Genomic DNA, 144179 nt, shown 5'->3' with positions numbered 1-144179 from the left:
CCATTCTCTAGGACCTTGCATGTTTCCTTCACATGGAAAAGGAATTCTGGAGGCATGGTTAAATTAAGGTCTTGAGGTGTAAAGAGTACTCTAAACTACAGAGACAGGTCAGAGATCTATTCACAAGCTTCATTTGAAGAGGGAAGTAGACAGAGATGTGAGCACAGCCAAACTTGAAAGTGAAAGCAAAACCCAACAGAGAGGTGAGGTAGAATTGTAGCCTGTACCCAGTTAAGAACACCAAAGGAGCAAATCCTCTCCCATAGCCCCAGAAATAAACCCTCTGCTGATGCCCTGACTTCAGCCTCTGACTGATTTCGGACTTCTGGTATCCAAGACTGTAAGAGAATATGTTAGTGTTTGAATCACTAAAGTTCTGATGATTTATTCTACTAGCAATAGAAATCAAATATCACAATCCAGCCCCAAACTCAAGGACTTGGAAATTAAAATATAAAATAGTAGTATTAATAATGACTCTCACCAACCTCTGGGACCAGTGAAATGACCTTGTATTCTAGCTTCCTTCCTGTTCCAGTGATTAAATACTCAGACCAAAGGCAACATGGGAAGGAAGTGATTTATTTGACTTACACTTCCAGATCATAATCCATCATTAAGGAACTCAAGCAGGAGTTTGAAGCAGGAGCCACAGAGGAATGCTGCATGCTTACTTTCTCAGTGGTTTATGATCAGCTAATTTTTTTAATATTGCCTAGGACTACCTGCCTAGGGATGGTGCTGCCCACAGTGAGCTGGGCCCTTTTACATCTATTAACAATCAAGACAATTCCCCACTGGCCATTCTCATCTAGGCCATTCCTCAGTAGAGGCCTTCTCTCAGGGGCCCTGAGTTATGTAGAGTTAAAAATGTAAGGCAAATAGTACACCCAGGCCTTTGTCCCTTGGGAGTAGTATTAATACATAAAAACAAGCAAAAGCTCCCATCGGTTCCTGGGTTTGAAATTACCAGATTGTCATTCCTACTTTATTTAATGGTCTAGAGGAAGACATGTGACTCAATCTACAATCTCCGGGCAGAGAAATACCCTCCATTGTTGTGTGATATTTTGTTTGTGTTCTGACAAGTAAAGTTTGCCTGGAGATTAGAGAGTGGAGCTAGCCACTAGTTAACCATAGAGGCCAAACACTGATGGCACACACCTTTAATCCCAGCACTCAGGTGGAGACAGGATCTCTGCCCCTTTCAGTCTGAGGATTAGGAGAGGTAAGAAGACACTAGTGACTGCTCCTTTGCTTCTCTGATCTTTCAGGTTATTACCCCAATATCTGACTCCTGGTTTTTTTATTGATGACCACTTAGGATCATGATTAACTCCACCTCCTTTGTGAAGATACTGCATTTGACTTTGCAGTTCTCTGTCAACAGAGGTAGAGATTTGGGGAGTCATAAGTCAATCTCTTTTATTAGTGTTATCTTTGTTATAAATATTTAATCCTATATTTGGTTAGCTAATTATTGGGCATGTTACAATTCGAGTAGGAAATAAACCTCATATTCTCAGGTGTTGAACATGTGGTTGTCAGCTAACTGTGGCATTTGGGGAGGTGATGGGAACTTTGAAACAGAAGGCTTAATTTAAAGAAGGCCATTGGAAGTTGGGTATAATAGTACAAGCCTTTAATCCCAGCACCTGGGAGGCAGTGGCAGAAGGATCTTTGTGAGTTCAAGGCCAACTGGTCTACACAGTGAGTTCTAGGACACTAGAGCTGTACATAGTGAAATAATGTCTTGAAAAATCAAGAAGAAGAAGGCCATTGAGGAATGCCTCTTGTTGTTCCTGCCCCCTGGTTCCTCTCTCACTCCTTGCTTCCTTGCCTACCATGAAGTAAAGAATCTCCTCCATTATGTGCTCCTCCCGCCATGGTGTTCTGTCAACACATGAGGCCGAGAAACCATAGACTGAACCCTCTGAAACTGGGAGCCAGCCAAATAATGTTTCTTCCTTCAAGTTATTCTCCCAGGTGTTTGACCACAGGGACACATAAGTAACTAAAACAGGATGTGATATGTTTTAATATGTGTTTACAATGTATAATGTCTTAATTGAGCTAATAAATGAATCTATTACCCTGCATACATATCATTTGTTGTTGTGAAAACATTTAAAATCCACTCTTTTAACAACTTCTCTTGCACGGTAATTATTTGGCTACAAAAATTTAAATTGATTGATATTTTACTTAAACATTTGAAAATACATCCCATCATTTCCTGATAGCTAGCTTTTCTGTGAGAAAGTTGCACTCAATCTATCTGTCATTTTCTTTCACAGATCCATTTCGCTTTGACAGATAAGATGTTCTGTTTTTGTTTTTGTTTTTAAGAGCCTGGGTTTGGAATTGTTTTTGTTTATCTTACCCAGATACCCAGATTTCAGTATATGCTATCAAACTACAGTTTGCTTTTAATTTCTTTTTACATTCTCTCATTCTCTCTCTCTCTCTCTCTCTCTCTCTCTCTCTCTCTCTCTCTCTTTGTGGCTTTATTGTGTTCCCCAAAATATTGTGCACCCTATTAAACTTATCTGGGGTCAGAGAACAGACAGCCACTAGATACAGAGGCCAGAAAATGGTGGCACTCATGCCTTTAATCCTAGCATTCCAGAGGCAGAGATCCGTCTGGATCTCTGTGAGTTCAAAGCCACACTGGAAACAGCCAGGCACAGTGACATATGCCTTTAATCCCAGAAAGTGAGCCTTTAATCCCAGGAAGTGAGAGCAGAAAGCAAAAAGGTATATAAGGTGTGAAAACCAGGAACTAGTCTGGTTAAGCTTTAGGCTTTTGAGAAGCAGTTCAGCTGAGATTCATTTGGATAAGGACTCAGGCTTCCAGTCTGAGGAAACAGGATCAGCTGAGGAACTGGAGAGGCGAGGTAGCTGTGGCTTGTTCTGCTCTGATCTTCCATCGTTCACCCCAATAACTGGCCTCAGGTTTGATGTTATTAATAATTACCTTTAAGATTCCTGCTACACTTTCTCTCTGTCTTTCCCTGTCCCTATCCCTGTCCCTCCCTTCTCCCCTTCTCTGCTTACATGCCACAGTGTGCATGTGGAAATCAGAGGTCAACTTGCAACCCTTACTAGCTGAACCATCTCACCAGCCCACTAAAGACTCATGACTCATGTCAAGTATAGAAAGCTTATGAGTGTGTGTGTGTGTGTGTGTGTGTGTGTGTGTGTGTGTGCGTGCGCGTGTGCTGGTCAGAGCACAACATGTAGTAATCAGCTTTTTCATTCCACTCCGTGGTTCCTGGAGGTGGAACTCAGGTGGTGAGGCTTGGGAACAAGTGCCTTCACTCACTGAGCCATCTTGCCAGTCGCTGTGTGCTGTATTTGGATTACTGCTCTTCACAATCGTTCCCAAATCACTTATTCTCTCTTGGACTGGGCATAATCTGGTATTTAACATCGTTTAAATTTTTACTTCACTTACTATATATATATGACTGTGCCATATATTGTACGTCTATGACATATATGTGTGTGTATGTGTGTGTGTGTGACTGTGCCTTTTCTCTTTTCACTACATTCTAATCTCTATTATGCTTTTGTGTTTCTTGTTACCTCTCTAAGATTTAAATGTGCTGATTATGTTTCAGATTATTCTATAATCTCCAGACCTTGGGGTATAGCTTCTCTGGGTTGTTGCAGCTGCTTTCTCTCCCACGTGGAGTTTTGTTTTCTAAGTGTTTGTTTATTGATTTTTATTCTGCTGTGCTCTGTGGGGGGGGGGGGAACAATCCTTCCAGAGCTGCTCCACTCTTGTTTCCTCCAGAAGCCTGGGAGGGTCATGAGTCCCAGTCCAGTGCTGGTGTTAATTTCTCAATAGGGGTTCCTGCACCCCAGGAGCTGTGTAAATTCAGGACTCACACCTGCTCCGTGCCAACTTAGGTTTCCAGTTACTTACAGATTTCTTCAGCTGATCCAGCTCAGGCCTGCCCTGGAGGGTAGAGTTTCTGTAATACGACTGTAACACAGGGACTCCTGTTGATGTGCCAGACTGTCCCAGTATCTGCTTCACAGTGTTCTGGGGTTTCTTCTCCTGTCTCTGGTGCTGCTCCCAAATCTCTGCCTCACTGGGAACCCCAATCAGGCTCCATGGCTTCCCCCACACTAGTTTCACATTTCTTCTTGATTTTAAGGACCAGGGGCTTTTATTTCCCTCCTGTCTATCCTGCTACCTATTTAAAAAAATGAATGTATTTTCCAGTATTTATATATCGTAGAAGAGATAGATACTTCTCCAACCATCTCTGTTTACCACGCTGGCAGAAGTTTCTGCCTTGATTCTATTGTGCAGTTTATATCTTCCTTGGGGTTTCTATGTAGCTCCCCTTCTCTACTCCGAATGTAGCCAGTAACCCATGAGTCCCACTGTTTCTTTACAGCCTGTCTCCTTCAGGCTGGATGCTCCAAACAAATGCAGGTCTGTGTTTATTCCAAATCCAAACAACCACTGTCTACCTAGTGGGTCCTCACTCTTACAACCTTGCCATAGCTCAACTCTGTAAAATAACCCCAACAAAAAGCAATTTGGGGGAGAAAAGGGCTTATTTCAGCTAACAGTTCCAAGTCACAGTCCCATCACATCCACAGACAAAAACAGAGAGCATGGACACATCACGTGCTTACTTACTTACTTTTATGTGTTTTTACAGTTCTCTCTCTCTCTCTCTCTCTCTCTCTCTCTCTCTCTCTCTCCACTCTTACACAGTTCAGGAACCCCTGCTAAGGAATGATGCCATCTACAGTGGTCTGAGTCTTCCCACAGCGATTAACCCAGTTAAGACTGTCCCTCACTGCCAGGCTCTTAGGCCAATCCAGTGTAGACAACCCTTCATTGAAACACTCATCCCTGGTAATTTTAAGTTGTCAAGTTGATAAAGTTAACTATCATACATCCCTGCTCCCTAAGACAAGCTAGACTATGACTATGTTGAGATGCTAGATCCAGGCCATCTCTCTCTCTGGCTGATGTCCTTGTAACCATTCCTGAACCATGAGCAACACTGTGTAAAATGAATTGCTAAAAGCTGATGGGAAGGGCCGCAGCAATCTATTGACTAAACTCCATCACCTAAGAATAGAACAAGATTGTATCTTAAAACTAACTAAGAGTTCTGAATAAACATTTCCAATCCCATACCCTTGCTAGAACTCTATTTTGGGGTTAAGAAAAAAGAAGCACATAAAGATGGGAAGCTCCTGTCAGGATTTACTCAGATAATCAATTCCCTGGTTATGTGCTGAAGTCATACACATTCATCCCAATCTCTGACTGCACAGTGATTATTGACATTCGGGAAGATCAATCCCTAAGGCACTGGAAATTTTCATTGGCCAGAGAAAGATTAATGTACTCTTTGTATTTACTGTGACAGGAAAGACTCTGAATATATTTTTTAAAGATTTTTCAGTAGGAATTGGAATTGAAATGTTTTATCTTAGGATAAAAGAGAAAAGAGCAATTAAATCAAAATCTAGACTATTATCCAAGTATTTCTGTAAGCTGAGGCTTCTCTGGATAAGATCTCTATTAAGGAATAGCAATCATTTGATGGAATTTTTCAGTTTTCTGAAATTGGTTCACAGAGGTATTTTAAAAGCCAGCTGTAAATTGAATTCACCTCATGAAAACTTGCAGTAAATATTTTCTGATGTGTTAAAAATCAATAGTGCAATTTTTAAGTTGACTTTTTAAGAATATTGTGACCAACATCAGAATAGGTAGTATTGAAAAACAAAGACTTGGTCTGGGGTTGTACAAAAGAAAGAAGAATGTAAATAAATCTCAGTATGGATATGATCTTGTTGATTTGATTATTTGGGGGGAAAGAAAAGAAAACCACATTGAATAACCCACATTCTAGCTCTCCCCTAAATGTCTTAGAAATCTTTACTTACTAGTGTGTTCTATTGATTTCAGCTTCCTCACTTCTGGGGCATTTTAAGAAAAATCCCCTAAATAATTTCATAACAAAGAAGCCCTTTTAAAAAGTCACCCCAGAGAAATTTGAGTGAAAGTTTCTTGGGTCATTCTCTATGATTACAGCAAAACTAGACAATTTCTAATATTAAATGTAAATCTTTTTATCTTTGCTACAGCTGATTCGTGTTATTAAGTATTTCTACATAGAATTTGTGATAGTAGAGACAGGATTCGATACAACTAAACTGTGAGGCCAGCTCCATGCTAAAAATAGAAGCCTCTTTCACTCTTAAAGATATAGAATGTTTTCTGCATATGAGTAATTAATGAGGCACCTGTTAGGCCTAACCTCATTAAGATTCAACCATCTAACCATTCTAATTCCCAGGGTCTCTGAATTGGAAAGCATTAATATAATTTACTCTTATGGTATGATAGGCTAACTATAATATATTTGCAGACCATTGGCATTAATGGACCAGAAAGAATGCTGCAAAAAAGATAAACTTTGCTCTTTGCTGGAACATTTCTAATACTAAAGTAGGATTAGATTTGCTTAGGAGGTTTGGAGGTTGACTTAGCCTCCCCTTCAAGGGCGATTTGTTATGAGACATTATTATAAACACAGTTTTGGTGGCGGGAGTGCCTGTTTGTGCTTAAATTAAGTTGCTGCAGGGATGGTGCAGTCTCAGGATTTTCAGGACACTGGTTGTCAAGATTTCATGATTCTTCCCTTCAGTTTGACACAAATCCCATTCTTTATCTTATTCTAATGAATGTTCCCACTATATAAAAAGACACTTCTTTAGCTAGACTTTGCATTTCTTAATGTGACTTTCTGTCAAAATCAAATTCATTTAAAGGGGCTTTGTCCATTTTCTCTTTTATACAGGCAAACAGCCTTCATGGTGCTGGTACAAAACAATTTAAAATATTCACTAATGCAGACAATGTAATTTTTCAGTGTTTTATGAATTTCTAAATGAAGTAACTGCTCATTTTATAATGGTGAAATGGCAGTTTTACAAAAGATAACCCCATGGAGGTTATCTGGTCAACTATGAGTTAATAGCCCACACAAATAATCAAGGAATTTGATAATGTGAGATAGCTCAGGTATGGGGACTATACAGGCCTGCTTCAAATCTAAACTTAACTAATTGTGAGTTGTTTAGCTCTCTAAGACATCTTTTCTTATCTGTCAAATGGGGACAATAATTGTGAGCTCTTAAAATTAAAGGAGACACTATATCAACATGGTAATCTGTTCCTTTGTCTCCTAACATCTGAGAGAGTCCCATACCTTTTGGTTCTGACAAGAATTAAAAATGGATCCACTATATGCCATCAATCTATCTTCTAAAACAGTGGTTTGCCTCCTATTTATTTATTCTGGAAAATTACTTCCTAGCAACAGTTGTCAGGGATAGATGGAGATGGCTTGTAATATAAACCAAGAGGAAAAGCAATTCTTCATCAGTCTCACCTTAAATTAGTTTGTGTCCATCAACAAAGTTCTAAACAGTTGCCTGGGACTATGCATCTGCACCTCAAAAAAACAGAAGTCAAATATAAACCCCAATGTTTCCCTCAAAAGAAGGAAATCTCAAAACTCCAGACTTTTCTAACTTTACATTATCATCTCCTTTACAGGTGCTGAATGAGCCTTTCCAGAAAGACACAGCACAGACTCATCTAATCACCCCAGAAGAGGAACACATGGTAGTCCAAAGTCATGATCCTGCCAAAGTCCAGCTTTGGGAGCTAGTAAGTTTGACTTTCATCAACTGAAAGCTGGGACAACAAATGCAGCGGCCTCACTGCCAAGTTCACCCAGACCAGGAGGAGGCTCATGGAAGCTGAATCCCCAGAGCACACTGAGCACCATGCAGGCATCCAGGCAGGTCAGAGTCTCCTCTTGGCTGCTCAGCTAGTTAGTTGCCTCCCTGCAGTTTGCTGCAGCTGTGACGTGAGGGAGGGAGGGTCCTTATGAATCTTCAAAGCATCAAATTTCCCAGTTGTGAAGTTTAATTCCTGAATCTCTTGAGCTCCTCTGAACACTTAATTCTAGAAGGAATATTTCAAATCAGAAGAAATTACTAGAAGATGTTGGAATCCTTTACCTTTAACATTCCTGGTTTTCCTAGAGGAAGAAATTGCTGTTCCTCTTATCTTTAAGTCTTGGGCTACAGGCCTCTAATTTCTTAGAAGTCTACAGAGATGCAGAAAGCACACATAAAAGGTTGGCCCATCCTAGATGATCATTCCTCAATTTCCTAGAGTAGGCCATTATTGTTAGCCCAAGTTCAACCAGTAGTGTCAACAAAGTCTATCTTGCTGTGTGCACTGTAGGCTTCCAACCCTGCCTGCCTTCTAAAAGCTTCCTGACCCTGACTGCTGGCCTCAACCACAGCATGAGTGGGTTGTGCTCTCACCCAAATTTCTGTTATTTCTTAATTCTGATCAATGAAGCCAGAAGGTTCATTCTTAGCCTTGCCTTAACTAATCCATTTCACATTTCCAATCCTGCTGTCATTCAAAACTCCATGGTAGGGTGGCTCCTCAGAAAAACACTAGTTAGAATGCTGGCCAAGAGCTGTCTGTCTTTTAATGAACTCATGGGACTTTAGACAATTTAGGAAGAGCTTTCAAACACTCATCATTAACCCATGTTGTTAGAAAACTAGCATGGTGATTTGGAGGTTTTGCTTAGTAGTACACCAGTAGTCCAGAAAAGACAAGGCCTTAGTTAGAGCCCCAGCAGTAGAAAAAAAAAAGAAAGAAAGAAAAGTTAAATTACATAAATTACCCAAATTCCAGTCTTGGAGTCTCCCAAGATCTGAAGGACAATCATGGTCGCTATGGTGGATCAGTCAGTCTCCTAACACCTCCACTCTCATCATCACGGAGAAGTTCCAGGGTAAACAGTAACCGGTACAGCATCAGGAAGGGTGCTGTGATGTTGTACTCCCTTGAAATCTGCTGGAGCTCACATCAGTTCGGTCATTACAGCGACAGTCAGAGTGAAATTAGTGGCCAAAGATTCTCAGGGACATTGTACACAGGTGAACTGGTGACAGTCCGTTTTTAAAGTTCCCAGTCTTAACCTAAAAGCAGCAATTCAAGGTTAGGGATATAGATCCGTAGTGGAGAACTTGCCTAGCACTCCCAAGACCCTGAATCATTTTCTAGCATCAGAAAAAAAAATAAACAATAAAATTTTAAATGCCAATTTTCTCAGTTATTCTTCCCCTCAGAAAGTGGGGTTATTTAGAGTGGGGGCCTACCATGCCATTTGCCTTATCTGAATACCTGGTGGGGCTCTAAAATACTGCATATTGATTTATTTTGCCTTTTTTTTTTTTCCTTTTTGGGATAGGCTGGCCTTGAATTCCTGGGCTCAAGCAATCATCCTCATGAGTAGCAGGCAAGCATCATTGCCTGCAAGGTAGCATACATCATGCTACCTTGCCTCTTTTTAACAAAAAGATTATAAATAGCTTATAACAAAAATCCAAGTCAATATGCTAGACATTAAAAACTACTAAAGCAAATGGAGAAAATGCTAGATACAGTAACTGTGTATTTATCATAGTTGCAATGACAGAGCTGCAAATCTGGCTTTGAGTCACATGGTTCAGAAAGCGTGAGAGATTGTAAAGCTCTTGTTATCAGAGGGGAGGAAGCATGCTGCGGGACAAGCAAAGTTTTTCCTGGCACTGAAAACTGAAAGAACTTTCTGATGTGAAGCTTTCTAGAAAGGAAACTGAGTGATGTAACGGACAGTGTCCTTGACAACATTTTTACAACAAATCAATTTCATTTTCTAATGAAGTGAGAACATTTATTATTTCAGCAGCTGGCAATGGAGTCCCTTCTAGGAGGTAAACAACTTAGGATAGAAGCTGGATTCTCTATGGGTCTGGTGGGGCTGCAAGAGCTTAAGATGAAGAAGAGAGGGCTTGGTTATGAGTGGGTGAAGAGTTGGCATGAGACTGAACATTCCAGGGAGTAAAAGCCAGTGAGGAGGGGACCCTTGTCACCTCCTGCCAACCTTGATCTTCAGGATAGTTTAATCGTGTGGTTGCTTTGGGTATTCAATGTGCATGTCAAAAGCTAAGGTCTGAATCCCCGCTTTGGGGAGACAGAGATAAGCTGGATCCTGAGAGCTCACAATTTTCTTTCAGCACACACACAGAGACACAGACACAGACACAGACACAGACACAGACACAGACACACACACACACACACACACACACACACACACACACACACACGGGGGTGGGGGGGTATTCGACACATAAACATGTACACATACATATCAAAAATAAGCATGAAAGGATAACAGAACATAAGCACCAGAGAACAAAAGAAAGGAAGTCAGGAGATTTCATCTATCTGGTGTAAAGAATTGCAGAGCTACAGACCCTACTACTGAGAGCTGACCCATATGCTTCAGTACCACAGGAACAAATGTCTCCTCTGACATCCTTTTTTAAACATCTAAGAACCCTAGAATCACCAGCATGAAAGATGATTTATCCTCTGAAGATAGACAAGATACTCATAAAAGAGGTAGCCATTTGTCACCCAATATCCAGTTTTTTCTTCTTTTGAATGATACAGACTCCTTAGCATCAGCCTGACACATTTGATCCCATCTAGAGCCAGGGTATCACTGCTTATTTAGCTGGTGTGGTTTATTGACGTGAATGGTGATATCTGAAGCAAGAGGATATGAACAACTTCTGGACCACATCCTTATAAGGGGTTATTATCCTTTGATAATTTTCACACTTCTGAAGTCTAGGATAGAGACACAATGGAAGTAAGCCAGCTCTGGCCAGGAGGTTAAAGTCCACACCTCAGTCTATACAATGACCTAGCAATGGTACAGAAGCTCCTGTGTTTCTTAGTAAACACAGCTGCCTAACTGAAACCAATCACCTCACATCAACCCTGCCCACTTCCCAACTCTGACTTTCACAAAATAGGAAAACAAACTCCCCATCATGTGTAAGCCATTGTTATGTGGTCTCTAATAAAATAGTCAAGACTATGTATACCACCTACTTAGAGTATAATATACTCATATGTTGGGTTGACTCTACTCTTTTGGTATAGTCCTATAAGTCCTTTAAATTATGTACTATAAAACCTTCTCCAAACTTAGCTCAAATTATAACTCATATGTAGCTGAAGTTTTCCTGGGTCCCACCTGACCCATGGTCAGGACAAATATCTCTCACCTGCCAGTCCTGTAGCTGCTTGGACCCAAGTAAACACACAGAGGCTTATATTAATTAAAACTGCTTGGCCATTAGCTCAGGCTAACTATCGACTAGCTCTTACACTTAAATCAACCCATAATTCTTATTTACATTTAGAGCCACGTGGCTTGGTACCTTTTCTCAGTTCTGCCTTCACATCTTGCTTCCTCTGTGTCTGGCTGGCGACTCCTGACTCTTCCCAGCATTCTCTTCTCAGCTTGTCCCACCTATACTTCCTGCCTGGCTACTGGCCAATCAGCACTTTATTTATTAACCAATCAGAGCAGCACTTACACAGCATACAGAGTGACATCCACAGCAGGTGTATGTTACGACAGTGGTCACATCACTGACTTACTACAAGGACTTCATCAGTGAACGGTCCTACTTTAGTTTTCCCGGTAACTGAGTCAAGTATTGTGTGTTAGATGGAATGTTGAGCAGAGTGGAATGTGTTGACTGGGACAGAACAGAACTCAGTATACCTCAAGTAAGAGTAAGAAGTTGTGTGTGTGTGGGGGGGGGTTGTTTTTGTTTTTTGTTTTGTTTTGTTGTTTTGTGGACACCAAGAACTTCTGAACATGCCAAAACTTGGCCTGATAAATATAAGAAAAGAAAAGTAAGATTGGTGCTAGCTCCATTTTGTTCTGGGAATGCTATGAGCAGGGGGGAAATCTGTTGCTGTTTTTTTAAATGCTATGACACATTCTTAATCTCTAGTGATTATAACTATCGCTGACTTTTCTATTGTACTAATTCAGTTAAGAACTAAATTAGAATTATGGGACATCAAACAATTTCTGTGGTTTTACTACATGGAGGATTATTTGTATCATGTTTTAGGAAGTCCAGGGGTGAGTAGTATAAGGCTGCCATGGTGACACCATATGATCGAGAAGATGGCCTTCCACTTCTCTTTGACATGAAGCTTTTCTCCTTGTACTCAATTCTGACGAAAGCTGTTACACCACAGACAGTATCATCATAACCTGTACAGGAGGAAATAATGCCTCTAAAAACATCTTCCTAAAATTATAGATCCACTAAGTCCTCTTAATAATGCATTGACCATAAGAGCAAGAGAGCTGCCCCTGTCCCTCACCAGCAGCAGCACTCAGGAGCACAGGCCCTGCACCTTGCCTGGGCAGCATAGTAGAGGCGACCCTGTTGGTAGAGGTGTGGGTGAGCCAACCCTGAAGTTGTGAGCATGGGAGAGCTGTCCCAGCTACTTGTCTGTCTTCCAGTGGTATGAGCAGGGGAGAGATGCTCCCTTTATCCCTCACCCCTCACCACCTAGGATAGACAACAGACAAGGAAGCTAACCCACCCCCCACCACCAACTACAGCATTCAGGAAAGTGGTCCCTGCACCTCACGTAGGCAACACAGTAGATCTTGTCCTGGCCCTACGTATCAAAGAGCAGAGCCTGAGGGCATGAAAACAGAACTGTCCCCACCCCTTGCTCATCCTCATCCACCCCTGGAAGGGATGAACCAGCTAGGGCAATGCTGGAGTGCTCACCCTGGTGATGAGGACAGGGGAAAGCTGGCAGGCTGACCAACCCTGCAACTACCCAGGCACAGAACCAGGGCTATGGGTTGACCCACCCCAACATTCATCCCATCTATGATCTACTTGAACATGGAAAGGGACTGGTCCTGCAGTCCCAAAGCTGCAGGATCTCCAGGACACAGGGCAACAACAGGATATATAAGAGGAGTTCCAGTGAAGGCCCAGCATCAATAGTGTAGCAGAAACCAGAGGCCTTCAACCAGATCAATGACTCTTTGTAACAAACACTTGAAAGTAAAGATATTTGGATAAAAGGGTTTACTGTGTGACTCACTGTGTCATTCTACAGTTTCCATGATGAGTCTGACTTTTTTCCTTTTTTTTTTTGGATTTAATTTTATTTTGGTGGGGAAGTTTGCAAGGGCAGAGGGCAGATACGAAGGGGTGGGAAATGAATAGGATAGAGATGTATGATGTGAAAGACACAAAGAATAAATAAAAAAGAAAATTTAAAAAAATAATGCATTGGCCAGAACTGTAACCCTGGACAAAGAAGCCAAGGGACTTTTAGCATTCTTACATGGATATTGTGTTGACATGAATAAATTCAGAGATCTCTGGGTAAGGAAGAGAGAATGAAATGAATACTGAGTAAAGAAAATCAGTGTCTGGCATATACTGTCAATAAAAATTCTATTACACTGGACTGTGAACCCAAAAAGCTTAAAACTACTAAAATAAAGGATTCATGACATTTGATATTTTGTTTTGTTATTATTGTTGTTTGAGACAAGGTCTTATGTAACCCAACCTTGAAATCACTGTGTAGCCAAGGATGACCTTGAATTTGTATTGTCCTGCTTCTACTTCCAAAGGCTGAGATTACAAGACTGCCCCATAAGGATAGGGACCAATAAATAATCCAATCTATTAGTTTTTCTGGAAAGACAACAGTGTTCTATCATTTTTTTTTTCTTACAAAAGGTAACTGATAGAGTTTATTTTCTCAACTACTTTTTTCCCACTGTTGTGTTTTAATATTTGTTGAAGGGATTGGAGAGGTGGCTTAGTTAATAAAAATTCTTGCTGCACATGTATGAGGGCCTGAATTCAGATCCTCAGCAGCCACACAACAGCCAGGTGAAGTGAAATGTTGCATGCAGCCTTGGTACTGGAGGAGTTGGAGACAATGGATCCTTGGAGCTTGCTGGCTGGCCTGTCTAGCCAATTCAGTGAGTTCCAGGCTCAGTGAGAGACCTTGATTCAAACATAAGGTTATGAGCAACAGGGAAATACACACAACACTGACTTCTGGCTTCCAGATGCTCATGCACCCATATTCACCCATACAAACACACATAAACACATATGCTCATATGTATCACATACACAATAATAACAATAACAAAAAACATTAGTTGGAAAGTGTTTAATACTGATGGCCCCAAATATTTTACACTGATCCAACCAAGAGGTGAATTTTATGTTCTTTTTTTCTTTTGTCTTGATGAGTTTTGTGACTGCTTGACTAATAGAATCTTCTAGAAATGATGGTTAACTAGTCTTCAGAGCTGAATCATAAAACTGGCAGCTTCCTTTTTATGTCCTTCTAATGCACACTCTTGGAAATTAGTGACTGTATATGTAACCATCTTATTAAATAAGAAACACAGAACCAATTGCAGAGTTAAAAGCCCAAGAGATCAGAGCAATAGCTGAGAGCTAAAAACCCTTTCTTACCCTCACTGCTGCTGCTGTCCTTCCCCTCAACAAAGAGGCCTACTTCCTGTGTGTCTGTCCTTTTATTAACTTTTTGTTCTGCCTTCTCATTGGTTGTAAACCCAACCACATGACCTCCTCATCACTGCCTGTCTATACAGACCTCCAGGTCTTCTATGGTTGGTATTAAGATTAAAGGCGTGTGTCTCCATGCTGGCTGTATCCTTGAACACGCAGAGATCTGCCTAGCTCTGCCTCCCAAGTGCTGGGATTAAAGGCATGCACTACCACCACCAGTTTCTGCTATGGCTTGCTATTAGCTCTGACCCCCAGGCAACTTTATTTATTAACATACAAATAAAATCACATTTCATTACAAATAAAGTATCACCATAAGTGACAATATTGGAAAGAAGTTCAACTAGTACATAGGGGAACAATGAGAGAGCTATTATATTCTTCTGCACAGCTGGGGCCTAAATGCCTGAAAGACCAACTTTCAGAAGGAAGAATCTATTTGCGCTCCTGACGAGATATTTCAATGCATTGTGGATGCAGGCAGCAGCTGACATAACAGAACCCTTGGTGGCCTACTTCGTCCAATCAGAGCCTCCATTCTAGAGTTTTCAGAAATCTCCCAAGATAGCATCACCAGTAGAGTTCAGTTCTTATCTTGTGGGGTAAATTTCAGAATCAAAACATAATGCAAAGTACCAAGCCCCAACTTAGAGAATTTTCTTGCATCTCGGGACAGAGCTGATACCAAGTATCATTCATTGTTAAGAGCTGCTTTAGAAGCAGAGCCTGTGGCCTTGCCTGAATTGCCCTAGCTGCCTTATGAAGCAGAGCTCTGCCTTATGAGTTGCTCCCTCTGAACAATGATCAAACTTCAGCCTTGTGAGCAAAATAAGTAATTGTTATGGCTGTAAACCATTAATATCTGAGGTAGTTGGCATCACAGTAATAGATAACAAAAACCATTGCTTTCAATAGAAGAAATTAATTATGCCAATGCAGGGTGAAATCAAGATGAGTTTCTCGTCATCCAAGACTGTAACAATGACTGGGAATGTAGTTCATCTGGTACAGTGTTTGCTTATCATTCCAGAAGCCCTGGATTTGATCCTCAGTACTTCATAAATTGAGCTTAGTAGTGCATGCCTGTAATTGCAGCACTCTGAATGAGGGATGCAGGAGGTTCAGGAGTTCAAGGTCATTCTCATATGTATAGTGAGTATGAGGCCAGTCTGGGTTACCTGAGATACTGTCCTAAAAATATAATGAATATAAACATCATCAAGAATGTGTCATATTTCCTTATTTAATATAGTAGTTCCAAACCATCTGTATTTGTAATATTCCTGGCTTTTTCAGAGATCCATAAGCTCAAATATTTGAACAAATTTATAGAGAGCATATTCCCCACTAACATATAAGAAAAATATTTCAGAATCAAATAACAACCATACCTGAAAGAAGTTATTACAGTACTAGCATCTTTCTGAGCTCTAAATAATTTGTGTATGATTAAAGAATACAGTATTGAGATCAACTTTAAAATCTGAATTTAAATACAGTTAACTCTGTTGAATTTTACCATTTAGAATTGTGCAATTATCACCAAACAGTATCAATAGCATAAGAGTGAGTTAAAGCAGGGTGTGAAACAAGGGTCAGCTATGATTGTGTCTAATATACTAGAATTTATTTGTTTTAAATAGTTATTTTCAGTTTTAATATTTTGAAAATTTGAGGGTTTTCAGAGGGAATGGTTATTTCAAGCAGAGGTCTATCAGTTCTTTAAAGGGGCAACTAAAGAAAATTATCTGTATCCATTTTAGGGAGATTAATTGCTCTCTCAGATTAAAAGGTTTTAATGTACCTAGCAAATAAATAAGTTACAGTGGGTTTTCAAAGGACCTATGGTCCAGGAGCAGCTGATTTATGTAAGATGCATATGTCATGCACTGCCTCTTTCCTGTAGAAACAGGTGTAACTTAATATAGAGAGGACTCGTTATAACCAAGACTCAAAAATAACAGCTTTTTAAAACACATTCATAGTGAGACTAGGCAAGACTGGCATGATGGCTCCTTGCTGTGAGCTTTAGGACTCTTGTCTTGTTTATCCTTCATCTTTGGGATGTTTTTATCACTCACTTATAAAAGAAGGGATATACACCCTCTTTTTAAGGATATAACATATATGCTCTACAAGTCAATTGTGTTCGCATCCTATTCATCAGAACTTAGTTACTGTAAGCCATGCCTAGCTATAGAAAGACAAGCAAGGTAGAACTTCATTCAAGATGGCCATGTGCTCAGAAAAAAAAAAGCCATTCTATTGCTATGAAAGAAAAATGGATAGATGGATTGTGTGCCTGCCACAAAATGCACTCAGTCAGGAGCAAGAATTAATCTCCCAACTAATATTTTACTTCTTGTGAGATCCATAATTTGAATGTTCTGCCTGGATGAACAGCAGACAAATGCTTTATGTAAACCTCTCTAACCACAATTTTGTAAAGACTGTGAAAAGAGATGATGCACCTTTAAGTCATCTTTATTCACCAGCCATAAAATACCTCAGTAAATTAAAGAAAACAGAAGTCACTGATTCAGACATGGCTAATAGGGCATCTTATCTCTCCTAAGCAACAATTTCTAGAGTTCCCTCCATGTTTGCTTTTCACACAATTTTAACTCATGCAATATCTTTTAGTAGACAATCTCAAGAAGCTTTTATAAGCATTAATTAACTAAACTTCACAACACACTTGAGAACTGTATATTAATACATCCATTTACATGGCATGAAGCCAGATGAACATTACAGTCAAGCAATATGAGCTGACTTGGTTTCTGCCCACCATGTAAGGACATCAACAAGCAGTGCAGAAGATTCAATGGCAATCTGATAATCATTTTCCTAAGCTATATTATTCTATGTCCAATACAAGCAAACCATGTAACTAAAGCAAAGAGAAGAAGGAAACCTTTATTTTGAAACGTAACTTCAGCTTAAAAGAAAGTGACACATAATATGTGTATAAATCAAAGAATAATAATAAAATTGGAAAGATTTTCATCAAGGAGATTTTTAGCACTAAGCTTGCAATTTGTCTCTAGATTAAATTCAAAACGGTGACTGCTAAATATGAGTTATTCAATTCATGTGTCAGGAAGGGATAGAAGAAATCTGATTTATTTGAATGGAATAATAAACCATGTATGAATATGCATTATATCTTTTCTGAACTTTAGAAATTTGTGTTGAATAAATAATAAAAATTATATGGAATACATGAGTATTTATGCATTCACTGTCTTTAGAATGACATTTCTTGACAATATTTAAAATCCCAAGGTGTGTATACATTTCATGTGTTTAAAGGATTTTTTTAAATACACAAGAGTTGTAACCATGGGCCCTTATGGGGCATATAGCCCTATTTCAGACACTAAGTGAATGTTTAAATATTGTGCTTATTTCTAGCAATCTGGTCTATGTCTAAAAGACTGAAGTCTATGCTTCAGTTTGACACTGAAACGTAGTAGGAAAAGCAAGTTACAGTCACAGAAATGAACAGTGTCTAGTCCAGGGCATCTTGCAATAACCAGCATGAGTTGATGGAATGAAACTTAGTCTCATCAGAAACCATTTACAAAACCTCCTTCAGTAGACTTTTTGTCATAATCCTCAAAAAAGGGCAATGGCCTAAAGTTCCTTCAGAGAACTTTTCACATAACAAGAACATGATAAATAATGAAGATCTCTCCTAGCACACTTATCCCAACTAGGCTAGTTAGTAGAATGGGGGGGGGGCTGTGATTCCTTTTTACCTGATTCATCCTTTCTTACAGATTGACATGTCCCAAACACTAACAGCCTTCAAACACAGTTATCCATCAAGGCCATTCTGAAGCTAAAGACTCAACTGTGTAGACTATGTTGTTTGGCTGCAGTGGGGAGAGGATTACTTTCTGAAAGGAAAATTTTACTTTTAATGACTTACCCTTCAATTTTTTACTGTCATCAAAACCTAAAAACTATGGGAAGTCTCTTCCCAAAGAAGAGAGAGGAACATAAAAGATGGTGGACACAATGACATCTTAGGAGACAGCTTTACCTCCTATGAATGAAACGCTTTCATTTAAGAGTTTCATCTTTCAGGAACGAAACTCTTGTTAAGAAGAAGGAGCCTTATACATGCTTTTCTTTATATTCAAAACAAGTTTTTCTAAATAAAACTATGGACTTTTGCCTACAGATTTGTTATGGAAAATTTAACAAATCATTGACAGTATTCTGATGTGTAATAAGAAGGAGACATCTAAGCAAAAAGTAGGTCCTGACATGAAGGAGCTCATAACCAGAAAGCAAGTAAATGCTGTATCTACAAGCAGGACAAAATAAATAGATGGGGAATCCAGAAAGCCTATGGGTACCAGCATGGAAAATGTATTTCTTGCTTCCATGACACAACTGTGTGGCTCCATTACATCTTTCCAAACATGATGGGCTAAAAGCTCTGAGACTGTGAGCCAAAATGGCTTCTTCAAATTATTTCTCTTGAGTCACAGACAAAGCTAACACAGTAATTTCCTGTCAAAATAGCCTGCTGGAGAGAGATGGTTCAGTGAGTAAGAGTACAAAGTCCTAGAAGAAGAAATACAAATGGTCAATAAATTCTTCAGAGTATTCACTGTCTTTAGCAGTCAGGGAAATAGAAATTAAAACTACTTTAAGATTTCATCTTACTCCAATCATAGTGGCTAAGATTAAGAAAATAAAACACAACAAATGCTGATAAGGATTGGGGAATGGAGATCCCTCATTCCCTCATGCACTGTTGGTGGGAGCGAAAGCTGGTGCAGCCACTATGTAAAACATTGTGGCAGTTCCTCCAAAAACTAGAAATAGATCTACCATATGACCCTGCTATACCACTACTCCTGGGCATATACCCAAAGGACTATTTTGTGCTACAGAGACACATGCTCATCCATGTTCATTGCTGCTCTATTCTCAATAGACAGGGCATGGAAATGTCTTCGCTGTCCATCAACTGATAAAGGGATAATGAAGAAGTGATACTGATTCACAATGGAATTGTATTCCACTGTAAAGAAAACGAAAGTATGAAGTTTTAGGTCAGTGAGTAAAAAGGAAAACATTGTACTATATGAGGAAACCTAGACCCAGTAAGACAAAAATCACATGTTCTCCCAAAAATGTGGATTTTAGCATCAAATGTTTAGATTTATGTTTGAGTTAGAGTACCTATAGAATCCAGGAAACTAGAAAGGGGTCATAGGTGGGGAGGAGGAAGAAAAATCTTCAAGGAAAGGAGACAGTTAAACACAGGTAGCATGAAGGAGAAAGAGAGAATAATGGGGAGGGTGGTAGTTAGAAGCGAGATTGGAGGGAAGGGTGAAAGAAGGGGCTAGGGAGGACAGCTAATGCTAATGATATTTGGAAAATCCATATGGGAACCTACTATTCATGATTCATGTGTGTGCATGTGTGTTCATGTAGAGATAAGTTGGAGTTATCCTACATGGGGATGATGTTCCTCCAAGAAGCCATACGATGCCAAATAAAAATCCCAGTGCCAGATATAGGATGCCTCCCCTCCAGTTGATGGTTGACTATGTCACAGAGAGCCCCAAAATAATACAGCTTCCCTCCTACTGACCAACTCTGTATTACCAGAAGGTGCTGTGCAGGCTGCTGGGGGAGGAAAATCCACAACATTCTTACCCAGCTGGGAACCCTGAGAGTTATAATAAGGACAAGCATAGGATGATAAGCCTATGTGTGCAATTGTGGCATGAATGTTTGGGGGTTATCAAGTCTTTTTTTATTGGATTTAAGGCTCACTTCACTGAAAGAAATATATACATAGTGCTGTAAATTTGGCCAAGAACCCATTGCTAGGGAGCTCACAGATCCCAATGATGAACCTACTACTATTACTCTGCTAAATATACACAGCACCAGACTGTTCTCTAAACTCTATTCTCCTAGCTTAGCAGAGCTCTCAGACCTCGTCAGAGAGGTTTCTTTGTGCAGAAAACTGTGACCAGCATAAGAACTCTTAACTGGTCATAGAATATTAAATGAATTCACAAATGAAACATCTATAGCATACCACACTTTCTCCCTCCAGGCCCAAGGACCATCCTAGAAGAGAGGCTGGAAAGATTGTAAGAACCAAAGGAAAGGAAGAACTGGAATGAAACAGTGTTCTGGACCACTGTGCTCACGATTCCACAGCAGCTGTGTGCCGTTGCCTTCACAAGATCTGCACGAAATCATCCAGCCAGTCAACAAAGGTGGAAGGGTTCACAAGCTCCCATCTCCAGCTGAGGAGCTGCTGAAAGTTGATGGCTTCTGAAGGATGGAGAGTTTTCTCAAAGGGGGTGGTCCCTGGTAGGTGGACCGTGCTCCAATGGGTTGCCCCACACTCACTAGTACATGCTCAGCACAAACTAGACTAGATAAGTTATTGTTTGAAACTGTTAAAGGGTTAAAGTCTTCTTAACTGAGTCAGCTCTCCAGCACCCAATCATCCCACATCTTACCTCTTGATTCGCACATTTCTTTCATCCCCCAATCCTGGCACAAAGTTGTCCTTCTTTTGTCACGACCTTTCTGTTCCCTACTCAACCCAAATTCAGATTCTCTAGGTTGCTTCTATCATCATGGCTAAATAAGTGAATTTTTCTTGTCAATTGTCTTGAGCTTTAGGGCTGCTCTGAACCCACCATCAAACTCCAAAGTTCTATGAGTGAACCTCCATTAGAATTACTTTAGTCCGGACCTTTGAAATCTGACTTATGCCACATGACTGTGTAGAATTATGAATGAACAACCCTTTGCAAGAATTAAGCTGTCCTTTCAACAATGGATACCTTGCAATTTGTTTTAGAACTTTACCAAAATTAGGCATCCTTCCTAGCTTGGGGTTTTTTCGTGTTATTTTATTTTCTGGTGATTGTCAGGTGAAAGAAATTGCAGAATCCTAAGAGTCAAACAGGCAGATATAATGTCCTTTCTACCTGAGCAGCCAAGAGCCCTAACAGTGGCCAACTTGGTCTCAGAGTAGCCAGAGCTCTTCTTCCCACACTTCAGCGAAGGGCCATGAGAATGATCAACAAATGCTTCCAAGGGGAGCAATATGTGAATATGAGGGTAACATCAGTCACACCCCTTTTACTTAAGACCCATGAAATGTGTTTTCTGTAACATACTTCACTTTGACAAATTTAATGTATTTAAGCAATCTCAGTTTCTCACCTCATATGGAGCACTAAGTACAAACTACTTTTTGCCTATCCAACAAACCATATCTAGCATTCATGTTATCTTAACCAAGACAAATTTATCACAAGAATTCTGTACACATTGTATGTCTCTCCCTTTGTGTAATGTGTACATGTCCTTTGGAAAGGAGATACCAATCTCAGTGTGACTTCCTTAAGAATAATAGACACTGTCACAGTTTGTTAATCCCATTTGTCTCCCAGGAGAAGGGGAAGATTATTAATTACCCACTGTGGGTCAGGGGGTCATCAGGCCCATTAAGGTCATTTACCCAAGACTCCCTCAGGACATGAACTAGTTGGAAGCTGGACAGACCTACAGACCTTGCACATGCTGGCTTTGTTCTCAGGACATGATCTCTGATTATGTCTACCAGAATCACACAACCCAATTTCCAGAATTGTTAGTGAATTTCAAAATTTTGTACATACATAGAAATGAAGGATTTTAAGAATTCTTATGGACAGTGTTATTTCTGGTTCCTTCCTAACCAAGCAAATATAGAGCTGGGTCTGACTGTATTTACAGCAAGGCTATATACACTGGATGTACAACACTCTTAAAAGATATAAGATCTATTTGCCCTTAGCTCTACTGACAGCTTTTCTCATTGTCTTTGTCTTAGCACTCCTGATCCATAAAGTAGAAGTTACAGAACACCACACAGATTACTATATCATTGGGCTATACTGTCAAAAAAAAAAAAAAAACAGCTAATTGTAATACAGTGTGAGATATGAGATATACTAAATTAGGACTATGAAATGCCAATGAAAAATAGATGAAGCCACCAGTCAGCCTGCCCAGGGAGAGGACCAGTCAAAGAAGCCTTCCAGTATTAGGTTGGGACTTTGAAGGCTGAACAGGAATTACCATGTGAATATAATCAGCAAAATCATTCCCAGAGATGGTAACAGAGAAGACAGATACTACTGTAGTACGGCTGGGACATAGCCTCCATTCTTGAGGGAAGAGATCCCATGGTCTCCTTTGAAGACTTTGCAAGGAAGAAAAACAGCAAAAGCAAGTACAACATTCAAGGACAACCTTCACTTTCCAGTTCTCGTGAGTTTGACGACTTTTCTGTTACCAGCCTTGAATTTAAATTTCGCCTTCTCCCCAGGGCAGGGCCAGTACAAGTTGATATGTTAGCTACCCATTGTTGCAATGAATGCCTAAGAAAAGTCAACTTATAAAGAAAAATGTTTATTTTGGTTCCTAGTTGTAGATATTTCAGTCCAAGATCCATTGGCCTCACTCTTCTGGGGATAGCACATTACAAAGGGGATGTATAGCAAAGCAAAGTTGCTCAGCTCACCACAAAGTTCAGAGACTACCTTAGTCAGGGTTTTATTGCTCTGAAGAAACACCATGACCACACTCTTATCAAGGAAAACATTTAATTGTGGTGGTGGCTTACAGTTCAGAGATTTAGTCTATTATCATCATGGTGGGAAGCGTGGCGGCATGCGGGCAGACCTGGTGCTGGAGAAGGAGCCAAGAGTTCTACATCCCTATCTGCAGGCAGCATGACACTTGGGCTGGCTTAAGAATCTGAAACCTCAAAGCCCGCCCCCAATGACACATTTATTCCAACAAGGCCACAGTTCCTGATGATGCCACTCCTCATGAACCTATGTGGGCCTTTTTCATTCAAACCATGACAGATACTAACAGAAAAAAATTAAGGTCCTAGGACCACCAGGGGGTGAGAGGGTAAGGTGGGAAGGGGAGGGGTGATAGGGAGGGTGAAGGAGGTGGGCAGGGCAGTAGCACATGCCTTTAATGCCAGCACTCAGGAGGCAGAGCCAGGCAGATCTCTGTGAGTTTGAGGCCAGCCTGGGCTACAGAGCGAGATCCAGGACAGGCACCACGGACAAACCCTGTGTCAGGGTTGAAAAAAGATCCTAGGTCCCCACCATCTGTCTCAAGGACATACCCAAAGTGACCTACAACCTCCACTAGGCTCCATTTCTAAAGGTTTCCATCTCCTGTCAATTGCATCAAACCTGGAACCAAGCCTTTCCCACAGGGGCCTTTGTGGTGCTGAGCCATGTCATTCTACTAGCAACCTTCCTACTTATCCTTGAATCTGGGCAGTATGTCCTGTTCATTCTGTATTAACCTGTGCATGAGGGACATCATCAAGACTCTGAAGCTACCACCCACATTTAATGACTCCAAAAATGTCTTCTGCTACATCAGTCTGCTCTGTCGTTTTCCACTGCCCGTCTCTAAAGCATCAAAGGTTTTGTTATAATTGTTCTCTATGGCCTTGAAAGTTCTGGAGCACTAGATTATATCAAAATGTTCATATAAACACACACTACAAAAACCTTTTTTTTTTCAGCAGCCTAAGAACTTAATGTTGAATTTCCTTGACATTTCTCAACTAGCCTGACAATATCTCCCATGTGAACACACTAGATCATAATTTTTCTGGCAGTCACTGTCAGAGACCTAGGATCTGACTCAAAATCTAAACCATTTCAAGTTGTAGGAGTTGTAGACGTAAAGTGTGGCAGTTTATGAACCTAAGTTATAGCTTTAGAAAACCTTCAGTCGTGGAGCGAACCACCATGAGCGACACAGCAGATTGAATGTATTATATGGGCCGGGGAAATGGCTCAGTGGATAAAGGAGCCTGCTGCCAAACCCTGATGACCTGAGTTCAGTCCCCAGAACTCACATGCTAGAAGGGGAGAACCAGCTCTCCTAAGTCATCTTCTGACTTTCACACGTGTGCAGTGGCACACACATGCATGAGTGCATGCACACAAATTCACACTAAATAATTAAATAAACGTAAACAATCGAAGAGAGTCATCAAGGTAATTGAATTTACTACACTGTTGGGGGAAAATCGTGAAAGGTTTGGGCCTTACAGATGGAGGAGAAGAAACAAAGGAGAGTCACAATGGAGTAAGACCTGGCAGAGGTTCTGAGAGCTTGCCCTCCCTGCTGTCTGATGGGACCTCAGAGATTCTAGAGGAGAGTGGCTCATCACATTCACCACCTCCGCAAGTTCTCAACAAAGCATCTAACACAGCCCAGTGGCACTTTGTAGGGCCATGACCACCATGAAGACAGAGCAAAGATAAACTGGCATCTGTCTACATCATACTACATGTCTCTTACCACATATAGGTGACAGGAATCTTCAGAACATACGGAAGTTGCTTCTCTCCCACCTCCCAGAATCATACATCTTCCCTTTTGATCAATTCCAGTCTGGAACTACATGAAAATAGACTGTCTGACAGCCATAGCTCTGAATATAACCAAGTGGATAGTAGCTACACAGGCTGATTTAATGCTGAGACTTCCAATAGTACATTATGTCATTGCTTTAAACAGAGAAAGTCCCAATGAGTGCATGCTTGTATACCACTTAAAGACAAAAAATGATAAAACAATCAACATTTCACCCTCAAATTTTCAAAGTATAATTGACAAATAGAATCATATCCATCTATAGTTTGTCATATGATGTTTGACATGGGGGAAGGAGCCTCAGTTTCTGTCAGTTTATGTGGTTCTGTGAATTCCACACCCTAAGCATCTAGCTAACTTTCTTCCCCTTCTGGTGTCCCAGCAATCACTCCCTTAAAGCATGCTTTCATCATTACTCTTTGCATTAAAATTAAATAGTCCTTGTCTCTAGGAAACTGCCTTAATCTCACCATGTTCCAAATATCCCATCAAGATGGAATGTTCCACTAAAAGTTAACATTCCAGCACCAAAGCCCTGATTATCACTGGAGAACTGGTTCCTGCACCTCCCCTGTCATCCAAAATCCAGAGGTACTCAAATCCTTTCACAATGGCATTTGCATATGACCTAGCTAAGGTGAATACTTTAATTCACCTCAGGTTGCTTGTAATATCTAATATAATGTAAATGTCATATAAACAGTTGGTATACAGACTATATAATCAGCAAAAGTCCATGTGCCTCTCAACCCCTTTGAAGATTTAATTCCCTCATCTACAGTCACGTGGAAAATACTATTCATTCTCTACAACAAGGACATGCATGGTCTTCCTTACAGTGTCTTCCAGGCACATGGCCACAAAATTCTCCTAAAAGTGAGGTGTGATTGCCCAGTTGTGTCATGTGTACTGATTTACCTGTCTGTCTTCCTGCCAGACTGTTAGGTTCTCAATGTTAAGGATCACAACTGATTTCCCTGGCACATGGACAGGGCTCAATAAACATTTGGATAAAAACCTACTTGATGTATTTCAAGATTTGATATAATTAAGTAATTTATTCCATATTTGGAGCTGCTTCAATACAAGCTATGCTTCCCATAAAAAACAGGTCTATGTTATAAAATTGATTAATTTGGGGGTAATTCAATAAAAGCAAATGAATAAATATTGAAAGTCAATATAAATCATATGATTTCACTGATCAGATTAATAAGATGATTTCTAAATATCAATTTCACTGGTGCTATTTACACTTTCGGTCTGTCATCAAAACATAGAACAATACGGCTTTCAAGATGGCTCTGTAGATAAGGATGCCTGATGCCAAGCATAATGACCCAGGTTCAATCCCAGGACCCACAGTGGAAGGAGAGAACTCCTACCTTTACACAAACTGTGCTACACACTCACAAATAAGTGTTTACAAAAAGTTTTCAGAATCTGTAGCAACACAGAAAATGTGTTTTCCTTAACTTTAGATTGACAAATCCATTTGTTGCCAGTAGCAGTGGAAGAGCTGACAGTCCTTGATAACAGCTCTCGCGTGGGGAGCTCAGACCAAAGCAGATGGACCAACACATAGGGAAAGATTTAACAAGATGTCTTTGCTAATTCAGGTTACACACTCCTTGAAAGTTCCTTCAGCAAAAGCTTAAAAGTTTGCAGATGATTTTGATCAGAGCTGACAGTTTTGTCTAGAGGTTAGTTTGCAGATTGCCTCTCATGTGTAGTTTGGTCAGGTTCTGCTGGATTTGTTGGAAAGGCAAGGATGTTTACAATAGGCCAGTGAACAGGACACACTGTATCACTGCCAACTTTCTGCTCCTGACCCCTGCTTGTGTGCTTATTTCTTTAATTCATCACTGGCGACCCAAGGTTAATCCAGAGGTACTGCCATTTCTCTAGTGTGTTTGAGTATACATTAATAGTAATTAGGTTTACACTCTAAGGTTGTTATGCAAAATGCCAAACTCTTGCCAATGTAAAAGTGTTGGAAAGTTTTTTTAATTCAACCATGTTTATTGCATTTCAGAACATATCAATCACGTATATTAGTTTCAGTAATCCTAACGAAACTTGTCAAACATTCTATCATTTTTCAATTCCATAAGACTTACATAATTCTCCTTAAACTGTTCAATTCTGTAGCCATTTTTGAATTGCCTAATTTACTTTTGGACTCATCACATATACTATCCCTAAGTTGATTATTGAATCATTTATATTGGAAGGAAAGGGTAATTTTATCATATTTGGACTGGGCAGTGGTTAATAAGAACCATACATTGAAGTACTTTATTTCTCATAGAAGTTCTCATTCTACTCAATAGAATTCATACATGAATTGGTCTATTTGCTCCACATGAGGTGGTTTCTATAAAATTTTGGTTGGAACTTAGTATTTTAAAAATCATTTTCATCAGGCTGTAAGACCATGTTTGTAGCTGAAGAAACTGATCCTTGGGCATTTAACTGCCCAAATATTCATTATGTTAGCAATAAAATCTAGAACTGCAGTAATTATGCAAAGACACACACAGACACATTTTTAAAAGACTAACTATAAATAAATGCTCATCCACAAATGAAATACATATTTGTGTGGAGGGTGGGTACACTGTGTATAGAGGGCAGAGGTTGATTCCATATTTCTTCCTCAATTGTTTTGCACCTTATTTTTTGAGGCCAAGGATCCCACTGAATTTCAAGCTCACTTATTCAGCTAGGTTGAGTGGCCAACAAGCCAAGCATCTGCCTCTCTTTAACTTCCCAGTGGTAAGAATATAAATGTATGCTACCACACCCAGCCTTTTACAGGTCCTCACAGTTGCACAGGGAGCACTTACTTCATTATCTCTCCAGACCCCATATTTATTTTTATTGATACATTATTTTCTTAAACTAAACCAACTCACAGAGATCCGAACTCACAGAGATCTGCCTAGCTCTGACTCCCGAGTGCTGGGATTAAAGGCGTTCGCCACCGCTGCCCGGCTAAGAACTGAAGTTTTAAATGATTGTTTCTTTTTTTAAATGTCTGAGAATTTTGTACATACAATGTATTTTAATATCCACCCTCTTCTCCACATCCAACTTCCCCCAATCTTCCCATATCGCTGTCCCATTTTCATTAAAAAAATAATAATAATAACCCACAAAGGCCGAGTAGCATTGCCTGTATGTGCACGGGTGTAAGGATACTATCTAGAGCATTGGCAACCAGGAGCTACATTACTGAAGAAAACTGGCTCCCCATCACTCCAGTGGCCATCAACTTCCAATAGCCTCTTTGCTAGGGATGAGTCCTCCCAGATTGGTGCTGGAATGTTGACTGGTTTGATCTTGTGTGGTTCTTATGGGAGCAACCGAGCAACCTCAGCTGCTATGAGTTCACGAGTACAACAGCTGTATCATGTCCAGAATACACTGTTTTGCAGCAGGCCTCCCTACTCTCTAGCTCTTACAATCTTTCTGCACCCATCTTCCATGATGTTCCCTGAGCCTTGGGGCAAAGGAGGTGTGTGATGTGTGAATTGTGACTGGGGGCTCCCTAGGCACTTATTCTCTGTACTTTGACTTCTGTTTGACCATTGTGTGTGTGTGTGTGTGTGTGTGTGTGTGTGTGTGTGTGTGTGTGAGAGAGAGAGAGAGAGAGAGAGAGAGAGAGAGAGAGAGAGGTCCCTGCTGACTCTCCATGGGAGTCCTTGCTTTCTTCTAGGAAAGAATGGGGGCTTGGGGAGGAAGGCTGGAGAGGCAGGAGGAGGGAAGAGGGGGGAATCTGTGATTGGTATGTAAAATGAATAAAAATTTTCTTAATTAAAAATAAAACATGCAAAAGAGAGAGAGCTTCTATGATAAGGTCTAAGAGCTTTACTACTCCTTGGGAATAAAGATTAATTAGTATTTAGAAAGCAGTTTGATACTATGTCTATTTAGCAAAATAGTAGGAGGAGGTTCTCCCTGAGAGGCTATAAACTCCCAGGAATAGGTTCTAGGTCAAATTTACATAGTGCCAGGCTTGAGGGTTGAGTTTTAAATCAACTGATGGGCAATATGGGCTAATTAAGAAACGACCATTCTACAGAGCTGAATTGGATAACAGTGAAAACAGTCTTTCCCCAAAATACTTTCATCAGTTTACCACAAGTAAAAGAAAAGTAAGTGACTGTGGTGTAGAGGTGGGAGGTATTGACAGGAGAAAGGATTATGGGAGCCTCTTGTCAGGGCTTTTTCCAAGTCTTGACATTCATGTCTGGTCTTGTAGAGGGCAGACTCTCCAGAGACTCCCTCAGCAAGGACATCTCACTCTGCCCTTTGGTGCTTCCTTTCCTCTCCCACATCCCAGTGTCCCTGCTGTGATTTAGTTGTAGCTTGTCAATCGGAGACCCTTAAACTAGAAACTTGGTCTCAGGGTGGTTGTGCTACCTACGCTGTGGAACCTTTGGGAAGCATGGCTTCACTGGGTGTGTAGTTACCAGAGCACTAGTTCCAGAAGGGATTGATGCTGGCGTTACTGAGTAACTTAATTCTCTTGAAAGTAGATTGTTATAAACCCGGCCATACTGTGTATTTAATGCACCTTTTGCATGATGTCTCATCCCTGTGAATTTCTCTCTCATGTTGTGATACACAGACTAAGGGGCTTTTTCAAGGAATCCAAAGTTTTCTACAATAATTTACATTGCAAAAACAAAAGTACAATAACTACATGTGTCTGTGAGCCCTGTTCATAACTTGTAGCAATAAGTCTTTGTTGGACTTATTAGAAGCAAGAAGTCAAGAGACCATCCAGTCTTGATGTTTTAGTTTCCTGAACTTTGATTAAAAAGCAATCTCTCGTCTTTATAAGGTAGGAAGCCTCAGGTGTTTTGACACAGCAACAGAAAATGTTCTAATTCAGCGCGCGCGCGCGCGCACACACACACACACACACACACACACACACACACACACACACACACGGAGAACTCAGAAGTTGTAGAAGCAAAGGCATGGGAGAAAACAGTCCTTTTCTTTTTCACATTCAAGTCGTCTCTGCCCCTGTCCTGACTGCCCAGGACCTTTGCTCCAGCCTGTGAGGTGCTGTTCAGATGGAAAGCACAGAGGAACCAGCAGCACCTTTGTTTTAAACTTGAACTGTAACCTCAGCCCCAGTAGGATTGGGTAAGTGGAAGAAGATTGGTCTTGTCCTGGGTTGCAGCTGACTTTGTGGCCAGAGAAGAAAGGAAATTAAGAAGAAACAGTAGGCTCTGCTGCTCGGAGTAAAATGGCTGCATTATTCACCAACATCCTCACAGTTTCTATTCATTACAGTGGGAAGCACAGTCATGAAAACAGCAGCCTTAGGCCAATTGTGTAACCTTGGATAGGCTAAGGAGCTCCCTGAGGCTTGATTTCCTAAGAGTAAGACAAGGATGATGCATGGTCTGGAGTTTATCATGAAGAAACCAGAAAAAAATCCAAGCATGCGACAGATACATTGAGGACTATTAGGAAATGGAACCTCAGCGCGACAGAGGCAGGATCTTTACGTTAAAATGAGTAAATCAAACCACTAACAAAGCGTCAGCACCCTGTTGGAAATTCTCACCTCGAATTTTTCTACCTACAGCTTGCTCAGTCTTCTGGTTAAAACTGTGACACTTGCAGCTCGTCACCAAGCAGTCGTTTAGCCCTCAGTATTGAACAGACTCGGTCATATCCTTAGATGACTTAACAGGGGATATTTTTAGAGATGCAGACATCAGTAAATGACCAATGCAAAGCCACTCTAAAGCATTTCGTCTCGAAAGGCTCAGTTCCCACTGCCATCCACAGCTGAAGGCATAGCCGTCCGCCCCTCTGCTTACCTGGCATTGCCTTGTCTTTAAAGTCAGCTTTCCCAAAATACGTTATCTAGTGAAGTAATTTTATAGGAAATTGCCTCTGAGGATATTAAGAGCAAAGGAAGCAATCTGCACCGAACTAAGTTTGGAATATGGTGGGAGAAGCGAGGCTAAGAGGAATTTTCTCTTTGTTTTGCTCTCTTTTCTCACACGTGAATTTTCAGAACTTTTACTATTCTAATGTGCAAAATATGTGTCCCAAAAGGTAATAGGAACTCTACATTCCTGAATTTTATTTACTCTCAGAAATAATACAAGGAGCCATGGTCCTATTGGCTTTGGTTTAAACATTGGGTATAAACATTTTTTTAAACACAGCAACAGAAATGACAGGGCAGGGAAGGTGTGGAACATGGAGCAGGGATGCAGGAATAAACACATAGAGGCCAGAGTCATGGTTACCACTGCTGACACCAGAGCATGATGTCCAGAGCCAAAGTCTACATGCAGTACAGGAGATGATAATAGGCTGGTGACAGGCTGTAGAGCCCATAGTTTTCCTACCGTGATTTACGTTGTAAAAAACAAAATAAAACTACAATAACTTTCTATAAGCCTACGTGTATCTGTGAGCCCTGTTCATAACTTGCAAGGAATAAGTCCTTGTTCTAAGGAAATTATTTCCACTTTTATTTTGAAAAGCATACCATGTAACAATGAGCTTAAGGGTATCTTTAAAGATCTAAATTCTGATATGTGAAAAAAGGGCAGAAAGGATGTAGCATAGTTAGAGCAAGAGATGGCTGTCACCATCTCCCTTGACCGAAGCTACCATTAGGCCTAACTTAAGACTGATGTATAAAATCTTAACAGCTTGGTTCTGTGTGTTGTCTACAAACACACAGATGAGGAGAGTTCAGGTCTTTTGTCTACTTATGATTTGCCAGACTCTGGGACCCATGCTTTACACTAGCTCCGTGTTTAATCCTCTTTCAGTCAACAGTTAGCTAGCGAGAAGCAGAGACAGTTCTGGATTCCCGACTCCTGACTACTATGCAAACAGCTTATGGGACACCTTGTTCCCCATTTCAAAGGTTTATCCGTTATGAGTTCTTTGAAGACTGTAGGTGACAGAAACCCTGGCTATGAGTGTCAGGAGGGCATTTCCCACAGACATGAAATCTGGGGCAAGCATGTATGCATAAGTGTTAGCATCAACTTCTTTTGTAGTGGCAGGATGGCTAGTTCTCCTTTAGACACCGACTCTGAACTCCAGAAAGCAAGGAAAAGAGGTAGCACCCGCTTGTTCTTCCCCTTTAAGCAAGAAATTAACCCCCTTCCAAAAGCAGCATCGGATTTCTCCTGTACTTCATCGCCAGAGTGACAGACATCTCGCAACCATAGCTGGCTGCAAAGGATTTTGGGAAATTTTCTTTCAAGCCTGAGGGGGCAATGCAGGGAAGGGAAGTCCGCTTGGGAACAGGTGCTGGCTTAGCCAGCCAACAGTACTGGCCACAGCGGTTTGGTCTGGTTAGGAAAATACCAGCAGCACTTCATCATACCGTGTGTCACCCATGCCACAGGCCCTGAGAAAGTCAAGGAACAATTAGTCCACTGCAAAAGAATGGAATTGTGGAAGTCCTGCAATCTTTAGAAAGTGCCTGCTGCCATCATTCCAAAGATGGGAAATAATTTTCCTAATAGGCCAGTCCAGGTCGTGTGTAAGTTACACACCGCTCAGGGTCCATTCTTTTAGTTGTGTATTCTTAGCTCCCTTTACAAATGATTACCTCCTGGTTTATGGTTAGTAAGTCAAAATAAAAATGTCAACATAATTTAAAAACTGAACTAAAATTTGTTCTTGGGTAGAAACAAGAAAAATTCAAATCTGAAAAACATAATATATTGCTTGCATGTATAATCTACTTTTCAGTTTGTTTGTACTGCCTTTTCTGGGTTTTTACACAACTTTAATTGTTTTTGTTGTTGCTGTTGTTCTGTTTTTCTATTTTTATCATAGCACTCAAACTCAGAAAACCTGTTAAGGCAACTACATATGATGTAAAAAAAAAAAAAAAATCCACTTAACATATTGCTATGGAAACCAGGAAGTAGAAACAGCACTCTAATCATTCATTTAGACAACTATGGCTGTGTGTGTGTGTGTGTGTGTGTGTGTGTGTGTGTGTGTGTGTGTAAAATTCATCTATTCACACCTTCTACTGAAAGATGTTATAAACTTTAAAGCTAATCAAGATGGCTTTTTAAAGGTCCAGTGTCCTCTAGCCAGTAACACCAGAGTTTTAGAATGAGCTCCAGCCTTCCCTAATGACACATGGTATTTGGAAGGGCCGTGTTGTATCACACTTGCCTTCCTGGAGCCACTGGACATAGGGTAGACCCTTGAAGAAGATAGAGAACTGAGTTCTGTTCTAACTCCGGGCTTCTTAAGCTGTGTGGCCTTGCTAGGAACTTGTAGGAACTGTTTTATTCATCTGCAAAAATGATTCCTTGCAGGACTCCAAAAATGTAATAGGAACTTTCCTCTTCCATCAAACTGAGGAGCAGTGAGGTAAACAGCTCTGGGGACTGAAATAGCTCTGTCTAGTGTCTGGGAACATACGGGGCTTATGGTGCAGTAATGGGAAATCGATGAGACAAGGCTGTGTTACTTTCCTAGTCTTCACGCTGTGTGCAGTGGGGCCACCTGCACCTGCATAGTAGCTGTCAGTAACTATCGGTAACTAGCAGATCCATATCTGTTTCCATTATCAAAACTGCTCTTACAACAGTTGGAAAGAACTGGCATCCTAAAAGACAGTGGATTCCTTAAATCCTTTCACCGTATTGCATTCTTTCTTGTAGGTAAACGCAAACCTTCGTAAGTTAACGATTGCCCCAAACCCTTTTCAAAAATCTGAGTTTTTAATATTCGAGACTTGAACTTCCGTGTTGGTCTTGTTGATCGCCATTTGTCTATTTAATCACCCTGTGTCCGGCTATGAGAAAAAGTGAAAGTTAAACGGAAGCCTCTGCTGGGTTTAAACTCCTGGGGTTCTTCCTCCAGAAATCTAGAGTTATTATAGTAGGGGATAATGGTTACAAAATGAAATCATTGGGACAATCCGCCCATGCACTCCCACCAGCGTCTGTGACAATGAGCCCCTTGTTTCAGGGGTGCCCAGATCTCTGTCCACGAGGGTGAGAGGGAGGCCGCCGCCGCAGGCGTGGGAGAGGCTGCATCCCCGGGGTGCGCCGGGGACGTGGGGGTGGGGGTGTGTGCGCTGGTTGTGCCTGCGCTCAGCGCGGGTGACACTCGCTGCCCGAGCACCAGGAGGGGGAGACTCGGGGCCGCTGATCTCCCGCTGTGCTCGCTTCAGACTCCAGAGCTAGGGAAGAAGGAGGAGAAAGCGCGTAGCCCGGGAGAGGGAAACTTCGCCACCTAGAAAGTTTCACCTTGTCGAGGGCGGGGGGTGGGGCGGGGCTTGAGGAAGAGCGACACCCCCCCCCCCAGGGCCAGGCGCACGGGTGGCGGGAAGGGCGGAGACCGTCCCCACCCACCCATCCATCCCCCCCACTACCTCCCGGGTGCTGCTAGTCCCCACCTCCGCCCCTCGAAGGACCGGTGGGACAGATCGAGAGCGACAGGGACGAACGGACACGTGCTGGGGCGGGTGCCTGGGTCTCTCCTCGCCTCTAGCCGGGACGCGCCCGCCCGGGGCAGCGCCAATGCCCGGCTGAGTCACGGGCCGGGCAGGGCGCGTGTGGGAAGGGGCGGAGCAGTCCGAGGGCGCTCGGCGGGGTTCGGCCCGGGCCGCAGGTGACCCGGACAAGCCTCGCGGCGCGCAGCTCCCGAGCCCGGGTGACCCGGTGCGGAGCCAGAGGCTGGGCGACCGCTGACTCGCCGGAGAAGGGCGGAGCGCGCGGGTGGTCCCGGCCGGCTGACTTGGCGCTCCCGGGCACCACAAGGTACAAACTCCAGCCGCGTCGATCCCGCACCCACCCTCGCCCAGCACCTCCGCTTTCTTTGTTCCGCAAAGGGAACTGGCTGCGGCTCCGCAGGGCAAGACCACCGAGGTGGGTGCGAGCTCGGGGGCTTGGGAAACTGAAGGGATGGGGGTCGGGGAAGGTGCAAACAAGAATTGAGCTTGTCGCCTAAGGAGAGTGTTGTTGACGGCCACCTGTGTGACTCGGGGCGCTGGGAGCAATGGGTGCTCTAGGGCCGCTGTGGCTCGGCAAGTTTTACCCTTGTGATCTGACTCAGCCCTTACAAAAGGGATCCGGTCACCCTGTCCAGGGTGATGGAGCCTGCAAGGTTTGAGTTCAGCTATTTCCTTGTTCCCAGCCCGGCTTTATCTGCCTTACGTGGGGGGTCTTTGCAAAGGGCAGGTGTTCCTGGGATGGTCTGAATTTTTTATTCCTGGCAGACACGCAGAGTGTGTGATCCATCATTTTTGATCCTACTTGATCTTTTTGCTGGGACTTTGTGGAGGTGAAATACATTATCAGCAGAGGTCAGGCGGTCTGGCTAGTACCGGTATAATTATTAAAACACCAATGAAAGTACAATGCAGAATTTACTCCAAGCTGTGGTTTCCCATTTCCTACCTTTTATGTTTTGGAAGAGCCATTTGCTAATTTGGCAGTTTGCAGGGGATCCAGGGGCTCACGCATGAATGCTTGTCCAGTGGGTTTCGCCTTATCAGAAGCTTGTGCTCAAAGCAGCTCAGAGGCAGAGTGAAATATTGTCAACTTTCTTAGGCAAAAGAATCAGGAGTCCCTAATTGCCAAGTTAAAACGCTCCGTGAATATGGGGAGATTGTAAAAGCTGTAACTGGAGGGAATATAGACGGAATTTTAAGAAGACTGTTCGCATTTTGTAACATTGGGTGGAGGTTTATTCTGTCGCTTCCAACAGCCAGCCACACACACATTGCCATGCAAATGGATTCAGAAGAACATTATTTTCCTTTACAGCTCAACTATTATAGCTGACTAATGAATTTTTTCTGCATGAAGAAGATCTGAATATGATGTACATGGCGTTTCCCTTTGCTGCTGGGACATAAATTGTGCTTTTATGGGAGCACTGTTAATGTTGCCTGGATTATTTACAGGTATATAGCTTTCCTCTCCAGCTGGAAGCATACTCGGCTTTGTTCTCAAGTGTAAACTTCCACTGTGGAACAGAAATGAGGTGCCGTGGCCTCTGCCATTGCAGGTTGCCATATAGTCAATGTTTATTTCATTTGGACAGATAAATAACGCAAGTGGGATGTACATCTTCAATAAGAAATTTTATAGCACCCAAAATGTGTACCTACGAGAGTGTCATAGGTGCTTTAAATTCTGTGGTCGGTTTTCAAACTCAGCAGTGCATTAGTCAATAGTTATTAACTTAGCTGTATTCCACCATAAACAAGATGGATTTATAGCATGTCGAGGATGATCAGGCAACTGCTGCCTTTCCCAGACTGCTTTGTTCTTCATCATTGCAACAGGGAGTTTACACCAGGGATGCACTACAGGCTCTGAGAATCTGGGGGCAAGCTTTATCTGTAAAATAAAAAAGGAGAACTGGCGGAGGCAGTTAATATGAAAGTTTAACGTGGTATTACTTTTAAGTCTCACTGAGAGGAAAATAACAATTTTCTCAACAAGGTAAATACCTATAATTTATTATTTCTAAGACCATGTAAACAAATTCCCCAGGTTTGTCTTGAAGTTTTAAAAAAAATGTTTTAATGAGGACTGCACTTAAAAATACACTTAAAAAGTCAATTTACGCTGCTGTTGATAAAAATAAATAGTTTACAGTAGAGTTAGTCAGATTTCCTTTTGCAAGTCCATGTAATAACCGCAGGTAAAGGTTTTCTCAGATGTGGTTTTCTCGGGACAAAGAGGATAACTCAGAAGGGCTGACACTGTGAGGCTGTCCAAGTGCCGCTCTCTGGTTCATACCCCTGGTCAGGCATGGCTAATCACGCATCCAGATCCCTCCTTTTCTGCACTCCGTTGCTTCTCATCTCTGTCCCTTGGCTTCACTCCCTTGTCTGGTTTCTTCTTCACTGGCATCCCATGTAGTGATCATCACCACAGCCATCTCTACTTCTTTTGCTACCCCTTGCGGGGGGGGGGGGGGGGGTGTGTGCAGGTGTTTTGCCTGTATGCCTATCTGTACGCCATGTATGCTCCTGGTGCCCAATGGAGTCCAGCAGAGAGCATGAAGTCTCCTGGAACTGGAGTTTCAGATAATTGTGAGCATCCTCTGATAGAGCAGTCATTGTCCTTAAATGCTGAGCCCTGTCTCTAGCCTCCCTTTGGCCTACTATGTTTGTGCCTGGGACTCCTGAAGTCCTTATCATTGTCCCTTAAGGGACAAGGTGGATGCAGAAACTCAAGGGCAAGGGAAGTAGTTTCCTCTTCCTGACTGGTGTGTGTTGCAACTTTTGTCTGATACTGGGTCCTCAGGACAGAGTCTCATGGGTTTTTCTCAGTGCAAAATAACACCCAGTTCTCAGTAATATGCAGTAGGCACCATGGCCAATCCTATCAGTTTGGAATCATTTTAATTATGAGTTCTTAACACTTACTGATTCACTACTAAACTCACATTTTTTTCTCACCAAAAATAGCAAAGAAGTTTACTGTGATCATTATCCGTGCTGGTTCTAGGAGAATATCTAAAAATGGAGGAGGGAAATAAGATGTATCTGCCCTTGAGAAATTTACAGTCTAATTGTGTAACCAGATAGCACACATAAAAAACGGAGCTAGAATCCATAATTATTAAGGGAACATTACATGAAAAAGACACTTAATAACGACCTTCAGATGTTTAAGCTGCTTCTGCTTATTTCCTTCTTCAGGGCCTCCAAGCTGAGCACAGCTCATCTTAAGGTCTTCAGGGTTCCACATTATAGACTGGGGAGCTGGCTTGAGCCTCACTGTGCTTCTCAGCCCATTTCCAGCCAACAGCAGAGGTTAGATCCTGCAAAACTTTCCATCGAGGCACTGATTAGAGACCAAGATAAGTGTAATATTTCTATGCCCTGGTAACACACACAGTCCCCATCCCCCTCTCCCACCCACTCCGCCCTCACCCCCACCATCCCCCTCAATTTCCTTTTTAACTTTTCTCTTAACTTTAAAGAAAAAAAAAAGCCTGCCTTCATATGTGTGGGGTCTTCTTCCCATTATCAGATTAAGAGCTGTAAGTGACTTTGTAATCTGCCTGTCCATCAGAAAGCCATTCTCAGATATTTCTTCAGCTGTGTTAAATTGTTTAACATTTATATTCCCCTTGGGTTTTGTTTTAATAAAAACACCCAGTAAAATCAGACTCCTTTGCTTTTCAAGGGACAAAATGAAGAAAGTGTTTTTATAAGCTATAAAACGTAATTAAGCGAAGAATCACATGTGTGGTATTTGTAACAGGAGGTGTGAGCACTGCGAAATGAGGAACCATCAACTTTAGAATGGCAGACCCAGGCATATGTATTTCTTTCTGTGCTTGTACAGATGCGTGCTAGTATGTTTATGCAGGTTATTCTCCATTTTAATTCCCATCGAATTGCTTAGCTACAGAGCCATACAGTAACTCTGTAAAAACCAATGGTCCATACAAATTATATCGTAAGGGCGAAAACCTGACAGTGTACTTCTGAGACATCGAGGAAAAGCGGTTGTGAGGTGTGGCCTGAGCATTACAGGCGCTGATGAAAGCCCAGCTCCTATTCTCTTAAAATTGTGACTGGGGGTTTGGTATACTTCATTGAGCATCTACTAGGCATAGTTGTAGTGTGCAGTGTTTCTGTAGGGGAGAAAGCCCTGCAAAACTGTGACCTCACGACACCCTGTTCTGTTGAGGGAGGCAGACAAGAAATCTGTAAATAAAACACATGTTGTATGTTAGTGATGAAAGAGAATGGGCACTGTTACAGGTAAGAAGGATGGGAGTGGTGATGGAAACCCAGCAATGAGATGAGGGAAGGGCCTCACATCAAGGATGACCTTAGCCAGAACCTTAAGGAGATAGCACGTGAACACCAAGTGTCCCCTCCATAGTACCCTTGTGTTCTTGTGTTTTTCTGAAATTGCACATTGCACAGCTGTCCACAGTCTCTCATTTAGAAGGTAGGGGTGTTCTTTAAAAAAAGTGCCTCCTGCCAATAGCTTTAGCCCCAAAGATGAAGATACAAAGGTGCCCCAGACCTTTTGTCTATCGCATGGAAAGTGGTTCATGTCAGTTCCCTACATTCATCAGGTCCAATATCAGAGATATTGACCCATTAGGTTAAAAAGGCTTCTTACTTTCTGCCCTGAGCCTGGCCCCGTGGAATTTGTGGGCAGTAAAACCTATGTGGTCATTGCTGGTCCTTTGCAGCGGGGCAGGTGGGTGGCAGCGAGTGATGCAGCTGCTGATGGTATGCAGCCTGTGTGCAGAGCACTCCCATCTGCCCTTCCCTCTGGGTCATTTGCCTGCTGGGTTAAGACACTACATTTGATCTCTCTCTCTTTTCTTCCTTTCCTGTTTTGCCCCTGTCCTGTATAAAGATTTGCAAAAAGGTGGCTTAAATTGATAAAACTAACCATTTTCCCTAGGTACTTACCGAACTTCCACCCAAGAGGGGACAGTCACCTCTTGGCATCCATCGTTGGATCTGTCATGTGGTCTTTCTGTGTGTTATGAACCAACATGGTGGCTGTCTTGTAAATTTTCAAGAGAATCCACACGGCTCCCAGTTTGAAAATGTTAACTTGGTATCTTTAAAGCACTACACATCCAAGAGGACCGAGAGTCTGCAGGCTAGATTTGGCCTCATGTGGCCTTGACCTGCCCCATGGTGTGGCTCCTTCAGGTACTGTCCAGTGGAGCAGCACACACAGCCAGATCGTCTTAGAATACCTTCTAAACAGAGCACTTAGTTTTTCTAGAATTCTTGGGGAAAATTTTTTTCTACTGTGGAAAGTTAAGTTAAAAAAGAAAAGACTATTTTATCATCCATCACCTAGTATTTCTCTAAACTAACCAGTCCACATGCTTTACATCAGGCTATGAACATTTCTAAGCAACAGGATAATCTAGTTATTTCATTCTTACACTGAGGCACTCATTTTCTGAAACCTGAATCCATCATAACTTTGTGTGTGAACTTCATTTCCAAGTTCGCCCCTTCGGACGAGGCTCTCCTCTTGGACTATTGCCTCTTTATTTTGGATCTGATTGAGCCTTCCCTCTTTTTGTTTTTCCCCTGCTATTGAAACTCAAAACGTGCACTCCCTTGCTGGCTTTGCATGCCCTTCAAAGCAATCAGCTCAGTGTTGCAATCTGCTTTTCCAAAGGAATAAAGGCTCCTAGGTTATGTACGAAACTGTTTCCTTTAATCCTAAAAACTAGCTAAAGTGTCGAGGCTAGCGGCCTTCCGGAAGGCCATTGTGTAAGAAAGGAAGACTATGTACTGTATGTTTTCCTACTATTTTAAATACAAACATAATCATTCACCATAAAGCAGTGCATATATTAAGACTACAGCCCTTTTCCTGTTTTGAAATGATGCTGTGTTGCCCGCCAGTTGGCATTCTGAGATAGCACCTAGGAGCTCAGGTCCAGTTTTGAAGTTGTATATTACAACAAAATGGCTTGCGGATCCAAAAAAGATTCCAACTGCTGACTGTTGACATCAGGTAGTCGTCCAAACTCTGAGAGAGAGGTGGAGTGAATTTGTGCAGCAAAATTAGGAAAGCTAAGTCACCTCCTCCAAGGCCTGTTCACGGGGGAAAGAAAAGCCCAGCCAAGTGTTCGATCCATAAGACAACTCAAACTGACTTTTAAAAATAAGTTTTGGCTTAGCTTGAAGCCAGAGTATTTTCTCTCTTTGAGTTTTAAACCGAAGGGTCTTTTAAGGGAAATTTAATCCATGTGTTTTTGATTCACTAAACCTTAAACCATTACCCATAAACTAAATGTCCCTCTGAGCTCTTTGATGTCTATGAAATCTTTGAAACCATGGAACTACCCACTGTTTTTCAAGAAAAATATGAAGCTGGTTTTTGCTGAGGGTTAGTAAATGGCATCTTTAAAAAGTCTGGAATAGGTGTAAACTCTCAACACAGCTTTTTGAATGGCTGCTAGTGACTTAAGAAACCTCTTCCAATGGTACCCAGTTGAAGTCCTTACCAATGGTACCCAGTTGAAGTCCTTACCAATGGTACCCAGTTGAAGTCCTTTCCAATGGTACCCAGTTGAAGTCCTTGGCAATGGTACCCAGTTGAAGTCCTTACCAATGGTACCCAGTTGAAGTCCTTACCAATGGTACCCAGTTGAAGTCCTTACCAATGGTACCCAGTTGAAGTCCTTATCAATGGTACCCAGTTGAAGTCCTTACCAATGCCAAGGAAACATTTTGACACCCCTCATCTTTCTGTCATATTTATGGTAAAATTCAGATGTGTATGTACCAAATATTCATCTTTTTCTTTTCTTTCACATTGTAGATATTCAGTAAATACCTAATTGAGTATTAAGGGAATGGCTTTATCTTCAGTCCAAAACCTGTTACCTAATGCCAATCTTTGTATTCAATATCAATATCCATCCATCATGTCTTCGAACAAGATCTATTCTGAGTGTGCTGACCTGTTTTGGCAAATTTCAAAAATAAGCCATCTAACTAAATATATGACATTTATTGAAATTCATTTTGTACCGTGAAGCAACTGGCTTGCACAGAGTGCCGAAAATAGGAAGGAATTTCTAGGCTAATTTGATTAAATCTTCTGTTGTTACCATATGCTTTCTGGAAATTGATTTTCCCTCGTTTACTGTTCCTGTCATTCTCCTTCCGCCCACCTTGACACGCTTTCTGATTGAAAGCTGTGCACAGGAAGGGGAAGGTATATGTATGCCTAGGAAGAGCAGCGAGTTCAAACGGGCTTAGAAAACATATCCTATAGTTAGAAACTCCTATCGTGTACAAGGCGATGAGGGTTGCTTAGTGGTAATGGTGCTATGGGTATTGCTACCAATAACATGGATGACACATCTTTGAACTCCATTGTGTGGAGAAAACCACCTTTTTGCTGTCACCAGATTTCCTGTTTGTGTGCGGTTTCTGGCAACTGTACTTCCCAATTGGATTCAACACAACATGTAGCTTGAAATGCAATTGAAATGCACATGGATAAAACGCATGGCTGCTTTGCAGAGAGAGGGGAGGCGCTGGACTGGAACAGGCAGTGAAATCTGTTTTGATGCCAGGCTTAGATTTCTAATTGCCCATCTTATATTACCCTCAGAAACCCGTCCTTATTCAGAGCATGTAACAAGTGGGGTAGCAAAATTTGGTGATTTCTTATATTTTGTGAGATGGGAGAGGAGAGGGAAATTATGCTATTACAATTATAGATTTCTTTTAGTTGACTCTGAAAGTTTGCTGCATCCATACATCATCAGTAAAGCTTGTTTGGACATTTCATTACAGATAACTGTGTATAAGGAGTAGCTTATTTATACAGCTTAGACTAGTCTGATTTTGTTCTCGTGGTTGGCTTAATCATTAATAATAATGATGCTTTTTTTAAAATTACACAACTGTGTTGCAAGTATTTTAAGACTCCAGTTAAAAGGTCTTTTGGCTTGATAAATAAAATACCTCTTTATATATTCAAGAGAATATGTAAAATTGTTCAGTATAGAACATTTTTGTGATAACTTGTATGACACAGATACAGAAAATCAATACTACCTGGAGGTTTTGATGGGTATTGGATCAATGAGAAAACAGATGTGAATGACAGGAAAACACTTGAAGGGTCAAGGTGCACTGTAAGTCACAGTGTCCAACAAGGAACCAGGCTGCCTGCTTGCTTGCCTTTTTTTAAAGGTATTTTTATTCTTGATAATTTCAATGTATTTTAATCATGTTCAGCCCCAATTCTTCTCCCTTAACTCCTTACAGATCCCCTCCTACCTCCCGGCACCCTACTTCATGTTCTTTCTTTAAAAAAAAAAATCTTATAGCACATCAATTCTCAGTTGTGGTGTCAACCTACTAGAAGCCAGAACCTTAAAGAAAATTGACTCTTTCTCCCCCAGAACCTGTCAACTTGCCATAACACTTCAGCTAGGAACGGGAGCTCATGGACCCCCTCCCTATCCATCTGGAATGACTTGATTGATCTTCTGCAGGTTTTTGAGGAGGCGATCATAATTGTTCTGAGCTCCTGAGTCTAGTGTCCTATTGTGTCCAGAAGAGACTGCTTTCTTCTGGTGCTCCTCAACCTCTGGCTCTTGGAATATTCCACCTGCTTCTTCCACTGTGGTTCCTGAGCTTGAGGGTAAGGGTCTCATATAGATTGTGGCTGGGCATTTCACAGGCATTTTGGATGATCCTTTTATGTTATTAGCAACCATGCACTACATGAAGAAACTTATCTGATGAGGCCAGAGAGCTGCACTAGTCCATGGGTAGAGCGATACAAATTTAGAGGGAAATTTGGTACTATGACCATTTAGCAAAAATGATGGTAGTTGGTTTACTTTTTGAGGCCTCACGGAGTGAAGACTCTGCAGCCCAGATTTGCAGTTAACAGACATGTGTTTCCTCCAATGGAGTGTGCCTTAAGTGCAATCAGAAGGCAGTTGTTTACCCAATTAACTTTCGATGCATCCCTGGCTGTATCTTGCTGGTCACTGTTGAAGCTCACAGGGTTCACAGATGGAGAACGCTGATGAACCTTTTTCTCCCTCAAACAAGAGTAATGGCAATAACCTAAATTATTCTGGGGTCTTTGGGATGTCTCTGGCCAACAGCTCAAGGGGAGGTATCTCACATCTGGCACTGGGCTTTCTATTTGGCAACCTATGTCTTCTGGGATGAATATGATCTTCTATGTAGGGTATCTTCCACAAAACCTTGCTATTGGAATATGTGGGTGTGTATAAAGCTTATAAAATGGATTTCTAAATGACTTTCTCAAACATCCTCAGTGTTAGTTGGCCCAAACCAGCTCCCTCCTCTGCCTTACCCTCCCATCCCTCTCTCCACTTAAACCTTCCGCCCCCTATTATTCCCCCTTCCCCCCTTAATATGGGCTCTGTTCTGTTAGCCCTCCTTCCTTGGGATCTTTCTTTGCCTTTCCCATCACTAGCTCCTTTCTAGTTTCCCTATTCAAAAGGTACTCCAAATTCTAATGACTTGACACTAGGATCCACACATCAGTGAGAATGTGCATCATTCATCTTTCCGTATTACCTTGTCCACACATGCGCACGCACACACACACACACACACACAAGTCAGGTAGTCGGCAGAGTCTAAGCTTCCCTTCTCTTCTGTCACACATGCTTTAATTCTTACAGAAGGTAGACTATCATCTGTATTATTGTTTGAATATGGTTGTGTCACCCAAAAAGTCCATGAATAAGGAACTTGTTCCTTAAGGTATAAGTAGGTGGAGGTGGTGTAGATCTTTAAAAGGTGGGTAGCAGTAGAGAATACATAGTTTACTGGAGCCTTGCGGGACACCACTATCCCTCTGATCACTCGCTCCAGGTGTGAGCACCCGGGTTAATATACTCTAGTTGCTGTTATCTGTTGTTCCCCATGAAATCCTCACCAAAACTGCTCCATGCCCACGAGGCTGCAAAACTATGAGCCAAGTAAACCTTTTCTCCATAAAGTCAGATGCCTCACATATTTCATTGCAAAGCTTACTAATATAACTATCCAGATGTAAACTGGCCTCTAAGTTTATCCTATCTTTGTCTACTAGTAAGAATAGCAGGAATGCAAGGCAGACACACAGCTTTTATTATCAGTGGCATGTTCTAAGCACTCTGCAATCAACTCTCATACCCTGTGTCAAGTTCATCTTTTCAGAGACAGTAATGACATTAAACTCAACAAGTCTGTAAACTTTTTGTACCATTTATATAGAAATTTTTTCTATCCTATAGAATCACTATAATGTATGAATTATTATTATGAACAGAAGCTATGGTCTTAAGAACCATATCTGTGATCCTTTTCCTCTGAAATATTATCTGTTGTGGCTGTGAATTAGCTTCCCTTGAGGATGTATCTGGAAGCTTTTCTTTGGATGTTCGTTATAATGGAGTCCATGCTAGGGTGTATCAGGAATGAAAAGTTTATATTTTGAATAAACTTAAACAGTGATTTAAGATTTGAGGAAAATGCACGTTACTTCCATCTTTTTGTCTTTACTTACTATATTTTTGTTCATCTGAGATTGTGAAATAGGCAGCTGTCATTTGACCCTGCCCTCATATTTGGACATGAACCTCTCTGTCCACTTCCAGGTGGAGGCCACGCTGTCCAAAGAGAGCCTGTGGTTTACACACTATTTACGTAACACAAAGACAGCCAACAAGTATAAGTCATTTAAAAGCCAAAAGAGTCCTTAGGTTTAAACATTCACTTGCTATTGTTGGTTGACGGGGGAAGAACTTCAAGCAGAAATGAATATACATTTTGGACTTCTCAGAAATGCTTTTCTGTCATGTCAAAATTAAGAGACCTGTTGATTTTATTTCAGTCTGACTAGCACATATTTAGATTGTCCCTTGCAACCTGTATGTCAAAGCTCAGTGACTTTTAAGCACTCATCTGGTCTTCAAGGAGCATTTTTAAAATGCTCTTTAAATCACCAGAAAAGTACAGATAAAATTCCAAGCAGTTTCATTAATGGCACTGAAAGGTGGCAGCCCTTGAATCTGTGTCATAAGTTGATTAATTATTTTCCAACTGCTATTAAACATTCAAAGTGAATAACTAGACTGGAATTCAGGATCAAGGCTCCCTCACAGTTCCTAAAACGGTTTTGCTTTTCAGAGTTAGATGATCATTATATCTGATTCATTTCTTCAACATCTTTAGGCTTGATTGAAGAGAGAGGAGTATCTGTTTTGATGTGTATGCTTTCCCCAGAAGTTATTTCTTCCAGAATTCAATAAATCTCATTCTGAGATAATAATAATCAGAGCCTGGCATTTCCTCTTAATAAAGGGCCATGGATCTGATGAATTATGTAAACATTATAAGGAATTTGCTACAGAGGTCATAATCGTGTAGCCATCTGCTTCTCAACTCTGCCTGCTCACTCTGTACAAACTCAGTGGGAACAGGCTTTAAGTGCTAACAGACTTAAAACTAAGTGCTTTAAGATGGGAGCATCCTGAAACAGAGTTTTGTTCTTGGTCCCCCCATCTTTGGCCAGTCTACAACGAGTTCTTCCCCCATAGGTCTCTATCCCATCCTTCCACTGCAATGACTCCAAATTCTGATCGTTCTCTCAAGTGTTCAATTGTCTGTGGCTTTCCTTATTCTCAATGCAAGATCCCTTTTCATATTTGGAAAGAAACAGAAGCCCATTTGGTCTCCCCATCACTCATTATTCCCTCCTTGAATATGTCTCAGACAGTGAAGTGGTCCTTTCCACCTGTGATCCTGATCCCAGTCTCCCCCGCACCTCTGATCACCTTGATCTCCCTGCCCTGCCCTCCTTTCAGCCACTCCCCTCCTATCCTAGAGGTCTCCATAACCATTTTTCATTCAGCCCTTTTGCAAATAGCTGCCGCTTCAAGAAAGAAATAAAACACAGATGTAAGGCGTGCTGATACGATCTTGAATACACAGTTGCCTAAGTAGTTGCTCTGATTTGTCTTATCTTTTAAGAAAGAGTTCTTGAAAATATATGCATACCCTGTTTTCTCTGCTTTCTTTATTCCTATTCACTGCCTGACTCATTTGATTCAAGTAGTCTCCTCCATATGCCAGAAAGTCTGCTTGTTGCCAAAGCTAATGGACATTTGTTTTATTCCCACTCTCCCTCTCTGTGGAATACACTACACTCCATGATGTATGTCTAATTCCTTCCCTCCTTCTTGAAAGTTCTGCTCTAGCTATGAAAAATCATCCAAACTAAGCCTCTTATGTCTCCATGTTTCCTTTGTTTACATTTTTTCTTTATATCTTTGGAATAAAGGCAGTGCTCTCTGTTACCTGAAATGCTTGGGGTCAGAAATATTTCAAATTTTAGGGTTTTAGAATATCTCTATTGACTTTGTTAAGTGAACGGCCCTAATAAGTATCCAAAATTTAAAAATGCTTTAAAATTCAAAACTTTCCAAGTGTGCAGGTATTTTAAAAATGGCACATTTTAGAGGGTTTTACATTCTTGATTTTTGGATTATGGATATTTATGCTGCATAAAGTTTAAGTTCATTGCTCTCTAACAGTGAAGACCAAAGCATTTAAAGTTCAGATGAACCAATGGCTCACAAATTTCTGTCTTTGACTCTTTCTTTTTCTTAGACTACTACTGTCAGGTTGTAAGACACTTCCACCTGAATGACCAGCTGGTGCCTTAGAACTATTAATTAAACTATCTGACATCTCAGACTCTCTTACGATCAACAGCTATGCTGAACCATTAGCATATAAATGTTCTCTCTTTCTAACATCTCCCTGGTCCTGTCATCCGTTTCTATCTAAATTTACAAATTGTTTGCTCAGGACCATGCTTTCAGATATTAATTTAATTGTTTCTTATTTTTTGCTATATGTACTTACTAAGTGCCATGTACTGACAACAGTTAAGGAGTTGACACTAAAGCTCACAGGCTAGTAGGAAACATACATTACCATGCAGTGCAATGAGGGTGAGATGAGGGGAGGCATCTGAGAGAGCTCATCTTTCCCTGTAGAAGGCAAGAGCGGCATCAAGAAGACTTCCCGGCTGAGTCTCCTAAGGCTAGACCCTAAAACAGAAGAGAATTATCCAGGTGAAGGAACAGAGGAGTGTTCTGGAAAAAAATCCACACATGCCAACACCCAAAGTTGGAAAGCACATTGCTTGCTTTAAAAACTGGAGCATGGCATGGTCAGTTTAGCAATCACAAGAGTAAGTCTGGAAAGATCATGTGAGGCTTTCAAGATTTCCGAAGGTGGTGACTTTTTGTCCAGCAGAAAAACAACATAATCAGATTTTTCGTTCAGAAAAAAAAAAAAAAAGTCTCTTGTACATTGTTGAGCAGATCATCAAGACAAGAGTGGAGCGGGAAAAACAGCTAGGAAACCAGCAATGCAGGTAAGAGGTAACACTGAGCAATAAGACAGGCACGTCTGCCGTATCTGCAGATGGGAGTCCAGTATGCTGCCTGAAAATGCAGGAGATGTGAGAAACAGATAGGATAGCAAGTCAAAGAGCAGGTGTGGCGAGGATAAGTATAGGTTCCATGAGGATCTGCAACTGCTCTTTCAGCTTGACTGACCTATCCTGTTCTTCCAGCCCGTTAGCATTGTTGACCCCAGCCTTCACTTCTATGCCTCTTATCATTTATGCCCTTTTCCTTTTAGAGTGTATTGATTCCTCACTTGTTGCTGTAACAAAATGCATAACAAGAAGCAAGTTAGGGGAGAAGGAGGCACTTTTGGTTGGTGGTTGGTGGTTTGCAACAATACAGCCCATCGTGGCAGAGAAAGCACATGGATAGAATGAGAGGCTGATGGTCACAGTGTGTCCACATCCAAGAAGCAAAAAGCAATGAATGCTTGTGCAGAGCTTGCTTTCTCCTATTTTCCTTTCTGTTTAATCTGCAACACATTTGGGTAGTTCTTTCCTCCCTTGTTATACCTTGCTGGAAACATGCTCACAGACAGATCCAGAGGTGCATCTACTAGGTGATTCCAAACCCAATGAAATTGACCCTGAAGATCAACCATCATGGTGGTCTCCCCAGCTTCCTGTCTTTTTGCACCATCTTCATGCTGATTGCTTCTTAACTTAAGTCTTTAGCCCAGACCTTTATTCTTCATTCTGAGACACAAATATTCCACCACATGCCCAACAACTCTTGGCTGTTTAAATAGTGCTTCAACCATGAACATAACCAAACTGGCTTTTCTGCACATCCCCGTAAAACTCCTGGTCTTAAACACCACTGGTTGTCCTAACTCCTTGCATCTCTATGTCTGCAACTGGGGAAACTATTCTCCTTACTATAAAATCTGTATTTTTATTTCCCTTTTTAATCACACACATGATATTTGACTTCCATTCTCTCTGTCATCAAAATGTATAACCACAATTCAGCCATTTCAGCCAGAAAGAAACTCATTATGTCCTTCTATGCCAGGCCAATCCATCACAGTGGGACTGCTTCCACAGTCTGCCACTGGCTCCATGCCTCACCCTGTGTCATACTGTCTCCTGCTAGCAGCCATCTTCCTTCACAGGCTCAAGGTGATTCCATTCAGACCTAAGCACTCCCTCAAACCACGCCTTGCACTGTTCCTCATTTCATTCCAACAAAAGCCAGAATCTCACAGCTGCTCACAAAGACCCTACAGTTCTGATTCGTTGTCTTTCTTGACTTCATCTTCTGGTTGCCAAGGCTCAGGCACAAACCCACCAAATGTGTCCCTTGTTCCTGCTTCTTGGCTGTGCTCAGAAATTTCATCTCTTTTCACATTTCATTTGACTGAGTTCTCCCTCCCTCAACCTTTTCCTCAAAAGGTACCTACACAGATTTTTCAAAGCCCCAGACTTCTCCCTGTGCCCTTCCTGGAGACAGTCCAGTCCTCCAGACTCTGTCAACTTCTAATATACTCTATATCCAGGTTGCTTATGTGTATTGTCACCTGAATGCCTCTGTTAGTAAGTGTTTCTCACAAGAACTGGAGTGTTTGCCTGTTTACTGATATATGCCAAGCACATAGTAGGGCCTCGATGAACATGTACTGAATTCAATCTAAGTAGCTGTTGGATAGACAAAACTAATGCCAGAGATGGATTTTATACCCCTGCTGATGAGGGTAAGAAGACACTGATTTAGGGAGTCCATGATTTATTCTCCTTGATCTTCACCTTTGTGCCATAGCAAGCTTTCTCATCAGGACTGCCAGCCTTCCAATAACAACACAGAGACTGGTTAATTACGAGGGCGTGGCCTTAGTTTAGGCTTGTTTTTGACTAGCTCTTAAAACTGAAGTTATAAACCCATTTTTAATATTCTACGTTCTGTCACATGCAGCCCACCCTGCTTCCTCCCTGTCTCCTCGTGTCTCTCCCATACCGAGTTCATCTCCTACTTCCTCTCTCTCTCTCCAGAAATCCCACCTATAACTCCTGCCTAACTATTGGCCATTCAGCTTTTTTATTACACCAATCACAGCCAATACATCTTACACAGCATCCAAATATCCAACAACATTGTGCCTGGATGGTTGACTGACCCTCTGCACTGTGTTAGAGCCTTTGGCTCCCTCCCCCTTCAGTCTCCTCACTTTGTGGTCACCAAAATGGATGTATGTACTAATTTCCCTGTCCATGGGCTCCCACCTACAGATAGAATGCAGAGCCCTCACCAGAATGCACGAGGTTTTCTGTGAATGTGATATGGCAGTTTCAACCATGCCTGCCCCTCCCACACAGACTCTTTACTACTGTATTCAGGAAAGCCATGTACCTTGTCCTCAAGGTGTCTGTGTATGAGTTCTTCCTGGCCAAAGTGTCTGTGCCTAGCTTAACTGTTGAGCAAGTCATTTACCTTCACGTCATTACCCAGCTTAAACCATCTCTGCTTCCTGGCAGATGCCTTTAGCTTTCTTCTCCTTGTGCTCCTGCAGCAGTAGCACTGCTAGCGGTGGGGTGGGGGCTAGATGCCTAGCCATCTTGGCAGTGACTCTTTAAGTGAAAAGGGTCATTTACGAAGACTATTCCTTCTTCTTGCTCTTCTCTTCCTCAAACACACACCTTACACAAGAGCAAGAGCATGCATGCCTGTACACACACACACACACACACACACACACACACACACACACACAGCCCTGAGTTATTTTCTCTTCAATTGATCAGTTATATAAATGCAATGCTGAGCACAGTTGTTTTTAAGTTGCCCTAACCTTTAGGTTTATTGATTTTTTTTTTCCAAGCATCCAGGGTGTTTACGGAATGTTAGAAATGGGGTCCCATACTTACTTTTCTGCCCTGCCCTATCTTCATAGGGATTGGCTTACTTGACATTCTCTGTTCATTTAAAGATATTTAATTTTTATTTTGTAGAAAATGTGCTTAGTTCTTTATTTTCTGATGGTCTATTGATCGCAACATGTTTGTATGCTTTTGATTTTTCTTCCAACATAATTGCACTATTTTCACTCATGAAAATCCTCACCTGTAGAAAGTAACAGCCCAGTCTGGTAATTCCATTTATTCACAGTAGTACCACAATTTCTGCTTTGCTTAGAGGAAAAACTATTGTGTAATTCGGCTTCAAAACCAAGACCTAATTCACTCAGTTTCAGAGTCAGTTAGCTAGTGTCAACGTCCTAGGAAATGTTCCCAGATGTGAGCAAAATAGAGTTGAGAACTAAGTGAGAAGTGTCCTAGAAAGAACACACCCCCACCACCCCCATCTAACACCTCGTGTCCTCCCGTCCTTCTCCCCTTCCTTACTGGATGTGGTTTCTTTCCTATGGCGCAGCCACCATGACAAAAGTGGATCCGCTAACTGCCTGTTTCCCTGCACAGATGTTTGATTTTTGCCTTGTGCAAACCCAGAGGAAAGGGATCCACCAGTAGTGTCCCATGCCTTTAATCCTAGCACTAGGAGGCAGAGACAAAAAGGACAGTTTGAGACCGGCCCAAACAACGTACAAGATCTTGTCTCACTCAAAAGATAGTGAAGGGGAGGGAGGGAATTGGGGGAGGAAGAAGGAAGGAAAGAAATGGGTTAACCCACTCTTGAGCACAGCTCCCCCATTTGGAACTAGAACACTCCTTATGCCCAGGACATTTTCCACTCCCACCCCAGACAGGAGGGGATGTCTGATTCACTAGTGAGCAATGTATTGGCTTCCTCTCCTCTGGATTTGTCTCCCTCTTGGTTCCCATTCTGACCGCCCAATCAGGTTCATCTTCTCCAAACTCTTCATATGAATGTAGCAGGAAAGGGTTGCTAAGCTTAGTTTATTTTAACTTACATATGCAGAAAGATATAATCTGTGAGTTTATTTTATTCACTGTTCCTGGCTTAAGTGAACAAAATCTGATAGAGCATTTACATAATCTGAATTACAAAATTCCATTCATCTATTAGAAAAAAAAAAAAAAAAAAAAAAAAGCTGCTTTTGATTTCAAGTCTTTTAGCGTGTTCTTAACAATGGGGGAGTTCAACCTCCGCATGTCTGAGGATAACGAAATGTTCTTGTATGAACTACCATTTATTAATGGAGTAAATGCCTGTCCATCATTCGGGACTCTGACAGTTCAATGAAAGCTCTGAATGGTATTTTTTTTTACAACATGCACAATAGTAAAACAAATGTCCATTTATTCTTTTTTCCCAGAAGTTGGATCTTTTCAGCCATTCTTAGAACAACAAAGATGTTTGCTAACAGATTATGAATTTATGAGACAAAAATCTTGAGGATAGAATGCACTCTATTCTTTTAATCTTTACTCTTCTATATCTGGCTTAGACAAAGATCTTAATCATATATTGAAAGTAGAAAATGCACAATTGGCTTTTTCTTAGGCTAAAAGTCTGTCATTTTCAACTTCTAAAATGATGATCAGGAGAAGGGCTGAGATAACCACACAAGAATGAGAACAAAAGCATTATCTATTTAAAGAAACATCTGTGTAACACCCAAGAAAGTGCTTGGAGTGACCCCTGGTCCCACTCATTATAACGCATGTAGATTATTCTAGCATCAATTTTAACATTTTCTTCTATAGCCATCTATATCTGAATCTTTAATAAATATACAGATCTAGATCTTTTTTATGAAATTTCATGTAATGTACAAGTTGTATAACCTTCCTCTAAAAAAAAATTTATGCCCTTTGACAGTTATACCTTCATATTGATATTTAAAATCACTTGATGAACTCAGTCACCCTATTGATTACATTTAAAACAATATGTTTTAGATATATATTTATTTACAAAATAAATAAAAATAAGAAATTGTGCATAGTTTGCAACTATGTATGTGTTAGGGAAACAAACTCTTAAAAACTGAGTCAAGCCTGGTGGTCCAGGCCTTACTTCTAGCTACTGAGGAAGCTGGGATAGAAAGATCTGAATTTTGAGGTATGCTTGGACCACAGAGAACGTTCAAAGGCAGCATGGACGACACAGCAGGAGTGTCTGGAAACAAGGGGCTGAGGGGCATAGCCACATAGAAGAGCACTTGCCTCACATGTAAGCATTAGGTTCAAATCCCAGTACAATTCATTAAATAAATAGGAAGGAAGGAAAGAAGGAAAACAAGAAAACAGGCAAGCCAAAGACAGAAAACTGTCCGACTCCCAAAATAAATAGATTCCATCCAAGTCTCTTCATTCCAAGGTATGTTTGTCTCAAGAGGTGGCCACTCCCTCATTTTTCTCTACATGTTTACAACTAGGGTTGTCATTTAAATACATCCATGGGACATGCTTACACTAAAAAAGAATCCAGTATTTGAGATTTAAAAGGGTCTCCTCCACTTTCACTTCCTAAATCTCTATGGGGATATGGGCTTACTCCTTAAACTTGTGGTTCCTGTTTGGCCCTAACTGTGGCCTCTGTCTTGGAAGAACTTTAAGGGCTTCAAGAACTTGAAACTTGAGTTAGAGGAAAACCACAAGATGGCCAAGGGTGAGGAAATAACAAATAACTCTATTTAAACTGCAGAGAGAAGTAAAGGAATGGAAGGCAGGTATTCGTTCCCAGAGCACTGGCCAACTTCCTCATTGCTGTCCAGAGCAAGCCAGACTGGCTAAGGCATGGCTCAGGATGATAAGCATAAGTGAATGACAGTGTATCCCATAATTTATTTAAGACCTTCATGGCCAGCCCTCAAGGTAGAAACAAAAGCATCTGACCCTCGGGCCAGGCTGTCTGAAGGGTAAGGCACTTCCACATCAGTCTTTGGCCTCAGTCTCCTCCCACTCTCCCCACCATATTCCACCTCTTATCCAGAAAATTCTATGCAGCATTAGAGTGCCAGAGAGGTATTCTAGGACCAACTAATGTGTAAATATTAAAAATAACACTGTCTTGTGGGAATTTTGGATTATTGAAATGTGGTCACACAAACGAGCAGTTGGATGGGCTGACAAATCCAAACATTTCCTTCTGTTCCTTTAATCCACCATTGGACACCACTGTTGTGAGAGTTTCTTGGGCTTGGGATGTAGGTCTCTGGTAGACCACTTACCTAGCATACTCAAGACCAAGGGTTTGACCTCTTCCAGGTGAGGAGGTGAGGAGAAATGGAAAAAGTAAAAGAAAGGGGAAGAAGAAGGGAAGAAAGGGAAGGATAGGCAGGGAGGGAAAGGAAGGAAGGAAGGAAGGAAGGAAGGAAGGAAGGAAGGAAGGAAGGAAGGAAGGAAGGAAGGAAGGATCTGACTGCTGCTCTGGAAAGGATTTTGATATGGTGTATTGTCTTTATTATTATAGAGACTGTGGTTAATATTGAAAAAATCCAGAAAAAAATTGTAAACTTTGCTTTCTTAACAGTTCTCTGGTTTCCTTTTTTGTTTCAATTTAGGCTACAGGCTTATAGTATAGAGTTTATCTTGCTGTCTTCAAATCAACAGTTCTCAGTACAGAAGTTCTCAGTACCTAGACAACTGTTTGTCATGTAATAGATGCTCACAAATATCTGTTCACTATTGTGTAACACCATGTACTGTGACTGTTTACAAATCCAGCACTTGAAACATCATCAGAAACTTCTTATTGGAATCTTGTTGCTATAACTTTATTAGTATGATCCTCCCTTTTCTAATCTGGCGGAGTGGACATATGCATGGTGTTCATGCCAAGGTTGGAAGTCAACCATGGAGTCGGTCCTAATCTTCCAAGTTCTTTGAAATAGAATCTCCTGTTGTTCATCATTGTGTATCCCAGGCTAGCTGGTTACCCACTTCGGAATATTCTCCCATTTCCACCTCCTGTCTTGCAGCAGAGGCTCTAGTAATTACAGACATGCATGATGCCTCATCACTTTATGTGAGCTCTGGGGATCCCCTACGGTCCTCACACATGCGTGTCAAGCACTTTACCTACTCAAGTCACCTCAGCTTTTATAGTCCTACTTTTAAAGGTAATGGAAAGAATGCAAATTTAGAGAGGGCTAAGAATTTTCCTTAGAATGACATTCTTGCAAGCTCCATTATACGTGGCAGTGACTGTTTTTATGGGTTAGCTTCCTTAATGTGGCATCTCAGCCATTTTCCAGAATTATAAACTCCCTTTGTACACTTAAATGTATTGTTGAAATCTTTTATAGGTTTATATGTTAACTCATCATTTAGATACATTATTTTCATCTTGAGTTTATGCTACACATTCTAACTGACTTCAGAAATACGGAGTAGGGGAAAAAAGAAAACAGTATGCCACCTCAGAAATCTCACCTAATGAATATGTTCCCAGGTTTCAAGTGAGATATTTACAAGTAATTGTTCAAAACCACAAAGAAACCATTCTGTCCCACTTATTTGAGTATTTTATGTAGTCTAGGGTAGGGCCATACCACTCTGAACATGCCTGATCTTCTCTATTTCATGCAAAGTTTGTTTTTATGCATTTGACCTTGTGTATGAACTCATACATTCATATATTTTTTCCTGGCTATTATTTGCTTGTGATTTGCAAGGAGTAAAGGAATCATTATGAAACTGCTCACCAAAAGGAAGAGGGAAAGACACAATTTCATTGGCTCCTTTAAGCTTAAAATATGGTGGTTGGAGATAGCCCAATGATAGTGAGAACCTTCCCCTCTCCATGTCTGAGCTCTTGTGCCCATAGCACCAGCTTCAACTCGGGCTGGCTCTGCCCACATAGTAGATGTGATATCAAGGTGCTATCATCTGTATGTTTGGAAGCTCTGAACATGAGTGGTTCGCTGCCAGCATCCATATGGTTGTCCTTGCTCTGGTCATGTGTTCACCCTGACTGAGCACTGGCTCAGAAGCAGGAGCTCAGTGAAAAGCCTGTCTGCTGAGCAGACTCTCCCTGCAGTGAGAAGTGGGCAGCATGATTGATAGGCAATCTCAGGAGATGAGGAGAGAGAGCTTTTGAAAGAGCTGCCCCAGGAAGAAATAAGAGGTGCTGGCAGGTACAAATAAGGGTTCGTTTAGGCACTGTGCCTTCTGAATAAAACCCTTTCCCTAGAAATGCAACTAATTAGAAACAGTTCAAATAAGCATCATATATTTTAAAAACTAGAATACTAAGGAAACCTTGTTTTCCTTTTTTCTTTAAAGGTTTTTTTTAAATTTTATTTTACATAAAACTACAGTTCCCTCTCCCTCCCTGAGACCTTGATTTCTTGTGTACATTTAGCTAACATTTCATTCTCTTCTAACACATATGTCATCTGAAAAAAATGAGAATAACATTGACCTTATGATTGTAGTTAGAAAAATATAACTGAGTTTATCTTGTAAACTAGAAAGTGCTTTCAACATAGTTGTATATCATTGTGACTTCTGAGAAGAATCAGGTCCTAAATGATGTTAATTGTGTCAAAGTTTACAGAGGCTTCCTCTTTAAGAAGTGTCCCATTACACCTGCTGTGATCTTTCCTGAGGAGTCAGTCTTTGAATGCAACACTTGTTGCTGGTTGAATTCTTGAGCGGCATAGATGCCACTCAACAAATATCTGAAAACCCACCATACTGCTAGATTTGAGAGGAATGATATTACCAACACAAGATATTTTCATGAGAAAGCTCAAAGCAGATAGGTGGAGAGAAGAGTTGGATGGCAGATTGGACAGTTGGGCTGAGCCGGAATTCATAGTTAACAGGCCATCTCTAATGAAAAGACTCCTAAATGCCACAGGTTTAATGACCGAGATGGCACGGAGGTGCTCACTTACAGGAAATGTTTGCTCGGTGAGCGTATACTTATTACCAACTGCAGAGAAATCAAGAAATGCTTTATAGGTGATTCAGTGTTATCTGCTATGTGCACAGTTCAAGAAAATGAATTAGTCAGTCTGTTTGAATCATCTTTATATGTTCCATTTAGTTTTTAAAAAATCCATTAAGTGGCTAGCACTATTTCAAAGAGAAAAAAAGGAGCAGAAATGGTGGAAAAGACATTCGGTGTTGAAAGTATGATTCACACACGTCACAGGAAAAATGGAGCAAGGCAAAAATATATGGGAAAGGAGTGTTTCTGAAGTCACTGCCATTATAAACATTAAAATTTCTGGCATAGCTAGATCTGGCATAAAGCTGGAGAAGCAAGAGTAACATATGAAAGTTGATGGCACTGGTGTGACAGGTGACTATAGAAAAGTCATCCCTGAGATCAGAATTGTCACAGTCAGAACATACTTTGGAGTTCACTGGTTCAGTTCAGGAATGCCAGTAAATATTTAATAACTGTTCTTGTGTGGGAGGTCAAAGCTCTAATTTGCAGTATTTGCCAATTCCTATGATGTAGGACTACCACCATGCTGATTTTGGGCTGTCAAGATAAGGTCACTGAAATATAAGCTAGGAAGACAGCCACAAAATAGGTGTCCTAAGCCAGTACCAGAGGACCCTAGCATGCCACTGTTCAAAACTCACTTTACAAACTAGAAAGTTGCTGAGTGACTTGTTTTGGGTCACATAACTTAGCTTCATTGCCACAACTGGAACTAGGTTCTGCTTCTCAAAATTATGAATGTGTAATGAGGAAAGGACCATAACTGATTGACAAGGTCATTTAACTCCATCACCAGGCTATATTTCCCTTCTTTGAACTCCTTGCTTTGAGTTTAAACTGTTGTGTGGCTGTCTGTCCTTCCTACTAGTTTCTGTTCTCACTGACAGTTGGAAAGTAATTTAATCATCTTTGAATCTTCAGCCTTCTTCTTGGTACCTGGCACATTATAGATGCCCATCTATGTTTTCTGAGATTTGGGATAAACAATGGTAATAGAGAACATTTGTTGACCTACCACAGGCCAGACACTACACTAACATGCATCCATCATTGTATTTACAGAGCCGTCTTCACAAAGGAGGTGAGTCCCACAATGCACCTGACCAGAGTATGTGGTTGTGCACTTGGCACCAGAGTCTGTACTTGGCACTCTGGTCTCACCAACACACAATTTTGTAAACAGAGACTAGTCTTAATGAGCTGGAATGGTTAAGAAAATGGTGTCTATTAAATGATTAATTACATCCTTCTTCTCTTCTGGTTTTCTTTTGCTTTGCTGTCCCATCAAGTGAGATAACAAAAAGCTTGTTTATACATTTGCTGAATTCTAGCTAGTTCAGCCTTAGTACAGTGAGTGTCATATGTATCAACCTTAGAACATTATTCTTATTTCTCAAACATGTAATCTCTCAGATTGTAAAAATAAAATAAAGATCATTTTGAAGTTTCTTTCACAAGAGAAAAGCTATAAGCCATGCACACTCAGTACTGTTTTAATGGGCATCAACTTGGAGGCAAATAAATTATAACGTTGTTTGGCCTTCCTTTAGGAAAAATGTATTCACTTATTTCCCTCATATTATATTTTTTTTTTGGAGAAAATACAGTGTTCCCAATCTTGGAAGATATACTGATATATGTCATGTTGAGAAAACTTTTAATTTTTCATATAATATACTCTGGACTGATAAGACAATTTATCGCTAATCCTTCCTTCTCATTTCTTCTTGTTTCTCTACTTGGCACCAAATATGTTCTAGTATATTTCAAAACAATGGGAATTATACATCAAAAAAGCGAGTTCTATTCCCAGCCTTTATATATACTCTAAAATGGTCATACATCTTCAAAGTAGCCCCTCTTTTTGATACTTAGGAACAATCACATGAGAGTATCAAAATGTGGGCACAGAGGTGGATGGATGGCCTTAAGTCACATGACTAGACAGGGAAGAGCTGGTGGGGAAACTTCTGCTGCACTGGGACCTCTCTGTGTAGGAAGCTGTGTCAGTGTTAATGAAGCATCTCAGGGTGGGCTGTGTCTGTTAGGCGGGGAACCAAAGTCACATTGGCTGACTCCTGACAAGCATGCTCGTCCAGAAGAGGATGCTAACCATACTTCCTTCTTCACAGGATGTTTGTGGAGAGAAATCAGACGGTTTAGCAGAATACCCAGCATGTGGTAAGCACACAATGCATGTTATTGTTGTTCTTATTATTACATAGCTTGGACCTCTTTCAGCAATTTCTTACTGAAACTTCCCTTTGCTCTCCAGTACAACTGTGATTTTCCAGCTTTGCTGAACATCACCCCAAAGCCTATATCCTCAGCCAGATCCCTTCATGTGGACCCTGAAGGCTACTGTGCCCTCAACTGTCCACCAGGTTTCTTCTCTTTCATGAGTGTGAAGCAGAGGTCACAGAATGTTGATTGTATCGTACCTTAAAGAAGCCCCGGGGCTCAAAAGGACCCTTTCATTAATTCCTTACTGATCTCAGTTTGCAGGCTCTGCTTTAGTTATTTTGAACCTCTTCATCCAGCTGAAGTCCCTAGTTCCTCCTCTCCATCCACGACTTGAAACACATGTCTGTGCACTCTGATTTACTTTTAGAACAAAGAGGTATCATGTTCTGAACCTCTCGCCATTTCTGTACTGTCATGTGACTTCTCCACTCTGGCTGTATCAGAGAACATGACCTCTCTTCTGTTCCGGGAATCTTAGGAATACCTGTTTGGAATATTGCGTCGTCAGCTTTGTCTCTCACTTGGGCCCATCACCCACTTCTCAGACTCTAGTACTTGCCGCTGTCTTGCCCACACCATGTGCTCTCCACTGCTTCTCTGATTTGCACAAAACTAGTGTGTCTGTGAGGAATCTTCATCAAGGAATGAATTCTAGCCTCATTTGCGGTCTGGTTTCCTGTCTACTCATACAGCTCTCTGTTAACTCATTGCCTCGACTAATGAACTATGAGCTTTCCAGAAAAGAACACTGTGTCTTTGTAGGTACCAAATTGGTGTTAGTAGAAGAGAAAGTCTTGCAAATGAGCATACACCTTTCTAATCTGACAGTGAATTCTAAGCAACCACTGGTGCCTTCGGCTTGTTCTCACTTGGATGAACGTTCTGCTTCCTCAAAATACACATTACCTTTCACCTTAATAGTATGGAAGACTACAGTTAAATCCACTAAAACCACTCTTTTGAAGGTCAACAAATAGTTCTCTCCATGTGGACTAAGTTCTTCTTGAGACCCTTGCCTGGCTTCTCTAGCATTGAGTCAGTGCTGGCTCCTGATGTCTCAGTGCCTTCTTGACTCTTTACTTAGTTCTTTTAATGTAGGTATTCTCCCAGATTTAACTCATTGGCCACCTCTTTCTCCTCTAGTCCCACTACAAGCATACCCACCTAGGTTTTTACTCTCACGTCTACATATATACATGTAGATTATTTCTGTTATTCTAAACAAAGTACCAAGTACCCCGAGTTGTGAATTTGCTTTCCTTCCTGATTCCACTTGCTACTGTGTCGCTTAAAGCAGATGTGTCTCACCTGGACCAGTCATGCCTCTCATCCATAAGGGCAGCTTTCCTCAGAAGCCTTTCATTATTTACTCTGTTCCTTGGCATAGATGTTCATCTGCTCAGAATTTCATTTGTCACATAATCCAAGCACCTGCTTCCCAATAAATGAGGTGAACCCTTCCAGCCGTTCCTATTGTAGAACCTTACTCGGTTCCCATCACTTAATTACACTCAGCATGCTGAAAATCCGTGTCTTTTAGCCAACTTCCTGTTGCTACTGCCATGCTATAGCGACTCCTCCTTCTGCCCAGACGACTCCTCGCCTTTATTCCTTCCAGACAGGTGTCAAATCTTACTTACTGAACTGTGCCTCTCACTCCCTCTTTCTGTTCTTGGGGCCACCATCTTGCTTCTGGTCCTCTTTCACTTCATTCTAGGCCATCATAGCTACTGGTCAATCATTTCTTTAAAGCTCCCAAGTTTTAGAAATTTAATAGACCCCAAATCAAAAAGTATGGACTCAAGTTCTTGTTTTTGAACCTACTGCTTATCTTTCATTTACACACAGATTCAATATTTATTTGCTTAATTCCAGCTGTGTTCCAGGCTTCTCAGCAGCCAATTCTTGGAATACATTAATGAGTCAGACAGATGCTGTCTTCCTTCTGGACCTAACAACATAATGAATATGTACCTATTTCACATACCATGATCCCATACAGAAGCTATCTCTCCCTTTCCTGATACTGGTAGTTTTGGGGTTTGTGCCATATGGGGTGTTGAAATGACAGGAGGTATAGTCATCAGTGCCTGTGTGTTATGTGTTATTTATTAACTGTTCTTAGGTTCACTGAAAGGCAGGGGCCATGGCTCATTTTCCATTTTCCATAGTGTAAGCACAGAGCCATGCACATATTAGTAACTTGGTGACTTTGGGTGTGGTCTCATGGATCCAAAGTTAGTCTTTACCATCGCTGTAATGCCAAATATGGTTTTAAGCATCCTTCAACCCTGACAGAAAACACAGTGATAGGTATTTAGTTTCCTTCATTCTAAGTCTCTCTTTTGCAAAACAATACCCTACCACGCCCATAGCTATTATTGGTAGAATTTGCATGTCTTTAACCTGTGCCCCTTATACTTTTAAAAACTGAATAACAAGCCAGTCACGCTTCCTGGGAGAAACATTGGTCTATGTGTGTGTGTGTGTGTGTGTGTGTGTGTGTGTATACCACAGAATGCTAAAATAATGTTCTTTGTAATAAAGAGCTTTTTGACTTGATAATGAACAATATGTTGTTTTTCTCCTGAGTAAAAGCTCTAAAACTTTAGTTCTGAAGATTAAATTTTAGTTTACACATTTCAGCCTGCTGCTTTTTGAAGTCCTAGTGATCTTTCATTAAGCATTTGTCTGTGTGAAACAATAGGTTAACGATAGCCAAATTATAGCCATACCTTTTCCTTGCCCACAAAATCCTATAAACAGCATGTGATCGTGCGCGCTTCTAGGATTTATGATTGTTTTCTTCCAAAAGGAAGTTAAATTTAGCCTCGTAATTCTACATGCTCCCAAGGAAACAATGCCTGCTGTGATTTCTAGAATAAATGAATCTGAACCACAGTTCCTTTACTTGACTAACCAAGAAAGTTTAAGTATCAACCTAGTCATTAGCCACAGATATGAAACCACATTAAGCCCCCAGCGAGGGGCCAAGAAAGAATGTGCTATGTTTCTTATCCAGCTCCTGAATGTCTCACAGTTGTTGCATTGGGCCTCAGCACAGAACATTGTTTGCATCACATAATGGTCTTTGAAAATTACTCGTTCGTGGCTTGACTTCTAAAATTAAACTATGTGGAGTCATGTCCAGCCCTACAATGCATCTTTATTTGAAGCTAGCTAGCAGTTTTTGATTCCATTCTATGTAAAAATTCCAATTAGGAAATGTTATTTCTGCTCATGAAGCTGGAGGAGGGCTTCCATTTTTCTTCTTGGTTTCTAATGACGACTAAACAGCTCTTGCTTGAATGTATCTTGGCAGATCAACTTCTCACAATGAAGGCTCCCACTGTGCTGTCACCTGGCATTCTGGTGCTGCTGTTGACCTTGGTGCAAAGAAGCCATGGGGAGTGCAAGGAGGCCCTAGTGAAGTCCGAGATGAACATGAACATGAAGTATCAGCTGCCCAACTTCACCTCAGAAACCCCCATCCAGAACGTCGTTCTATATGAGCATCATATTTACCTTGGAGCCACAAACTACATTTATGTTTTAAATGACAAAGACCTTCAGAAGGTGTCTGAGTACAAGACTGGACCGGTGTTGGAACACCCAGATTGTTCTCCGTGTCAGGACTGCAGCAGCAAAGCCAATTCATCAGGAGGCGTTTGGAAAGACAACATCAACATGGCTCTGCTTGTTGATACATACTATGATGATCAACTCATTAGCTGTGGCAGTGTCAACAGAGGGACCTGCCAGCGGCATGTCCTTCCACCTGGTAATACTGCTGACATACAGTCCGAGGTTCACTGCATGTTCTCCCCACATGTAGATGAAGAGTCCAGCCAGTGTCCTGACTGTGTAGTGAGTGCCCTGGGATCCAAAGTCCTCCTGTCTGAAAAGGACCGGTTCATCAATTTCTTTGTGGGAAATACGATAAATTCTACCTTCTTTCCTGATAATTCATTGCATTCGATATCAGTGAGACGGCTGAAGGAAACCCTAGATGGTTTTAAGTTTTTGACGGACCAGTCCTATATTGATGTCTTACCTGAATTCCGAGATTCCTACCCCATAAAGTACATACATGCCTTTGAAAGCAACCATTTTATTTACTTTCTGACTGTCCAAAAGGAAACCCTAGATGCTCAAACTTTTCACACAAGAATAATCAGGTTCTGTTCTGTAGACTCTGGGTTGCACTCTTACATGGAAATGCCTCTGGAGTGTATTCTCACAGAAAAAAGGAGAAAGAGATCCACAAGGGAGGAAGTGTTTAATATCCTCCAAGCTGCATATGTCAGTAAGCCTGGGGCCAATCTTGCTAAGCAAATAGGAGCCAGCCCAAATGATGACATTCTCTACGGCGTGTTTGCACAAAGCAAGCCAGATTCTGCTGAACCCACAAATCGATCGGCAGTTTGTGCATTCCCCATCAAATATGTCAATGAGTTCTTCAACAAGATTGTCAACAAAAACAATGTGAGATGTCTCCAGCATTTTTATGGACCCAACCATGAGCACTGTTTCAATAGGGTAAGTCATATAGGCTTCCTACTTAAGATTAGGTATAAAGCAGAATAGATGCCAGTCTAAAGAAAGGATATCCAGGCTTCTCTGTGGTTAGTGAATGATTTGTATTCAAAATATTTACAAATTCTTTGTAAGAAAATTAGGAAATTGATCTTCATTAATGATTAAAATAGTATCTTATGAAATTTATGTGGGGCTGGGGAGGTAGCTGTTTATTGTGTAAGCATGGGGAGTTGAGTTCCATTCCAAGAACCATGTGAAGAAAAGAGGTGTTGTGTGGTACATGCTTGTAACCCCAGTACTGATAACAGAAATGCCTTGGGCTCACCGGTCAGCCAATTTAGCCTAATTGGCATTCTCCAGGCCAATGAGAAAGATCTAGTCTCAAATAAATAAATAAAAACAATCAGGTACGAAGGAGTGACGCCCAAGGCTCACTTCTGGCCTCCACTTGCCCACACAAAATAATTTTTGCACCCATGAGCGCACACACACACACACACACACACACACACACACACACACACACTATACTAAAAAGAAAACATGATTTTAATACAGATTTGCTTTCCTGCACAACACTATTTGTTTTGGATTGATGATCACTAAAAATGGTGTTTTCACTGGAAACCATAGGAAAATTTTATTTAAATAAAGTAGAACTTGCCATCTGTAAGTAGAGAATTTTTTCTGCTAGTCATTTGATCCTTTAGTGACAGAGGAAGAACACCAACCTAAGGAGTCCATTGAGCCCAGATTTGCACATATAGCATAGTACCACCTAACACTGTGACCCTCAGTGACCGTAACTGAACAGATAGTGTCACTCTCAATCCTATCTACCAACATTTGGACTTTGGAAATGTGTGTCTTGTCCGAGCAGTTTACACTCTATGAAATATGGGTTATAACTGCAACTAGGAAGAACATTCACTATGTACTTGATAAGAGAAAGTACCTAATTCTACCGCAGTGTACCCAGGGTATATGCATTCAAGAACATGTGGGTGGCTCTTGATGGGATGCCTGGGATACTTCCCTATTTGGAAAATTACTTACCTGTTTTATAGAACTCAGAAAATACATCCTTTGCTAAAACAAAGACAAAATGTCCCTCCTGTCCCCTCCAAGGCCTGATAAAGCACATAACACGCACACACCAGTCTCAGCTAAGACATATTGCCCCCTCACACATTGAATATACATTGTGAACTCTTTAAGACACAATTGAATCCTTCATCAGGCTGCCCTTTTCTTCAATAGAAAATACTATAAAAGGATGGAAGACAACTGGAGGGCTTTCTGAAACCTGGGATTCAAAAGTGCAAATGTGATACGCAGAGCATCTTAGAGAAAACACTTTCCCTGCATCCAGCAAGCTGGCTGAGCAACATAGGTTTAAAGAGCCTTTTGGGAGTTCCTTCAGGCTTCCAGGGCACAGGACCCTGATGCTTGGCCTTTGTCCCATTGGAAAGTTAAAAAGACAGTTGACTTTGCAGGAGCATGCTGGCATCATATCTCGATGTTTTAGTTTGCACATTTCAGCCTCCCAGTTATAAATGTTCTTACTCATTTTAGAAAGACTCAAAACCTTCTGAACTTTGTCTTACACGCTTTGACGTTTTTTAGTGATCCAGGGGGAACAAAGAGGCAAGATTATCCAATCAAATGCAGGCTGGTTTTATCACGTAGGAAAAATGCCCCCAAAGCCACACCTGAAACCATTATCACTCCCATCTCAAAAATTCTTGTGGGAAACAAGATGTAACTTGCCAACAGTCTCCTTGCAAGGGAAGCCAAGTTTCGCACTGGCCAAATTCCATAAAGACAAATACCTGCAAAGCTCCGTTCTTTATTTGCCTGTTTATCTTCTCCGCTTACTAATGGCTTAAATTCTTCTGAAACCGAGACTACACACACTCTGTTTTCACATACCTGGTCAACGGAAAGTGTTCCCATCATCAGCATAGAGTCATTTCCCAGCCTTGCCCTACAAACGATGGCAGCATGAAGAAAATTGTTTACAGGGCTTGAGCAGTTAGGAAGGCTCTAAGAAATAAGATGATTGTTTGGTCTTGGCTCATTAACTTGGCCAAATATTAGGTGACTCTTTTAATGATATCTTGGAACCAAGTCTTTATTTTTAGCATGAAGTTTCAAGACTAGGCACACATTGTGTGGTTTTGCTATTAATAGCTCTAATACATGTATGGACAGACTTGAGTGTTCTTTGGACAAGCTGAAGGGTGCTGTGGTGGTTCCTTTCTACCTAGGCTCCTGCCCAGTCCTCAGTGTGTGTGACAAGATCCATCAGAGGGACTTTTTGCCCTCCCATCTCCCCACCACATATAAAACGTATCTCTACTGGAGGGTCAAGCTCTAGGTATCAGGGAGGACCACCTTCTGTTTCAGGCCTTATTGGTGATCGAGCTATATTGCTTTCTCTCTCCTCACATTTCATGATTGTATCTAGTCACAGTCTTTACCAGCATCTCCTCACATCTGCAACAGAAAGTCCCTCTGAGTCATCTGATAATTCTGAGGGCACATCATTTTCACCCATGCCTTATTTGTGCTTCTGAGCTCGTCTCTACATTTAATTCGGTTTCTGGGAGATTATCCTAAGCTGCAGGTGCCCATCCATGGAATACTGGTGTTGTTCGTTATAATAGACCTTCTAAAAGAACATAATCTTAGGCCAGACTGTGGTGGTGCATGCCTTTAATCCCAGCACTCCAGAGGCAGAGGCAGTGGCAGTCAGATCTCTGAGTTCCAGGCCGGCCTGGTCTGCAGCGTGAGTTCCAAAACAGCCAGGGCTAAGAATATGGTCTTGATTTTCACAATGCACACATATTTTTCTGTTGAGTTTGAATGTGGCTCTTAAAGGGTTTATTTACAGTGACATCTAACTATGAGTTCTATTAGTTTGTACATCCACAATAATTTTAAATTCATTTAAAATATCTCTCCTGCCTTTTTTTCCCCCATTCATTGGTGAATCCTTATAAACATCTCAATTCAGTATGGACTCAAGTTATTTTAGGTTAATGCATATTACATTAGCTATTATTGAGCAAAGTAAAAATCATTGAGAAAACGCCCTATAATATGCAAACTTTGTAGTGACCCAACTTTAGGAGGAAAAGAAAAAACCACTTCCTTCTATTTGGAGATAAACAGCATTATAAATCCCTTAATCCACTTCAAATTACTAGACTCTCCACCAATCATACATAAGGAATTTATTAACTTGAAAGTCCAGGAAAAAATAGTTTATGGACACACTGAGACAATTACTACAGATGCAAATGTGTTGAATAGGAGAACTATCTAAAATCCCAAATCAACAGCAATCTTATTCTGGAAGTATACTATGTATTTTACTGGGAGACTTGAAATACATTTTAAAAAAGATTTCTGACGGCTGTTGAGATAGACAAGGTTCTTTATGTAAGATATTGTTAGTGCATTGCACTCTTTCCTTTGGTCCCATTACCAAAGCTACACTCTACTGTGTAAACATTTGAAAAAGTAAACTTGTAGTCAATATTTCCCCAACATCTTGGTCATCCTTTTTTTAGTTTTTTTTTATTAAAATTGTTTTCATACAATATATTTTGATCATATTATATCCCCTCCCCTGACTCCTCCCAGATCCTCCCTACTTCATACTCCTATAACCTCATGTTCTCTGCCTCAGCTTTCTCTTCCTCAAGAAAAACAAAACTGGAAAACAAAAAATAAAAATGAAAACCAGTAGATAAAGTATACCAGAACAAAACAAAAATCACAGAGAGAGAGAGAGAGAGAGAGAGAGAGAGAAATAATTAATAAATAAACAAATAAATATAACATAACATCTGTTTTATATTGGCCAACTACTCCCGGGCATGGAGTCCTGTCTCGAATGTGGTTGATATACGGTGACATCTTGGTCATCTTAATAATGAGTATGAATCAAGTGCAGGGGGAAAGTAATGCTTGGCAGCAGGCACTCCATGGCAAAAGGCCTGGTTTACAGAACGCTTGTGTGAACAAGAACACTGGGTTTCACCTGCAACATGCAAGTAGCATAACCTACTTCTCAGGTATTCACAGAACATGCAATGATTCTTTAATCCACCTGGCACTATAAGGTGACTATAAAATTAGCTCCTTGGGAGCCAGTATAGTCTAATGAAGGAAGGGAGCCTTAGGTCTGTAGCTGAAGTTTTCTCTGGTCCTGCCCAGCCTCACAGACCCCACAGCCTCTTATAAAATAATCACTCAGAAGCTTATATTAATTAAAACTGATTGGCCATTAGCTCAGGCTAACTACTGACTAGCTCTTACATTTAAACTCAGCCCATTTCTGTTAATCTATATGTAGCCATGTGTTCTGTGGCTTTACCTGTGTGCAGTTACGTGCTGCTCCCTGGATGGTGGACTGGCAACTCCTGACTCAGCCTTCTTCTTCCCAGAGTTCTCCTTGTCCGTTTATCCCGCCTATACTTCCTGCCTGGCTACTGGCCAATCAGCTTTTTATTTATCAACCAATCAGAACAACACATTCACAGCATACAGAACATCCCACAGCATAGAAAGATCTAGGTTCAGGCCTTGACCCCACTGTTTCTACCTGGTGAACTTGAGAACATTATTTACATTCTCTAGGCAGTCTGGACTCATGTAGAACCTGTCATATGGACAAATACAGTAATACCCATCAGTCCTGACTTATTAAAAGACAGCTATTACCGTAAAATGCCTAGATACAGAGAGTCAAATTCCAATGATCAGTTTGTTTCTTTTTAAGAAGGCATATTGCGGTTCTGTTTCTCATGAGAGTCTTCACTTCCCTCACTATATGTTATGAGTGACCAAAGTCCATACAGCTTAATTAGTTAATGTCTAAGCAAGATGACACTGGTGGAGACAGCAGCTGGATCCAGTTGCATTACACTCAAGAAAATCTGCTTCGTGCTCTGACTTAAATTTTAAACTGGCCTTGGCACAACAGAATGTCCTGCTTATGTACTTGAAGTCAAGCTTTGCATTAAGAATGAGACAATTTAGCTCCAGAAGAAGTCAACCACGTAGGTTGTTTTTACTGGGCTTCCTTGTTTCTCAAATATCATTTGTACTCCAAAGAGTAGCCAACTGCTTCCCAAAATAAAGGAAACCAAAGGTAGTAATTTTCCATCTCCGTTCTCAAGTGCCGGAGTTAAAGGGCTACCACTCCAAGCAGTCAGAGGGGGCAAGGAAAGCTTTCAAGAACAAAAATCCAAAGATGCAAACAAGGAATTAGGCATGGGCAGAAAAACAAACATTCAGTGATGTTTCTTATCACTATCATAAAGATGATAGATGGGTAAAATTGAGTTACATTTAAATTGTAATGGAAGAAAATAATTGCAGCATTCCATCAGGAAACCACAAGGTCCATTATTGATCTGTCCTCCTCAGGGTATGTCTTGTAATAGTTAATAAAATAAACAGAGATTTATAACTCTCTATAGGCCGTGTATCTATAATCTCCCACACTATTCAAATTGTAAATGTGGAGTCAGCATTAGAAATAACATCCATGTCATTTGATTGGTTTGCCATGGCTCATTTAGACTGGGTAGTGCTCTCAAGAGAATGCATTTTTTATTAGGAGTGAAAAATGTAAAGTCAAATTATGAAGGGGTTTTTTTTGTTTTGATTTTTTTTTTTTTACTTCCTGTGCTTAGGAATGAGGGAATGTTACCCTATATGTACTGTTACTGAGGATTCTTCATTCTTGATATTAGACAGTGCTCCATCTGAACTTAAACATTAAACATCTTGGCTGTACATCAAATATAATTGCTACCAAAGCAAATCTTTTAAGAAAGAAAATCCTTGAGGGGCAAGGATTCGATGTTCTTTACTTTTCAAAAAAAAAAAAATTGAGCTTAAACTGTACTAATTTTTCACTTGATTCTTTTACGTAGCTCTTAGCTCTACTCTCTTCCAGACTCAGCAAACTGCTGCTTCCTAACTTACTTGAATTCTCCCTGTGGCCCATTGCATGCTAAATGGCACAGTGCATTTTTAAAGAGAAACTTAAAATTAATTTCTTTCCAGAATTTCATCATATTCTCTGAGTTCATTGGGCACACCCTGGGAGTGTTTTTTAAAAGAAGCAAATTAGCCATTTCCGAATCGTCCTGCTAACCCCCTTAAACCATCACGTCTGTTCCCAAGCCTGTCCCAGAAAAGACTTCAAATGTCACAGCATAATGCTTTCATAAACCAAAAGCAAAAGGACACAGTTCAAGTTATAACTCTGGGCAGCAATGCAGGTAGCCTTTACCTGTGGGTGATACTGACTCAGGATGTGAGTAATAGTGTCTTCCACATGTGGGGTAACTGAGGTTAACCATGCCCCCCTGCATTTTAAGAGTGTTTCCTGTCCCTGGCGTCTTTTAAAGCAGGGCATGACTGTGTTAAGTTGCTGATCCCTACATGGTGATTCATTTAGGGAAATTGCTGTATTGCTGTGCTGGACAATAAGTCTAATAGGAAAAGAAATGGGTTTTAAAGGCGACTTTTGAAAAAGGTAAAATTCTGAAGCCAAGGCACCACCAAGATGTGGTGTTTCCTTTCCCACATTCCACAGTTAGAGATTACTGGAAGCATATGGAAGCCCGTATGTTGATAAGGATAATAACCTGTTGAGTAATAACAGATTTTTTAACTTTCTATAATATTTCAAATTTTGGGTTTTGCACCCTTCCTCCAGATTTCTGTCTTATCTGTGCCCAGCCCTCCCTGTATTCTTATCTCCTCTTTCAAACATGAAAAACAAGGATCTGCCAGACTTTAGAGGACTCACCAGGAATTTCTGCTGGTACTTATGTGTGCATTGGCACAAATACTGATACAGTGGACACAGAATGACCAAGTGCCCAGTTTTGTGCTATAAGTCACATCCCCAGTGCCCATGGAGGGCTCTAGAGTATCAGAGCAATGAAACCAAAGGCTTGGCTACTCTTGATGTCAATAAAACAACCTTGGCTTTTTTTTTTTTTTTTTTTTTTTTAAGCATGGCTATGGTAAGTGATTCTAGGACCCCAGATGCATTCCAGTCTGCTAATTATTTATTTTTCAAACTAAAATGTTCCAGGAGGGTTCATTTGCATATGAATCACCGGCTGAGCAATATTGACTTCCTATTCTAAAAGCCAGGCTCTACCTTGGGGAAGCAATTTACTGCACTTACCTGGGACCTAGGCTAATGTAGGAGCAAACGAAGTGTGTGTCCACAGACACTTCGGGGCTTTGCCTGTCTTTCAGAAGGAACAGGAAAGGGAAATGTCTAACTAGTGCATGCTAACATAGAATAAAGGTTTGTTTTAGCCATTCTCCATGTTCACATGGGGGAAAAGATAGTTTATAAATCATATAGTTATAAAACAAAAAGATGCACTATTATACTTCACTTATCTTATTCGGGTAGATTGTCGAAAGGCTCATCAATCAGAGAATATGATGTGGCAGATGACAGTTCAGATTGCGCTCTAGGTAGAAGGGGTGAGTTGAGGTCAGTTTGGGTTTGGAAGGCATTCTGTTGTAGAGCTGCTTTATGAAAATTCAGTTTATTGTGTTGTCCTCACAGAATACATAGATGATTCATGAAGGACTGGAATGTAGGTCTGCAGACCAGGAAAGTGTGCATTTGAATGCTAAATTTTTCTGCAGATAGTTTGCATTTAAAATATCTGATTAACAATCAGCATCTCACAGGCAGCCTGCTAGCAGCGAAAGTGAAGAGGTAGGTACTCAGGATTTGGGGACAGAGCGGGATTGAACTGACCCACCGGCTCTGAGTGAATCAATAGTGTTTAGTGCTAATGCACTAAACAGGTTACAAGCACTAATGCGGTGGCAGTCAATAGCAAAAATGAATGTCTCTAAAAATTATCTTGACAATACAATGTGCAATATTTTCCATTTATTTTCAGCTAATTACGTTGTGAGCTTGTTCTTTCATCTTATTAGTTTAAGCTAAGTGCCAGAGAGCCTAGCTGTTTTATTTAGGGCATAAAGTGAGTAGATACTTGTGAACACTGTTTTCAGCAAGAGTCGGAGGAAAGGGATTTATTATGCAACCAGGATTCAATAGGAAGCCTGATAGTTACTTACTGATGCCAGCTCTGATGGTAGGGCAGTGGGGAGCCAACTGTACATGACACTCACCTCCATGCAGCAATGGACTTGTGAAGATGACAGAAAATGACGAAGTCACTCAAGTAGACAGGATGTCCTCAAATTCATGAAATATGACGTAATCTGTGAGTAGCAATGAAAGGCAACATCTAAGTTTGACGGTTTAATCTTAAAAGGCTGCTCTGGAGTGATAACAGTTATCTTTTACATGAAGCTTGAAACTGTAGAAAAAGTATTATATTTTTAATATATTTAGTTTGGGGCAAATGTATGCCAAGTATCTAATATGCTAATAATCATGACCTATTTCATAGCCTTATGTGTGAAGCATAAACTGCTCCATTTAACTTTAACTTTGTAAAGTGGTCGTGAAAGCACATTATTTTGCACTTGACAAAAGTTTCAGAAGGGGTAGTGCCCTGTTGCTGAGAGTTTAACTTTATAAAATCTATTCTGTTATACAAAATTGTCAATGTGTTTCAGTAAAGCTTAGTTTGGAGTAGGTAATGTGTGCATGGCTAGAAGCTGTAGATTCGGTTTCAGCTGTGCTCACTCACTGCCTCTCATAGCCTAGCACCCCATCAGCTTCTTTGGAAATCGATAGGTTTTCTACTGGGCTGGATTCTTTCCTCCTTGGCACCCTGCCTCTCTTGTGTCAACACTCAATGTGGAGACATTTCTTCTGCACATGAAAAGAGTTCTGCCATTACTCATGAGTCCTGTGACGAAGAATCGTGCAACTTGGAGAACACAGAAATAAGTCCTTTTAAAACCCTCAGAATTCCAAATACTAACAGGATCTGAGGGAGCGTGATGCTGGGGTGGCCCAAGTCACATTGTCCTTCTTGGTCTGCCTAGTGTGCCCTTCACAATTACATCCCTTCTAATGTGTTTCCTGCTCGTGAGGATCATGTGGCTGAGAGGCCAAGTGGGAGCCAAGTGCTACCAGGACTCATGCCCATCTCATGAGTACCTCCTGAATGCCCTCCCAGGACTCATGCCCATCCTATGAGCACCTCCTGAATGCCCTCCCAGGACTCATGCCCATCCCATGAGCACCTCCTGAATGCCCTCCAAGGACTCATGCCCATCCCATGAGCACCTCCTGAATGCCCTCCCAGGACTCATGCCCATCCCATGAGCACCTCCTGAATGCCCTCCCAGGACTCATGCCCATCCCTTGAGCACCTCCTGAATGCCCTCCCAGGACTCATGCCCATCCCATGAGCACCTCCTGAATGCCCTCCCAGGACTCATGCCCATCCCATGAGCACCTCCTGAATGCCCCAGTGTGTGTTCTCCAACCAGGGCCATCTTTGTGTTTCCAGTGCCTTCATCTTTGCTGCACACACGCACATTAAGCCTTTCTCTGTCACGTCAGTCACCTTCATCTGCTGATGTGAGTTTAATTGTGCAGGTATCTAAGGTCAGGTCTCAGAAGGGAGGCTTTCACCATGCTTTACCACTAAGCGTCTGCATCGTAGATCATAGACAACAGCCAGTGTTGATTTGATCTGAGAAGTCTCCAAAATAGGTCTATGTATTTAAACAGTAAAGAAAGAACATGTGAATCACAGGAGTATACGCTCTTGAGCAAGTTTGGTGTGTGTGGTTTTTTTTTTAATGAATAACTCGTAAACAGTGTTGTTTTCATCATCTGCACAAGCCGTTAAGGTTTGAAGTGCAGGTGTGAAAATATGTCTGAGGGATCCAAAGGAACGCTCACCTTTTTCTATGCTTGTTTGTTCACTTTTCTTTGACCAACAAAGAAGCGGCCTTTGCCAAGGGAATAGGAGGCGTTTAATCTTCGGAGCTTGGTCCTGTGCCTACAAGTCAGGGAGGTCACTGGCTTGCCCCTTCCTGCAGCCTGTAATTACAGGCAGAGGACTATCTGTTTTTCAGTAAAGTGGCCAGAGTCTTGAGTGGAATCGACTGTTTATAAGAGCAATGGATGGAAGAAATATACGGAGTTTGGAAAATGATAATAGGAAAATCAAACTATTTTCAACAATATGAGACAGTCTGAGTCCCTAGAAATCTCCCAAAGTGGAATAATAGAGGTGAACCTTGGGTCATATTAGGTAATCCTGGTAATTAGCAACTTGAATTATTATGGGGAGTTTACAGTGGGATGAAATACATTTGATAATTTATTAAGTAGAAACTAATTTGTGGCTCCACCATCATGGTAAACAAGAAGCAGTAACTATATTAGTAAGAGTGATTGAGAAATATTTTTACTTTGGAAAAAAAAAACAATTATATTGGATTTATCTGGAGACACTGTGGGAAAAAATTAGCACTGTTTCTTACTCTCAACTAAGCTCAGACTGCTTCAAGTATGAGTATTATAAAAGCGGTGAGTCCAGGTAGAGTTAGGCACATAACATGCGATTTCAATTCTAATGTCCCGATACTAGGAATATCCATCGGGACCTGAAAAACATATCTAAGTGGTAATTTAATGACAGCGGATGAACTTGTAATAGATGTTTAAAAGTCAAAAGTTTAAGTTTTAAGTTGGTGACAGATACAAAGAGAACTTAAACATATTCCAGCCTTACAGGTAGTATCACATTATGGCGAATTGTGACAATTTTCCAACCTACTAAAAAGAAAGTTCCTCATTGAAAAACAACAAACCTCCCAATTTTCATAGGATCTAGGCTAACCAAGGTGAAGACTATTGCTGTCAGGTGACTTGAGACGCTATGATGAGACAACTATCTGATTGAGTGCACATCAGCTCACAGAGAGAAGGACTGGGAATTATTTGGAAAGTGAGCACCTCCATTTATTCATAAATAAATACTGCTTTCGTATTAAAGCTTTCCCTGCATTTTTTGGCCCTAGGAATCATCTGATGTAACTCCTAGAACTTTATTTAATGCTCTATATGTTAGAGGTTCAAGAAATAGTTAAGAAACAGTCCAATTTTCTATTTTGTCTGTTAATATATAATAAAATCTCCATTCCAGTGAATGGGTGAATAATTACTTTAATAACGGTGACAGGATAGCTTCATTTCACCTTTCTTGCTTCGGTGAGGCATTTATTTTTATACTCTGAGCTACAGGCAAATCACAAAATAAATTGAACTATTGTTTGCTTAATGCTGTGTTTCCTTCTAACCTTATTCTTGTCTGTCAACCTCAACCCAGTTCCCCAGTGGCTCAGGAAGCCCTCACTGGGATTAAGTAATCATTTACACAACCTCTCTCATTCATTAACCCATGTTGACATTCTCCTGCTGCCACCCAGCCTTGCTTAAGGATTTCTTAATCACCTTACCCAGCTGCTAGTGTGGATGCAAACAACACCTATTTAATCAAGAAATTTAATATTTCCAAGGAACCATTTGGCCTGCCTCAGCCTTCTTCATGAACAATCTCCTATTCCATCTTCAAAATAAAATCTGGATTCATTCCTAGTAAATGCATAGTTTAAAAATCTTTGATTTCTCCCTTTCTATGTATTCATAAAGCAGAAATAGAAAATGTTATTGCTTCTATCAGGTTTTTTTTGTTAGTGTGTTAAAAATGATGCCAATAAGATAAAATTAGATCACCCTGGATCTGTCCTCATCACTAGTGAATCTGTCTCCACAGTGCCAATGATGTGGTAATCTTTCTAGAAATCAGCATGTTTTGATAGCTGCAACCCTAGGATCATGCCAAGGGCCCTCCCTCAGCAGCAGAGAGTAAAGTCTGCGTTCATTAGGATAACACTCATGGAGTTCCTTGCTTGGGCCCTGGTTTCCCTCACGTGCAGTTAGTATGCCGATCAAGAACTGACTCCTGGTAGAAGACAGTAGAAGCCTGGCCACTTTCTGCCATTTCAGTATCCCATCACACCTGGGCCAGGTTGCCACTGACGCGGGCTTGGTCCTTCACTCGAACTAGGAGGGAAACTTCACAAATGGCCCGGTGACTGGCACAGAGGGCTGGAGCACATTGCTGAACTCTGCCCTTGACCCAGCCCATCGCGGCGGCCGTGGCTGCGAGGGTCTGCCGGTCTCCCTCTCGGCCCCGCCTTCAATACCTGTCCACGGCCAGCCTCAGATGTCCTTCAACAACGTTCTGTCAAACTCACATTCCTTCTCCACTCCTCCTTGATTCTCACCTTAGACGTCTTCTTTCCCAGAAACTGTTCTTATCTTCCCTCCCTTTCCCTCTCACCTCCATGGTCTGAAATTTTCTGAGTATTAGGGTGACGTTTGCTACCCGTTTCAACCACATCTCTTACCACATGCACAGTGATATATTTTCCCACTCATATTGTTACTTTCTTGATACGGATTCTAGCTCTTTATATCTGGTACTTAATACAATAGCTTGAACAAAATATAACCTTACCAAACAAGTAATTATAACACATATCCACGTTTCAAATTCAGCTATTAAATGTCTCTTAGTAAAAAGACCATTTCCTGTAAACTACCTTTTGTCCTTCCCCTCAAATCTCTAATAACTAATTTATAGAGTAGTGGTTTTTGAAGATTTAAATTATCACTGAGAAGAAACTAGAAAATTCGCTTACATCTAGCCAGTACTCCCTCCTTACCCTCATAGACACTGCCCATACACACGTGTGTATCCCGGCCACTGAGGAACACGATGACCCAAAGAGGGAAAAAATGAAAGGAGATGAAAAGATGAAGATAAGGTAGGCGGCTGTACAGAAATGGCTGCACTTGGTAGCTAACTGAAGTCAGGAAAGGAGCGTTAAATGCATTAAGAGGCATCAGAGGGTGGACATCACTGCTCCTGTGGACCTCCTGACACGTTCAGAACCCAGTCATACTGCTGGGGAGAGCAACTTGGGACATCTCGTGGATATTGTTCAAGTAGAGATCGTCACAGTGGTACCCAACCTTGCCATTTGCCTTTGAAACTCGCAGGTTGTCACTGCTAGACGCCAGTCACAGTTTCACGTTGAAAATGAAGCACAGATAAATGAAAAGAGGAATAAATATCTTTATAAGTACCCTTTATGGCCCCAGGACTCCCCTCACTGGGCACCACTTCATATGCATGAAGTACACGCTAGGCAGGGAAAGCCCTCTCCGGAACTGGATAGGCCCCGTTGAAATGGGAGAATTGGGTTGGGGCTCAGGGCTTTGAGTACTTGGCCCACTTATGAAGTTTCTGAGAAGGAGTTCAAGTCTGAAGCCAGATGAGAAAATGTGACATGAGTCTCACTCCTTCGGGGAAAGATGGAAGAGAGGGATAAGAACAATTGACATTAGATTAATCACAGACTAGAATATAGTCATGGGCTTCAACAATATACCAGGGCATGAGTGAACACTTTCGTTTCAGCCATCTCTCGCCTCTTCTGGTCATCTGCTAAGACGGTCATTAGTTACTCCTTATTGAAAGTGAGTCTACTGGACCCACAAGGAAGCCGTGGCTCTTGCTGCATTCAGGAAAAGCAGCTTCCCTTTGATTGGTTAACTTGGCTTTGTGTCTTCTGGTTTTCTACTATCTCTATGAAGTAATTGCATTACAATTTGGTTTCTCTTAGAGAAGGACAGAAAAACCTCCTCACAGCATCCAAATCTGCCACACTTGGAACGACTGTATGAATCACTGTCACTCCTTGCTGAGACCGAAGCTCAATATGAAGGCTGCTAACCAAAACCACATGGGCTCAGCCTGTTTTATATCTGATTCACCTTAGGAAATGATACAGATGCAAGTTTTAACATTCCCAATTCCAAAGCCCTTACCACTGTAGAATTTTGAGTGTTCTAATCCCGGGAATAGACATTTATTTGTGAATGAATGCAAGAATCTGTACACATGCAAATAGAAAGCCATACACACATGTACATAAAATACAATCTGTTCCAAGAATTTTTCGAGCTAGAGTCCAGCTTCTGTCAAGACCTCACTCGGCATCCGTCTCTGCTACAAGGTTCTACAGCTGTTGAAGCCCACACTGGTCCCAATCTCACTCCTCTCCAACCTTACAGCCTTGGCTGCCAGGCGGTGTTCTCAGTTACTTAGCTGCTGAATTCTTTGTGGGGCATAAGTGGTGATGTGCTTTTACGTGTTAGTCCCTTGTCGCCCTGTATGAACAGCGCCATCAGGAGATGGGCTGAAAAACATTTGGCGCATGTGTCAAGTTAAGAATGGATTTTCACATTTTTTTTTTTTTTGAGCTGAAGATCGAACCCAGGGTCTTGCGCTTGCTAGGCAAGCGCTCTACCACTGAGCTAAATCCCCAACCCCAGAATTTTCACATTTTTAAAGAGTTACATATGTACACAAAAAGTAAAATATGGGATCCCATGACCTTCAAAGTCTAACATATTTATTATTATGATATTTTAAATTCTTTGAAAACTTCATAAAATGCATCCTAAAATACCCACCCTCTCTCCATATATCTTCCTTCCAACTTCATATAGATATAAACAGACAGACAGACAGATACCACTGAGTCTTTTTAGTCCTGCACATATAATATGCACATGGGTGTGGGTCATCCATGAAGGCATGAACACAGTCTCCTTCTAGTCCATCTTCAAAATAAAAGGACTCGGCTAAGGGGAGCCTTTGTAAGCCCCTCCCCCTCCATGCTGGAATCTTTGACTGGCTTGGTCTTGACAGGTAACCATAGTAAAAGCACAAAACTTTCTTGATAAAATAATGAAAAATATGACCGGGAGTGTAGCTTGGTGGGTGATATGTGCTTAGCATTTGCAGACCTTTGGGTTCAGTATTCAGCAGCTGAGGTGGGGGGCGGTGTGAAATGTTTTGTAGAATTTCTACACTCAAGCAGAGAAAATCTTCCCTCCCAAACGGGGAGGTAAAATGATGGGTTTGAGTCAGGCCTATCCAAACATAGCTAAGCAGGCAGAGGTGGAGACGTGCTGGCCCTGAGGGGTACAAACCCGATGGGTGTGGAGAATTAGGTCATCACAGCTCGGCAAGTGAGGCTCTGGCTGGGGCATTGTCACCTGGTGAGTCACGGTGCTGAGCCAGCAGCAGGCCGACCAGAGGCCTCTTTGTGCTCTGCGGGTGGCTGGCCAGACTGAAAGGATGTCCTCTTGCCAGCTTCTTCTGCTAGACTCTCCCCTAGCCTGCTAGACTAGGCTTCGGGCGGGCTGTCATGATCCCAGGGCCGGTGAAGCCCTCTCTCAGAATGTCTTCGTCCAGGGAAGTCAGTGGAAGTAAGTCATAGTGAGATAGTGTCTTCCTTTCACACTGTGCCCTGAGAACATCAGACTTGAGTTCTCTTCTTAGCACAGCACAAGGTCCAGACATCACCAACTTTTGACATTCAAGACTAGCCTGCTCTGCCCAGAAGCTGATTCTTCTGCACTGCACAGGGAAGCCCTGTCTTTAGTGTTGGGAGGTAGACTTCATCTGCAAGAAGCAGAGCGGGACACTGAAGCCCAGAGCCCTGTGCCTCTGCCCGCAGCAGCCCCACTGCACCCCACAGGCATGGCGTTTAGAGAAGAAAGCTGAGTGTTCAGCTGAGCAGTGGAAATGTATAAGAAAAGACACTGCAGTTTGAAAGTTGAGTCTGCCACAAAGCCGTTACTAGAACTTAGGCAAAATATGACCATGAATAAAGTTTATAGTAAATTCTTCTGTTAATTTGCCATGGTCACGGATGTAAGAATGGGTATGAGTAAGCTGGAATGATTTTACAAGACTACATTTCAAAAAAAAAAAAATTATCTACATGACTGATTTAAATTAGCTATAGATGAGCTAAATTTGTCCTATAGATCAATTAAAAGAATCACTATTTTAAATATATCACATCCTTAATTACACTGAATTAGAGGTAATTGCATACTCGCTGCATATATCACAGTGTTAATTGGGGGGAAACATTTTGAGTCAAACCTATTGAGGTTTCTAGCACTTCAATTTTATTTTCATAAAAAAGAAAAAAACACTCGTCTGAGTCAGGTAAAAAAATATCTGGCAAGTACTCATGATAATGAAAACACACACACACACACACACACACACACACACACACACACACACACACAAAACCAAACACTGAATTAATTAAGGTATTACTTCAAAGTCTATAGTGCAGATTAATTCCTGTTATCTCTAGGATGTAAGATAGAGGCTAGGAAAGGGAGTTTGCAACAAGTTGAGTGTGTGTGTGTGTGTGTGTGTGTGTGTGTGTGTGTGTGTGTGTGTGTGTTTATGCCTGCATGTATATGTGTGTGTGGTACACAATCCTGTGAGTATATATTAAGGTCGGACTGAGAGTTAGCCCTCTTTGCATGGTGCTTTGCAATAAGGAGAGCTTAAACCAAGGCTCACTATTAAAATCCCATTGCTCAGACAGCATGCAGCTGGGTAGGCCTGCCCCAGGCTCTGGGTTGCCCAAGAGTCTCAGCAGGAAGAGAGATGAGGAGACTCCCCTCTCCTGTAGTGAATGTTGGGACATCACTTCTTTCTGGAAGCCGGTGTTCTTCTCCTCCTTTTTAGTTTTCTACTGTGGGAAAAGATGAAGAAGAAGTAGATATGGACCCATGCATTGTGAAACTAGAATGTCCTTGACCCTGTTTGTTTCCTAGCTCCAAATTGCACAATCTTTCAAGATCAAGGAGTCCTGGAGAGCCTGTCCTAGCATTGTGCAATGTCTTCACATAGGAATTTTACTGGAGAGAGATAGAGACAGAACTTCATATTACTAATTCTTGTTTTAGAGACTGATTTCCCAAAGGAAGGGCCTTAAAGTTCACAATATAAGTCCTCCATCAATGCTGATGCAGATTTATATTTAACCTTTACATCTGTGGAAACAGGTGTATAGGGGCGGAAGCCCTGGGTGTAGCAACCTCTTTCCACGGAAGAAAACGTCAGCAATCTCTTGTAGGCTTGCAGACATTCCAAGGAACTCCCAGAGATCACCTGACCCAGTCCCCTGTTCATTGGACTCAGCAAGGTACACCTTAAAGCCAGCTGCTTCGGAGAAGGGCTTTATCTCTGTGGAGAATGGCTTTATCTCTGGTGGCTTTACAGGTACACCAATTCTCCGACAAGGCTTATTACTTAGGCATGTTGGAGGGCACTGGGGACAAAATAATGAGAGTTCCTGTATCTTGACGACAGAAAGCTTACAATAGTTTCTGATCCACAATGGCTCCACAAACTACGAATTATATTTATATCCCAGAAAATCCATTAAGTAACTCTGTGCCTTAGGTCAAGTTTTAAAATTCCCCCAATGTAGAGGAGGGAAAGTAGAGCCTAGTAAAAGAAAGAACAAGACAGCCACAGAATCCTAGCCCTGAAACAGCTAATGGAGCACTTCTGATAGTCTAAGATTTGAAATGGTTCATTTCCCCTTTAAGCAGCTTCCCTTGGCTCTGGCTATCTCTGTAAAATGGATCAGTGATCACCAGTAGAAACTCAATTATCAATTCATTGATCTCTGTTGAGTTTCTGGTACATCCCAGTTACCTGCTATGCCTCAGAATAATCTATAGTACTTTAGCGAAGAAGAGCTTCTAATTAAATCATGAGCTAGTGTTCATTAATACATCAAAATAAGTGTCCAGAACTGAAACATTTGCTTAATTACGAGCTACAATAGGTTTACTATCTCTAAGACTCTCTCAGTTTGCTAATTGATTGCCATTTAAAATGAAGAAATTGTCAGTGCACGAAATAGAGTATTTTAGGTGTCTTTTAGCCGTAGAGGCAAAAGATGTAAGAACTTTACAATTCCATGTGATGGGTGGTCAGCCGTAAGGAATGAAGTTACAATATAGAAACAAAACTGAATTTTGTTGTTGTTGTTGTTGTTCTTAAACAGTGAGTTGGAGGACAGGGGGTGAGACTGGGTGACAGAGTGCTTGCCTAGCATGTACAAAGCCGGGTTCAGTCACAAACACCACAACAAATTAAAAGTTTCTGATTATTATAATACACAATAATAATAGAGGAGTTCTAACTTTCAAATCATTTTCCTAGACTTGTAGCTGTTTATAAAGATGTCTGAGAATGAACTTTCACTTCTTTTCATCTAAGGTAGACTTCACTTTCCTTAGTATAGCCCACCACCTTCATCTTGCACAGATTTATCAGTTCCCAGCTGCCATCAGGACTGCCCTATTCCTGAAAAAATACAGTTTAAAAAATACCAGTTCACTGTTCCACACTCATGCCCCCTCCGCCTCGTTTATTCAGTCATTCTATCACTGTTGGTTAGCTCTCTATTTTCTGGCATGTTCTACCACTCGCAATGTAGTATTGAAGGAATGGAGTACCACAACTGGAGCTGACATTAATTACACAAGGAAATCTTGAGTTGTAGCAGAAACTGCATGGTGTGCTTCTTCTCTGTGGTGAATGGGCAAAAGCTGTCATGGGAATCTACAACAGGAGCGTTGGCTGGATGTGAGTGAGCATCAGAACTAGTCTTGCAAGAGGCTGGTGCTAAGCTCATAAACAAAGGATGCTTGGGCGCTAACCAGCTGTGTGGACATGGAAGGAGCACCCTGGAAGAGGAAGCCACATAAGTCAGGGCCATTAATGGGAAGATGCCTGGAACACCTGGACAGCTGAGGGCGGGCCTGCACACCAATACACAGAGAACACAGACCTGCAGAAGTTGGGTGGAAGTCACATGATATGAAATCTAGTAGACCATGTTAAAAATGTTTTTCCTAAGAGCTAGAGATACATTAAATGTTCTAAATAGAAAAGAAGAGGGAAGAGGTGTTGACTCATTAAAAAGAAAAGAGAAAAAAGATCTACTGTAATATGAACAGCTAACCTGACAGTGGCTAGGACAAAGATCATGGTGCTGGAGACAGAAAGACCAGAGTTAGATCTTGGAAATAGTCTGCTGACAAACTAGGGTCACTCAGAACCGGGAAACCGGAAATGAGGAAATGCCTCCATCATAATGGCTTGTAGGCAGTTCTGTGTGGCATTTTCTTGATTATTAATTGATGTGGGATGGCCCAGCCACACTGGGTAGTGTTATCCCTGCGCAGCTAGTCCTGGGAGGAATAAGCAAGATAGCTGAATGTGACCCTAGAAGCAAGCCAGTAAGCAGCTTTCCTCCACGCTTTCTGCCTCTGCTTGAGTTCCTGCCGACTTCCCTTAATGACGGACCGTGATTCGGACATGTAAACCAAACAACCCTTTCCACCCCAAGTCACCTTTGGTCAGTGTTTTGTCACAACAACAAAAAGTCACTAGGACAGTTAGAAAATGAAACTGATGGAAACTGAAGGTAGATTACATGAGAGGGATAAAAGAGAAGGAGGAATCTTGAAGACACTTAGATGTCTGAATTGAACATCTGGAGGGATGGAAGAGTCATTCTGTGAAGTGTATAATATCATAAGGTCAGGAAGCATGGAGTCATGTTAAGCCTGGGATTTCTCAGACTTGTGGATGGAGATGCAGATGTTGAATCAATGAAATAGACATCACAGGAGACACACATTGCCAGGGAGATTATGATGACTATGAGGTCCACAAGTGAACCTAGAATGCAGCCTTGGGTAGTCTGATGTGGATGTCCAGGTGTGAATGGTCCTGCACCAGAAGCACACATGCTTAGATTTGAGAGGTAAAAGAAAAACCAGGGTTCTGAATAAGTACATAGAGCCAGAGATCCTCAGTGTTTGTCATTGTCTTGTATTATTGAACAGTATTTTTTTAACCCTTCCCGTTGAATTTGAACATCACCATATTGGTACATCTTTCAGGAAGCTGCTTACTGAGATACTTGATGTGCACATTTTTTTAAACCTTTCTCCCAGTGCTGACAAAGTGTAAAGAGGAGATCTGCATGCTGGTTCTGTTCTCAGAGACTCATATGAGCTCCTGAATTTAATCTTCACAACTCTGTGTGGTGGGGACATTTTTCTGTAGCAATCTCTATTTTACAGATGGAGAGAGTAAAACAGAGATTACCTCAATTTCGGAACACAGAAAGATTGTAGGAATTGTAGAAAATGCATGCACTCAGGACCTTGATGAAGGCAGTTAGCATATGCCCAGTTGCCTCCCCATAAACTCTCTAAACTACAACTTCCCTCCACTGGTATGTCATAGTATGAATTTTAACAGCTAATATATTGTTATTATTACTATTATTAATATATCTGAAATTCATTTCATAGGGCTTGCTGCTAGGAACTGAACACTTAGTCAAGGAATGAGGTATTTAAGATTTTATTTCTCTTTCAGCAGCATCTAGCTTCTGTCTTCATGAGTTCCCATTTGAACCACAGTGTAAAATTGAGAGAACACTCTTTGCCTCCCATTTTTGAGAGCCCATATACACAACAGTGCCTAGTAAAACTGGAGCCATTTCAATCACTGCAGCATTGGTGCATGGTTAGGGCTGTTGGTCTGCTTGAAATTCTGAGCTCTTTAGTGACACACAGTGTGTTTGCCTCTCGATTCACCTTAACTTAATGGCCATATTTTATTCCAGACCCTGCTGAGAAATTCATCAGGCTGTGAAGCGCGCAGTGATGAATATCGGACAGAGTTTACCACAGCTTTGCAACGTGTTGATTTATTCATGGGCCAGTTCACCCACGTGCTCTTGACTTCTATATCCACCTTCATTAAAGGGGACCTCACCATTGCTAATCTAGGGACATCAGAAGGTCGCTTCATGCAGGTAAGTGCTTCCTTAGCGTCTCTGGTTCTGTGTAATTGATTTGTTTTTGTTTTCACCATAAGATATGTACAAACAGGCTAAAAAGTAAAAATCACAGTGGAAGCTAGAGGCGGAACCTAAAAGGTCAACAGTGAAGCATGGCCTGCTTTTTATGAAGTAGGAAGGATTGCTTTGGAACCTTTCAACTCAAACATGGTTGCTTTAATTTTCTTGTCTGGAACAGCCCTTTTTTTTTATTTTCCATTCATAACTTCTGTCACATGATTGGAAAGTAAAAATGAAACAATTAAGCACTTCCAGGCAATGTTTTCCTCTTTCAGGGGAAACTGTGGATCAAAGGAGAGCTATTGTGTGAACTGTGTGTGTCCATGAGAAGAGACATTCACATCCCTGAGAGACATTGGCAGGATTCAGGAAGGGATGTTTATCAACAAAACCCCTCTAGAACTCAGGCTCTCTTCATTCTGCAAAATGGTGGAGGCCCACACAAAGAAGTTCAGATACTTAATATTTTTAAAAGCAGTCTTTGTTAAGAAAGGCTTCTAATGGCCAGTGACACTATTTCCATACAATAAAGGTTCACATTTCAGATTTGATGGAGTTAGTGTTTCCTAGATACAAGACTCATACCACTTTGCAGAAATTAACAACCCCTCATGCTGGATATATTTTATCACTTTAATAGTTATTGGTGCTTTCACCATGAGTTCGTGAGCAGATTTTCAATTAATACAGAAGGACAACAACATCTGTGAGACTTCTGTGAATATTAGGAATGTCTTATAGGGGAAGATGCTTATTTTTTAGTTGTCTGATGTAGTTAATATCCTGATCGGATAATGGCATCTAGTAAACCTTAATTGAGGCTGATGAGATTTCCCTCTGACTTACCGATCTAGGCATTGTGTATCTATCTTATTTTACAAAGCAAAGTTTTGAAAATTCTCATTGTCTTTAGAATAGTCTGGATGTTGATCATTGCCATAATTTAAGAGCTACAAACCATTTCTCTTATGCTCTTGAGCTTAGTGGGACTTTTTCAACATCACAGTGTAACAGAATGTTGACAAAGATCCTGTGATATGAGTGTTTGCACACTGTGTCCCCACTACTACTCCCTCACTGCTGACCACTCCTCTTCTCCTGCTCTCCCTACCTGGTATACTGTGTACCTGCCTCACCAGTCTTGGTCATTTAATTCTGTTCTTAACTGTAAAACTGGGACAGGCACTCCTTCCAGAATCTTACACACTTTGACATTTCAATGTGGCCGTTACTTGTTATCTCTGAAATGGGATTACATTGCTTCTTCATCTTCTGCATTAATACTGATGGTTGCTATAATATTCCAAAGACTCTGAAGGACATCTAGTGAGTTCTGGATGTGCTCCTGAATGGCTTGATTCTCACTCCTCTTCATTTCTGCTTTTCTTTTTTTTTTTTTTCTAAGTTGCCCATTATTGTACCAACCCAGGTCTTCATTAACACACTTTAGATTTGAGAGGTACATTTTTTATTTTTGTGATTATAATATAATTACAACAGTCTCCCTTCCTTTCTTCCCTCCAAACCCTCCCATATACCCCTTTCTCTCTCCTTCAAATTCATGACCTCTTTTTTTGCACTGTTATTGCATACAAATATGTGTGTGTGCGTGCATTTATTTATATACATGCGTATTCCTAAATATAACCTGTTTTGTCCATAAAGGAATATTTTATTAAACATCAAAAGAGTCATAGTCTATCACAGTCTATTGTCACATGTTAAAATTATCATGAAATCCCATTTTTAAGTAAGTTACTTTAATAAAAGTGTTCATTCCATCCAAGGGATATATCATGTATATATAAAATCATATACTCATTGTGATTAAAGTTCTGTAGTTGATGCTTTATTCTTATCTCTTGGTGTGTATGGAAGGAATAAGCTGTCTTCTGTAGTTAATGTTGCAAAGAAAAAAAAGATCATTTTGAGGTCATCAAGCATATATTAAGAGCCTACTGACTTTTCTCTACTGGGCAAGTGAGTGAAGTAAAGGAAACCCAGAATCTGCCTTTGAGGAAATAAAATTTTGATAGAGGAGATTAAAATGCTTGCCTGGCAGCAACAGTGCATACAGATAAGGAGCTTCAGGGACCACTGGGGATTTATTTCTATGATACTTGTGTTCCATCGAGTTTTATATAAATAAACCTAAAGCATTTGACAGTCCACGGAATCAGGCAGCCAACCACACTGAAATCCAGTTTGTTTACATCAGACACAGTGGAGGGGAGAAGGAAGGAGTGTGGAGAAGATAGGAGCCCTTCAGTCACTTTGCCAGAGTGACTTCCTACCAGGTTCTGTCCCTGTTTTGACTGGACTAAAACTCTAAATCCGAGGCCAGGCTAAGTCTCTGCAACTCATGTTTTAATAAATACTATAGCATTTCTGTTACAAAACAGAATCAACATATTTTTTCCCTCCCAAGGCAGCTGCCACACATGAAAAACACAGAGAAATGATTTTACTTCCTTCCTACCCTCAAGCCTAATGGCAGAGTTGCTTAGCAAATTTTTTTATCCCAAGAGTTTGCAGCTGTCTCTGCCCTTCCTATTGTGTTGGTGTTCAGCTCGGGCTGGGAACACAAACTACAGCCCCAGCTGTTGGGTGCAAAGGGAATCAGGTATTTCACAGTGGCTATTTGATTAGAAAGAATTATATTGTTTAGCTAACAATAGTCTGTGCATGGCAGAGAGTACATTTCTGACATGTTGCTAACTTTTTAAAAAAAGTGTAACTTATCTCACACAGGTGCAGCTAAATCTAAATACACTGATGTGTACATGTATCTTAGTCTAGATCAGTGGAAGTAGGTCAATAATAGAATTCAAAAACGGTTTTGCTTTGCATGATCACTCTCTTGGGAGGCTTTGAAGTAAAATACTAAGTAGTGTTTGAGATAGCAGAAGTAAACAATGAGAATATGTGCCTTTATGGAGGAACCTAGCCCAGTGTGCAGGGCCATGTGGGAGAAGGATGGATTCTCATGAAGATCACAGGACTAATCACAGGGATTGCCCACGTCTCCCCTTCTGAGCTCCTCATCTAATCTACATCTAAACAATGCTTGCTTGATTTTTTTTACAGCCCTTGTCTAAGACCTTTAATCTCTAAATGCAAAGCATTGCTATTAAAATATTTGTGCATGGCTGTCAGGCCGGGGAGAGTGAGGGGATGGGGTGGGGGAGGGGCCAGAGGCCTTTCCAAGACTTGTTTCAAATCCAGCTCCACAAACATTTACTGGACAACCGCATGATGTCTGCTAACAGGGCCCGCTGCCTGGGCACAAGCACATCTACCGTTAAGTTCTCTGGTACCACCCCGGTCTTCCTTCACCACTCTCCCCTTTCCTGTTCTGTTGCCCTCAGTGTTGGCAACACCCATCACTTTCTTTCTCTTCTGGTCTTATCTGGGTCTAGCAAGAAACTCAAAGAGGAAAGAAGCCTTTTGGTCGTGATCATTCTTTATGACCACTACTTAAAGGATTATGTTGGCAATCAGTGAAGTTGAGAATAATTACTTCCTTTCTGCAAAATCAGTTCATCTGCTGACCTCCTGTCGTCAGGTTCTTGGGCCTTCTACACCGCTACCCTGGTGGGCCACATCAGTGCTTTCCGTTGGAAGGCAATGGCATGCCTCATGGTTAGAATTACTGTTATTTTCTAATATGTAGACACATATAGGTTCGGCAATGTGAGCATTAGAGAGGCATCTGAATGAAGATTAAACTCACACATCATTTCTCTTTAGGAATTGTTAATTTACTCATCTCTTAACAAAATGTTCACACAGAGGCATCATTAAAAACATCATTTAAAATGAAATATACAACACTGACCCAGATATAGTCCAAAAGAATATTATTAGCATTAGTCTTTTTATTTTGAAGAAAATATGTATAGTGAGTTCAGATGCCTCTTTGTGCTAAATAAGAACTTAATGTAAATAAGAATTTCAAGATTGTGACCATAATTAAAAATTAAGCTGGATTCATGTATAGTCTTGTAAAAGTAATGTATGCAATGCTTTTGAAGGACATATATTTTGTTCACTATCACATGCATAGAAATTTAAAGCATCATAAATATTTGAAACCCTGGGAAAATGTGAAACTTTTGTTTGTTTTGTTTGTAGATAACAAAGAGAAGCTAAAATTTATTTCATGCATGCTTCTTGCGGGGAGGAGAGAAGGTGGGAAACCAGAGGGACGTGTGAAATATGAGACATATGCAGCATTACTTTATGAACCTTTATTCCTTTTAAATAGCAGTGGCAGAAAAACTCTGTGCATTGACTGGTTGCCCTACAGCTGATGTGTTTGTAATACTATTTTGGAAGTTGCCTCAGTTTCTTTTTCTCATCACTGTAACAAAGTCCTGACAGAAGCAGTGGCCACACCAGTGTCTGTGGAGTGTGCTTCATCTCCTGCTCTGTTTCTCCAGTGTGAATCCACCCTGCCACTTAGCAGCCTCTCTAGGACCCTGCATCACCAAGGCTCACTCCGACTGTGAGGAAACATTCTTCAAAGCCTTGACTATGGGTGATGAGCAGGGATGGCCAAGCAAGGGTCTTCAGTGACTCTCTTGAAGTAAACTCTCCTCTTAAATAAATAAAACCCACTTGGTAAGAAACCCAAACCCAAACCACAGTAAAGTGTTGCTTCACACCTGCTAAAATGACACTAAATTGAGAAAATGGAAAACAGGGCCAGGTATGGTGGTGCATACCTTTAATCCTAGAACTCCAGCACTTGAGAGTCAGAGGCTGGTAGATGTCTGTGAATTCAAGGCCAGCCTGATCTACATAGTGAGTTCCAGGACAGCCATGGTTTTTTTAGAGAAACCCTGCCTCAAGAAAATGGAAATGAAAAAAGAAAACAAAAGTGGTACCCCTAACTTGTGGGAATGTGTAGTAGTACAGACACTGTGGGAAATAGCTTAGCAGTACTTTTCAAAAGTTAAAGATGGGGTTACCATAAGGTTTTTTTAAAAATCCTTATCCTAGGTGCAACACACAGGAAAAATCAAAGTATATGTTCACACAGGAAGTTCCACATCTATCCATAGTAGCATTATCCAGAGGCAAAATGTAGGGCCTACTGAAATGCCCATCGAGTGGTACATAAATGCATAGAATGTGGTCTGTATATAGAGCAAAATATTATTCGGCAATAAGAAAGAGCATTGATGAATCTTAAAAACATTCTAAGTAGCAAATGCCAATAAAGACCAGATAATGTCAGCTTCCACTTTCATGTAATGTCTAGAACAGGAAAAACTAAAGAGAAAGTAGATTAATAGTTGTCAGCCCCTGGGGAGTGATTGGACAATAATTGTTAAGGGATGTTAGTGTTCTTTGAGCTACTGAAAGTATCAGAGTTGACTTCAGCAATGATTGCACAAATTTGCATAGACTCTAACACCTAGGCCTCTGTAACACAGGCTGGAAGCTTCAGGGATGGAAAGGACAACAGTGAATTCTCACTGGAGAAACCATTACAGTGGGAGATGCAAACCCCCGCCCCAAACATCTGTGTGGCGGGCCACATGGGGAAGGGTGCGGTTAGATCAGAGTAGCATGGTGAGGGTGGGTTCCATGAAGGGCAGGGAAGGCCCCTGGAAGCTATCAGAGGACAGCCCAACAAGGCGTTTGACCAGGGTTGCTGGACGCTAAGGACATTTTCCACCACTTAATATTTATAGAGAGGCTTGAATGACCACTGAAATTCCTATTGAACCTACAACCACCACCACACCCTCCTCTGCCTCTCCCCCCGCCCTTCCCCTTCTCACATGAAACTATGGTATTGTCTGCTTTGAAAAAGAGAGAGAGAAACATTTGAGAAAGGAGATAGCCATGTAGGGTTTATTTTATGTTAAATTGTGCTCATCTGTTTTTATACAAAATTAAACTGTAAAGCTGTCTAATTGAAAGTAAAACTATGTATATGGTAAGGAAATTTGTTTTTATGAATTATAGAACCTCACATAAAATTATTTTGTTCATATTGACCATTTTTCCAGGTGAACCCACACTGTTTTAGTTATCTGTTCGTGTATTTTTTTTCTCACATCCTCTCTCAGATACCTTATTGGGAAGTTTATGTGGCCTAATAACCACGATGAGCAAGTAATTGGAATCCTTCCCTCTCCCCGCCTCTCAAACAATGCATTAGATCTATATTTTCAGGATCATTAAAGAAAAAGGTTTCGTGGTCTAAATACTAAGGATTAGTCATGGACCCAGTAGAAACTCAAAAGATAATTGCCAGTCTTCTATTTCATACTAATTGTTCTCAGATTGCCAAGTGATTTATCATAAGAATTAAACTTACATGCCAAATTCTGTTCTGTCCCTGGAAATATCTCCATGACAACAAAAAGCAACTCCTAGTTCTTGCAAGCATTGCTTCGGGGGTATTTTGAGGATGTTAGTGGTTACTCAATTATTTAGGGTTCTGGCAATGAGAGCAAGGGAGGGATTAATGATAGAAAAAGCATTCTTGGCATTTCCATACAGTGGATGTTCCTGCAGAGAAAAGGCTAATGAGGAAGTGAAGAGGTATTTGCATCTGTGATAAGGTCTCTGTTCATCAGTGCAAAGGCAAAGATTCACCCCCTCTTCCCACGGCCTTCCTGCCTTCTCCTGATGCCCAATCTCCACAGCAGACAGCACCCATTCTAGTCTTCATAGCTTTGCTAGCTAGGCTAGTACGATGTCATCTGAGCCATGGGCACTCATTAAAACAGAGAGATCTTCTTAGGCATGCTTCACTCATGCAGCCAAGGTTACTAAAACAAGGAGTAACTGGCAAGCAAATACATTGTGAAGGCTGTCTTAGCTTCAACTTCCAGTGCTCTGTCAGAGTTCTGACTTGAAGCTTCATATTGGTACTTACTCCAGGGCTCCTGGAGCCAAGCAGCTGCGTGTTTAAGGAGGGCTCAAGCACGGGGATTCTGCCATTAGGTAAAGCCTCTGGGAAACCCGACTCTTGCACTTTCTAGCTAAATTCTCCCTTGGATTTTATTGAAAGCAAAAACAGTATCTACCAGAATAATTGTGAAGAGTCACTCTGATCTCTTAAGAAGCACTTAACATAGTGTCTGATGCAGTTACCTATGATAAAAATGCCATGTGTATAGTGTCTCCAGCTGAAAAATCAGAGAAGGCAAAAACAAATCAATCAACCCAAGGCAAAGGATACAAAGAGCAGAGCTTCTTTATGAAAAGAAAGGGAAAGGTTAATCATTCCTGGAAGTGCATCTAATCAGATATGCGATAAAGTCATGATAACAATCTAGTAATTAAGAAGGGATTGCTTATTATAGACACACGAAATTCTAAACAAAGCAAGAAGGTTATATATAGAATTACCATAAGGCTCCACAACTCCAATCCTGACATCTCACGTAACAGCAGTATAAGGAAAATGCAACACATCCTTTCAAAGGGTTCTGGGAGATGATCATTGTCATGCAATAGGTCTGAAGAGCACAGAGAAAAGCAGGAAGATGTGTGAAGAATGCAAATATCCAAGAGTTGATGCATAGTCATCAAAGAGTGGAAATCACAGGAGGCTGAGTATTAAGACAAGCTGATGTTTGTGCTGGTTTTGACTTGTGCATGAGAAAAGAATATTTTTTAAGTCTTTTATTCAAAGAGAAATAATGGGTTGGAGAACTACAGAGAATGGGAGGAACTAAGAACCAAAAGAGATTTAAGATTGCAAAACTGCCGGGCGGTGGTGGCGCACACCTATAATCCCAGCACTTGGGAGGCAGAGGCAGTTGGATCTCTGTGAGTTCGAGGCCAGCCTGGTCTATAGAGCTAGTCCAGGACAGGCTCCAAAGCTACAGAGAGAAACCCTGTCTCAAAACAAAAACAAAAACAAAAAAAGCAAAAAAAAACGATTGCAAAACAGAAGAGCTGAAATCCAGGTGATATGGTATAGAGGTTTGGAGTCTTCAGTGTCAGATTGGTGAGCAGCCCCAGGGGTAGGGCAAGGGAATGGAAATTAAACTCTTCTTCACGTTACTCACAGAGGTCACGAATGGCTATTGGGCCCTACATGTAGGAAATAACAGTAATTTCCATCCTGACCACGTGACCTCTAAGGTCATGACCACATGACCTTTGAGCCACCATTAAACTTCTGTGCAAATATAACCACGCCGATTAATGGAGGTGTTTTCAATGTGTTGAGTGTTCGGAGTAGAACAGAAATGTCACAACAATGTTAAACTTTTATGGCTCAATGTGCATTTGGTTAGTTTTTCTATTAACACTTCTCCCCATGAGAACAAATTAAGCACTTGGAAATCTTCCTAAATTGTTTCAGGCTACTTAGATTCTTCATTGTGTTAAAGAAGAAAAAAAAATGACTATTTTTCTCCAGAATAAGTATATTTTGTGTGTATCTGAATACAAAGCACTTAATCACGTCTCTAACCTGCACTTCCATTGTGTGAAGGAGAACACTGTGGTCGAGGGAGTGTTTTTGTTGTTTGGTTGGTTGGTTGGTTTTTTATTCTAATTCCAGGGTACCCATGGCTGTCCCAGGATTTCATATGGCAAATCAATACATTTTGAAAATACAACTTGTAAACATTTCTTGAAAATGTAGGGCAATTTCACAGTAGCTATGAAGCCCAGTTCTGAGTCAGCCACTTACCCCACACCCCCTATGTGCAAACTGATGACCTACTTAAGAGTCTCTCTGAGCATGCCCAAACCCTCCTAAAATCTACAATCAGCTAAGAGTGCCTGCCATCCTGATCTTACCCTCCCAGCTGATCTATCTCTGAACTTCCGGTGTCACTGGGGTCTAGAAACAGGAAGGAGGGAAACTGTCCCTCATGACAAATACCTGAAAGCCAGAATAACACCATTTCTCCAAACACATCATTCAAGCATTGTTAAAGCCGCCAGGCCTTATTTTTAAAGCCAGGACAAAAATGTAGAACTTCATTTGTAATATAAGTAATAGCGTATCATGAGACAATTATATACATATATCAGCATTCAATTCAAATAGCCGGGGTCTATCCTGACCTCAGAAGATCTATAAATACAGCTTAAGAGTAGCAAAACTGGAGTCAGGCCTGGGTTTCCAGACTGCCCATCTTCTACTCAGCCTGACTTCAAGGGAAACTGCCCCATGGGGAGGGTTGAAAGGACAGATTAGCTAATAATCCAGAAACTATGTGGCCTATGTGGTGGCTTCCTTCTGGGGAAGAGCTTTGGTTCCCCCAGTTGTCCATGCACTTGTAATGATTGTTCTGAATGTGCTGGCTGATTGATTGCAAGATCTTTCTCTAGAAACTGCTGAGGCCCTGGGCAAAACATGCGAGTTCCAATGAATTGGCTTTGAGGAGGAGATGAGAAGACATTGTATTGATTTCTCACAGGATGAACTGTGGGTCTTTCAGTGGAACACTGATGCACTTTGCTGTGCTGCTGTGTTTAAGGCAAGTCTGTGGAAATGGGCGTGTTTTCTTTTGTTTCTCAGGTCGTGCTTTCTCGGACTCTACCTTCCACACCTCATGTGAACTTCCTCCTGGATTCCCATCCTGTATCTCCAGAAGTTATTGTTGAACATCCATCTAACCAAAATGGCTACACATTGGTTGTCACGGGGAAGAAGGTAAGGCCTCTTTCCATTGGGATTTCCATAGATATGGCTCTTTTTGAATGTTGCTGCTGTTTTAATAACTTCTCTCTGAGTCTTAGATTCATATCTCCTCCAATTAGCTCTTTCTTGAGTCTTCCAGAGATTGCCTGAGGTAGAGTTATCTACTATCCAGGGGAGAGTAGGCCTGAGGGGATCTTCTTTAGAATGTGCACTTATCCTTCAGTCCTGTTTTGCAGTGAAAAAAAAAACAACACCAGAATGCAAATTACAGTCCTAAGGCAAACCCCAGAGCAGGCAGATAAATCCTGGAGACACACACAGGAATTTGACTCTAGCCAGTAATCCCTGTCCTCTAAGAGAGAGATGTAGGTGGTGATACCAGAATGGTATGTGACCTTACGTAGAACTTTCCAGAGTTTCGACTGCTTCCCCTGCAGCTTACATTAGTCTCTCTTGTTACTTTAAAATCATCTCAGACAGAGCCACATCTCTAAGCTGTAGAACTCCTAGCATTATAGGATAGTGCTTATGGACCAGACAGTAATGTTGTTTTCTTGAAGTTGTGGTTGAGGGGTTAGTGAGTTGGTTCTGGCTATGCTGTCCCAGATTTCCTGAAACTCACAGCCCTGTCTCAGCCTCCCGGGGGCAGGCATCTCAGGTGCACACTATCCAGCAAACAATGTGACCATTTTACCATGTATGAACCAACAGTAAAAGGAAGAGTTTGACATTTTAAGATCCCTTAAAACCAATACTATGGGATTTTCACATAGATGCTATCTTTATTAGATAGGACCAGGTGAGAATTCTATGTAACTTGTACACATGCAGTTTTTACTTAAGCAAACCCAAACCCCTCTAGAAACTCTTGCTGCCTCTTTTCTCTGCAGATCTCCAAGATCCCGCTGAATGGCCTGGGCTGTGGACATTTCCAGTCTTGCAGTCAGTGTCTCTCTGCCCCTTCCTTTGTGCAGTGTGGCTGGTGCCACAATCAATGTGTACATTCTGATGACTGCCCTAGTGGCACATGGACTCAAGAGATCTGTCTGCCTGCAATTCATAAGGTAGGAATATCTGTCTGCCATCGTGCCTTTTTTCTTTTTTTTTTGGTAAATGAAAATTCCAATAATGAAAAAAGAATGCAAATGTCAATTTATTCATTTAGGTAGGGGGGGGGGGCACCAATCAAAGTCCCCTCTCTGCCTTAGCTTTGGCCCTAAGGTGGCATTGGGACACCCCCTCACTCTGCATGTGAAGTGCTCCCTAGGTCCTCTCTGGGGTGTCTTCTCTCCCTTGGGTCCATGTGTGGTACCCAGGGAGGTGAGAATGAGAAGTACTCCTCCCCAGTTCAGATCTGTTCCTTCCTGAATCACCCACATCGCCTGCTGTAAGCCAGGTGCCCAAACAGAAGTCCCCAACTCCACAGATAGGTCTTATGTCCATGGCATACATGGGGCCCCTGAGTTGAACCATCCAGACTGATGATCCTTACACACAGAGGTTGGTTCCCCGTTCACAATGTGGGGCCCCAAATGTAGACGAAATTCTAAACAGTCTTAGTAAATAAGAAACACAGAGCCAAATGCAGAGGAAGTAGCCAAAGAGATCAGAGCAATAGCAACGACTAGCCTTAGCTTACCACCAGCAGTAGCTTCCCCAGAAAGAGATACCTCTTCCTGCCTAACCTGCACTTTTATTGCTTTCCTGTTCTGCCTTTTCATTGGCTCTTAGCCCAGCCACATGACTTCCTTGTCACTGCCTGTCTATACAGACCTCCAGGTCTCTATGGTTGGTACTGGGATTAAAGGCTCATGTCCTTGAACACACCGAGACAATGCCTGCCATGTGATTGGATTAAGGGCCTGTGCTACCACCGCCTGACTCTGCTTATGGCTCGCTTTGACCTCTGGTCTCCAGGCAAACTTTATTAACAAACAAATAAAATCACATTTCAGCACAAATAAAATATCACCATAGCTGTGGGTATCTTAAAGCTTGTCTCAAGGCACTTGAACAAGAAATGATGACTCTAGAATGGCTGTGCTGTCATCCACACGTCCATAAGCCATGCATGCTTTAATCACTTTGAAAACACTTACTGACTGTATGCCAGGACATACAGTTCAAGGAGAGACAAGTGCACTCTGCAGTTGAAGAACCTAGTTCGCGGCAAGGATGGCGGCCTTGACATTGCAGCCATTGCAATCTCGCCTTTGGAGCAAGATTTGCCTTGCAACATGGACATTGCAAGTTTCAGTGTTGCTTGATTATCATAAGGATGGGTTTGAAAATCTGTGGCAGGTTTTTTTTAAAACCTGTTGGGCCATGTATATTTTGCTTGAAAAATATTTCCCCAGCAAGGACCCAGTATTAGCGTTTTTGTCTGCATGTAGAACAGTTGGACTTTAGTAAATGCCTCTTGTGAAAGTCAAGTTAAAGGGCTCGGGTCACCTGCTTTGCTCCGAGTAAACAAAGTAGCCGAGTGGAAACGGGGTTGGAGTGTGAGGGGGCTGGGGTGCCTGGGGGCTGGGGTGCCTGGGGGCTGGGGTGTGTGGCTGTTTCCATTTAGTTACGGTTTGGAACAAGATTTGCAGTGGGTAACTGGGTTTTCAGTCAAACCATTTTCTGCTAGGTGTGATGCGATTATCAAGCCTTGGCTTGGCCAGCCAGAGAATGCACTAAAAGCAGAAAAGGCAACTGCGACTCTTCACTGTGTTGTTCTGTCTTCCTTTAAAGCCACGTGCAACTGTATACTTTTATAAACAGCCTTGGCAACTTCAGGTGCCAGAAACTAGAACTCTTTATAGTCTATGACAACTGTCCAGTGTGTGTGGTGTGTGTGGTGTGTGTGTGTGTGTGTGTGTGTGTGTGTGTGTGTGTGTGTGGTGTGTGTGCATGTGTGTGCTGTGTGTGTGTGTGGTGTGTGTGCATGTGTGTGCTGTGTGTGTGTGTGCATGTGTGTGCTGTGTGTGTGTGTGCATGTGTGTGCTGTGTGTGTGTGTGTGTGCATGTGTGGTGTGTGTGTGTGTGTGCATGTGTGTGGTGTGTGTGTGTGTGTGTGTGTGGTGTGTGTGCATGTGTGTGCTGTGTGTGTGTGTGCATGTGTGTGGTGTGTGTGTGTGTGTGCATGTGTGTGCTGTGTGTGTGTGTGTGCATGTGTGGTGTGTGTGTGTGTGTGTACATGTGTGTGGTGTGTGTGTGCATGTGTGTAGACATGGCACACACAATCAAATATCAACAGTTTCTTTTCAGAACTATCCACATTAGTATTTAAGAAGGCAGACTAATAAGCCGACGGGCAAAAACATTTCATCTTGACCACTGTGCTTCCCATTACTAATCATGAAAGCCTTGTTAAAAATAGTTGAAAGTAGAGTCAATAGCTTAGATTTTTCCAGAACCACATAGTCTCTCATACAAGTCTTTCTCCTCCCTCATCTTTCTGAGATCCAGCTCTCTACAGCTGATTTTTTTTAACTTTTTTTGTGGATTTCACATCATTCATCCTGATCCCAATCATCTTCCCGCCCCCTCTCTTCTGCCCTCTGCCCTTGCAACCCACTCCCCCACAAAAAAATGTAAAAGTAAAACCAAAATAAATGTAAAAGGTTGCAGAGTATCATGCACACATTGATGCGGAGTGTGTTATATAGTAGAAAGAAAGTAGCAAGCTGAGTCTATAAATCCCCCCACACCCCTTCACCCCTCCACCCCCACCCACCTCCATCCGTAGCTGTTAGGGAGATTTCATGCCATACTAGACCGTGACATTTGGCGTTCTCACTGAAAAAAAAAAAAAAAAAAGATAGATTGTCCCCTTTCCTTTTCTGTCTAAAATCCTAGGTGCACAAATCCAGCTGATGTATAGAATTTCATTTGTGATACAAATACCTGCTTCTCAAGGTACATGGTGTTCAGTGGCTGGGATTCCTTGCAGTTTTAGATAGGAGTGATTTTAGGATTATAAACCTAATCCATTGTTTCAAATGTGTCACCTAATCTTCAAGAGCAATGAGATATTCAGAAAACGAGGGGCTTTTCCCCAGTATATTCTGAATGTATTGGGTCGCGGGAGGGGGAACATTCATACCTTATAGGACTGAAGATGACCTCAGAGACACAATAGATCTATATCATTGATCAGAATCCCAGATACGGAGCAACAGCAGACCAGGCAGCCGTGCATTGCCACAAACACATTTGTGACCTTGTTTTTCCTGCTAAACCAGAAAGTGGCTTCAATAGTAAAACTTAATTTTCAATTTTTTAACGCTTTCTCGTATTTTCTCTTAATGGGGTGCTCTAACATAATTCGAAAGTCTTGTTAGAAGGGGCCCAGCAGTGATGTGATCTTTCACCTGTGAAACCCAGACAGGTGGGAGACCCGGCTTCTGTGGCTCTATGCAGGACACTCATTTCCTGCCCTGAGTATTTCTCTGCACTTCAGGATAACTCAGAGTTTGCCAGCCCATTGTTGGGGCTGCACAAGGGTGTGCGGTCTACGACAACTTCCTTTTCCCCTGGAAGAGGGACAGTTCCTCCATAAGCTACTGGGACAGTGTTCAGCTCTGCGAATGCTAAGCAGAGGCATCCTTTTGAACCCCCGGGGGTAGCAGAGAATTTGTTGTTGCTATGTCTCTTACTAGTGCAGCTGCCAAAGAAGGCTGTGTCTTTTCTCAATGGTCGCCAAGTCTCTTTGCTTTTCATAGGAAGCAATGGTGTGTGCTGAGTGACAGGCTTCAGTTTTGACATGGAGCAGGGGAAGGGCTGGAGGCAGAGGGATCGGGTCCACATCAGCTTGGGCAGCTGTTCGGATGGAGAAACCCTTCTCATTAGAAGGGGCAGCAGCTGCCTGGCAGCCTTGGCCTGAAGAGGGTCCTTGGAGCGAATGTTTCTTCTCTTCTGCTAGATTTCTAATATCATAATAAACAGGATATTTTTTTCTCTAGCAGTTCTCATTTGGCTAGACATAGAAGAGGTGAATTTTCATGAAAGGCACAACTGTGTAATGGATTTTTATGGCTAAAATGATGATCACAAAAGCATTAAGCTAAGACTTAGAAGGGTTTTACAAAAAGGGTGAGTTAAGACGTTGGTTTGTAATTATTTACTTAGGAAGGATGGGAATGTTTGCAGATTTAAATTCTTCTGAAAGTTCTCCTTAACGGAAAGACTGGTGCAGAGCAGGCTTCAGTGCATGCTGGGACTTGGCTGGTTCTGAGTCTCCTCAATTTCATTCTTCCCACCATTGTGCTTTACAGTACAATTTACAATATGTCCCCCCAAAAGAGCATTTCCTTTCCCAATTGTCATACAGCTCCCCGGGAGAAGCTTATTTTTAACTTGGAAGTGAATAGTTTTAGCCTAGGAACTGTTGTCTTACAGACGTCATAAATGGCTCATACTCTGGTTTATCATGGCTGCTACCATCTTATTAATATCTCCAGTGATCACTTTTAACACACCAAAAATGAGCTTATTAGTCACTGAACATCGAACATGAGGAAAAAAACATCTTTAAAATGGGATAAAATAATGTCAAAGAGAATTAGAAAAATGACTACAATACCGATTTGAGGATCTGTCAATTTTTATTTTTTTCCAGTAGAAATAAGGTGTTGTTTGTATTAAATATTACATAACTTCATTTATATTATGTATCAAATAGTCAGCATATTTAAAAAGCTACTGCAAATCTTATGTAAGAAATACTCATTAATACACTTACGGTAGATCCAGGGAGTTGGAGAGATGCCAGCAGAGGACCTGAGTTTAGTTCCCAGCACCATATTAGGTGACTCCCAACCAGCTGAAATTCCGGAACTAGGGGATCAGATGCCCTCTTCTGGCCTCCATAGCCAATGTACTCACATGCACAAACCCCCACACAGAAACATATACACAATTTTTCAAAATAAAAATAAATATTAAAAAATAATACATCCTTTGCTTGGTTTCCACAATATGAAAAACAACACATTGTGCAGTATTTTCCTTTTAAGTTCTATCTTATCCTTGTAGGTCTTCCCCACAAGTGCACCCCTTGAAGGAGGAACAATGCTGACCATATGCGGCTGGGACTTTGGATTCAAGAAGAATAATAAATTTGATTTAAAGAAAACCAAAGTTCTGCTTGGCAATGAGAGCTGTACCTTGACCCTAAGTGAGAGCACCTCCAATACGTAAGGAACACGGTGACTTTGCTGGGCTGGGCATGGAAGACGGGCTTGTTTTTCTTGGCTTTTTTTTTAAATTAGAGTTTCTAAAAAAGGAAAAATTGCTCAACATGTTCATCCATGAATTAATAAAGGTCTTGACCTGTCACAGCATTTGAGAGACTCAGAGAAAGAAAAGGTGACATGGCCTCTGAAAAAGAAAAAAAATAGATGAATTAAGCATCCAATAGTTGTTTTGCAACTTGTTTGCTTGATTTGATTTTTATACAGAGTTGGAGTTTAATGTTTGTTCATGCTTGTTACTATGGTTTTGTGTGCTTGACAAATATCTGTGCATACAGTTGCACACGTAGCATTGCATGTGGACGTCGAAGATGACTTCAGGAATCTGGTCACCTCCTTCCACTGTAGTTTCCAGGGCTAGGGTTGTATGGTAAGGTCAGGTCACCAGACTTGTGACCTTACCTACTAAACCATCCTACTAGCCTGGCATCCAGGAACTTTGAAACTACTAAAGTAAAAACTCAGCAGAAATTGTCTCTGTGATTTGAAAGAGTGGCCCTTCCTCTTCAGACTCCAAACATTGCCTCTAAAGTCCTCTTGTGGACATCAGTAAACAGCTTGGCATGTGTCCTTTTATCATGATCCACCTGCTAGTCCTTGAAACAATGGCAATGCCATCTATCACATTTTTGAGACACTTTGTGGATGATCTTAAATTTCTATTGAGGTAATATTCCTTGGCACTCTGCCATCTGGGCATTCCCCAAAATCCTGGGTGGCATCAGTCTCATTCTTACCTAAAGTTCAGAGAGCTGGGGTGCAGCCTAGCCAAACTAAGCCAGAGATCAGAGCCAACAGACCCCCAAGTTTAGCTCTCTGATCAAGGGCTCTGCTTGACCTACTGTACTCTACATATCCCTCTTCAGTCTCTAAGTTCCACAGTGAACAGGTAATTCAGGAATGGTTATATTGTAGTAGCAACAGCTGAAGTTTTAATAGTTGAATCTTTATGGCGAATCTGTTCTAGAGAGTAAATGTACCTAGTAGATTTTATTCCAAGGTCATAGAAGAGCATAATATATACATTTTAATGAATCCAAAACCAATTAATGTCAAGCTTGCTAGCGCAAAGACAAAAGCAAGTTCACCCTAGGAACATCCCCTGTTCTCCAAAACTAATTATTGCAAAGTGAATTAAGATTTATAAATAAAAAACACAATTCATTCTCTTTTTAGAAGTTACTTAGTAAAACAAATTATATTTCAATTTTATATACTATATATTAAGCTATATAAGATTACTGATTAAAAATTCACTCTGTTGGAGGCTAAGGAGATGCCTCGTTTGCCAAAGTGCCTGCCAAGCAAGTAGGAAGACCTGAGTTCAATACACAGCACCCAATCAAAAGCTGGGCATGGTGGTGCCCACTGGTGACCCAGCACGGGGAGGCGGGGACAGGAAGATCCCTGGAGCTTGCCAGCCAGGTAGTCTAGCCTAATCAGGGATCTCTAGGTTCCAGTGAGAGAGCCCATCTCAAAACCAGGTAGATGGTATCTGAGAAATACCACCCAAGGTTGACCTCTGGCTTCCATGTGCACACTTGTGCCCCCAACATGGCACACTAATAACAATAATTCTCTGGAAAAACTGCTACAGTTTCGTAATGCTTTAAGTGATTTAAATAAACTTGTGACAACTAAAGTCATAGAAGCATAGCTGTTGGCATAAGTTGATGAAGAGAGTTGGCTTATTCGGAGATGGCACATTGCTTCATATGGTGCTGAGATAGCAATCATTATCTTACATGTGCCAAACAACCTCATAATTTTACAAGCTTAGGTTATCATGCACTTCTTAGCGGGTGAAGTCTGCCAAGGTGAGGGCTGAAGTTTCCTACTACAATCGATAGAAAGTTTGGCGTGATCACTCAAAAAAAAAAAAAAAAATAGAATTATGTGATTTTCAGCCTAATGCTTCCATGAAACTGAGCTTACTGTTTGCAATTATGAGCCCACAAGCTGGGGTTAATGTCCCCATCACCACAAGCAGCCAAACCAGAAAATCAGAAAAGGCACGTGCATTTGAAACATATTAAGCCCTGCTCTTTTTTTTCCAGGTTGAAATGCACAGTTGGCCCTGCGATGAGTGAGCACTTCAATGTGTCTGTAATCATCTCAAACAGTCGGGGGACAACACAATACAGTACATTTTCCTATGTAGTAAGTCTAAGCATTACTTTTTCCATGACCTAGGATGTTTGATTTTTACTTAAATGATGGAATTAACCAGTTACATTTTGGTGTTGCTGCCCATTCAGGATCCTGTAATAACAAGTATTTCTCCAAGTTATGGTCCTCAGGCTGGAGGCACGTTACTCACTTTAACTGGAAAATATCTGAACAGTGGGAATTCTAGACACATTTCAATTGGTGGGAAGACATGTACTTTAAAAAGGTATTGTGATGTTTCTGTTGTTGTATTAATATCCGTTCCTAACACATCAAGCCTAGTTCTTTCGTGTTTGTGCAAAGCATAGTAAAATGTTTATTAATGACTTCCTCTTCTGCGGACAATTCTCTCCTTCCCAAATCCATCCTCATCCCCTCCCCCGCCTGGTGTTTCTGCCCTTTGTCTTGCCATGCACTCCCTTTACTGTGGTGAGTCTTATCCCAGCTATCGAGTGAGCTTGAGGCCCCGGTTTTTGGTAATACATCAAAATAGACATGTCTATCAAGATTCAAAGCTAAAGAAGACATGTGGAGGGTTAGAAGAAATGGGTGAGGTTAAATTTGGAAGGTGGTTATGTTTCTCCTTCATAGAGTTGAAGGAGCTAAGTTTACTCCAGTACCAAACATACTTTGAAGGTTGCTTGAACCACCAAATGTTTTGAAGTTGTGGATGACCTTTCAGCAAGGCTAAATGTGGATCTAGTTGGATGTCAACAACATACACTAGGAAGAGCTTGTCTTCTAGGCCACCTCAGGAAACTCCACAGAGTTACGTTTTTTGACTTACAGATATAATTTTGAATTATGTATATAACTAATAACTAATGTCTGCCTTTTATTTTTTTTCCTTCTATTCTTTCTGTTCTTTTGTTTGTTTGCTTTTTGTTCAGGGTATCAGATAGCATTCTTGAATGCTATACTCCAGCCCAAACTATCTCTGCTGAGTTTCCTGTGAAATTGAAAATTGACTTAGCTAACCGGGAGACAAGCAGCTTCAGTTACCGGGAAGACCCCATTGTTTATGAAATCCACCCGACCAAATCTTTTATTAGGTAAGTAAAAGCTGCCGGTGGGTAGAAGAAAAGTAAGAGCCAAAGGGTGATTTGGCTGCAGACACTACGGAGAAGCTTCGAATTTTCATCCCTCATTTAAATGGTGTTTCTTTTGAAGCACCTTTCCAATTCAATGAGAAATTCCATTTAGATTTTGGGGACAGTTTGACCTTATTGATGGTACTCTGTGCCAAGAACCATTCTTCCTATCCTGTTATGCTTTAAACAACTTAGATAAAAAACAGTTCAACCTGGTGCCATAGTGTATACACACCTATGTCACACATAGTGTGTACACATCTGTATCAGTTATCTGCTGAGCTGCAGTTCATGGCAAGCAGAATCCCCCTTCCCCTTGCCTTTCATTGTGCTCTGGGATTCCTTCACACACACACTTTCCCCCTGTACCAGACTCTGTTTTAGCCAGTGTGGTGCTGGACTGACTTCAGCCTCTCCTGTTTCCGTTCATTCTATCATCCAACAACAATAGTCACGGACATTTTTCTTTGTATTTTTCAGAGTGTAAAAGCCATTTCTTCTCCACATTTAGTCAGTAAAACATGCAGGCGTTTCTACAGCTTATGAAATATCATTTTCTTTCAAATGTTCTCACATTTCCAAAGAAAAGTTATCCCTGAATGCCCATTCAACTCCGGCTAGTCCTCTATCACTATCATTGAGTATAAATCTGAGCTGCTCCATGCTTGGTGGAAAGGCTCTGAATATGCCTGTTTTCTATTTTATTTTGTCAGCGGTGGAAGCACGATAACGGGAGTTGGAAGAAGCCTGAATTCAGTTAGCATCCCAAAGATGGTGATAAATGTGCATGAATTGGGGGTGAACTACACAGTGGTGAGTCCTCCAGGTGCCCATTCCGCTCAGCGCTCTGCCTCTGCCACCAGGGCACAGGGACATTTAGGCTTTGCCATTGACATTTACTAGTGACCTTTGCAGCATTTGCAGCAGAGGTCAGATGGTACTTTTTATTCCACAATAGACTCTTGAGATGACATTGTAAACACATGCATACATACACATGCATGCATGAAACACACACACACACACACACACACACACACACACACACACACACGTTTATATACCAGTGAAGACTTTCTGCTTCAGGCAGCAGTTTTCAATTTGGTGGTACCAATACAAACTTGTCACAAACTAGGGTCATCTGGGAAGAGGAAAGCACCATTGAGGAAATGACTCCCTCAGATTGGCCTGCAGGCGACTCTGTGGGGGCATGTTTTGATTAATTGTTGATGTTGGAGGGCCCAGCCTGCTATGAGTGGTGCCCTCCCTAGGTAGGTGTTTCTGCGAGGGATAGGAAAGGTGGTTTAACATAAGCCCGGAGAAGAAGCCAGAATGCAGAATTTTTCCATGGTCCTTCCTTCGATCCCTGCCTCCATACTTCTACCTTGAGTTTCTGTTCTGACGTTCCTCAGATGGACTGTGACCTGGGAGTTGTAAGATGAAATACACCCTCTCTCCCCAGGTTGACGTTGGTCATGGAGCCTTAGTCCAGCAATGGAAACCTAACTAGCACAGCTTTTGATGAGTTTCTCAAGTGAAAGAAATAAATAGTAAGATAGACGTTTTATGAATGAGAAATACAAATACTATGTTTTAATCATGATTATATGTTTTTTCTTTAAATAACTTACTACATGATGCGGATAAGCCAAATGATAAGTTTATATTACACATAGAATTAGAAAAACATTATATGTAGATATATATTATAGATAGATGTATTTCTTATAACATCTATATAATGAAAGATCTGATTTAGATTTATGAAGTTAAGAAATTTTAAACTATTACACACATCTTGATTAAAAAAAAATAGGTAAGTAAAATCACAATATCTGCCCCACCTGTCTGTACATCTTAGACTATGAATCAGAAACCTATTTTCTTGCCTCTCTTTAGCATACACATAATGCTAATAAAGTACTTTTATCAAGTAACAAGAAAGCATTAGACTATATTATGTCCTAGATGTCGATGATATTTTTCATTTCTCTACATTTCCTTTTTTTATTTGCAAACTCCACCATAACTGAACCTTAAAGGCGATGGGTCCATTTGCTGCTCTAATGATTTCAATAGGTCACATTAGGCCTGGCATGGTGGTACATGTCTGTAATCACAGCATCTGGAAGATGGATACAGGAGTATCAGATCAGTCTAAGGTAGACCTCAGCTATACAGCAAGTTCAAGACCAGACTAGGGCTAAATAAAACCCTGTTTCAAAAAGAAAAGCAAACACACACACACACACACACACACACACACACACACCAATAACTTTAATCAAGACCTCAGAATGGTCTGTTTTCTTGCAGTTTTCTGAGATGCCACACTCTAGTTGGACATATGCACTCAACTTGGAGCTCTAGGTACCCTCTCTCTCAGACAGTCTCAACTGGGCAAGTGATAGATTAAATTATAGCACTTTCTTTGAATTTTCTCCTTCCAATATTTCTTAAGGACTAAAGCCACTCTGTTCCTTAATTACAAAAAGCAATTTGGGACTGAAAATGTCAAGCTAAGTCACCAAACAATAAGGTCATCACAAATGAGATTTCTCTTGACCCTCTCAATCATCCACATTGCATCACCTCTAACGAGTGTTATTAGATTCTTATCATATTTCCAAGAGATGGTACTCCAGGGAGTCACAGCATGAAGTTAAGGACCTTGAAGCCAATCCTCGTACATGGCCACAAACAAAGTTAGAATACCACTGCTATTAATTTAGGAGATGTCAATTCTCCACAACCAAGATAAAATTTTTCTTTAACCAAATAAAAATAAAGTTACCCTCTTTGCTGTTGGCATGTGACTTTTTAAAGTTGAGCCTGAGAAATGATTCATTTACTGAACACAAGCCCTCCATTATTAAGATAATGGGGGTGCTTGCTTTCATCTCCCATACCCAAAGATGACATATAGAATGACTCTTAGCTTCAGCCATTTATTTATAATTGAATTTTTTCTTGAAGCCCTCCAGGTGTCAGATATAAAAGAGGCATACCCCAAGTAAGACTCAGACAGGGCAGAAAATACAAGTCTTACCTGTCCACATATGCAGAAATGCAAATTCTATTGTTTGAGTCAGAAACACAACATACAATAACTCTGCATGTTAGTATTGGAGAGAAGTGAAAATTTTAAGGAATGTTCTACTGTTTACTCTTTCATTATCTCTTACTCTACTGTCATTTCTAAACTTATGGGGAGGTGTAGGCTCCTTCTCTGTCCCCTGTGGCTTATAGAGTTTAAAGTTGACTATGATGAATTATACCACTTATTATTTAACAAATAAAAACTTAGATCTGATATAGATATATATCTAGCCAGAATAATTTTTTTTAATTTCAGTAAACTCAAAGCATTGAAATATAGAAGTAGTTAACGAAAACGTAGATTAATTTGATAATGCATGCTGTGTCCCAGAATCCTGCAGATTAATTTGTGGTTTCTAGGTTCTTTATTATACAGAGGATTAATATGGTGGCACTGCACTCTTTCATTCCCGTTTCACAAGATGATAGGAAGAAATAGCTCTAATACTATGACAGTATAGTTTATAGAAAACTAAATAGTGCAATATATTTTATTCATGTTTTATCTCTTTGTTTTATCTGATTCCAACATAGAGTTTTCAATACAGAGTAAGTGTTAAAATTATTAAGAAGAAAATATCAGCCTGCAAATTCTGTGCTTTTTATGTATATCCTGAGGCCTTTTGCTATTGTGGGCATAAGTAATTGTTTTATCTCCAACTATACTTGTCAAAGAAAAGGAAATCTAAGGGATGTTGTTGCCTGTTTGTCTTTTCCTTGGGGGAGAAACGAAAGCCTTAGACTTTAAATATACCACGTTGTCTGGCCGGTGTTAGTCAAAGTACAATCAAGAGGAAACTGCATTTTCCAAAATTCCATAAATCAGAATTTCAAAGTGGAAGATTTGAAATGAGAGATGAAAGGATGTCAAATAATAATAGCAGAGCCCTTGTAACATGGACAGCATTATTCAGAGAGACTAGAGAGTGAAAAGAAGCAAGGCTCAGTGTCGACGATAGTGAACATGGATGTTCATGGCCTTGGTTGTTAGCACCCTACTCCACCCCTCATATATGTAACCAGACTGAAGGAAGCATGTTGTCCTGAGCTCAGTGTCTTTATCCAAATATGGGACAACATGACACCTCCCTGTAGGAATATCAGGAGCCCTGCATGAGACTGACTTTGGAAAGTGTTTTGGTACTCAACACACTTACCAGTTAACACACCAATAAGGTTCCATGAGCATTGCTGGCTCTGCTGTTAACCATGTGCAACTTGGCCATTTAAAACAAAGCAGTTAACCAGGAAGCATCCCACATTGTGAAGAGCACTTCGATCTTAATTACCAAGTGAGGAGACTGAGTTTCCGAGTAATGCCTTCCCCTCAGTCCTCATAACTTCCAAGTGAGTTCTGAACCAAGGACTTCTAAGTTCTCAAAGCCCAGCCTGTGCTTGCCCATGGCTGCCTTACAAAATGTGGAGGCAGTTCCCCCAGGAACCTGCCTTGTTGTCCTAAGGAAAATTTCATGATGGAGGGAAGGCCAGCTGCAGCTACATCATCGTAGCTTATTCCCAGCACGTGAAGCTCTGGGTGCCTATAAAAACAGTTGTTTGGAAAATTTTACACCTGTCATGTGTCCCAAAATGTGTTCTTCAATGTTAGGAAGGTTCAATGGAGAAGCTTTTTCACCATTGATGTGGGTTTTGGTTGACTCTGAAGTTATGAAATAGCCAGATCATGTAGATGCTGTCTGTGTCCTGCTGACAGTGGGAAACTGTCTTCCTGTAGGCCTGTGAGCACCGCTCTAACTCAGAGATCATCTGCTGCACCACTCCTTCACTGCAACAGCTGGATCTGCAACTCCCCCTGAAGACCAAAGCCTTTTTCCTGCTAGACGGGGTCCTTTCCAAACACTTTGATCTCACTTATGTGCATAATCCTGTGTTTAAGCCTTTTGAGAAGCCAGTGATAATCTCAATGGGCAATGAAAATGTACTAGAAATTAAGGTAAGAGTTCCTTGAAATGCTCTCTTAAATGAACTCGAATTGCTTTGTTGACTTCAAGCTATGTGAATAGAGTCATTGTACTTGGTCATTATATCTTGTTCTACATCAGCAAATATCAAAGCACTGAAAACAAATCGTTTTGGCATAAGACTAAAAGATAAGTGTAACTATGCATTGCTTTTTAATGAAACATTTAAGACTCCTTCATTGTGTACATATTGAAAAGTAACAAATGCTGAGCATGAATCTATCAAACAGGCTCCACATGGTGCTATCCTGATGATGTCATACATTCCCTTGTATGCTTCACCTAAACATGCTTATTGGAAGATAAACAATAAGGGCCATGATGGAAAATGTGTTAGTTGGAGTTTGCTATTTTCTTATAGTTTTATATCTGGATGTAGCCAATTCTCTCTCTCTCTCTCTCTCTCTCTCTCTCCCTTTCCCTCCCCAGTATGTTGTATGTGTGTATATGATAATTATGATAATTTTATTAATTCTTTGATAATTTTATAAACATATGGTGTATTTTTGTCATTTTTACTCTACCCAGTTCTTCCCTCTAACTCCTACCAGATACCTGCCCTCTCCTCAATTTCATGTCCTCTTTTTTTTTTTTTTAATAACACAGCAAATCCAATTTGTGTCTCCCATATATTCATAGACATGGGTCATCCACTGAAATGTACTTGTGGTTGACCTACCAGGGACCACACTCTTTAAAAATTGACTTTCCCTCTCCAAAGTGCCAACAGCTGTCAATGGTTGCTAGTTAGGGTACAAGCTCATGTGCAGGCTTTGTGCAAGCAGCTGTGAGTTCATGAATGAAAAGTCCTAACATGTCAGAAGTCATTGCTTTGTTCAAATCCTCCCTAACCTCTGACTCTTACAATCTTTCTACCCTTTCTTCCAAGATGTGCTCCTTGTAGCATAGAGAAGGGGGTGAATAAATGCTCCCTTTGTGATTTACCACTCTAATGACACTTATTTTCTGCATGTTGACCAGTTCTGAGTTTCTGTATTAACCATTATCCAATGCACAAAGAAAGTCCCCGATGAAGTCTGGGGGCTACACCAATCTATGAACATAAAGATAAGAATTTAGAGGATACTTTGATATTATGCCTATTTAGCAAAATAATAGTATTGGGTCCCCTCCCCACCTCCCCCATGGAACCTGTGAGCTCCTCCACCACTGGTTCTTGGCCACATTTTTGTTGTTGTTGTTGTTTCAAGACAAAGTCTCTCTGTGTAACAGCTCTGGCTGTCTTGGAACTTGCTTTGTAGACAAGGCTGACCTCAAAATCAGAGATCCACCTGCCTCTGCCTCCCAAATGCTGGGATTACAGGTGTGCTCTGCTACTACCGCCCAGCTTCTTGGCGCCTTTACAGTACCTTCTATAGTGGACAAAAAAGTTTCTGCCACTCCAGGGCAGGGTAACTGGCCTGTAGTTTCTGAGCAATTCTCTTGTCTCTGCCTCCCGCCTCATAGGACATCTAAGATGACAAATGCATGGCACAGCATCCAGCTTTCTACATGGGCCTCCGGGATTTAACTCACCTTTACCCCTTGGGCCATTTCATAGGTGCGGTCAAATCTAAGCTGACTAATTAATGGATCTGGATTCCCACCGCCTTGGGAATACATTAGCCTCTAAGAACACAATGACAGAGGACCTTGTCTAAGGCAGCCTGATGCAGACAAAAATCACCAAAACCCGGGCAGGCTGGGGTTTGAGAAGTAATGGAATGAGTAGAACACAAAGCTGGCAGAATGAGGACTCAAATCAGCTCCCCGGTGCCATTTCAGCCATATTTACTTCAGATAATAAGAAAGCTAGCAAAACGATCAAGATTTTAATTCTGCCGTAGTCCTCAGCTAGCAAAATCTTCACCCTATACTACCTGTTGTCTGAGATGCTGACAGCGTTTTCTCCTCAAAGAACATATGAGGGCAAACTCGAGCAACAGCAAACAGCAGAGTAGCCCTCACTCAGGTGTGATGTGGGTAGCACAGGTCATCTCCATCCAAGTGACATTTCCACTGAAATAGCTCTGCTCTGTTGGGGAGATTTTTACCTTTGAACGAACTCATGCACACATTCACACTCACACAATCACCGGCCTCTCCGTTGCATTTTGTACAATAATTAAGTAAACCCAGCATGAAATGAAATGGAAGCCTGCCTCACTGAACAGCGTGTTTGCCACACCGAAGTTCTTTTATCGGCTGCTTTAATTAGTTTTAGAAAAAGAGAAAGAGCTTTTATCACTTCCTCTTTTTTTCCCCAATAAAACTAATCTAGTGTGACCTTTTGCTTTCAACAATTACTGTGTTTGCTGTTTGAAAGATTCCATTTATCTTTTCTCAGTGAAAACAAAGGTTTGTGTGCAAATAGTCTTAAACCCCCCCCCCCCCCAAAAAAGCCTATTTGCCTGTTCCAGTGTCCATGATGGACAGATTAGAGACAAGAGGTTCTTTATCTATCCTTTCAAACCCAGTGTTTGACGGAAGAGAAAGCTCCTTTTTCTATAAATCAGACAGCCATTATCCAATGCCTTACAAAGTTGATGGACCAAGAAAAGCATGACTTGACATCATCATAAGTCTGTTAGTGGTATTTCCATCAGGGCCCAAAGTCCCCGGAGATGGGCACTAAGTACCCCCTTTTCTTAATTATATCAAGCACTTGCCATGTCACGAAGCTGTATTCCAGTGGTGACAGGGCAGGTGAGGGTGTAGGGTGATTGTTTGCATTTTCCACAGTCCACTGTTCAGTGTCATGATGCACTCTTTGCCCATACTCCATTTTCTATAAGTATAGCAGAAAATCTAAGGTGTATGACTCTATATGTGGCATCAGTTTAATCCTTCATCAGTTGCTAAAATCAACCACTCTTGGACACCCAGTAGAGCGGTTTTGTTAAGAGACTTTCTTGTACTCATTTTACTGCCATTGAAAACATGAGTGCAATGTGTGTTTGTGTCCCATTAGTGAAAGTACTGCAGCGCTAGAATGTGGATTGGTTGTAGGGTGCTTAGCTAGCATGCTCTAGACCCTAGGCTCCGTCATTAGCGCTACAAAAAGAAAAAGGAGAAAAAGAAAGGAAGGAAAAAAAGAAGAAAGAAAAGAGAGAAAAAGAAAGAAAAAAGAGGGAAGGAAGGAAGGAAGGAAAGAAAGAAGTGTGGGCTAGAAAAGTGGTTCAGTGGTTAAGACTTACAATGCTCTTGTAGAAGACCTGAGTTAGGGATTGGTTCCCAGCACCCACACCAGAGGTCTCAAAATTACCTGCAACTCTAGCTCCAGAGGATCCTATTTGCTCTGCTGGACAATGCTGGCACCTGCACTCAGAATGCCCACACCAAGAAACACACACATGCACGTAACCAAGAAGAAGAAGCAAGAAAGAAGGAAAAAGTGAGGGAGGGAAGGAGGGAGGGGGAGAGAGGGAGGAAGGGAGGGAGGGAGGAAGGAGCTAGAATTATAGGCCATGTTGTAAGCCATGTGGGTGTCATTTCTGAAAACTTCAGTTCAGAGAGGAGGGCAGGAACCTCATAAGAAGTATTTCAAGATGAGCCACAGCAAGATTCAGCGACTCAAATGTGATACTATGAATATGAGAACAAGTATGGAGGTCACAGGTAACGAGCCAGACATCACTGTCTGGGCACTAAAGATATATAGAAAGGAGTACCATTCTGGGCCAATCCAATCCACCTGGTGCCCAGAGCCAGCTAAATGTTGGCTTATTTCCTTCCCTCAGTAGATCACTGCAGACCGATTCCAGTTGTACTGGAATCCGAGAGGTCAGGTCTCCCTCCAGGCAGGATGGAAGGGTTCCTTTTTTCAGGTCACTTGGCCCTGCATCCAGATTACTTGTGTTGACAGTGTCCTCATCTCAACTCTCAAGTAGAGTTCCCTGAGCTGTACACACTGCTGCGCATTCTGTGAAGGAAAAAGAAATACAGCCCAGGGCACGTATGCAGTACTGATGTTAACACAACGCCTCAGAAAGGGTCTCTTAAAATAAAAATAAAAAGACTCCCAAGTAGCTAGTGATGGAATTAGTTGAATTTTGGTCCATCCTGCTTTTCTCAAATTCCCCAGAAGCTATTTCCTTGGTTCTCTGGACGTCCTGTGGAGCTGATTTGAAGTCTTCTGAGACAGATCCTTGGCCTGTATTCTATACTGAAGCATTCATATTCTCTACGTGAAGTACAATGGCACCACAACCACCACCAAGTCTTTGGTTTTCTGCTGCCAAGGGCCTCACTGCCCAGCTTCTGTCTAGCTACCTCATGCTGTCATTAGTGAACTGTCCTGCGGCTGCCTGGCTATGAACACTTGCAGGATCTTTACAATTAGGATACTGTTTCCTAAATCCTACCCACCTTTACTTCTTTCTACTCTGTTCTGTCACCACCATGAATGAGTAGCATCCCAAAACCTGAGTCCTGAACATACAGTATGAGAGGAGACCTAGGGAGTAAAGGGACATATGGGCAGTCATTGGCTTTCATTTTTTATATATGAATACATATATTGTATATAGGAAGTTATACAACTTAAACTTACAATGCTCTTCAGAAAAAAAAAAAAAAAAAACTTAGACAAATGCCCCAGTAGCAGGCACAAGATAACTTATTTCAAACAGTTGGTCAGGGGTAATCAACATAGCCAAGTGTCTACCATAACTATAGAATATTAGCATAGCATTGGCTTTCATTTTAACATCACAGTGACAGGCAGAAGCTCCTGTCCATCTTCATATTTGTAGTAACTAGACCTGGCTCTAACACTCATTGCGTGCTAAGTAGATTTTGCTTCAGGTAGAATTTGCTCAGCTTCATGACTTCGTCCCTTCTTGAAGCTTAGCTCCCCTCGTATAAATCAGCAGTGACGAAATACCAAGAGTCTTTACAGGATGGAATGAGATCTTTGGTATTCTGAGTTGCTCTTTGTGTGGAAGGATTGGAGCTCTCGCTGATGCCATTTTATTTAGAAACACCTATTTTGTCACTTTCAATGCCTGCAGAACTGAGCTGCAGAACGTATTCTTCTCCTTAATAAATAGCTGGTGTCAATAACGAAAGTTTTAAGATCTTTTCCATGGCTCAGTAAAGCTACATTTACTTCAAATACAAAAATTAAATGGCATCTATTTTTATTCTTCCTGCTTTGATATCAGTTCCTCTTATATTGTTGCAGCTGTGGTGATCACTCTTGCCATATCTATGTTTTTAACTTTAAAAGCAGTTTCCTATACAATGTTTTCATATACAAAACGTATTCTACAAGTCAGTGCTCATTGTGTGTTCCTTGATGGCTATGAATCAAGAAGGATTCAGTCTCTCAGCTGTTTATTCTTCTGTTTTAAGATCCAAGGAGATCCTAAGCCTGAAAGAATGAGCCCTGGAGAGGGTCATCCATTGTGGTCCTCCCTTCCCCCACCCTTAGCTATTATCTCAGCACGCAAGGCACATGTTAGCGCTTCTCCCATAAATCAAGCCCTCTAGCTCTTTAATCTCTTCCCTCTGTCATTCCCTGAATTCCCTCCAATATGTGAGTAAGGGCCTGCGCCCTTCCTAGACCTAACCAACAAGTTGTCATTTCAAGCCCCAAAGTGACCCAGGAGATTTATGTGCATCTCTGTTGAATTACCCTGTGTGGCTGACCTAGATCAATGGATTGCTCCTGCCGCCTCTGGAAATATGATAAGGGTAGGGTTTGCCTGCATTCATTTCTTTCATGGAGTCTCAGAATGTAAAGAAGTACCTCTTTCAGGTATTCCTCTTTCTAGAATGATACCAGACCTACCCATCTTGAAACCCATGATTGTAAGGGAAAGCAGTTTGCGGACGCACTCAGTAGTATGCAAAGTGAAGTTGCAGGGCTGTCTCTATGTTCTTTTGTCCATAAGAAAAATAGGAATAGGTTTTGATAGCTCTCTCCTCCAAGTAACAGCCTGCTTAATAAATAACTACTCAATAAGTCTTGATATGAAAAATTGTATTCATGTTTGCACTTCTTTCCCTAGGATAATGATTGGTTTCTTGAACAAAACGTTGCTGTTTTAAACATTCCTGATGTTAACTCAAGTTAACTATGTCAAATTGGGTAATGTTTAAAAGTCCTCAAGTAACTATATAATTGTTCAAAATAATGTAATTGGGCTCTCAAGTCCTAACGAAGGTCATACAGCATCTTTCAGGAATGTCTTTGAAATGAATTTACTTATGTACAGGGTTCAACCAGGCAAGAGGAATGAAAAGGAATTTCCCAGCTCAGCTCAAGAAACATATTGACAAGGCAGTTACATTAGCTCTCTGGAGACGAGACCTTGGCGTTGGGATTTTTGAAAGCATTCCTTGTGATTCTAAAAGTGAATCATTACAAAAGGCAGTGTTAAGCAATTCCACAGGCTTAACTGCTAAACTCAAAACTGCTTTCATTTTGTGAAACACCCATACTCTGCCTGAAGACAGTAATAAGTCATGATTATGCATGACAGTTTTCAAAATAAGGACATCATAAGATTCCCTTTCCCTTTCTCTAAAATTCAACCTGATGGAAAAGGTCATCTTATCACTCCTGCCCTGTTAGTGTCCTGAAATGCTCATGTGCCCTTTCAGCCAGCTCAGCTCCCCTGAAAATAAGCACCATAAAAATCAGATGTCTTGGCAAACATCGTCTGCATTTGCTGTATTCCTGTGTTCCTTCTAAAACAGCCAGCATTTCTACTGACCTGTGAAGTGTTAATGACCTTTTCATTTTGTTTTCTCTTTCCTTCCCAGGGAAATGATATTGACCCTGAAGCAGTTAAAGGTGAAGTGTTAAAGGTTGGAAATAAGAGCTGTGAGAATATACACTGGCATTCTGAAGCTGTTCTATGTACAGTCCCCAATGACCTGCTGAAACTGAACAGCGAGCTAAATATAGAGGTAGGGTTCCTGCATGCCTTCCGTGATGTAAATAAGGATGCCAATGTAATTATGTCACCAGTAGGCTTAAAATAAATCATTAAGGCTCATTTGTGTATTGGCTTTGGCTCATCAGCTCAGCCTTAGTTCCTAGCTGTGATTTGAGAGATGTTGAGGGTTTGTTTTTTTGTTTTTTGTTTTTTTTTTAAATCACACTATCTCTTTCCCCTGGGTTAGAAGCGAATGTCTCAAAAGTCATTTTACGGACACTGCTTCTCCATCATCCCTCACTCTTGCCAAAATGTTCTGTCGTTCTCAGAAGGAAGAAGGACAAACGCAAGAGTGTCCCTTCTCCTGCTTTTCACCAAGCCAAGAGGCCTTCCCACTCCAGTGGACACAATGCATAGAACTCTATAACTAAAAGGGGTCACATCTGCTTGGCAGAGTAAAAGTGGAACTTTACTCAATTCTTCCGTGTACACAGCTAACCCAGACAACCCAGAACAAGAATACATCTGTATTATTTTTAATAGTCTATTGTGATATAACTTACATACCATACAATTTACCACTTGGAATACACAACTCAACAGGCTTGGTATGTTAAAATCATAAATTTCTTTACATAGTGGTAACACACATATATCATAAAATTCGCCTTTGTGATGACTTTAAATGTACAGTTCAGGGACATGACTTGTACTCATCATATGTGTAAACATCACTGCTATGTGATTATAAAGCCTTCTCAAGCAGATGCTATGTAACCAAGAAGCAAGAACACCACACCCTCCTCTCCAACAGCCCCTGTAACCGCTAATCTACTTTCTTTCTCTATGAATTTGCTGATCTAGGTATTTCATGGAAGTCAAATCATACAGTATTTGTCTTTGGGTATCCTGCTCATTTTACTTGGCAAGGTTTTTGTGGTCCGTTGTATTTTATGGCTGACTGATGTCTTATTTCATGTATACCATATATTGCTTCCCCAAGAAAAGATAGCTTTAAAGGGTTCCTGAAGTCATCTGAAAACGTTAGGAAATGGAAATACACAAAAGAATTACAAAATCTGAGACTGAATGTAGCAACTAGAGTAGATATTTCAAAATGACCTTCAATCTTAAAACTCACAAAGCATTGGAGCTGGAAGAAACCACAAGATTTCTTCTATGTATCAAACTGAAAAGAAGATAATATGAGACCGTATCATCCTACTCGAATATGATTTTCCTTCTTATGAGAAATCTTTTCTACTATGTACTCCACCCTCCCAAGTGGTGCATAATTAATTTTTATTTATTCCTACTTCTATGGTATTATTACAATAATTGATCCAGCCACTTCCCTTTGCATATACTTTAGTTCCTCAAGATCAAAGACTATTATTGTTTATCTAAGTATCATAGATGTGCTTTAGTTAATCAGTAGTTCTGAATTACCTAAACACTGAGGCAGAACTGAGAGATTTCTTACTCTGAAGGTCATAATGCAACTTCTAGGGTGGTGGCCAACAGGTACTAAAGGGGCCCCAGAGAAACTTTGGTTCCACATAGATAATATATTTTAAATCAATCTAGACCAAACTCTGACTTTTTCTCTTCTGATTTATTTCTAGTGGAAGCAAGCAGTCTCTTCAACTGTCCTTGGAAAAGTGATCGTTCAACCAGATCAGAATTTCACAGGATTGATCGTTGGTGTGGTCTCAATATCAGTCGTACTTTTATTATTATTCGGGCTCTTCCTGTGGCTGAGAAAGAGAAGGCATATTAAAGGTGCATTTTTTGGTTATTGTCTAAGAAGCTACCATATGAGTATAGTGATTACATTCAGTATTGTTATGGAGACATATGGGTTGTCTAATGAGCACTCATCAAACCTGTGAGTTCTGGGCACTGGGACCTGTGATAGCCAAGTCTTTAACAAGCTCTCTCTTTCTCTCTGTTTTAAGATCTGGGCAGTGAATTAGTTCGCTATGACGCAAGAGTACACACCCCTCATTTGGATAGGCTTGTAAGTGCCCGAAGTGTAAGTCCAACTACAGAGATGGTCTCAAATGAGTCTGTAGACTACAGAGCTACTTTTCCGGAAGGTATAATTCAGTTTACTATCCTGAGAAATATCTATACCTAGACCTCTGTGGGCTGTGCCATTGTTCTTGCTTTTTGCTTTTTTCACTCATATTTTTACACAAGTAGAAAAAGAAAAGTGTTGACCTATGACAAAGGAATGCTTAAGTTGATGCAGAATTGCATGGCCTCGCTTTGAAATCAACTCATGCGGGTATCGTATTGGATTGTTAGCATCTGCTTTCTGCTCACACACAGAAAGGTTCACTTTAGCATCATTTGAGCAAAGTCACTTATCTCACAGCAATGCTAAGAAATTGAGAAACTCTCTTTAACCATTCAGGAAGAGTAAAGTTATAAAATATTTTTATTTAAATATAAATTTAAAATGCTATATTTGGGGGAAAACTTTTGCATTATACCCCTAGTAGCCTTTTGAAGCATTCTCAATGAGCATAGCTTTTACCTACCACCATCTATGACCTGAATATATTTTGAGTCTTATCCAAGAAAAACCTCCAGTTGTGCTATTCATCAACATCATCTGCTTTGCAAAACACCAGACCTAAGAATGATCAGATTGGCCAGGGCATTTCACATTGTTTTATTTAAACATGTCTTGCACAAAGCAAAATGTCCATATTGTATCAGGGCCATTATCTTTAGAAGTTACAGGACATGAGTCAAGTACAAGCATTTCCCTGTTGAACGTTTACCATTGGACAAATAAAGTGAGTCACAGACAGTTGTGGATACTGAGAAGGTAGAAACTGCTCATCCAAGCAAGTAGACCAGCAGTGAGACAGGCAGCTTGTTAAGTTTCTCACTACTTGTTGCCCTTCCTGAGTCTTAGGTTGGCTCTCTGGAGATTATTGAATGTGCCAAATGACTCCATTCACTGTTAGAAAGAAATACAATCCTTTAAGAATGTGGACAAATCAAGCTTAGTGCATGCTTTTAAAATTTAGATATAATTAGTCTTTCATATCCATGTTTAAGAGCTCTAACCTGGGATTACTGGGGTTTACAACAAATTGCTTTTTTAAAAGCATTCCTGGGTGGGGGCATGACTGTCTATGAAAAGAGGACCCAAGTTCCTTAGTTTGTATCAGCAGAATCTATAAAAATCACATGTCCTGGGCGTGTTGGGCAGATCCTCAGAGTCCATTGGCCAAGCAGTTCGGGGAAATAGGGTGGAAAGTGATTGAGGGAGACACCCAACGTTGACCTCTGACCTCCACACACATGCTCAGTGTATACACACACACACACACACACACACACACACACACACATGCACACACATACAGCTTTATTCATCTTTAAATTGTGAAGTGTGTGTGTGTGTGTGTGTGTGTGTGTGTGTGTGTGTGTAACTGAATGTGTGTGTATGGTCAGAGGAAAGTTCTGTGAGGTCGGTTCTCTCCTTCCACCTTTGATATGGGTTCCAGGTATCAAACTTAGCTCACTAGGCTTATAAGCAATTACATTTACCTCCTGAGCCACCTTGCTTTCTTACTTTGAAAATTATTATTAATATTATTATCATTAATTATTGCTGTGTGTGTGCATTGTGTAATATAGATAAGATTTCTTGATCTTTTACAGTCCTCACTTGCCAAACATTTGTCACCACGGTGAAGAAAACAAGCTTCACCCTCCCACTTGCTTTGAGCCTGCTTCTTGGAAACAGGAAAAGTTAAAATGGGCAAAAGAGGGCCACACAAAGGGAAGAACAAAGGACTGAGCATCAAACCTGTCCAAGAGCAACTGCAGAGTTTTCTTTCTGTAGCTGGTGAGGACAGCTTTTTCCATGGAGACCCAGAAGTCTCTATGACATTTCATCAGGATTACATATGGATGCTCTAAATTGGCTTCTCTGTGTATTTGAACTTAACAAAGAGTCAGTGGAATTTCCCTTCAGGAGGACCTTTGTTCCCTCAGCCCTCTGCAGGTGCAAAGGTTTGGAAAGTGAGGATGGAGGAACTGGGTTAGAAACCCCCATTTGCATCTGTGATCCGCTGAGGAAAGTTTGGGGAACCTGACTCCTTGCTATTAGAGGAGAAGCCAGGAGATGGAGTCTTCCTTTTTTCTTTACTGGCCCAGCTTTTGAGGGCCTTTTATGTGTTCTAGAGCCTTCCTTTGTGGTCACATTTGTTTGGTTTGAGCTACTGATTATTATGACTATTAAGGCCCCTCCAAAACTTTTCTGGAGGCATTTTTGAGACTTACTGTCTGGCTAAGTAAGTATTATTAACCAAAAGATCTACTGTGGAAAACACTAAACATGCATAAGTGGGGTTAGAAATAGTCATGATATCATCAGCTTTCCTAGGTTCTGATTTGTTTGTTTATTTGCAAGCAGACAATACTATGTGCTGATAGGATTGAAGGCTGCTCTCTCTCTCTCTCTCTCTCTCTCTCTCTCTCTCTCTCTCTCTCCCTCTCCCTCTCTCTCTCTCTCTCTCTCTCTCTCTCTCTCTCTCTCTCTCTCTCTCACACACACACACACACACACACACACTCGCTTACATGAGTACAAGCCCATGCACCCTGCCAGTCAGTTGCTGTGATCCTGGTTTCCCACTTAATGTTGGTGATACTTTCCAGTGGGAAGAGCAAAGCCACGAGTAGCTTCTTTGCCTAATTTGGGATTAAAAGCACTCAGTGCCACAGCCCCTTAACCCTGGCATGAAAGAGCTACTTTTTCACAAACGCAATCTCACCTAAAGTTCTTACAGTGCTTTGGTTGTAAAGATGGGCTGATGGGAAACAGCCGTGCTCAAATGCCATCAAGGGTGGAATGACAGGCACACTAGCTCAGATCCAAACTGGCTGCTCTAAGTAGCCAGGACACTCTATGATGGTTACTACCACAAGGTGGAGAACTTACTGTGCAAGGCTCTCGGTTCTGCCAATGTAGCCTTCTGTATTACCAACAATACGTAATTATAGGTACAGGTTGAACAACCATAACTCAAGAATTTGAAATCAAAAATAATGAAATAATATAAAACTCCATGAGTGTGTGTGTGTGTGTGTGTGTGTGTTTGTGTTGGTGACGCATGAGTTTGGGGATACATGTCCATGTGTGGAGGCTAGAGCATGATGTCATGTGCCTTCTCTATCACTCTTGGCCTTATGACCTTAGGACTGAAGCCTGAAGTTCACCTTTTTTTGCTAGGCTGGCAGGAAGATCTTGGGATCCATCTGCCTTGGCTCCCCAATGCGGATTTTTTTGTTTATGTGGGAACGAGGGATGTTTGAACTCAGGTCCTCCTGCTTATAAAGCAAGAGCTCCTACCTACTGAGCCATCTCCCCAGCCCTTCAGATTTACGATACTCTGAAGTATCAGGTTTAAAAATTTTACAGTGTCCATTTCAGATTTCAGATTGATCAGGGATGATTAACCAGCAAAGTTTATGCCTGTATTTCAAAATCTGAGCAAATTCAACAACTGAACAATTTCTGGTCCCAAGTATTTTTGAAAGGGGTATTCAGCTTGTACTGATTGTATGTATTTTCCCACACGTAGTTCCTTGTCCAGGAATTCATGTAGGTTTCCATAATACTAGTCGCTCCATATCTGCAGTCATCTCAAAGGGCATCTTTTTCATTTTCTTTCTGCAGGACTGGGCAATTGCTTAACCGATTTTGCTACCAATGGTTCTTTTTCTTTTTAATATCATATTTTATTTAGTTCTTGGAGAATTTCATACAATATATTTTGATCATTTACACCCTCACTTCTCTTCCTAACTCCCTACCCCCCACTCTTTATGTTCTCTTTTTTTCTTTTTAATAACTAATATAGTTCAATATGTACTGCCTATATACTCCTGGGTGTGGGGCCGTAGACTCAAGCAAGGTTCATGGGGGCCTTCACCCTTAAGGAAAATTGACTCTTTCCCCTAGAACCCATCACCTAGCCATACTGCTTCTGATTCTTAAGGGTGGGATACATTTTAAAATGATCTTCAAGCATGGCTTTTTGTTATTAATCAAAAGAGAAATACCTAAGGAAACCAATAGGACAAACAAGCTTTCCTAGTTAACACTGCCTACAGAAATGAACATTGCTAAGCACTTTATAAAACATTTTTTCTATATAAAATATGCATATGTGCCTTCTTCCCAATTTGTTACCATGTTTCTCAGACCACTCCTCTGGAAAGGGTGTTCCCAGTCTCAGTGCATGCAGCCATTTCTTTAATGTCAAAATCCACATTTCACTGTTCTCTGAATCCCCTTTGCCACCCCAGATGCCGCTGCAACGCGTGAGGTTTCACTCACTGCTGTGTCTATGTGCTTTGTCTTACAGACCAGTTTCCCAACTCCTCTCAGAATGGAGCCTGCAGACAAGCGCACTACCCTCTGACAGACCTTTCCCCCATCCTTACTAGTGGGGACTCTGACATATCCAGCCCATTACTACAAAACACTGTTCACATTGACCTCAGCGCTCTCAATCCAGAGCTGGTCCAAGCAGTTCAGCATGTAGTGATTGGGCCCAGTAGCCTCATTGTGCATTTCAATGAAGTCATAGGAAGAGGTAAGTGTTTCCACTCAGCTCTCTGTTAAATATAATTTTCCAGTAAGCCTTTTATCTCCTGTTTTGCAGAACTTAGGCAATGCCAAGGGCCCCTGACAGAACACTGATAATGAGGTGTTTGAGTTTTGTCCTGCAGCAGTGCAGACCTGAAAAGCATATCTTTAGAGACTTCCCTGTGCATGGAAGCCATTGGATAACATCCCCAACATGAGAAAATATCCCATTTCTCCCTCATATTTCTCACACTAACTACAGTTACTTGGAAAGTGCCACTTTCTCCCTCATAAAAATCATGCCAATTTTTTCACCCCTCGATCCCTTCGATCTTTTCTATGTGAGCAGTAACAAAGTCTACACAGTCCTGGTGTCTAGTGGCTGGTGCATTGCTGGTCAGCATCAGAAGACAGGGAATTTATAGACCTCCCCTGATCCAAGGCAACATATATCATCTACACAGTGCACTCCAATTTCTCCACACAAAGAATGACTATTTGCAATAAGCCAGCATCAATAACTGCAAGCATAAACACTATTGGAGGAAGTATTTGTCAGGAAAAAGAAATCAACCAGAAGCGACAACATAAAGTCTGCTCTCAAATCCTTTTACACTTAGTATGAGTGACTTCTGGTCACTTTTATTCTAAATGTTCTGCAAGAAGTTGTACAGGCATCTGTCAGTATGATGCAGAAGAAACTGACAGGGCTACTGGATGAACACTGGTCCTTTTTAGCATCCTCTCTCACACTCCAGAGCTGAGCTGTGAGTGAGTTGCTTCTTCCTGAAAAGTGGCCTCTGTGCACAAGTGTGTGTCTGTATTTACTGGCCTGTAAATCCAGTAAGTGTGCCAGTGTTGGAGTGTGTAACCTCACTAATACATTCTCACTCAATGCATTGTAAAATCAGAACATTTTTTATCATGAAAGGTGTTAACATGCTCATTATTTCTCTGACATCATAGTCATTAAGAAGCTATCAATATTAACTACTGCTTATTTATATGTTTTTCATGGGAAACTGTGAGCACTCATGAGCATAGGTTTTCTTGTCTTCATCTTTGTGTCACGAGAGGGTAGCCCCATGCCTGATACTCATATACTAAACACCCAGGACAGCTTGCATGACTCCATGAATTAATTGAATGACTTACACAGCTATCAGGCACTTGACCCTCTAGGAAAAATTACTGCCGCTGTTGAAAGGCTACCATTGGGGAAGTGAGTGGGTAACGTCAGAGGAAAATTCATGAAATGAGTCAGGGTGAATCCGCTTCATTTAGGCAACTGTCTTTTGATTCCTGCCAACCTGGCTTACATATTAACCAGTGACTAACAGGGGAACTCCTTACTCTATGATACCTTATTTATAATCATTTGCTAGGAAATAGTGGGCTTATTTTATATTTATTCAAGTGGATAAAGTTATTTACATGTTTTCTTAAATAGTATTTGATCCTATTAAAATTAAATTAAAAATAAATCTCTTTTATGCAGAAGCTATTATTCTGTTCAGTGATTGTACAGTGATTTGATGTTCTAGTATATTAGTATTTAGTATATTAGACTTTAAAAGAAGCAATATTATCTACAATTGTCACCATATATTAAATAATCATATTGCTTATACCATGGAGAGGAATGTATTCCATCTATATTTATATCCAAACACATGTACCATACAGAGTGGTATTGTTAATAAAAGTATCATAAGCAATGTATCTTTTTGTCTTACAGAGGAAGGAGATGAAGGTCTTAATAAATAATTATTGCATAAGTCAATATCATATAACTTTAATCAAGTTCTCTTTTTCAATAGGGCATTTTGGCTGTGTTTATCATGGGACTTTGTTGGACAATGATGGCAAGAAAATTCACTGTGCTGTGAAATCCTTGAATAGTAAGTTGCATTTCATAGCGAAGGGTACATTTGTGGTTTGCAAATTGACAGCATATAATGAAGTGTTGATTTACACTTTCCCTTGTGGAAAAAGTCATCTGCTGCTGAAATTGTGGAATTAATCCTGGAAATTTGTTTAGTCTAAACACTTATTGAGATAGTCTCTCTTAAATTACCCCATGGAGAACTAATAAGGAAGGGAATAGGAACAGTGAGTCTCTTAGATGAGCTGAGTATCATTTAGCCACGTTAGACTTATAATATTTGTTTTGCAAATGACATTTATGGAAACTATTGGAAGCACGTTGGCACATACCATAGTAATGACTCATTTTGCCCAGAGACACTACTATAATTATTTTTTAACCACAACTTCCACTTTAAGAAAAAAGATTAAATACTGAAATAATACAAACTGGAAAGAAGTGCACTGGCAAAAATTGAAAACCAATAAGTATGGTAATTCCTCATTTATCCACATGTTCACGGAATGAGGTGTTCCACAGAAATAAATTTCCTAGGGAAATGCAACTTGCCCCCTTTTAATGATGCAGTATTTCTTAAAATTTTAGCTGTTACTGAAAAAACTCTTAAGATGAAGTGCACACTATCTAAAAGCCAAGTCATGCTTCTGAACATAAACTTAGTCTTTATGATGCATAGACATAAGTACAGCCGAAAAGTGCTATTGTGCAGCCAGTGTACCCTCCATGTGAGGAGATTCCTGGGTCCACTCTTGCCAACGGATCTCACATGCTTGCTTTCCTACTTTGTGATTTTCTACTTTAGAATTTGAAGCAACCTGAAAATTGTTAGCCAACTTTATTACAGATTTGCATTAGAACTAATAATCTTTAAATGTATAAATGGTAAGTTTCCTTGCAAGCTAATCTAATACCAGAATTACTTCAGCCTTTTTAAATATTTCTGCATGGTTAATTTTGTTGGATATCTGATCACAAAATAACTAAAAGGGAAAGTCTATATGGAATCTAGTAGCTGACTGTGGTAGGTTAAGGATCCTGATCAGTAGACTGGCCTCAAAGAAAAGCAATACTGCCATTCTTACTCAGAACAGTCCTAACCCCATGAAATCTTTCTGTCGTTGTTATGTGATGATTATAATCAGTCCACATCAACTGCCATCATCTTTTCCACATCTTGGCATGCATTATGTTTCTAAAAGGCTGCCAACATTGTCATGAACACCAAAGAGATACTAGTGAGATTTGTGTTAATGCTGTTAACTCCTCATTTGTGTGCTATCCTTCCCTCTGTGGGTCTTCCGAGAACTAGTTAGAAAGTACTGTGCTGAACACTATTTAGGGGTCGGGGGGATGGCTCAGTGAGTAACAGCAACTGCTGCAGAAGCATAAGGACCACTGTTCATATCCTAGCACTCACGTAAAAAGCCGAGATTGGCCCCTAGGTCCAGATTCAGTGAGAGACCCTGTCTCAATGGTGCAGAGAGCAGTACAGCAGGACAATGGATGTCATTCTTGTGCTACACATACACACACAAGACACACATGTGAATATGCTGCATGCACACAAACACAGCCCGTTTAGTTGGGAAGTACATAGCTCAGTGGTGGAGTACTCACATATGCAGGGCTCAATTCAATCCTCAGTACAGAAAGGGGGCGGGGAGCTACTTATATATGCCAGGTGGTGATTGATCCTCAAACTCTCTTAGATCAGTAATCATTGAACTACGGCCCGCTGGCTGCTTTCATGGGTATAGTTTTTTGAGACCCAGGCGTTTACTGTCTACAACTACTTTCATGGTTCAACAGCAGAGTTAAGTATTTGCAGCAGACACCACATGGCCCATGAAGCCAAAGACTGTACTCCACAGCCTATGCCCTGGACACTGCAGATGGAGTAGCGGCTTCTTTGTTTCTTCATCTGTATACGACATTCGAGGCTCCTACATGAGACCAGTTGTTTCCTGGACTCTGTTATTCAAAAGAGGCTGTCAGTGTGACTTGGTGGCACTGTGCAGTGTGATACTGAGTCTCAGGAAACAATATCCTACAACATGGTTTGCTGGGTCCTTGAACTAAGGGGACGGCCACTCCCTGACCTTCTCCTACCTCTTCACTCCAGGTCTCCTTTTTAACTCAAAGTGCGCCTTCAAAATTAGAACTCCTCTCCACCAAGGCAGCATAGAAACTAAAATCCCTCTCCCCAAAAGCCAGGCACAATAGCTTGAAATCATATTCTGAGCCTCCCTTTTCTTCTTGTTTTTGAGCTGGGTGGTCAAAAACTTTCCCTGACCTATATTGCCTGATGGCTACTCATAAGACCCTCATTCTAGAAGGGGTCTGAGAGAGAAGGCCTAACACAGAGAGAGGCACAAGCTCACACCTCCTTTACCATCCATTAGGTCCTAGACTTTCAGCCCAGCCATGTTTTTCACAGCAGTCAATTCTTCATCAAACCCAAACATAAAAGAAATAATTCCCCTTGATACTTAGATCTCCATCTCTGAAGGCTCCCATGTCCATAAAGCCCATTTTAAAAGTTGTTATGCAGGGCTAGAGAGACAACTTAGCAGTTAAGAGAACTACCTGTTCTTCCAGAGGACTCAGGTTTTGTCTCCAGCACCCACCATGGGTCTGTAACTCCAACTCCCAGGAGATACAACACCATCTTCTGACCTCTGAGGGCGCTATTCTCTCTCTCTCTCTCTCTCTTTCTCTCTCTCTCTCTCTCTCTCTCTCTCTCTCTCTCTCACACACACACACACACACACACACACACACACACACACGTAATAATAAATAAAATAAAATGTTTAAAAGGAGACATTATGCTGTTCTGTTGTTAATCAGCTCTTAGCTGTGGGATTCCCAGATGCAACCCTCATGATAGGTAAGGAAAGAGAGGGGGAAAAAATAACCCTTTCTGCCCAGGACAGCATTCACTCAGACATGTTGTGTAGAAAGAACGTGCTCAGGTTGAAGCAAACGGACAAGGTGCCACCTGCTGGTTTTCACATTTCCTTGCTATCTACATTTGAAAAAGGATTCTTGTTGTTCTCTAATGGAGTTAATGTCTCATGAATTTCTCAGGAATCACAGATATAGGAGAAGTCTCCCAGTTTCTGACTGAGGGAATCATCATGAAAGATTTCAGTCATCCCAATGTTCTCTCGCTCTTGGGGATCTGCCTTCGGAGTGAAGGCTCCCCACTGGTGGTCCTACCGTATATGAAACATGGAGATCTTCGAAATTTCATTCGGAATGAGACTCATGTAAGTACTCCACTAAGCTTATGGACTCACAAATTAGCTGTAAGCCAGACATTCCTTAAACATGTTTGTTTCTATTGTTAGCAGGTAAGACAGGGTCTTGCTGTACTTCGGGCTGACCTGGAACTTATTTTGTAGCCCAGGCTAGTCTCAAATTCTCTATAAGTCCACCTCCCTCAGCCTCCTGAGGACTAACATTACAGACCATGTTCCACAACTCTTGGCTTGCCTTCCTTTTTTTTAAGAATTCATTTTATTTTTATTTTGTGTGTGAGTGTTTACCTACATGCATGTATGTACACACTATGTATGCCTGATACCTGGTACCCTAAGAGGACATCATATCTACTGGAACTATAGATAGAGTTATGAGCCACCATGTGAATAGTGATAAATCCAGGTCCTCTGCAAGAGCAGCAAACGCTCTTAACCACTGAGCCCTCTCTCCAACCTGTTTGTTTGTTGTTTGTTTGTTTGGTTGGTTGGTTGGTTGGTGTATTGGGGGGGAGGTGTGCATGCAACTATGGGGGCACTTGTGCAGGCCAAAGATTGACATTGACATTAGGTGTCTCCCTCAATTCTTTCTCTACCTTAGTTTTTGAGACAAGGTCTCTCACCGAACCTGGAGTTCACCACTTGGTCTAAATTAGCTGACCAGTGAGCCCCTAGGACCTGCCTGTCTCTGCCCCTGCTCTGGAGTTACCGGGGCACCATAATGCCTGGCTTTTACCTGGGTGCTAGGGAACTGAACTCAGGTTCTCATACTTGTAAAGCAAGCGCTTTACCCACTGAACCATCTTCCCAGTCCCAGAATGAGCATTCGAGTCTTATAAAAAGCTGTTTGTCAATCCAGCCTAGGCCACATAGCTAGATGCTGTCTTAGAAGGGGGACTATTATTAATAATCCTTATATTGATCACATATTGAAATAATATTTTAGAAAATTTAGTTAAAATATGTTGTGATATGTTCCATCTAATTTCATTTAAAGTATGTGTGTATCATACTTTATAGTATAACAAATATAACAAATAGTGTTGTCTAGACAACAAACAATCACCATATGTATGCATGTTTACTTATACACTAGCTCACAGGGTAATTGTGTATTTTGCTCACTCCTGTGGCTCCAGTGCTCAACACATAGGCTCTTAATAAGTGTTAGTTGAGCACATGAGCTCAAGATTACAAAAGAAGACCATGGCTCTTGTGGGTGTGAGTTTTCTTTGTGACCCTTTAACCAGGACATAGCGTTGAGCAAGCTTTGGCCAGGCCAGGGGTGAGGAGGGTGGATTGAGAAGGTCCTAGAACTAAACTGACTTCATAGCCTCAGGCTTGGCTACTGCTGCCCAGGTCCCTGTGGGAGTCAACCCAGGAGCTTTGCTCTTCATCAAAACATGAGTCTATAAACATTAAGTTAAGTAATTTCTAGGACTGTAAGGAAATACTTTCTGTTCGGCCAAAGGAATAGAACACCCTCCAAATGCAAATGCTTTGCAGCGAGTGTGAATTGACATCGCAAAGGCCTCATTTTAACTCTTGTTGTCTCTGATGAGTCAGTCAGTCAGCTTAGATGTGGTCCTGTCTCAGCAGCGCTGTTCTCCCAGACTAAAATGTAGGAGAGATGCCCTACTGTCCATTACAGAATAGGAGCTGCCCTCTTAAAACCCAGAGAGTGATTACTGGGGCCTCATACATGTCTTAAGGGGGTATCTAAGCTGCAAGATGTGGCCTGTCCACAGGCTATGAGAATTAGCAGGGACTGCAACCCTGGGCTCTCACTGGAATCTTGTGCTCCCGAGCTCCATGCTGCTGCTGAAGGAGAGACCGCCTTTTCTGGATGACAAGGCCCTCTCGGGGCTATCAATCATACCGTTACTCAAGCCTTTCATCTGTTCATTCAGTTTTTGGGGAGACACTTGTAAAGAACGAGAGACCCTTTTCTCTGTGTTGGTCCAGAACCGTTAGTGATGAGCTAGCTGGTGCATTAGTTCCGGTGAGCAGTGAGCTTCGAACATTCTTCAATTTGCTTACCCTCAGGAGTGGCTTGATTAATTTCTCTGAGCCTCCTGCATTTACCTAATCTCTGATGCTTTGACATCTAGAGCCTTGTTGACTGAGTGGGATTGCCACCTCTTCATCGGGCTCTCACACTCTGAGCTACTATCCACCTACCCTAATCACCCTAGGGCCAGGCGTGAGACTAGTAGAACAGCCCTGCACCCAGAACCTGCAGGAACTGTCTGAAAGAGCCAGGGCTGCCCAAGTCCTACACCTTCCCAGGGAAACTATGGTAAAGAGACTATCCATGATGCTTCCCTGTACAGTCCTGCAAGTGTGGTGTGCCATGTCCTTTTGGAAACTATGAGAAGCAAACTGTCTTTTCAACAGGAACTGTCTCCTGATCCATTTGTCTCATCATACACGTCTTATAATAAAACCTTCATTTTAAAACATCTGCATTTCCCCATCTGGAAAACAGAACCTGTAACAGCTCCCAAATGAAAGTGTGTATGAAATAACTAAAATCTATTTTTAAAAAACTAGCCTGATGCTTTGTATACAGTATACTTATCAAATAGTTGTGGCTCTCCACTGGGCATGAGTTATTATTTGAGACGAGATAAGTCACATAAACACTGCAGTATTCTAAGATCACTGTTAGAACATCGAGGGCTTGGTTTATGCTTTTTCCAATGCTCTTTGATTGCAGAACCCTACTGTAAAAGATCTTATAGGATTTGGTCTTCAAGTAGCCAAAGGCATGAAATATCTTGCCAGCAAGAAGTTTGTCCACAGAGACCTAGCTGCAAGAAACTGCATGTAAGTATGAAAATATCGCCATGCGCCAAGTACAAATGAAGTGTTTGTTGCTTGCTACTCCGTGCTAGCAAGCATGGTTTCTCTTCGTAGCAAAAAGCCTGTGTATCCTTGAGTAGTTTGAGGAGCTGTGCAAGCCCCTGGCTGAGGCTTTTAGTATCATCAAACAAAGCATGTAAAAGGTTGCTCCACAGGGGAGCTGGAGCAGCTGCTGTGAGCTTCAGCTCTCCTTGGCCCTTCCCAACGTCGTCCTCCGGGGTTGTGGTTTCACACCGCGTTAGTGATTGGGAGAGAGAATTTGATCTTCAGCCTTAGACTGGGAAAAAAGAAAAGCTGGTAACAGGAATACCAATGCGGTGCAACTCCCAACAGCAGATTGAAAGTCAGCCTGCAGAAGCGTTACCAAAAATGGTATCTGGGAATGAATATACAAAGAACTTTTATTTGTGTCTGGCTGCCTGGCCGTGTAACAACAACAGTCAACAGTTTATAACTGAATCTCTGCCTTGCTTTGCCGAGCACTGATTCATGGCTCATGGTATGTGTGAATGAAAGAGCTGTGCTATTAATTTTCTACCTAGAGTCTGGTCAGGGGAACATCGTAAAACTACGTTAAACAAAGGATGCACAGCCTTACTTAGCAGAAAATGATTTTTTTTTAACATGACAGCTTCCTTAGGTACTTCACCTTCTAACTTATTACCTCACTCATGGCACATAGGAGTGTTGTTATGAGCTGACTAGCGTTATTTGAGAACCAAAAAAGCAAAGCAGCAGTACCATGGCCTGTTCATTCCAAGAACATCTTGCTGGTAAGATACCCAGCGAAGAATGGTGATGTGGGCGACTGTGCTGGGTAGCCTGATGCCCTATTTATTTTGCAGCCACAGAAAGCTAGGTGGAAGCCAACTTTCCCTTCTCTCCAGACCTACATTATAGCGAAATGCCATGTCATTCATAATGTCTCTCTTCAGCCGGTGGAATTTGTATTGTAAATGTCAAGCATTTTTATTCAGGAATTCCACTGTAATTTACCATTAGTCAATAGGCCACAGGAAATTATGGATCTCTAATACTGAAGCCACCTTTTTAAATCTATAGGCATTCAGCACTGTTGTAAATTATTCGACTTCAGTCAGTAATGATTTTTTCTCCTGTAGGTTGGATGAAAAATTCACTGTCAAGGTTGCCGATTTTGGTCTTGCCAGAGACGTGTATGATAAAGAATACTATAGTGTCCACAACAAAACGGGTGCCAAACTGCCAGTGAAGTGGATGGCTTTGGAGAGTCTGCAAACACAGAAGTTCACCACCAAATCAGATGTGGTAATGTACTCATCATTCCTCGATTTCTCTTCCTTGGCCTTGATTCCAGTCATTGTACGGTAATAACATGTTTTCAAAATTCACCAGACAGTGGTAGCACAGGCCTCTAATCTCAGGTAGATCTCTGTGAAGTCAAGATCAGCCTGGTCTACAGAGTGAGTTCCAGGACAGCCAGAATTGTTACACAGACAAACCCTGTTTCAAAACAAACAAACAAACAAAATTTCCACACCACTAATTTCGGATGTTACACATCTTCATGTGTAAAACTGAAGTTGGTTGTCCAGTAGTACCAAACTGTATTCATAAATTTTCTCGTTTATTCAAAAGTCTTTTTAGATCAATGCAACACCCTGAGCTATATGCCTAGGTCCCCGTAACCTCTCAGAGGCACCATCTCCTAACACCATCACACACAGAAATCTAGGCTAGTAATATTTTTATGAGAGTCCAAAAGAAATGATTTGAAAGAGCCTACACACTAAAGTGAGGCAGGAGGCAGAGAAGCTGAAGACCCAAAAGGGGATGCTACCATGGAAGCCAGAGGAAGAGAGAATAACAAAAGGGATGTAGGGTTGGGGGAGCAAGTCCACTGCTCCCCACTGGATCAAAAGAGCCTGGGCTTTGGCCTCTTAGAACCTGAGTGATTTGAAAGTTTAGAGCATGCTCAGAGCATGAGTGCTGCATGAAACCCAGAGTGTACTGTTCTACTCACATGTAGCAAGTCAGGACAAGTGCGATGCTTCGGTAGAAAGACATTTGATGTTTAACCCGTAAGGATACACTATAAATCTGTGCTGTCAATACACAAGACATCCAGGAAATGTTCCTGCAGGCTGTGACCTTCAAGAGAGAAGGTTGGTAGCTGCTGAAAGATGACAGGGGATAGGAATTGAGGGTACTAATGGCAAGTCAGCTCACTCCCTTGTCAACTAGAAGAGAGGGATGGACCGTATGAATAAGTCAAAGAAGCAGTAGTCATTTAGTTTCTGATCCTGTAAGGAGGTGGAGGAAGCATCAACAGTAATGTGAGGTGACCAGCAGTTTGTTATCAGTGTGTCACAAGTCATGGCAGCGTCGAGAGACTTCTGGGTACACAAGATCCATAAAAGAGGAGACTGTGATAGCATATGGTAAAGCTTAATGCCTGAGATTTTGGCACTGAAAGATTGTAAAGAAATGAGTGCTAGAGAGAGAGGCTGGGACAAAGGCAGCGGGTGAATGCATGAGGTGAGACCTTACCTATCCTCACAGAACATGCCGTTCATTCAGACCCGACCGCCAATATGCCTACATGAGAGAAAGCCAGTGCTAACAAGTCAATAGCAAGGAGACAAGATGAAACAGCCCAGTGTTCAAAATGAGACACAATATCTGAATGGGCATTATACCAAATACATGTGTTACTCACTAGCTAATTTCATGTGAAGAAAAAACATGCCCACAAAGAGATGTATATGTGAATGATTACAGTAGTATTATTCATCATAGCTCCAAATCAGGAACAGTCCTAATATTCATCACCTGGAGAATGGATAAGTGGAAATGTGATGTGCCTTGGGCTGCCTCAGACAGTAAAGAGCTTGCTATGCAGGCTTGAGAGCCTGTGTAGTCCTAACACCCACGTAAGAGCTGGGCAAGGCAGTACACACCTGCAGTTCCAGCCCTGGGGTGCCAGAGACAGGGGAGATACCTGGGGCTTCCTGTCAATCTAGTCTACTCAAAGGTGTGCACCAGGGTCAGTGAAAATCCCTGTCTCAAAAAAATGAAGGGGATGGGGCTTAGAGAGATGGCTTAGCCAGTTAAGAGAACTTGCGGCCCTTCCAGTAGCCATGTAGCAGCTAACAACCTTCTGTCAATCCATTTTCAGGGGACCCAACACCTTCTTCTGGCCTCTGTGGGCAGGCAGATGCCCACATGATATGCATATATGCAGTCAAAATACCCATACATATGAAATTAAAATAAGGTGTAGAGAAGTTAAGGAAGATACCCAACATAGACTCTGTCCTCTACACATATGCACATGTACCCACATATATCACACATACCCACATACATACCCCCTTATACACACAGAGTGGCATGCCTGTATAATACAACACCAGTTGGTAGTATACAAGAATGACTGACATATGCTACAGTGCAGATAAAACTTCCAAAATCATGTCCAGTGAAAGAATGCAGACTCAAAAGATAAAACGTTCAGCGAGTCCATCTGTGAGAAGTTTCTAGAACACAGTAGAAATAGAAACAGAGCAGCTCGGTGCTTGCCTGTGGCTAAGGATGGGATGGGGACTGCTTACCAATGGGCATGAGGGACTTTCTAGGGTGTTCCAAGTGAGCTAAACTGGATGGCAATGGTATCTGTTCCTAGCTGAATTTTTCCAGCATCATTGACTATATACTGATAATCATGGAATTCTGTGATCTGTAAAGCAGACATCATCCAGAAGAGGCCTATCCCAAGGACCACACAAACTAAAATAAACTTTTAAAAGACACTGCAGAGTGTCAGCGCAGGTCCTCACTCCCTCTCCCTGGAAGGCACGGTGATACTGTGACATGTAAGCCACACACAATGCTGCTTTGACAAACAGTTGCTAATGGCATGGAACAACCTGGGTAGAGTTTCCCTTCAAAGGCAGCATACCCCTTCGAATGCTGACTTGGAACATTCCCAAAAGCATGAAGGAAGTTGAGCATATATTGAGTCCTACAAGCAAAAACTTGTTTGTGTATCGATAGGTTTTGTTTCTAGCTGATGCCCGGGTAGAATCTGGCCTCACCAAATGCTCTTCTGTGCGTTCAGATCAGGTTGGAGTCCTTGCTATGCCCAGCCAGCACAGTTCAGTGGCTCTCACGTAGCACAAACGCCTCACTAACGTTGGCGTTCTCACTTGTTCAGTCGAGCTGGCTCTTCTCAGCCTCGTTCTGCCTCATCTCTCAGAAGATATCAACCCGGGTCACCCAGCCCTTCCTCAGAATACCCAGTTCTTTTGGATTCTAGACACCGCACCACCTGACTTGCTTCCGGCTTCTCGGTTGTCATGTCTGGATTTCTCTGTTGTCCTTATTCTTCACTGTCTGTCTTCCTTCACTCTCCTCCTGTAGGTAGCTTTCCCTCGGGATCTTTTCAGGGACCAAATGCCCTCACAGTTGAGATCATTCTGTCAACAATCACCTCTGCCCTTGCCTGGAGGTCAGCATCAGCATCAGGACTTTCTTGTGCTCAAAATTAAATTCATTCCTCATCCTCATCTAGCAAATCCTCAACTCCATTTCTACCAATGATATCACCGTTTTGCAAGTACCCGCTGCACATCCTTTTCAGCGGTCCTGTTTAAGTTTTTGACAAATGAAGACAATTGTATCACCGCTGCCTCCACATCTGGGTAGAGAACAGTTCTGTTACCCCGAAAATGTCCTTATGCCGCTTTATAATCAGCCTCTCCCAGGACCTGGGGATCCCTGACTTGTCTCTATAATATTTTCCTGGAATGTTATATGAACAGAATCATAATCAGTGCCTTTTGAGTCTGCCAGCTTCACTCAGAACAATGCATTGAGAACATACATTTGTTCTATTGATAGTTTTGATGGGTCAGTTCAACCTTCAGGGTTTTTTTAACTGGGTTGAAAACACATGAAATTTACAATTTTTTCCATATGTAAACATACACTACAGTAGTATTAACAGTGACACCTTTGGTATGACAGATCTCTAGAACTTCTTTCTTCTAGCAAAACTGAAATGAAGTCAACTGAAGAAAAACTTTCCTTTTCATTTTCCTCCACCTTCTGTTGACCCTTCCACTTTTGTCTTTAAGAGCTCAACTGTGTTAAACGCCTCATAGAAGTGAAGTTATAAAACGCTTTTCCTTTTATGACTGTCTTGTTTCACTTAACGTGATGTTCTCGAGGTTTAGCCATGCTGTAGTATTTGATAAAGACCTCCTTCTCTTCTCAAACGGAGTGAGAGTCTATTATGTATATAATAGAGTCATCTGTTAGTAGACATCTAGATTTCTTATCCCTCTTGACTGTTGTGAGTCACGCTGCAATGAACTTGCAATAAGCAAATTGTTTAATCTTTTTAATTGTGTCAGATATATACCTAGAAGTGGGGATTTATGGATCATCTAGTAGTTCTATTTTCTTTCTCTCTCTCTTTTTTTTTTAGTATCATATTCTATAGGAAGTAGTTTATCCTTCTGATTAGTGGGTCATTGTATAAATATACCAAGTCTAATTTGCTGACTCACCATCTGAAGGATTCTATTTTTAGGCAGTTACTGACACATAATTATAATTGTCAATACATGTGCTTAAAAGTTTTGTGTCAATATATATTTTGTTTGGTTTTAAATATTTAGGAGTAACACTCCTACATATTCAAATTTGTAAGAAAGTGCCAAATGTTTTACACAGTGGCTGCATTATATCTCCAAACTGGTTATCCCTGTGCATTCCAGCTGTTCAGCATCCTCACGCGCACTTGGCACTGCCAGATTTTGGGAGGTTGAGTCAATCTAACAGAGCTGTGTTTTCATTTTCAGCTGGATTCTCTAAGGACTGCTAATATTGAGCTTACGTGTGTGCTTGGCATCACCCTGTGCCTGTTTTGGTGACGTGTCTGGTCAGTTCTTACCCACTTGGTTTTGAGTTGTTTGAACCGTTGGTGTATTCTGGGTAGGGGTGTGTCATCAGACAAGCGGCTCTGTTGTGCTCTAGTACAGGGCTTCCCTGCAAGCTGTGTCCTCTAACTCTGTCCCCTGAGTCCTCCAGCCCCCTTCTGTTGCCATTGCCTAAGGTCTGTATTGCTGAAGAGTCTCTCCTCTCTGCTCTGTTCCCTTCTCCATTACAGATCCTGGATCTGATGGCCTCTTACAACTCTGGCTTCCCTGTCCTTGCAACAGCTACAAAGCCATTTACACTTCAAGTTTATGGCTGTTGTTCACCCATTCTAAGGATTAATTAAAATAATAATTTGGGGAGGAAGTGATGCCTGCATTGTGCTACACTATAGGACAGACATTCTTCTCCCATTGACTTGGAATAAAGCTCCACAGGCTTCCACCCTTCTTATACAGAAGCACCCTTCTCTGTTCTTGAATCTTCCATGTGAGGATTTTTGAGTCTCCCTACCCGCTCCTTGGACAAGGTCTCATTCATGTAGCCCAGGCTAGTCCCAAACTCACGGTAAAGCTGAAAGTGACCTTGAACTGCTGGTCCTCTTGCTTCCACCTCCCGATGCTAGAATTATAGGCATGCTCCACCATGACTGGTTTTATATATGCTGGGAATGGAGCCCTGGGGGTGCTTCATGCACACTAAGAAAGCACTCTACCAGCTGAACTGCATCCCCAGCCACTAGATTCTCCTTTGGTCTTAAGCATTTTTGTGGACACAGTCTCCAGACACACAAATCAGTCGTATCCCCTCAATTTCAGCTTAACCCATTTTCAACATTTGAAAACCTTCCCACACTGTCCTGTTTTAACCATATCCCCTGTTAGCTACTCCACAGGTCTGACTTCCAGTATAGAAATGTAATAAAAACAAATACGTGTTCTTTTTGGAGGGAGATGGAGTCTTGAAACAGGGTCTCTAGCAGTTCAGACTGGCCTTGAACTCATTATTATTCTGCCCCAGCTTCCCACGTCCAGGATTGTAGATGTTTGTCACAATACCCAGCTTTATATGGACACTTTTGCTGCTGCTCCACTCTGCCCAGAAGTCTGATGTCATGGACCCCAGAGACAAATTCAGCCTGTTCCTCAGGACCCATTTTCTCTCACTCTTCCCATAATGTTTCTGGGTGCCCTTTGGTTTTCACAACATCTGCACCTCTTTTCTATCATTAGTCTACATTACAGTCATGTGCTTATTGCACAATACTGTTAACACTGTTTAATCAGCTTGGGACCTATCTAGTAACTTAGACAGTAACCTACTTGTACGAGATCAAAGGTCAATAGATACTTGTTCAGTGGACTTGAATTTTAACTCAAATTCTAGAGCTTAAACATTGACACCCTAACTTTGCAAGAATAAGATTTACATGAAATCTTTGATTTTTGATGACAGTGAAATTGTTGTGCTCCATCCTGAGGGTAGGGAGTGCAGATCTGTGTTCTCTACTTTGATCAAAGTATTCAGGAATTCTAATGACTCTTGAATCAGACAAGATGGTTCATATTTATAACCCAGTGCTCAGAAAGCAGAGATGGGAAGATTTCTGCCAATTCAAAGCCAAACTGGATGACAGTGTGAGACAGTATCCCCATCCCCATGAAAGAGGGGTGGGAGAGCTCTTAAGGGCTGACACGGTGATTTAGTGGGTAGAGATGCTTGCACACAGGCCTGATGACCTCACTCTGCTCCCCATCCTGACCCCACAGGGTGGTAGTAAAGAATTGACTCCTGAGAGTTATTCTCTGACCTCCACAAACTTGCCATGGCATGTGTGTACTTGCACACACACACACACACACACACACACACACACACACGTACACACATACTTTCTTTAAAAGAAAACAGGAGTGGTGACTTGAGGGATGGCTCAGCTAGTTATTATGATCACCTACCATGCTTCCAGAGGACCCAAGTTCAATTCCCAGTATCCACATTGGACAGTACACAACTACCTGTAATCCAGCCTCAGAGAATACACCACTCTCTTCTGGCCTCCAAAGGAACTTATGCACAGAAAGCATACACATGAGTCATTGGCACACATGCATACATAAAAATAAATAAATTACTTGAAAATGGGAGGGGTGACTCTTGTAACTGGGCAAAGGAAAAGAGCCATTAATGGGATTGTGTCGGCAACTCCAACAACTAGAGAGCTGCCCTTGGACCACGGCAGTTTCCTTCTGTCTCAGGATTCAAAGCTATGCATTGAATATGTTCAGAGCTATATTCGGTTCTAAATTCCTTCTTTCTGGTATAGATTCTCTTTCTGTAAAACACACACACACACACACACACACACACACACACACACACACACATATACACACACAGGCACACATACCCTGCCCGTTGGCTCTTTTGGATGGGAATGACCTACAAGTGTTGCCTAGCAAGAACTGATATTCTGAGTCCTCTTCACAGGGTGACTTGCACATACTTACTTACCTCTTAGTCGCCTTTGGTATATGTCTTGGGGAAGAGGGGGTTGTGATATGCATGACCTGTGCTCTTCTAAGCAGGGAGTTTTAAATCAAGAAAATGCATAAGTTCAATAGACACAGCCAGATCTGAGGGCCAAAAACTCTTTAAAATGTGTGATGCTGTGACTTCAGATATATTGGGGGACTTTTAGCAATGCTCTTCACCCCTCCGTGTCTCTCTGGTCCCCTGATAAAATATTGATAGAACTATTTCACATTAATCTGGCACTTTAGCATTTTTAGGTTTATTGAATTCAGTTTCCAATAGAGAACTGTGTTGCCTAGCAATTTGATTACTTCTGCTTCTAATACAGATTTTACTTACATTGATTTAGATCTTTTAACATTAACATCTAGGTATGGTTACATTTTCCCTTTGTTGTGTATGTGTGTGTGCGTGTGCGTGTGTGTGTGTGTGTGTGTGTGTGTGTGTGTGTGTGTGTGTATGCACATACACTCAAGAGAGTTGCTAATGGAAGTCAGATGTTGACACATGGTGTTTTCTTCAGTCTCTCCATTGTATTTACTGAAGCAGAATCTCTTGTTGAGCCTGGAGCACTCTGTTCAGCTAGTCTAACTAGACAGTTTGCCCCAGGGATCCCCTGTCTCCACCTCCTAGACTCAGAGATTGCACAAAGACTGCCATGCCTGCCCATCTGATCCTCAGAATTTCATAGCAAGTACTTGGTCCTTAGATTACATGTCTTATCTCTTTGATCTTGTGTATTTTGGTGTTTTGCCGGCACATATGCCTGTGTACCACATGTATACCTGGTGTCCACAGAGGCCAGAAGAGGCTTGGAACTCCAAAACTGGAGATGGCTCAGCAGCAGTTAAGAGCACTGCCTCCTCTTTCAGAGGGCCCAGGCTCTGTTGCAAACACCACACTAGACAGCTCACAGCCACCTATAACAGTTCCAGGGGATCCGATGCCCTCTGGCCTCTATGGGCATCTGCACTCATGTGTACACATGAACTCACACAGGCACACAAGCATATATAAACAGAATTTTTTAGTCCATTTTTTTTTTTTTTATTTCTGGGAGGCTACCTTTATATATAAAAATCTAAAGTTGAGACAAAACTATTGAAGGAGAAGGTAGGAACTTGTTGGTACTTTGACCCTACCAAAAAGAACTCAAAAAATGTACTCCACTACCCACAGATTAAATCTTAATCATTGTGTAGATTTCACATATTCTTTCTGAAAACTGTAATTACTCGTAATGTATATCTCATCTCGTTTCGGTTTAAACAGGCCATGAAATATATAGCACTTACTAGTTGTCTTTAGGGATATTTTTGCCCTAAATAGGAATGGTGTCAAATGTGTCAGGCCAGGATTAATTTCGGAGACCTACTGATTGTCCCTTCAGAGTTGTGTGGTTACACTTCTCTCACTGCTTTCTCCTCGGTCTTGTTTTGTTAGTGGTCCTTTGGCGTGCTTCTCTGGGAGCTCATGACAAGAGGAGCACCTCCTTATCCTGATGTGAACACATTTGATATCACCATCTACTTGTTACAAGGCAGAAGACTCTTGCAACCAGAATACTGCCCAGACCCATTGTAAGTAAGAATCTCGGTGGGGCCTCCATGACCTCTAAAATTCATGACTTTGATAGGTGCACTTGCCATCATGTCTCTCACAGCATTTCTTTCTGAAACAGGTACGAAGTGATGCTAAAGTGCTGGCACCCCAAAGCTGAAATGCGCCCATCCTTTTCTGAACTGGTCTCCAGGATATCCTCAATCTTCTCCACTTTCATTGGGGAGCACTACGTCCATGTGAACACTACTTATGTGAATGTCAAATGTGTTGCTCCATATCCTTCTCTGTTGTCATCCCAAGACAACATTGATGGTGAGGTGAACACATGATGGACAGGAGGCCCACCAACCCCCTCCCAAGAAGCAGTGCTTCCAACAAACAACCGTCTAATACATTCTCCAACAGTTCTCACTGCCTGGCCTTTGGAAGGCCACCAATGTTTTTGTTGTTACTTTTTGTTTGTTTGTTTTGCTTTTGCCAAAACTGCACCACTATGAGACATTGATATACTGTTTAAATTCCTTGATTCTGAGGAGTTTCTCATCTGACGGTGCATTGGAAACAGAAGTGAAGCATAGTCCCCACAGGCTGAGGGCCAATGGCAACCTGCAGCTACGACAACACTCCTATCTCATTGGAGTTCTACACCTCAGTTCTCAGATTTTTGGTGAGGAAGTAATACAATGAACTTTGAAGAGATCTCAGAAAACTCAGAAGAGGGAGCCTCATGCAGAACAGATGTGGTGGCCCCAGCAGGTTGCTTGTTGGAATTCCAGTGTTTTAAACATATTTTGTTGTGTTGTGGTCATGAACATTTTCCATTTTTGATGTTGTCTACCCATCAGGCGAACATTCCCTTTAAACCTTTTATACACATTCCTTTGGTTCAAGGAATATCTATAGACTTATTTTCAAGATAGCATGACATGAGGTGTGTTTATAAATTATCAGGGATTTTGTGTATTGTACATAGATGACAATAGGAAAATTTTTTCAAAAACAAAAGCTTTGTTACAGTAAAATATTTGTCATTTAAATCTCAGCTATTTAACCAGGGGTGATGGCTCACACCTATAATCCCAGCATTCAGGAAGCTGAGGAAGACAGACCGCCACAAATTTGAAACCAACCATGGCCATGTAATGATTTACAAACCAGCATAGGCTAGAGTGTGAGACCCTGTATCAGCAAACAAAAATTAAACTGTTTGAGAAAGATTTTGTTCTATTCCAATGAATGTGGATACATAACTTTTTATCGTTTTTTTTTTTTTTAATGGTGACTCTGAAATTAAGTAACTTGGGATAAATCTTTTTAAAGGCAACTCAGTATGTTTTTAAAGGACAGTAGAACTAACAGGTTCAGTATTTCCAGTCATGGCTTGTGTGTAGAACAAAGAAAGGGTCAATAGACTGGAAATATTTACTCTTTCTCAGGTGGAGGCTTCTCACCTAAAACAATTGGAGGCGAAACTTTTGAGGAGTCTCATTTTGCAGGAGGACATATTTTAGGTTAAACAAAAGCATATTTTCGAAACAGACAATAAGCCACTTGAAAATCTTGAATGAAGAGTTTCCCTGGACAGGCCTTTTGACATGTTTTGCTCTGTGGAATTTTGTGCTTACTACTGTATAGTGCATGTGGCTTAGGTTATTCTAGCTGGTTTTGTCCATGTAAACATTGAAAGTATTATATTTTTATAGAAATGTTTATTTTTAATGATGTAAGAAAATTTTCGTTAGGCCACAAAAATACTGCACTGTGAACGTCTAAGAAGAAGTATGTGAGAGTTGGGTCGACAGCAGCATGATTTTTTTTCCTCCATGGCTGTAAATTGTGATAAGGAAATGTACTGATTGCCAGTCCACCCCACCCTCATTACATCATCAGGACTTGAAGCCAAGGGTTACTAGAGCAAGCTATGACATGGGTGTGCCCTGCTGAAACCCAATAGTTAGAGCTGGCTGCTGTTGCAGGAAAATGACTGCAATCAAAAGGTCTTTGATGGTGGTGGAGCATATCAGAACTCATAAGGAACTGTAGTCCAGATTTGTTTCCATTCAAATATTATTGCTTCATGATTATGAAAACTAATTCACAGAGCACTGTCAATGGTGGACAGCAGAAAACAATGATCTGCTCTGTATTAAGAAATAACTGTCTCTGTGCGGTCAAGAAAATGAATACACCGAGAACAGAAAGAGCTATGGAAGACACCCATACCTGTATATACATGCTCTAGAAAGCTGCAATGTGAAAATCATGTTTTCTATTTATGAACCTCCCTAGGGTAATCCTGTCTGGACAGATTGTGTGAGTAAATCATTCTTCTAAGAGTTAGATACTTGTCACTGCCTATACCTGCAGTTGAGCTGAATGGTACTTTGTATGTTAATAATTGTTCTGATAAATCATACCGTTAAAATAAAGTGACGTAACATCTTGTCTACTGTGAGTTGGTTATAGCTAGTCATGCTTGATTACCTGCCTCATTTACATAATGGCAGAGGAAGCCTGAGATTGATTTCACCTGGCTCCATGGCACTTCTCCATAGACCAGATGCTGATTCTTAATGCATGGACAATAGCTACATAGATTTTTGCATGCCTGACTCTCTGGAAGTCTCTGTCTTGCAAAGGGTGGTTTGTCCTGAGTTTTTAATTCCATGCATTTTTCTGGCAACCTTTCCCCTGCTGGAGTACGTGGCTCTGTTTTAACTTGGGGCTCCTCTCCAGCAAGATGAGTATCCATGGGCCGGAACGTATGACAAAGGAGCTGCAATGCAGAGTTGACAGAAAGATGGATAGCCAAGTGGCAGTTGGAAAGAGATGCCTTTCTGACCCCTCAAAACTCTTCTTTTGATACACACATGTGCCCACCCTTTGGGACCTTTAGTTACCAGAGTAACTACAATCAGGTTACCTCTATGTCCTTGTCCTGACAGAGGAATTCAAAGATGCAATTTCAACCATCTGAGAGTTTTGTAGCACTTTGGAGATAACTGATTCTTAAAAAATTCAAGTTTGTGCAGATGTTGAAAAAATACAGAGAGAACTCCTTCCTTCTTGCCCATTCAAAGCCAGACTTCCAGCCAGGAGATTCAGTCTCACACAAAGTTCATTCATAATCCCGTCATCTTTATATCCCTAGTATTTGACATTTATAATTCCAGGAATGAACCACCATTTTCATTTCCTTGTCAACCACTTAAAACCACCCAGAAAAAGCTCTTACCCATGTATCTCCTGTGATCTTTGGTGGACGCTGACACAGGCAGGTAGATAGGGACCCTCTGACTGTCTTAGTTAAGGTTTCTATTGCTGTGATAATAAAAGCAACTTGTGGAGGAAGGGAGTCATTTCAGTTTATAGTTCCACATTATAGTCCATCATCCAAGAAGTCAGGGCAGGAACTCAAGCAAGTCAGGAACCTGGAGCAGGAACTGAAGCAGAGGCTGTGTGGAGTCCTGCATGCTGGCTGTCTCATGGCTTTCTTGGCTTGCATTCATACAACTGCTAGACCACCCACCCAGAGTCGTACTGCCCCTCAGTGAGCTGGGTCCTCCCACATCAATCATCAATCGGGAATATGCACTTTAGCCTCAGTCTAGCCCACAGGCAAGTCTGGAGGGGACATTTTCTTGATTGAGGCCCCTCCTTCTAAACTGAATCTAGCTTGAGTCAAGTTGACATAGAACTAGCCAGCATAGAAAATAATATGCACTGTGGGGTGGCTTAGTAGTTGAAGTGCTTATTACCAAGCATGAGGACTGGAGTTCAGACCCCTAGACACACAGAAATGTCAGGTGAACATGGCAGCCAGCCTCTAATTCCAGCTTCTGAGGGCAGAGATGGGGACCCACAGAACAAGCATTTTTAGTGAGGTCTGGGTAATGAAAACTCTGCTTCGAAGAGTCATAGAAGAGTGTGCTGGCTAGTTTTATGTCAACTTGACGCAAGCTAGAGTCATCTGGGAAGAGGAACCTCAACT

General features: G+C 41.3%; 1 protein-coding gene across 2 annotated transcripts; it reads left to right on the top strand.

Annotated features, from left to right (window-relative positions):
• Positions 1 to 34427: 34427 nt before the first annotated feature.
• Met (MET proto-oncogene, receptor tyrosine kinase) lies at positions 34428 to 142612 on the top strand. Of its 2 annotated transcripts, XM_036182875.1 has the most exons (22): positions 34428 to 34904; positions 58929 to 58977; positions 62363 to 63579; positions 84199 to 84390; positions 93944 to 94078; positions 94957 to 95130; positions 100088 to 100248; positions 102363 to 102465; positions 102564 to 102700; positions 103365 to 103526; positions 104279 to 104378; positions 108397 to 108615; positions 115415 to 115561; positions 117156 to 117312; positions 117489 to 117629; positions 121929 to 122159; positions 123973 to 124053; positions 127131 to 127312; positions 130023 to 130132; positions 131290 to 131455; positions 140069 to 140205; positions 140307 to 142612. In XM_036182875.1, exons 3-22 carry the CDS (start codon positions 62377 to 62379, stop codon positions 140515 to 140517), a joined length of 4149 nt encoding a protein of 1382 aa, XP_036038768.1. In that variant the 5' UTR covers positions 34428 to 34904; positions 58929 to 58977; positions 62363 to 62376; the 3' UTR covers positions 140518 to 142612. The 2 variants fall into 2 exon arrangements, with proteins under 2 accessions (XP_036038768.1, XP_036038769.1); XM_036182876.1 differs by lacking the exon at positions 58929 to 58977.
• Positions 142613 to 144179: the final 1567 nt, after the last annotated feature.

Source organism: Onychomys torridus, chromosome 3 (genome assembly GCF_903995425.1).
Source record: "Onychomys torridus chromosome 3, mOncTor1.1, whole genome shotgun sequence".
In the NCBI taxonomy this organism is placed as follows: Eukaryota; Metazoa; Chordata; class Mammalia; order Rodentia; family Cricetidae; genus Onychomys; species Onychomys torridus.
Note: the sequence above shows the minus strand (reverse complement) of the source record. Positions and strands in the feature narration are given on the sequence as shown.

Coding starts and splice junctions, on each gene's coding strand:
- Met (XM_036182876.1), top strand. CDS start 62,377: ATGAAGGCTCCCACTGTGCTGTCACCTGGCATTCTGGTGCTGCTGTTG. Junction 104,379..108,396: donor TGGGGGTGAACTACACAGTG/GTGAGTCCTCCA, acceptor GTCTTCCTGTAG/GCCTGTGAGCACCGCTCTAA. Junction 117,630..121,928: donor CAGAGCTACTTTTCCGGAAG/GTATAATTCAGT, acceptor TTTGTCTTACAG/ACCAGTTTCCCAACTCCTCT.